The sequence below is a fragment of the Phocoena sinus genome, chromosome 21, assembly GCF_008692025.1.
Source record: "Phocoena sinus isolate mPhoSin1 chromosome 21, mPhoSin1.pri, whole genome shotgun sequence".
In the NCBI taxonomy this organism is placed as follows: domain Eukaryota; kingdom Metazoa; phylum Chordata; class Mammalia; order Artiodactyla; family Phocoenidae; genus Phocoena; species Phocoena sinus.
In genome coordinates, this window is record NC_045783.1 from 22367662 (window position 1) to 22511840 (window position 144179).

Here is a 144179-nt window from a genome sequence, read left to right on the forward strand (position 1 = left end):
CACAATCTGTAAACTCTAAAAGTATAAAATTATGAGGTATAATACTCATGCGATTGTTTCTTATATGCTTTTCTATGTATCATTTTCAATGGTTACAAAATATTCAAACTGAATTGCTATCATTGTTTATTTAACCATTGTCTAATTGTTGCTCATTCCTGCTTTTTGCTATCATAAAGTTGATTATAAACATCTCTGCATGGTGAGCATTTTTCCCTTCTGAAATATTTCCTTAGACGGAATTCCTGGAAGTAGAACGGCTGGGTCCAAATAGCAGCTGGGACATTCTTCTTGAGATGATGTACATCTTCTTAGTACAAACCCCACCCCCGCCAAGATCTGAAACCTAGTTAATTAGGATGTACCACAATTCAGATAAATTAAAAAACTAAATCTAATCCTGGTGGTGGCAGAAAATCAGGATATATAAAACCATATCATCATAATCTTCAAAAGGCAGATAGTTAAATTTTCTCTGATCCTGGAACATGTCTCCCAGTGGCTAAAAGTCCTCTTTTTGAAACATGGCAAGATAGAGAATGAAATGCAAAGACCCTGACCTGGTAACCTTCTCTTCCAGTTTTAGCATCCTCTGTTTACCTGGTTTTCAGAGGATGAATGTCTTCCCCTCTGAGGCTTCAGGCACCCTCTTCTCAGTTGGATCAGATTCCGAGCAAAGTAATTTTGGTAAAAGGATGGTTTGCTACACAGATTTTAGGTTAAAGTCAGGGATGTGAATTTTGTGCTGCATGTATAAAAATATGAGAGTATATTCCTCATGATCTGGTTTCAGTTTTCTGGAAATATCTTAATATTTATAAAGTATATGCAGATTCCTGGGCTCCTGAGCTGTACACACTCGTAACATCAATTATGTGATACTATTTTTGGAGGCTTAAATGCTCAGATTGGCAGGAGTTCTCTCTGCCTAAAAGATTCCTTTTTTTGATTGAAATTTTGCTTTCCTCCAGGCCATTTCTTTACGGGTGCCTGCAGGGATCAAAGAAATATCTAACCAAACAACTATGGTTCACTAGAAACTTTCCCTATGTTTCAGGGGAATTTTACTTAATATCGTTAATCAAGGGACCAGTATGGTTGATTATTGAATGATTAGTTCTACATGGATCTTTTGCTTCTCCAGGTATTTCTTTTTGAATTTATTTTATTTTTTAATTTTTTGGCCACGTGGCACAGCATGTCGGACCTCAGTTCCCCTACTAGGGACTGAACCTGTGTCCCCTGCAGTGGAGTCTTAACCACTGGACTGCCAGGGAAGTCCTCATATATTTCTTTTTTAAATGGCTTGAGAGGGAGTTAGGAGGAGGTATAATGGAAAAGTGCTGGCTAAGAGTTAGATGTGTCTGATTTCAGCTTTGCCACTAACTAGCTGTATGACCAGATTCAAGTTACTGAACCTACTTGGGGTTCAGTTTCTTCAACTTCAATGTTGAATGTAACAAACACTCTGTCATTCTATATGCAGGAAAGGCTATTCAGAGAGCCAAGTAACATAGAAAAGTCTATTTCTAAATGTTGTGCTATTGTGGTTCATTGTGTGCGTGCGTGCGTGTGTGTGTGTGTGTGTGTGTGTTGCTGGAGCACTGGGTGGGAGGAAAGCTTCCTACTTCTCCACATATCAGTAGTTGAAAAACAGGCTGGAAAAAAACACTGTGTTCTCCTATGTTTGGGCAAACAGGAATCAGGCCACCCTAACCTCACGGTCGCATGGAGATTGCCAGGAAGCGTGCAAAGACAGCATGCTGCCCAGACAGCATGTTTGTCTGAGAGGAAGCTGGAAGGAGCAGTGGAGAGAGTTAATGCTTGTAAAGAGGTGAGCAGGTGCTGGCAGGGTGCTGCACGTACTAAGTGCTGCAGTGACACCTGCCTGACGGTCATTATTAGCTCCTGCAGAAACAGCCAGTAGCGATCTAGGGAGGGGCCTTAACTTACTCCAACCTCATTTCAGGAGCGTTAGTACTTTAATACGTCTACTACTTGTTAAGATTATTATTCCTTTCAGATCCAAATTCTTGCAGCTGGGTATTTATATCTTTTTTTGGTATTTCTCTGGCATTGCTGTTGAAGCTAAGATCTCAGATGAGACGATCAGGTTCTACAAAGCACTACTATGAGAGCTTTGAGAAAGTGAGTCCCAGCATCCCCGAGTCTGCCTTCCCTTCCTCTGGGGCCCTTGGAGTCCCAGGCCTGTGGGGCTGTGTGGCCATCCTAGCGGCCTCCGGCTCACCCAGCCTACACACCTCTGCTAATGCCTCTTACAGTCAATTGCATTTCTCCCTAACACTTCTCTGGCCCTGCCACCTGGTCGAACACTACATCCTGCTGCTTCTTCACACACCCCTCAGCTCCAGGGAGAACCATTCGCTGTGAGCTTTCACGTGCCCTTCTTTGGTTCTCTGCCCAGAAGGTTCTTGCCCCTGCTTGCTGGCCTGGTAAACTCGTAAGCCTGCCATCCTTCAAGACTCAGTTAAACCGTCCCTTCCAATGTTGTATTGCTTCCCCCTCTGAGCTGCCTCATCACCCAAGACAATTACATCTACACAGGACAGTGTGAGTTTCTTGGAATCATGCATTTTATTTTCATTTTTGTAATTCCAGCACAGAATCTGGCAAATAGATGCTCAATAAATGCTCAGTCCATATTTAGACATGCGTTCTAATCATCTCACCTGCAATTCCTGTTTAGAACAGGGGGAGGGGAGGGGCTTAGATGAAAAAAGTTGTGGGGCTTCCCTGGTGGCACAGTGGTTGAGTCCGCCTGCCGATGCCGGGGACACGGGTTCGTGCCCCGGTCCGGGAAGATCCCATATGCCGTGGAGCGGCTGGGCCCTTGAGCCATGGCCACTGAGCCTGCGCATCCGGAGCCTGTGCTCCGCAACAGGAAAGGCCACAACAATGAGAGGCCCGCGTAACGCTAAAAAAAAAAAAAAAAAAAAAAAAAAAAGTTGTGTAAACTGACATGGGAGAATCTATATTAAAACATGTTCGATGGGCTTCCCTGGTGGCCGCAGTGGTTGAGAATCTGCCTGCCAATGCAGGGGACACGGGTTCGAGCCCTGGTCTGAGAAGATCCCACATGCTGCGGAGCAACTGGTCCCGTGAGCCATAACTACTGAGCCTGCGCGTCTGGAGCCTGTGCTCCGCAACGAGAGGCCGCGATAGTGAGAGGCCCGCACACTGCGATGAACAGTGGCCACCGCTCGCCACAACTAGAGAAAGCCCTCGCACAGAAACGAAGACCCAGCACAGCCAAAAATAAATTAAAAAAAAAAAAAAAAACAACATGTTCGATCGTCAATTTGCTTTATGTAAACTCATCTTTAACAACGAAAAATGGGACCAGATGACATATGGTCCCTTTCAGTTTCAAAGATCTTATCTAAAGGAAAGTCCCTCCATACTCAGCCCCCAGCACACCCCATGAATTTCTCTTACACTTTCTATCAAACCATGGACCCATTTAGGTTAATAAGTTACTCTTTTCAACACATGCTAGGAAGGCTAAGCCTTATTTACCCCTTAGCGCGAATTACTCTAAATAGAAATTCTGCTGTGGACAGCCATGTGTTGAAGACAGTCAGTGTACTTTGTTGTTTGTTTATTGAAGTATAATCAACTTACAATGTTATATTAGTTCACTTTGGTTTTGTTTATTGAAGCATAATTGACTTACAATATTGTATTAGTTTCACTTTGTTTTCGTTTGTTTATTAAAGTATAATTGACTTACAATATTAGTTTCAGGTGTACAACAGAGTGCCCTGGTATTTTTGTACACGGCAAAATGATCACCACGTGGAGAAGCGTACTTTGAATGGAGGGCTCTCCGTAGGCATACAGGTTACAGCTCTTATGCTAATTAGTGCTCCTGAGCTGCAGTCCACTCTTGGCCCAAATTCCAGGCCCATGGAAAGCCATTCACCACAGTGTAAAGAGCCTGGGCATCTTTGCCAGACAAAGCTGGTTTCAAATCCTGGCTCTGTCACATACTGGCCCTATGACTTTGGGTAAGTTACTCAGCTTAGCAGAGTATTTCCTCACCCATAAAATGGTGATAATAACAGCAAGTACCTCACAGGGTGTTGAGAGGATTACATGAGATGATGGCGCTAAGGTGCTGCCATAGAGCAAACGCACGTTAATAGTAACCGTTAGAGCTCTGCATGATTCTGGGGCTCCATAGACTTGCCAGGAGTAGATCTGGGTTGGTTGGCTGTCGGGTCTTGCTCTGAACTGGAGATGGGCTGGGGTGGGGGCGGTTTGGTGATAGGACAGGAGGCCTGCTGAACACACAGTCAGATATCGCATACTGCGGGGCCCTGAGGTTTGATCAGCTGGGGGACACGCTATTCCAGGAGTTCCATGACAGTCATCAACCCAGCGCCTGCCAACGACCCTGGATTCTGGGGGCCAGTCCCTCTTGCAGCTGAAGGTCTTTTCCATTCCTAGCCCGCTGAACTAGGGAAGCCACTGCACTTTATAAAGCTGTGAAACATACATTCTTATTTCAAACATGAAATAAAATGCCAGACTCAGTTTTGCATCTGTAAATAATCGATCTCACCTTTGGAAGTGAAGCCCATGGAAGATTATTTCTTAAAGTGGGGTGTTTAGAGCAGCTACACCTGAGCCCCATCTCAGGCATGCTGAATCAAGATCTCAGAGATGAGGATGAAGAGCCTACATTAAACCAAGTCCCCCAGGTAATCCTGATGCACCCTGAACCCTTGCTTCTGCAGCTGCGTTCCCACCGGCACCATTTCGGAGCTTATAAGAATTGCAGACACTCAGGCCCTGCCCCAGACCTACTGAATCTGCACTTTTAAACAACTGTGCTAAAATATGCATAACACAGAATTTACCATCTTAACTGTTTTTTAAAGTGTACAGTTCAGTAGTGTTAAGTATATTCACATTTTTGTGCAACCAATTCCCAGAAGTCTTTCCATCCTGCGAAACTGAAACTCTGTACCCATGAAAACAACTCCCCATCTCCTTCTCGCCCCATCCCCGCCCCAGCCACTGGCAACCACTCAGAACTGCATTTTATCAAGTTCCCCAGATGATTCATATGCCCATTAAAGGTTGAGAGTCACTGCCCTAAGTATGAGAACCACACATCGTAAAATCAGGAGCCACTGTGAGTTTGAGGCACCCAGGCCATGACCCTGGGCCAGGCAATGGAAACGAGGCAGCAGAGCAATGACTAGTCCCTCTAGACAATTCTGATGCTCAAGTGGTTTGAGAACCACTGCTCTGACCAGTGATTTGCACTCTTGCCTACATACTAGAATCACCTGGGAACTTTAAAATTCATGCCTGAAACCCATCCCAAACCAACTAACTCTAGTCTCTAAAGGCAGAGCCCAGGTATTCTGAAAGATCTCCCAGTGATTCCGATAACTTAGCCAAGTTTCAGAACCATTGGAGGGACGAAGGAGAGGTTGGTAGGATTCTGCACTGTGCGTGGGATTTAGAGGGGAATCATGGCTCCAGGGAAGGCATCATAACTGCTGCTTCATTTTATATTGGCCCAGCTACCCTGATACGAATGATTGCTCCAAGGAGTTAAAAAAAAAACAAACTGGCTTTATGAAAAGAAATGGCTGTCTCCTTCGAAGCCCTAACCCCCTCCCACTGCCTGTCATTATTTCCTATCACACTGCTCCGTTTATTTTCTTAATAGCATTTACCACAATTAGCAATTATCATGCTTATTGTTGGCCTCCTCTCACTAAACCAACACCTGCCTCTGTGTCAGAGCCAGGTTCAGAGCTCTAGCTCACCTCTCCATCTCACAGAGCCCCTGATAAATATTCGAGTGAATCAATCAACCCTGCTATGTCATGGAATCACTGTGGCTTCTGACAGTAAAAGAAACTGCTAAACTCTCAGGACCGAGAGAATCATGGTGGGGTGGGGGGGGTTCTGCATGGAGCAGTCAAGGTCACTGAGGGCGAGTTTTCCCAGATGGAAGAGGCCAATGCGGGTAGTAGTGCAGATGGATTCACTGGGTGAAAATCAGAATTCTTAAATGAGTGATACAGACTTTGAGCTAGTGAAATCTGAATATATAAATATGACCTCATCCAGAACCTCCCAGCTAGTGAGGCTTGGATGACAACACATTTATACAACACTATCCCACCCCAAGTCCTATCCGGGGTGGAATTCTGTAATGGAAACAGCATATATTTTGGGACAGACCCGCATTCAAATTCTGCTCTCTCTCCTGGCTGGCTGCTCAACCGCAAGAAATTACTGATGTGAGCCTCAGACTCCTCATCTGAAAAATGGAATAACAGTAATTATCCCACAGATTACATAAAGCACCTGACAAAGTGCCTGACACAGAGCGGAGCTCAATAAATGTTAACTCCCCAATCTGCAACCTGGATTTCCTTACCCACTCCTTTTCAAACCTCTTCTTCCTTTAGTTACACTCTTACTGCCTCATCAGCAGAACACATGCAATCACTTACAGCACCAATCGTCTATGCATTTGACTGGAAAAAAAAAAAATCACACACCGACTTGTGGATTGTCTTCTATCACTGTATTGAGAGCTCTTGTATACTGAATACATGAAAAGTTGAAGGATTTATTGAACTTGTTTCCCAGCCTAAATGGAAACGCCTTTTGGGACAGGAACCTTACCTTCTGCTTCTTTCTGTCCTCCAGCACTGAATTCCACAGTCAAACACGCAGATCTGATATGCATTTTCCAGATCTTCATGACCACGGACCGTTCAAAGAGTAGATACTATCTCTACTCTATGTCCCAGCCAGCCCATAAGACACCCTCTCTCATCATCTTCCTCCAAGTTCTGCTTTTACACATTTCCCAATGACAGGGAAAAGAAGTGGTTGCTTCCTGAGTATTCTGCATCCTTCCAAGCAACCTCTGCTCAAATGCAGCCCATCTGTGCACTGCTGACACTATGAATCTATTTAAATTCTGATGATTCACTATACTGATTGAACTAGGTTTTACTTTTATTAAGGTTTTTATGTGCTTTATCTTTTAACAGAATTCAAAGTATTATGAAGAGATATAACATCTTTAAATCATCATGATATTATTTACGTTAAGACCGTGGCAGGGAATGCAAATTTCTTCACTCAACCTAATCTCCCCTTTTCCTTTAGTAAGAGATCCCAAAGTTTTAGTTGGTGCATTGCAGTCCAGTTAAAAGATGGCATTTCCTATTCTCATGAACAGCTCACTGAGTCAGATGTTGGGGTATTTGCCATAGAGGTGTGAGAATACTGTGCAGCATTCTGGGTGAAGCCTCCTTATTAAGTGTTTATGTGTTTATTCTTCCTCATCTGTTGCCAGCCTGGAACATAGATGAGATGGCTGGAGAGCCAGTTACCTTCCTAGACCATGAATACCAGGGCCACACTTTAGAGATTATAAGAGCTGACAGCCAGAAGGAGATTGAGTTCTTACAGAATTTGGGACACCTGGCCACGGCAACCCCAAACTGCCTAGTATTTGTAAAATCCCTTTGCAAGAGAAAACAGCTAACTATTATATGCAGTTGAACTTAATTTGAACTAATACAGGGTACAGTTAAATTATATTTCTTGCATATTCAATTCACATAAATTAAGTTTAATCACAGATAATTACTGCACTGATTCCATGATGATCAAATAGTTTACAGTCTACTAATTGCACTGAACTACTGGCTGAATGTAGCATTTTTGATTTGTAATGCAAAATAAAAAAAATGTGAACATGCTTAAGGAAGTGTAGCTGGTCCAAAAAGCCAATTTTAGACAGCAGTAAATAGCCCTAAGCCTCTCTGGGCACCAAACATTACCACATAAGGAAAACATATGCAAAAAAGCACCATAATCTAATTAAAGTACTGCTGTTGGTTTTATGGACTTTACTAGCTATTTTTATTTGTCTTAAGTTTTAAGTAGATTTTAGGCATATTTATTGTGCTAGAAAATTTTTATCACTAGTGAGAAATAAAGTCTCTGTCCTAGAAACACATATATGTAATTTTTGGTCCTTGCTTTTTGTCAGAAAATGAGCAGAGTGGGAGAGAAACAGACAATATGAGATTAAGGGAATACTGGTTAAAGGGAATGAAGTGGAAGGTCGTGATACTGGTCACTGGGAAACAGGGAAAAGCAGAACTTGGAGGAAGATGATGAGAGAGGGTGTCCCATAGGTTGGCTGGGACAAAGGGTAGAGATAGTATCTACTATTTGAATAATGGACTTCTGTTTACAAAGCCCAAGAGTTATCTCACTCAGAGATAGGTGTAGAAACACAGGGAGGGCTGGCCAGGGGTTACGGGTCAGAGAAGGGATGGCTATAAAGGAATTTCAGGAGGCATTCTTTGGGATGATAGAAAAGAGAAAGTCTCTGCATTCCAACTGCCTGAGATAACCACGGTTGGCCATAAAGTTGGTCATGTATATAAATATCAGGGAATGATTCAGATTTGACCTCATACTTATGCTTTTTCGGAGACCCTCTTTATGAAAAATACAAAATTAAGTTCAGAGTTTTGAACAAGATCTCTGCAAGTAGGAGCTTCTGAGCCTTAGCCTTGCCGTAAATCCAACTCTGATCATTTATCTATACTTTAAAAACAATCAAAACAGGGACCATACTATACAGACTGTTAGTAAACTTTTTCCCCTCAACATAAGTCTCGAGTATCCTTCCCTGTCAATACATATGATTCTAGCTCATCTTTTAAGATAATTCTGTGGTTTTTCTAATAGTCATTAGATAGATAGATAGATATTTAAATTATTTCCATATGTTGATCCTCTCACTGGGGGATGCTTTCCCTAACAACAGAGCCTGGAATATGATAAGCCCTAAATAAAATGTTTGTTGAATTGGTACCTTGCTCTGAGCACACATGTGTAGTGTCCAGGTTTGACAGGGTTAAAAGATGGTGATCTCTACTCTGAAGCGCCCCCTGACTGGAGTGGGGAGACAGAGACCAAAGCACCAGTATTCTGTCTCTGAATGCCTGTCCCTCTTCTGTACATCCTCTCTCTCTCTCCCCACGCCCCCACTGGGCTGTCACCACTTAGGGCTTGTAGTGAAGGGTGGGAAACTTCACTGAACAGGTCTGTTCCGGAAACACGATGGTGTTTCAGGAATATGCTCTAGATTTCAAAGCACTTCTAACCTTAAAGGGAAAGTTTCCTGAATATCTTTCCCTGGATTGATGACAGCCAGGTCCCAAATTGGAAAGACAGTGGTAATCGGAGAGTCCTGAGTACATTTAGCTGCTGTGAATCTGAAAAACAAAGAATATTAAAAATGAATAAAAATTTCACAAGATCAAGGAGTGTGGGACTCTATAAATAGAGTTCTCTTTATATTCTTATATGAGAGAATAGATGGCGAATATATCGACTTTAGCTGGGCCAAAAGACAGTTCATTTGTGATTAGAGACATTCTCTGGAAACAATAAACAGACTGAAAGTACCAGCTGAAGAAACAATAGGTTCAAAACATATCACCCAGAAAAATGCATGGAGTTTTGGTCCTTTTAATGAGAAAATGTGTATGCTCATTTCCTTGAATAAATCTCTACATCATTCATGGAATGAATGACATTGGAATATTAAGCCTAGCAATTTCTCTTACTTCCAGCCTCTGTAGCCTTCTAACCTAAACTGGGACCTCTCTACTTCAGGGATTTAGTGATGCCCCCAGATTCAGGAGAATCTAAGGGACCCAAAGGCAGGTGCTCAGTTTAAAGGACAGAGTTATTGTTCCTTGCTACTTTCTCAGCTTTACACAGGTTTTCCAGGAACAGGGCTCTTGCTTCATTCCCAGCGCCTGAGTGCCTAGCAGGCACAAGTTTCAATAACCAGGTCACAAGTCTCACCCATGGTTTTCTCCAGATCCTTGAGCTATCTCATCATCTTTTTGATATTCCATTTTTCTAGGATGAGGACCTTAGGTGGACATTGTTAGTTCACTAATCTGTTCCTACTTCCTAATAGTACTTACATTATCTCTCTGATATTTACCTCTTTCCCATGCAGTCCAGACATTTCAGGGAAAGCCAACCCCACCTCTCGTTCAACAGGTGGACTCTGGTGGGCTTGAGGCCATCAGCCCATTGCAGTCCCCGGGTCAGTTCGTCTGTTCAGGGATGTGCCTGTGACTCAAGGTGAATCTCAGTGTCTTTCTTAGAATACAGGGACTGAGGCACTCTATTTTCATTGGAAATAAGCCAGAAAACATTTAGCTCCCATTGCAGCTGGCAAAAACTAGTTGAATATTTGCTAGTGTTTCCTTTTTTTCCTGGGCACACAGCTCACTACATTTTCCAGTCCCCTTGGCCATATGACTGAGTTCTAGCCAATGGAATGTGGACCAAATCGATGTCTCCCCTTTCAAGCCTGCCTCTTCTCTAGTGATCTTCCTTTTTCTTTCCCCATCTGCTGGCTGAGTGGAGAACCACAATGGAGAGAGCGTGGGTAGCCATTTGGAGGACGGCATCTCAGGACAGTTGCTTGACCAGGGAACACTGGACCAAACTGCATGGAGAAACAAATTTACATTGTGTGAATCACCAGAATTTTAAAAAATATTTTATTTTTATTTATTTAGGCTGTGCTGACTCTTAGTTGTGGCATGCAGGATCTTCGTTGCGGCATGTGGGATCTAGTTCCCCGATCAGGGATCGAACCTGGGCGCCCTGCACTGGGAGCACGCAGTCTTACCCACTGGACCACGAGGGAAGTCCCGAAATCACCAGAATTTTAAAGTTATCAGTTACAGTGTTAATCTCTCCTGATTAGTTCACTTCCTTACCTAGGAATCTTCCTTTTCATGGTCCCATAAATCCTCTCTACTGATTAAACATGCTTGCATTGGGTTTTTCTGTTACTACTTAGAACAGGATAACTGATACGGATCCTGCCTTGCACCCCATCTTAGGATTGCATTGTGGCTTTTTGGTTGTGCTGTTAATGCTTATTTGATTCAGTTCATTTCTGGCATTCAATGTCACCCTGCCTAGGGAGAGTGATCTTCTTTGTTAATGGCTTAACTAGTGATTGTGGCTAGATGCTCTACCTATTTTCTCCATTCACTAAAATAACTCTTGTTTGTATTTGCTCTCCATTTAGGGATTGAGGATAATCACTACTGGCGCTATGCTGCTCCTGGTTAATAACTTAATGCTTCCTAATTACTTACTAAGGGGCTTAGTAGCTGAATAGTTTAACTAATAGTACAAGGTAAGAAAAGATACAAACTTGGACAGGAGCATCTCATCCTTACTTTCATGGGGGTTATATTTCTCCATGACCAGATCAAAGTATCCGGATTCCTTGTTCCCATGACTTCCACAGGGACCAAAAGACCTGGGAGGCAAGTGACAAGGGTCACAGGAACAATAAAGTGGTTTGATTTAGTCCTTTGCGAAGAATTGTCTATTTAGAACAAGCAGCCTCCTGTGTTAACAGCAAAGGCCACACTCATGTTACATCCACATTCATAAACAAACCAGTGTTGAGGAAGTGCCACATATGACCACAAGCAAGATCTTCTCTTTTTGCCCCAACCTTTCTTTCTCACAATATTTTACTGTCCCAGCCAAGGAAGCCTTCCTTCCTCCATCAGACTAGATATGTTAAACCAGTAACACTCCAACTTTTTTTTAACCTATTAATCCTGCTTCCCATCTTTTCTACCTTCATTTGCATTGACCACTGGAATTACAAAAATGATTAAGCCATAATTTCCTTCCTCAAATGCTTACAATCTCATGAAGGATACAATCACATATTTTAATGAAATGTGGGAGGTGCTGTAATAAAGTTATACACATGGTGCTATGAGGCACAGAAAAGGACCACTTAGCCCAGTATGAAGCTCATAAAGGTTCTCAGGGGGGAAATGATTCCTAAGCTGAACCACAAAAAGCTGAATACTACCCAAACGTAAACCATGGGCAGCAATGCCAGCATTTGATGGGTGAAGGAAGGCAGGAGAGGCCAGGTCTTAGAAAGAACATCCAAGCATGTCTTTGAATTATTTATTCCTATTAGAATTTAAGTTCCTTGAGTGTAGGAACTTGATCCATCTTGTTCACTGGTGTGTTCAGTGCCTAAAACAGTGCTTGGTACTTAAATGGTGCTAAAAAAGTATTTGTGGAATTGAATGACGCCTGAAAGGAACGCCAACAGATATGTATCTCATAGGAATCTCTCCAGCAGGTGTGTGAAGCCGGCAGGGAGACCCGTCATGAGGCTAAGGCCATATTCCAGGTAGAGAGTGGGACCTCCATAGGGCAATGAGAGTAGGGTAAGGAAGAGGGGGCATATTTGAGAAATGTTTACAAAGTAAAATCAGCAGGACTTGGTAACTGGCTGTGGGAGATGAAGGAGAGACCAGGATGACTCTTAGTGATAAAGAATACAGAGCAGGAACAGGAGGAGGAGAAAACATGGCTAGGAATCTGCTTTTAACAAAATCTCTTTCCCACCCTTGACCCTCTCAGGGACCTGCTAGCCAGGTAATGTTCAAGTCACAGTCATACTGTCATGTTCATTCAGGTGACCTTTGCATAATTTTGGAATTATATAATTTATGATAAGTTAGGATATATTTATATATTCTAAATAATGTGTTACTTAAAAGTGTATGTTAGGTCTCAGTGTATCTTTCAGGTCTTCTACTTTGTATTTTTTATATTTTTGACTCCCTATTCTAAATTCTTGATAAGTGTGTATTATATATATATATATGTTATATATATGTATAAAATATATATATATATCTGTGTGGCTGTATAATTTCAATAACATTGAAATTATAATCTGTGGAAGTTTTATTCTAAAGAAGACATATTTCTCTAACAGCTAGATGAGATAAACTTTTTCTTCTATTGTTATTGACTGTTAGGATGTAGCAAAAGATTATTTTTATTTAAATAGACAATTTGGATGTACTCAATTTGACATGTAAACAAATTTGGGTTTATTAATATTTAGTTCATAAATAACACATTTCTTTATCGTCCATTTTACTTTCTTTGATGTTTACTATTAGTGAGTTATAGTCTCTGTGAATGCCCAGACAGGGGACACAACACCTTCTGCTTCCTGACTTTTTTTTTTATGGTACGCGGGCCTCTCACTATTGTGGCCTCTCCCGTTGCGGAGCACAGGCTCCAGATGCGCAGGCTCAGCGGCCATGGCTCACAGGCCCAGCCGCTCCACGGCATGTGGGATCTTCCCAGACCGGGTCACGAACACGTGTCCCCTGCATCAGCAGGCGGACTCTCAACCACTGCGCCACCAGGGAAGCCCTGATTCCTGACTTTTAAGTAACATTATATATGGTTATATCCTACCTCTACAAGTCATCTATTTATATTTTGCTTTGTTAATTGTTATATCACGTAAGTATGATAGACATATGTAGGAATAAAAATAAATGACAAAATGAACACCTGAGTTTCCTCACCCAGCTTAAGAGATACTAATTAGATTTTTAAATAATTTTCTGATTGTTAAAATAATATATATTTGTTGTATTTTAGAAAGTATAAAAAAGACTAAGTAAGAGGGAGAAAAATCATCTATGATATTATTACCCAAGAGGAACCAATGTAGCATTTGTATAGGTTTCTCTCAAATCTTTTAATGTAGAAAATCATATTGTAGAAACAACTTTGTATCTTGCTTTTTCCTCTTAATATTGGACCATATGTATTGTCTTCTATTACTGTATCATTAGACATCATTTTTAAAAAGCTACAAAATTTCCATTGTATGACTGAATCAAAAATTTTAAGCTGTTCCCTAAATTGTTGGACTTGTAAGTTATTTCCAATTTTTCATTATTATAAATATAATTTGATGTGTATCTTTTGCAAAATGACTTTTCTGTACTGTGATGTTGTATGTACCGGGTGTGTAGTGTGTATTCCATCTTCTCTTGGATAGATTCCAAACTCATGGAATCACCAGGCCAAAGGAAGTGAACACTTTGAGGTTCTCAAGACATGCTGCCATATTGCTTCCTCCAAAAGCTCTAGCAATTAGTATATTTGATAGCACATCTTCCGCAATACTCTTGTAAACACAAAATCTAGTTATTTTCTGTTTTTAAAAAGCACATGGATGAGAAAGTATGAATGGAGCCATATTCTCCAAAGTATCCTTTTGTCTTGATTCCATGCCCTGTTGATGATAAATTTAAACAAAACTAATTTTTTAAATCATAGAGGAAAATTGTGTAGTGGAGAAATTAATATTAGATAACTGATAGTGGTGATAATTTGATGGGGAGGAAGGTGGAAATAAGAGAGTACAAGGATGTAAAGACTTATTAGGCAGTGATTCAAGTCACATGCTTTTGTCCTTAATTGTGTGGCTCACTGCACTTACAGAATTTTTATAAAATACAAGACTTTAGGATTACAAAATGCACATGACTTTGCATCTCAAAGGTCACTTTTGATGATGTAGGATTTTTCGCTGGCAACTATTTTCTATTAGCATATTGAAGAGATCATACCACTGGTTCCTGGCTACCACTGTGGCTGTTCAGAAATCAACAAGTCCGGGGCTTCCCTGGTGGCGCAGTAGTTAAGAATCCACCTGCCAATTCAGGGGACACAGGTTTGAGCCCTGGTCTGGGAAGATCCCACATGCCGCGGAACAACTAAGCCTGTGCGCCACAACTGCTGAGCCTGTGCTCTAGACCCCGCGAGCCACAACTACTGAAGCCCGCATGCCACAACTACTGAAGCCCGCATGCCACAACTACTGAAGCCTGCGTGCCTACAGCCCACGCTCCACGACAAGGGAAGCCACTGCAATGAGAAGCCCGCACACCACAACGAAGAGTAGCCCCCTCTTGCCACAACTAGAGAACGCTGGAGCACAGCAACGAAAGACCCAACGCAACCAAAAATAAATAAATACAATAAATACATTTATTTTTAAAAAATCAACAAGTCCAACTGTCCTTTCTTCAAAGCTAATCTGACTTTTTCTCTGGCTATTCTTCTTCCCTCTCCCCCTCACCCCTCTATTTTTAGTTTTCTTCAGTTTTACTCTGCTGAATGTAGGTGTGGATTTTAAAATGATCCTTCTTGGTATTAACTTGCCAGTGAGTCAGGGAGTAGTATTTCTATTAGCACTGGAAAAGTTTGTCACTATTTCTTTAAATATTGAATCTCCTCTATTATCTCTTTCCTTGCCTTCTGGGATTTTGATCAAATGTATGTTAGATGGAATAGATATTTGAAAGTATTAAGGAATTATTATAAATATTTAGGTGTGATGATATTGTAGTCATTTTCTTTTAAGAATTCTTATTGTTAAAGAATGTCTATTTTTAAAAACGTGTTCAAACTTCTGTCTCTTCTAGGTTTCTTTCCTCTGTTGTTCATAATTTTGACTCCCTGTTGTAAATTCTTGATGATATATATTCTGAGTTATTTTTAGTTCACTAATCTTCTGCTGTATTCTAGTATCCAATCTGCTGCCAAAGATGTCCGTATATATATAATTTATAACAAATACATACAGAGTTTATAATAAGTATATATAAATTCTGTTTCGTTCCTTAACCAATCTGTCTTATTTCTGTAGCTTTCTGTTTCCTGCAAACATTTCCAATATTGTCATTTATTTTTTTAAACCCAGTAAGCAAAGTGGCTTTATAATCTGAGCCTGAGAATTCTGATAGCAGCAGTCTACACAACCTCTTCCGACTGTCCTGTTTTTGGCTGATTCTCCCTCCTATTGTCTTGCTTTCTTGTGAGCTTGGTTACCTATAAGTGCGCATTTGCTACTGACCTTGAAAACTGCCTGTGAGGTTTTCCTGCGCCTGAGATGAATATGCTTCCTCCTCTGCATTTTGCATTTGCCGGTTAGACTCTTGGAAACTCCATTACTTGGAAACCAAGTCAAACCAAATTTAAGGCTTGACTTTCTCTGGCTCCCTCAGATTGTATGTGCCCCAAATGCAAATGCCTGTGAGGACTGGTCTGTGGCCAATTTTCTATGGGATTATTTTCTTTTCCTTCTTCCTCCTGTTCTGCTCACTTCCAAGTAGCATTTTCTAGTCTCTTGTGGTTGTGATGCAGAGGGCATATTTAGTTCTGCTTAACTCACGCTGATGCCGTTGCACTTTGGGGTTAAAGGCTATAGGGAAAGTCTTCCAGAACTGCCTTCCCTGCTGGACTTGACCTCCGTCCCTCCTACCCGAGCAGGGTTAACAACCTTGGTCAGCTGGGTGCTGTCTTCAATTCCCCTGCAGCATAGGCAGTTTTGACTCCCAGCTCCCACCAACTCTTCCAAATATTATTCTGAAAACAGTCTTTTATCCAAAAAACTAGCCAGAGAGTCCCACCTGTCAAGGCTTTTCAACTTTTCAATTTTTTTTAACGGGATCCAACTAACCTAACCCTCCATTTTGAGAGACAAGAAGTGTTCTGCTAAAAAATTTTATCTTTGTAATTAGCAAAATGTAGAATAACTAAGAGATTTTTGCTTTGGTAATCTGACAGTAGAAATGTAGATGAGTGGCAGCTTGACTTTATTAAAGGATAAAATGTTCATGATACGATGCAATGTTTATTATTAATGATTAACAACATAAATAATTTCAATTGGCATCATTAGTCTGTAACACTGTCTGTAACACCATATGAAATTCCACCTACAGCTGCCTCCCTTTTTAGACACCTGATACCCAATTAGCAAAAGTGTTTTGAATAATCAAGGACACAGATGTTGTCATCAACTAGTATCTAATCACATAAACTTTGGCTTCCATTTTCTCAGGGCTGAAATAAGAAGGTTGAACTCTGACCTCTGAAATGAGAAGGTCACTTCAGTTCAAAGAGTTTTCTGGCTCTTTCAGAGCCAATAATCTGGGCTAACATTTCAGCTCTTTTCTCTGGGGAAGGAAGAGAAAGATAGGTTTATCCAGTTATTAGTTTTTTTCCTCTCCTCAGTCCAAAAAAAAAAAAAAAAAGGAGTTTGTAGCAGCAAACAAAAATAAATCAATACAACAATACAGAAAAATATATTGAGATTTTAAAATGAGAGGAAGAAAAAAAGAGATGAAAGCATTACTCCAAAATGTCCTATAGTTGGGTCATGAAGTCTATGCAGGACTTCACAGCATTTGCTAACTTAAGGAAAACATATACTATATTTTGTATATATTTAGTAGTTCATACACTAAACAGAAAGCTCCCACATAAATGAGATTTCTAGTACAGAAAAGACTTCAAGTATATATAGGCATTACTATGTTTTTATTCTGCAGTCACAGTTTTAGCAGATATCCACTGAGTTTAATGCTAATTGAGGTTCTACTATATATTGTCTATTTCAAATAGCATAAAAAAGAGAGCACATCTTGCCTGACCCATTGATTGAGCTTGATTTTGGACTTATCACCAATCTCCATAAGAACACCTCACTCAAAGAAAGGATTTGTAATTCCCCCCCCTTAATTTTCAAAGAATGCTTCCCTCAAAAGAAAAACCATAAAATTTTAGAACATCCTAAAAAAATTTAAGTTCTGTAATCTGTCTTTCCCATCTACATTCAATCAGGAGAAAGGCAGTTAAAAGCAACTGTATTACATGCTGGAAGGTCAGTTCTAATGCATTACAGGATGATCTTGAACCATCTGACATTTTAAGTGCGTTTAAAATTTTCTGTCTTGATATTTTGTGACTCCACTGGGCTAGCTACTGTTGCCAAGGCAATATGGGTTACTGCAGGGATACAAAGGGGTTTTTGTTTGTTGTTTTTTAAATATTAACGAGACAAACATGGAAAAAGTAAATATAGAGAACAAATTCAGCCCCTTTTCTCTTCAAAATGCATGCAGTACAGACGCTCTGATCATATATCTGATTAAAAAATACAAAGACTCATGCAGTGACTTTCCCAACTGGTATAGAGACCTTCTCCCAATCAGTGGGGCAGCTACCATCAGAGTCCTCTTTTCATTTTTTGTTCTGGATTGAGGCCCCTCTGAAAATGTGGGACATTGATTATACACAATATTAACTACCCACCTCCAACATGTTTATCTCTAAATGGAAAAATCCTTTCTTTATGTAAATAAAGGTGGCGGTAAAGGTCCAGAGTGTTACATTTCAGGGAACTTGTGAAGAGAAGACAGAGAAATGTATGGTGCAAATCATATAAATACATTCAGTTGGGTTGCAAAAGACTCAAATGCAGATGAGAATAAAGATTCCAAGTAACCCTTTTTTTTTCTCTGTGATTATTCCTTCTAGTCAATATAATCTAAAGCTGTTCAGACACTATGATGGACTCCAATCATCTGATGATGGGATGAATCAAAGCCTCTATTTTCTGGAATACTACATGAAACTTTTCTGGAAACAGATAACATCTTTGCTTCCTACTAACTGAAATGCAGTATTTTAAAATCAGAAGTCTACATGCAGATCAAGAAACCCTGTAGTACAAGGCACTTTTTAATCAAAATCTCCCCAAAGCAAGGTCTCCTTATGACAAACCAATGACTCAAGCAAAATGCCATGTTGCTACCAGAGACCTGGAAATAAATAGGAAGTCTTTTAAGCACAACGGAAAAACAACTCACAAACCTCAGAGCAACTATTTTTAAATAAATATTTAGAAGCTCAAGGAAAGTGTTTTTCTTACGCTGGGAAGCACACTGGACCCCATCGGCTCCTGCTCCCAATAAATGATGCTGGGAGTGTGTCTGGAAGAATAAACATGAGACTGAGCGGTCACAGGAACGGTATAGGGTTGATGTCCATGAGTGCTTTCACATGCTGACACGTGAGCAGACCTTTGGTTCCACTGCAGGCAAGCTCCTCCTCTCCAACCATTTAAAAACTATCCAGGATACAACAGCCACTCCTACTGTGGATGGATACTTCCACTCAGTTTTGATGCAGTTTCAGTTTGATCCCGTGAAACCATCAGAACTTCCCACCAGAGATAAATGAGGAGATTCTGGCCTTATTAGTGTGCACAATTAACACAGGTGACCTGGCTGTACTTGCCAACCTTCCCGCTTTTTAAAGAAAATAAATTTATTTATTTATTTATATTTGGCTGCGTTGGGTCTTTGTTGCTGCGCGCAGGCTTTTCTCTAGTTGCAGAGAGCAGGGGCTACTCTTCGTTGGGGTGCACGGGTTTCTCATTGCAGTGGTTTCTCTTGTTGCAGAGCACGAGCTCTAGGCACTCGGGCTTCAGTAGTTATGGCGCGTGGGCTCAGCAGTAGTGGCTCCGGGGCTCTAGAGCACAGGCTCAGTTGTTGTGGCCCACGGGCTTAGTTGCTCCGCGGCATGTGGAATCTTCCCGGACCAGGGCTTGAACCCGTGTCCCCTGCATTGTCAGGCAGATTCTTAACCACTAAGCCACCAGGGAAGTCCCCTCCTGCTATTTTTTCCACCTCCCTATATGTGAGCATCTTTGACCTACTCTGAGCTCAGACCCCCTGATCTATTAGAGTGAGTTTGTCAGTCTTTCTTTAAAAATGAACAGGCAGGGGCTTCCCTGGTGGCGCAGTGGTTGAGAGTCCGCCTGCCGATGCAGGGGACACGGGTTCGTGCCTCGGTCCGGGAAGATCCCACATGCCGCGGAGCGACTGGGCCCGTTAGCCATGGCCGCTGAGCCTGCGCGTCCGGAGCCTCTGCTCCACAACGGGAGAGGCCACAGCAGTGAGAGGCCCGCGTACCGCAAAAAAAAAAAAAAAAATGAACAGGCAACAGAACTAATTTAATCTAGAAGCAGCAGCTCAGTAAGGAAAATGAAAACATCAGAAGTTATCTAATCACAGCCACAGCCATCCAGGGCTCTGTCTTATCTGCTGGGTAATAAAAATGGGACCTTCCTAAACTTGAAGGGCATCAAATAAAATAAGTAGTAAAGTTGTTGCTAGCCTCTGGCTCTTGGGGGGATTGCTATGCGGTTTAACCAGTGTATACTAACTACAAAACATTGTCATGGGTTTGAAACACCTATGTTCTAGGAAAGTTTTTTGGGGGGTGCAGGGGGAAGGTTGTTTCCACATAAAGCAAAAATTGAAACACAAACACCTTTGAGAACAGGGATTGTTAAGAGGGCAGCAGAAGGAAGGAATGGGCAGAAAAGAATATCTCCTCTGAAGTTAGGGTAGTTTTTCCAGAAAAGTAGGGTTCAGTCTCAGTTTAAGGAGAACACTTATAAATACCTTGGACAGCTCAAAACTGCTATTTGGGGAACCAAGAACCAAGTGAGCCAAGAATAGAGCAGTGCTTTAAAACTCCTGGCAAAGCAGCAAGAGGATGAAGAGTTGGTTTTGCATAGTTCTGAACACAGGAGTAAAGAAGCAGAGGCACCTCTTCCCAAAAGGCGCCGGAATCCTACGGCATCAACGGATCCGTCGCGGGGGCGGGGGTGCGGGGGGTATTTCTCAAAGTCTCCCAGGGCACTCACCCCTCCCTACCCCGCCCCACTACTCCGTCCACCCTTCCTCCCTCCACCTCCAGGGCCCACCCACCCCCCGGGGGTGTGCAGCACTTCTTAAGCTCTAGCCCCCAGGGGGCCACCTCTGCAGCCCGGACTCTTCCTGGAGCTTGGCAAGTTCTGGGACTGAAAGCCAGGCTTGCACGGCCACCAGGGGCCACTCGTGCCTGGAGGTCGGGGGGTCGGGTGTGCGTGGGGGAACTAGAGCCTTAAAGGCCACCCACTTCCTTCGAGGGGATGAGGAACGCATCTTCCTCACAGTGCTTCTCAGGGGTCAGCCCGCTCCTCACTCGACGGTGATCAATACTCACTCGACGCGGCTCGGACCACCTCCTGTGCCCCTGGACTCCGCCCTAAGGGTCCTCTGGCGTCTGTGACGGCGCGGGTCCCGGCCTCTTCAGTCGGCTCAGGCCAGCGCTTCACGGGTCCCTCCAGTCCCCTGCCCCGTCCCCTCCCCCCCGCCCCCGGCACTTTCTCTAACCGAGGAAGGAGCGGAGAGGAACTTGGCTGAATCAAGGGAACTGCGAGCCTATGGATGAGTTTTAAACCCGAGAGCCAATTAAATATTATTGGAACCTACTGTATGGGCGGGGAAGGGGAGGTCAGGAGGCGGAGAGGCTGAGTCCCACGGCGGCGGGTCCAGCCCCGGAACCCAGCACAGCCCTCCCTCGGCCCTTCCCCGCCGTCAGGACGAGGGGCGCTGCCACCCCAGCCGGGACCCTGCGCCTCCCTGCCCCCGATTCTCCTCAGGACGCGTAAGTCGGCCCCTCCCCACCCACGCCGGGCCGAGCAAGCCGAGCGGAGGGCAGGGGCGAGACGAAGGGCCAAAGTTCCCCGGACTAAGACGCCGCGCGCAGCTCTTGCTACACATCAGCTGCGGCTCTGGGAGAACGCCTGCGCCTCAAAGGTTGGTCTCGCGCCGCAGCCCGGGACGGGCACAGGGCCCATACCCTCTTACCTGACGCGCGGCCCCGAGGGCGGACTGGGCTTCCGCCCGCCGGGTCCATCCCCAGGGCGGTGTGAAGGCCGTGGGCGGGGTCGGCGGTCGCACCGCCCTCCCCGCGGGCTCCGGGGTTGCTCAGCGCCAGCGGAGGGAAGAGACGCCCCAGCCGGGAGTTCGGCCTCCGCGGGCACCGGGTCTACTCAGGGCGGCGGGGACGGGGCCGCTCGGCCCTCAGTCACTCGGGGCGGGAGGTGGGGGTACCGGGGAGCGGGAAGGGGGAGCGGGGTGCCGGCGGGCGGCGGGGGACGGCTTCTCAGCCGAGTTCCCACCTTCTGAGGAAACCCGCGCTCCCCCTGGCCTGGGCGCGAGCGCCCCCTGGAGGCCCCGGTGGAGGGCGCGGCCTGGAGCGGAGCGCGACGCCTCTCCCCGCCCGGAGACCGTGTGCCCGGACTTTGGGGCTCCCGCCGCGGGCGGCCGCAGCCCCGCTTCCACGCCTGGGCCCGTCGCTCACCCCGGGCGCCTAGGGACACGTCACCCTGAGGACCTCCTCTCCACTTCGGGTAAAGCGGGAATATCTGGAAGGCGGTGTGGGAGCGATGCTTCACACATTGTAGGAAACGTCTTGGATGGATGCCCAACTGCCACCAAAACCGGTGAGGGTATCTCTCACCTCTGCATCCTCGGTGTCTACAAGAGCTCCTGGCATATGGTAGGAGTCTGGTAATTATTTTTTATCAAATAAGTATGAATAAATTAATGAACGATGCGGCTTTTTTTTTTTTAAATCCTGTAATGTCTTCCTGAATACATCCACTTCACAAAAAGTATAAGACAGAAAGGCTTAGGGACCACCAATGTTTGAAAATAGAAACACGCTGACTTATGTAAGGGGTAGCACTGCCACATGTTCTGAAGCACTTTAGAAAGAAAGCGTGGCTTTCCTGTTCCATACTTATTAAAAGTTGAATTCAGACAAATGAGTGCTAGAGGTGTATATACTGTGCATTGCGTCTGTTTCTGCAACAGTAGATAAACTAGACAGCTACATTCGCTCAGCATAGAAGTATTGTCAGAGTCACAAGTTGGACTTCAGAATCCATAAGGTCCAGAAAAGGCTGTCTCTGTCTGACATTAGGATAACATGGAGGATATTACACACAATGTGGACAGAGATACAGGGACATAGGAGGGTCTTCCTCCGCATCCTCTTAAGACACATCTAACAAAGACTTCCCTGACAACCTGGAGGTGGATGGCAAGAAATAAACTCTTTCTGTCTTTGTTCGAATTCTCACTTCCTTTTATGAAAACAGATTCTATTCCAGATAGAACCCTTTCAGATTTCAGATTTACTTGTTCTTATTCTATTAATAGTTATACAGAATTCAGATATATTACTGTTATTTGGCCATTTGACTGATGTAATATTGACAAGATGTGATTTATGTTCTCAGAATGACACAGCTGGAGGGCTATTTGACTGTAATTACTTGGGGTTTTATACCTTCCCTCCAAAGGGAAGTGTGCAAATGTGAAAGCACCAATTGTTCCCAATTACTTGAGATACTTTCTGTAAATATCTAACCCCTTCCTGTATTTTTTTTTTTTTTTTTTTTTTTTTTGCGGTACGCAGCCTCTCACTGTTGCTGCCTCTTCCCGTTGCGGAGCACAGGCTCCGGACGCGCAGGCTCAGTGGCCATGGCTCACGGGCCCAGCCGCTCCGCGGCATGTGGGATCTTTCCGGACCGGGGCACGAACCTGTGTCCCCTGCATCGGCAGGCAGACTCTCAACCACTGCGCCACCAGGGAAGCCCCCCTTCCTGTATTTTTATTAGCCACATTGAAAGGAAAATGATCAGGTGATTGTATAGAATTTTAAAGTGAACAATGTGCCTTTAAAATTGCTTAATAAACAAGTGGTTAAAATATCATCAGAGATGTTACCGGAATTCAGTTAGGATGGTATGTGTCACATCTGATGGACAATGGAATGGTAAATAACAAATCAAATAAGTAAATGCTCACATAGAAAAATACAACATAGCATTTTATGAATAAGAGCTTATTGCCATAATAAGATATATAAAATTGACTTCATGGATATAAATAGCAAAAGAAAAACCCCAAAGCAAAACTTTTTTTAAATCAATTTTCTCTCCAGACCAAAAAAAAAAAAAAAAGCCTAAGAAGTAAAATAAAATTAGGAATTTACCTACTGGTCTGTGTCCTTCCAATGGACACAAAAATTTTAACATGCATTTGGTTGTAGCAGGCTGTTGACCTGTTTAACTAAGGGGAGGTGTTTGATTTTGTTCATGAAACCTGATGTGAATACAGAAGGGCTAGAGCTCTTGAACCTGAAGATATTTCAAACTAGGAAGTAGCAACAAATCTTCAGGTTACTCGTGCTTGTTAGATTGAATTGCTGTGGTACACGGAGCTCATTGGAAGAGCAGTTGGCTAGTTGCCCCCTTTAGACAGTTTGTACCAAGTGGGTGGACATCCTGGAAATATTCAAAAGTATCCTAGAATCTCAGGGTCGCAGAGTACCTTCCATACCAATGAGTAGCCCATATGTACTTACAAATGGGCTGTTCAGTGAACAAATTGTTTGCTTAATTATTGTATCAAAGCATAATCTAAACAGTGATATAGGCATTTGGCCAAGTAATTCATGGTGTTTAGTAATTTATCTACGGGAGACTTGGCCCTGGAAAATAGTCCCCTCTAACCTACCTGATTTTAGGAATTTAGGAATATAACAAGACCATGTGATTATGCACTGGGTTGACTTTACTGTTCTGTCACCCCACCACTTACATATGCCCTGATTTTTGTTGCACATGTGGGCTTAGGGATTTTACAAATAGAAAAGCCACTGTAGTATTTTCTCAGTTCCTTATATTACACATATAGTGGTTAGAAACAGAACAAATGTGACCATTTGCTGGTAACAGTGCTAGATGATTGGGAAAAAAAAAGATGACCCCTAATCTCTCCTAATTATACACATTTATCTATACAACATAGATAAATGAAATATTAATATTCCATATGCATCATATGAAACCCATCATTCTTCCCTTACTGTTAACTCCCTGGATAGGTTATATTTCCTGATGCCCATTGTTTGGCTTCTTTCCTCTCTGGGTTCCACTTTTTTATTTAGTTGATGTTCAAGAGCCTACTGAAACAGACACACAAGAACTGAATGGAATTTCTCAGGCAGGAATTTCTTATGTAAAGTGGCCTCTCACTGAACTATGGTTTTGCTCATCCACCAGACTTACAGAGTGCAGCTGACTCTGTGAAAAGGCTCTGTCAATGGAACCAACCCCAGTGCCAATGCAGGGGCTCATTCATTTACTGAGAGCACCCACTGAGAGGAGATCCTTTTCCCAACACAGTTTAATAAGACATGATGTTCAAACCTGAGTACTCAAGACAGCTTTTAAAAGAATAAAACATCCTCTGAGAGATCCAAAGACCCAATGTAAAAACACTCATATTTTATTCTACAAAAAGATGTTTCAATTGTAAATGATCACTGCAAAAGCAATGGTTTATAAGAGGGAGTGGTTTCTGCAACTGGGCCTTCTATATGGAAATGATGAATATTTGGTTACCCTTTGAGCCCCTCCTATGGTTATTATTTTCCCTCCTGGAGTTTAGGAACTTTTATTATTTTCTATTCCCATTTTCCAAAGAATTGCAGATGTGCTTGGTAGGATAGATACCTGAGGGAAGTGCATGGACTTAGAACAAAAACAGCCTTTATGCTATTAGTACATGGGGAAATTAAAAGTTACCCCCCATAAAAGAATTTATTGTGCTAAAACTATATGAGAAACTCTAAGTGGAACTTTGGTTACCAGGGAAGAGACAAGTCGCTTCTTGGGGAAGGGGTGACATCACCAAGAATGTAGTGAGAATAAGAGAAGATAAATGATGGCTGATCTAGGAATCTGCAGTTGGGAGTGACATGAATAAGCCCAGCTTCCAAACTCTCTCCTGCTCAGGAGTGATATCAGTGTATTGCTCACTTAGTGTAGCTCTAGGGACCATGGAACAGGGTAACATTTTGGAGAAAGGGAATCAAAAGTCCCTATCCTATTGAAGATGCCAAAAGGAGGATTTAAAATGTGTTCCATTTGACTATATTTTCAAACGCACTTTCTCAAAAACAAAAGCAGGACACCTTCTTCAGAAATCATTTACACACATATATTGCAAAAGGTAACAAAGTATATATTTTGTTACCAAAAAAAGAAAAGATAATATACAGGAATGCCTGGATATGAAGAGGAAGTAGTTAGAAAGATACATATAAAAATGTTAACAGTGGTTACCTTTGGGGAGCGGGAATGGGGCTGGGGACTAGTGTGGGAGTGAGTACTTGCTTCTCACTTTATATATTCCATATTTGAAAAAAAATGTTCACCTGAAGTGGGTATCCTTTTTTTTAATTTGGGTTTTTTTTTGTTTGCTTCTTTTCTTGTGCTTGAGACTTAAAAACTGAAGTATAGTTGATGTATTTCAATATAAAAGGTATCATTTTTATAATAATTAAACTTCTAAAAATACTTCTTTGTGTGCCTGATCTGTGCAAGAACAGAAGGCAGAAGAGGTGTTAGAACAATGTAAGAGTGACATCATAGTGTCCAAATGTGTTTGGATGCAGAATGTCATTGATAATCATGTTTGACTAATAAATACTGGTAATAAGATGACTTCTGATTTGTAAGCTCTTAATTCCAGATACTAAAAAGGGGTGATAACTAATTGTCAAAAATCAGAAGCAACCAAGATGTCCCTCGATAGGTGAATGGATAAACAAACTATAGAATATCCATACAATGGAATATTATTCAGTGATTGAAAAAAAACCAAAACTGTCAAGTCGTGAAAGACATGGAAGAACCCTAAATGCACACTGCTAAGTGAAAGAAGCCACTCTGAAAAGGCTACATACCATATAATTCCAACTATATGACATTCTGGGAAAGGCCAGACTATAGTGACACAAAAGATCAGCGGTTGCCAGGGGTTGGGAGAGGGATGGATATGTGGAGCACAGGGGTGTTTAGGACAGTGGAACTATTCTGTATGCTACTGTAATGATCCATACATGACATTCATTTGTCAAAACCCATAGAACAGTGCAATGCGAAGAGTGAACCTTAATGTAAACTGTGGACTCAGTTAATAATAATGTAGCTATATTGACTGATCAGTTGTAACGAACCTACTGCACTAATGCAAGCTGTTAAGAGGGAAACTGGGGAGGGGAGAAGGGACACATGGAATTCTCTGGACTTTCTGCTCAATTTTTCTGTAAAACTGAAGCTGCCCTTTTAAAAAGTATATTAATTTTTAAATAACAATGTTGGCTTTTAATATTTATATGTAATAATAAATGACCAATAATAACATAATATAATTGAAAACTATCATTTCAAAACCAAGCCAGGACTATGATGCCCTAATCATGTTTTATAAGGTAAGGTACTGAATGCCTTTCTTCCTTATCTAGTTTGTATATACAGCTATCTGGGGACCGGTCCAGGTCTTGCCTGGATAGGAGCTGGCGCGGACCTGATGCGCCCTCATCCGCTGGCACGGCCTTGGCAAGAGCTGGCCTCGGGCGCCCTCCATCGCCAGGATCCCTCTGATTCCCACTAGGGTGCTGGGCACGAGGGGCAGCTCCCACGTGCCTCTTCTATCTGGTTGGTGATCACTGTGGCCACACGGCCGGGCCCGCGCATCCCACAGCGCCGGCTCCACCTGCCAGCCCAGCGCCGCGTGTGGCCACTGGCCGGGCGCACCACACCCTGGCACCAGGGATGGTGAAGATGCTGAGCAAGCGGGTCTGCTCTGAGCCCCGCTCTGCGAACGGCAGCCGTGGCTAATAGGGTGCACGGGCAGGCGGCCCGGGAGGCTGGGAAGCAAGCCCGGCAACGCAACAGACGCACTTTGACACCAATCTGGACTTTCAGTCTGTCATTCTTAAAGCCTGGGTGGCAGTGCTTGTAGCCTAAAAATAAACTCCCGCTTCCCTTGGGGGCATTGGGATTTATCCTATTTAAATTGCACAGACTGTTTTCATTCCTCGGGGTTTGAAGCACTGAAGGCTGAAATATGCTTCTCAGCTCTTTTAGTGATGGAGTCACCCTTGCAACACACGCCGCTCCCATGGCAACTGCCGAAAAACAAGATCAGACTTCCACCGGAGTGGGGAAAGAAGCCTCTCAAGAAAGCCAAGAGCTGCTTTCTTCCATGGGTGTGACTCTCCCTTTTAGGGCCTAGTCAGGAAGGGAGGGCCTGGTGAGCAGGACTTGAAGAAAGACCAGCATGACAAGGATGTTTTCATGATGAAGTCCTGCATGGTGCCAACTCAACTGAAAAAAATTTTTACGTATGCCCTTCTCTTTGGGTTAGAAGGAAATGTTGGAATTAAGAGTTAATGCTTATTTCACACAGTTACATGAGGGAAAAGTATTGCACCTTGCTCATATTCACACAAATTGCATGCACTGTCCTTGATATTATAAATAGATAGATAGATATAGATAGATATGGCTAGATATATAGATGGATATATACATATACACAGTGCATACAATAAAATGCACATATAATCTATATAATTGTTGCATATAATTATATAATGTTCCATTTACTTTGAAACTTTGTACTTCTGAGCAGATATTGTTTGGAAAACACTTGCAGCACTTAATATAACACTTTCTTATGTTAAATACAGAGTTGAGGTTCAAGAGTCCTTTGGATCCAGGCTGAAAAGCAAGAATTCATTTCCTTCTAACAGAAAAGTTCTCAACCCTATTAGACTTTGTGCTCACTTTTATCACAAATATTTTGTAATGCCTCCTTAACTGTCCTAAAATGCAATTCATAGGTAATGTCATTTACCTACAACATAATTTTTAAAAAAGCAATACAATGCTCTAATGCTCTAACTAAAATATAAAGGAGAAATAAAAGGGAAGTCATTAATAATATTACGGGGGGCTTCCCTGGTGGCACAGTGGTTAAGAATCTGCCTGCCAATGCAGGGGACACAGGTTCGTTCCCTGGCCCGGGAAGATCCCACATGCCGTGGAGCAACTAAGCCTGTGCGCCACAACTACTGAAGCCCGCGTGCCTAGAGCCCGTGCTCCACAACAAGAGAAGCCACAACAATGAGAAGCCCGGGCACCACAACGAAGAGTAGCCCCCGCTCACTGCGACTAGAGAAAGCCCGTGCACAGCAACGAAGACCCAACACAGCCAAAAATAAAAACAAATAAATAAATTAAAAAAAAAAGTATAGGGAACATATGCATATGTATAACTGATTCACTTTGTTATAAAGCAGAAACACACCATTGTAAACCAATTATACTCCAATAAAGATGTAAAAAAAAAAAGAATAAATTGTCTAAAATAATAATAATAATATGGTACAGGGACACGATGTAGAGTCCCTTACATGTAGAGTCACATATGAAAGTGACAGTCACAAATGAAGGCTGATATAGGTGCCTCATATGGGCAAGTAAAATATCCCAAATTGGTGATAGCATTTTTTGAAATGACAAATAACTCTTAGTAAAGCAAGAAAAACAAAGTGTGATCTTCCTCTTTTTACACTGTAGTTGCATTCATGAAATTCAGTGTATATTAAAACCATGCAAAAAATATTTTGTGTAAAATAAGTTGGGTTCTAGGCTCAGATAATCATAAATAGGGTGTTCATTTTATCTGACTTTCTTACACAAATATCTGATGGGGTATTCAAAAGTTGACAGAACTGTCCCATACCAACAGCAGTACTCAAATATTGTGACAACTAATCCTCCCTCCCACACAGATTTCTGAAACATTCCCTAGGGGTAATTCCAAACCACCCTACCTTTGAAACCACTGTTCTAAAGACAGAACTCCAATAGAAACATAATGTATTTCATAAATTGACTTGAGATTTGAATCAAAGAATGGAAGGCAAAATTGCTGAAAACGAGACTGTCTTAAAGTCAAAGGGTGGTAAACTGATGACAATGAAAAGAGTAACTTCCTAGAACTTGCCACTTCAAGAGAGGCTGAAATGACTTGCGTATTCGCAAACAAAAAAGGGCTAGGTCTCCAAAAGCTTTTCTAAGCATTTTATAAGTGCAGCTGGTCCCAAGGCAAGGTGATGCCTTAGGAACTCAGTCATGGGGAATAATACAGTAGCAAAAAAGGAGGCCAGCGATGAGCTGAATGAAACTGGGGCATGAGATGCAGAATTCTCAGCTTCTCCATCTCCAAACAGCTGCCTGTCTGTAGAAACCATGTCAAGCCAGCTCGAGCACAGCATCTCTTCTGCAGGGTTAAGTGCCATTTGCTTGTATGCAAATAACACAAATTCCAAGCAGATTCTATATGCTGTCTACCAAATAGTGACACGGAGTTTTCCAAAGAAGGAAGACTGAATTAAGAGGAAAGAGATGAGGCAAGAATTCTCAACCCTGGCTGCACACTGATATTGGAAAACCTTTAAAAAATATGGACGGTTAGGCCCATCCCTTTGGAATTCATTTTTTTTCAGTATGGGAACTAAAATATTGCCTACCATATCAGTAAACAAAGGATGTTGCAGCCATCAAGCAAGCACATTACAGCCGCCTGGATGGTGAGCGCTGAGGGAACTCAGGATGGAGGCAAACGGGCTGCCGACTGCCAAGCACATCTAGCAGTCGGCTGCTGCAGCCACCCCCGATGGTGCATCTGAGGAAACTCAGGAGAGGAAAACACAGGATACTGGCCCCTGATAGCTGAGGTGCATACCAAAGGAATGATTTCAGTGAGCCCAGACTCTTGCATCTTCCCATACAGAGAAAAGCACTAAATTCCTTAATTTGAGATAACTGGTTTTCTTTTTTTTTTTTTCCTGTGGTGTTGGATTTTATTTTACTTATTTTTTATACAGCAGGTTCTCATTAGTTATCTATTTTATACATATTAGTGTATATATGTCAATCCCAATCTCCCAATTCATCCCACCACCATGGCCCCCTTGTTTTCTTTTATTAACAGTAATCTTTTGATGTTCTGAATACCTGCTCTTTTGTTGTAAAAACTCCTATATATCCTAGCTATCCCCCCACCCACCCTTGCCTCTTGGGAACAGTTTCTCAGCATTATCTGAGATGCTGTGTCCCGGGCTTGAAGTCCTCAGAATGTCCACCGAATAAAATATAATGCACAACTTTTAGGTGGTGCATTTTTTTTCAGTTGACAAGTAACTATTAGCTGACTTTATTTAATTTTATGTCCTTATTTTTGTATACTATCTGTCCCCTGTGACATTATTTTTGCGAATTACCTGTACATTTCAATAGTTTTCTCCTTCCGAATTCAGGGCTCAGGATACTTATAACAATCTTGTTATGAAATAGAAACCCAGTGACCCTACATTCGTTTCATTATCCAATATCCCCTCCACTCAACCTCCCACTCATCGAAGCTAAAAGCTGCCTGTGTAGTCCCATCCCCTTCTCCCTCTAAACTCATATTCTCCTAACCATGAATCTACCATCATATTTTCAGTGCAATCTGTGGACAAAAACATGCTGCCTGCCATTTCAGTAAACAAAGAATGTTGCCCGCCATCCTGGTAAACGTTGAATTCTGCCCCCCATCAAGCCCTGAGCCGCAGCAGCTGCCACCCAGGCCACCCCACGGTGCACCCTGAGGGGATTCAGGGTGGGGAAAACAGGAGACCGGCCTCAGGTAGTGAAGATGCATCTCAGGGCCCCCCTGGTGGCGCAGTGGTTAAGAATCCACCTGCCAATGCAGGGGACACGGATTCCAGCCCTGGTCCAGGAAGTTCCCACATGCTGTGGAGCAACTAAGCCCGTGCTCCACAACTACTGAGCCTGTGCTCTAGATCCCTCGGGCCACAACTACTGAGCCCATGTGCCACAACTAATGAGCCCATGTGCCACAACTCCTGAGCCTGCGCTCTAGATCCCTCGAGCCACAACTACTGAGCCCGTGTGCCACAACTACTGAGGCCCACACACCTAGAGCCCGTGCTCTGCAACAAGAGAAGCCACAGTAGTGAGGAGCCCGCACACGGCAATGAAGAGTAGCCCCTGCTCGCCGCAACTAGAGAAAGACCGCGCACAGTAACAAAGACCCAACACAGCCAAAAAGAAATAAATAAATTTATTTTTAAAAATGCATATCAAAGGAATATTTTCAATGAGCCCAGGCTCTTGCATATTCCCATACATAGAAAAACACTAAAATAATAAACTAGAGATGTCTGTTTGTGTGATTAGCAGTAATCTTTTGATGTTTGACTACTTGTTTGTTTCTTTTTTTCCCCAGCAAATACTCCTATGTGTATCCTGGCTCCTTCCTTACCTCTTTTGGAGCAGTTCCTCAGAGCTACCTAAGAGGCTGTTTCCCAGGCTATAGTCCTCAGTAACGGCACCGAATAAAACATAACTTCCAAATTTTAGGTTGTGGGTTTTTTTTTTTTTCCATCGACAAATCTTTTCCCATCTCAATCGATACAGTTAGCTTAACTTGTTCCATACTGATATCTATCTAGCCACAGCATTCTGACTTCATTGGTGGGAGTAGGATCCCAGCATCAATTTTACAAGCTCATCAGGTGATTCTAATGTGCAGTCAAGGTGGAGAACACTAAACTGGAAACTGGAAACAAAACTCCCTTTAGCCAGTCCAGAGATTTTACAAAGTAGTTAAATACATATAGATGCTTCCACAAAGGAGGTTTGGGCTACGATGTTGTATTCATCCTGGAATATTAACTTCATGGTATGACCTTGGGCTGGTTCATTTATCTAAGACTCAATGTCATCTGTCAAAGGAGATTAGTCATAGCCTCTGCCTTATACAGGTGTCAGGTTTAAGTGAGATAATATGTGTAAATCACTTAGCACTGTGCTTGATATAAAGTATTCAGTAAATAGCTGCTATGTCATCATCGTCATCTTATTATTATTTAATAGAATAAAAAATATTGGATTGAAGATTCATACACAACACTGCACTCCAGGAAGAAGTACACATTCTAAAAGGCAAACAAAAAATCATTTCATACTCTTAGAGGGGTTTTCCTTTGAACATAGACGAGGAGGGGACTGAAAAGATTTTCAATGTTCATAACTGAATCTGTTCCCAGTCTTTTTTGACATTTCCAGCCTTGAACCTGTATCTTGTTAATCCTCCTCCACAAAAGCACATACTAGGCTTCATTATTTTCTCTCAGAATATCTCATATCTTAATTTCTATCCATTTATGTTCTCTAAATACTAATCCCAGACTTGTGTAGCCAGCACTTTTCTGGCCCTAAGGGCTGCACAAAATGGACTAGGATGTTCATGTATAATGCATAGTCTACCTGGTGTGTGTAAGGGGATAAGGTGATCTGTGGTATCGAGATTGAAAGAACAGGGTGGGAGAGTCAAGCTGTTACTTCACTCCTTTCCTATCAATAGGAACAGAGAGGGGGGAGAGCGAGAGAGAGAGAGAGAGAGAGAGAGAGAGAGAGAGAGAGAGAGAGAGAGAGAGAGGCTTTAGCTCTAAACTTCTAGTATGGTGAGCTGGGCTATATGATGTGAAGGATTCACTTGGCCGAGGCTACAGGCAGATCCAAGGGGCTGCCTCCTAAAAGTGGGATGAGCAGCCTCTAGGGGCCTCCTTCCTCTAAACCCAGTGCAAGTCACAGCCTCCAGAGCAGCCCAATGTGATGGGGCAAATCCAAGGAAGAAGAGGGGAATGCACTCCCTCCTGACAGCTAGATCAGAGTGTCTCTAATCTCTCAAATTGTACCTGGCAAGGATCTCATTTGCAAGTGACAGAATCCAACTCTGATAACTTGGGAAGGAAGAACATTATTCAAAGGCTAATCTGGAGCTCCCACTCCTGTGAGGAGGCTAGAGGAACAGGCTTAGAGACAGAGTCAAAGGACACTGGACGGCTGCCAGAACCACAAGCCAGTCCAATGAGGACACCACTGTTGCTGTCACCTACACAAGACCCCCTACAGCTTGTCCACCACTGATGCTGGCATGAGATAGCGGGTGCTGCTTCAGGCATTACTGCTACCGCCTTTGGGAACTTGACGCTGCTCCCTCAGCTGCCCTCCCCACCTCCTGTAGGTGGTTTCTCCACCACCCTGCTTCTTGAAGTGGTGTAGCCCGCAAGCAGAAGCAGCTTCAGACTACCATGCTGGGCCGGCCTGGTGGAGGAGAAAGCAATTCCTCAACGGACTGAATCTCTAAACAGAGACCCCACGCCTATGACACTTAAAGTAAATACCCCTGCCTCTGACAGGGACGCATCAGCATTCCAACCCCTGAAAGCTACGGTGGGAGAGGGCTGTGAGGAGGGCCGCTGTCCACATTCTTGGAATGATTCCTCCATGCATGGCTTTTCTAGGGAAAAAGGCGTATTGTTTTTTAAAAACAAATACTTTCATAGGTTGGGAAAGACATGATTTTTGTTGTTGTTATATAACTGCGGTCTCCTTTTATGTTTTCTTTTCCAAAGAAAGTTAAAACCTTCATTTGATTTGGAGTAGAAGATGTTGTTCTGATTGGACCAGTCAAGTTCCAGATATAAGAGCCTGGGATGAACGCTCTCTGAATCTCTTGGCAGCAACTTTCCTACTCCATTAAGTGGGGAGCACAGAACTGCCCTGGGTAACTCCCACAGCTGTTTTCAAATATGTGTAAACATAGCAATAATATTATTTCATTATTAATGAAAGTACTTCAAGTACATCGAAGGAACAGTTTTCCTGTTGTGTTTGAATTAGTCTGCTAAAGATACATTCTACATGGAGCAGGATGAAACAGAAAACAAAGCCCCAGAGCCTGGAGCTTTCTGACTAATAGAAGCACCTACATAATAGTGTAAGAAGTCAATTAACACAAGCCGAGTGAGTTCAGTTACTCTGGTAGGCAAATACCAATTTCTTCAATCAGCATAGTCTATAGAACAAAAAATTAATTCAATGCTTTTATAATTGCATGGTCATTTTATTCTGTGACTGAAAGTCACATTTCCTGGAGATTGAATGAGAGCTAAGTTTTTAACAGTTAAGTATCTTATGGATTATCTTGAGAAGCCTGTTTCTACTCAATAAATATAACAATAGTTGATTAGGTATAGAATTCTAAATTGCAAGCAATATTCTTTCAGATTTTGGAAGATATTGCTCCAATGTTTTTTTACTTCCAAGATTACTATTGAGAAGTCAGAAGCTTTTCTGTTTCCTAATATTGGGTATACTACTACTTCTTCCTGTCTGGAAATGAATAATTTCTTTTTACCCCTGGATTTCTGATATTTCACAAAAATATGCCTCAGAGCAGATATATTGGGCTAAGTACCTAGGGCTCTTTCCGTCTGGCAACTTACATCATTCAATTCCAGGAAATTTTCTTGAATTTTTTCTTTGATTATTTTCTTCCCTCCATTTTCTTTCTTCTTTCTTTCTTTCTGGAACTTCTGTTATTCAATTGTTTGATCTCCTGGATGGTCGTATGGTTTTTTTTTTTCTTTTCATCTTTTCTCTTTGTCTTCTACTTCATGTGAGGTGTCCTCAAATGTACTTTCTCAAGTGCTAGCAATAGAATTTTCTACAATGATGGAAATGTTCTATATCTGAGCAGTCCAACACCTTAGCCACTAGGCACATGTGGCTTTTGAACATTTGAAATGCAACTAGTGCAAATGAGGTGTTGAATTTTTAATTTTGTTAATTCTAAGTGATTTACTTTTCAATAAAGGGGTTAGTGGTTAGCACGTTGGACAGCACAAGTATTTATTTTCTGCTGCCATGATTTTAATTTCCAAGAGCCCTTTGCAGTTGCTTCCCCCCCGCCCAAATCTTCCATTTCCATAGCTTTGGTTCTTGTTTAATGGATGCAATATCCCCTCTTCTCTGTCTGAGGATATGATTATAGCTGTTGCTTTTAATTCTTGACTAATTTCTGTTTCCTCCAAGATGCTTCTTCTGTTTGTGCTTGTTTGTTTTGGTCTCTATCTTCTATACAACAGCCTTTCATCAGCTATCTGGTAATCCTTGGTGGTCTGCTCAAAATTAAGATTGGGAAATTTAAAAACCGATGAAAAACTCTGAACTTTTGACTTTCACTATAGGGTGATGTTGGTAGAGAGGCTGTTGGCAAAACCTTGACATCAACCTTTAAATGTTTTCTTTTTGGATGACCAGATTTCTCCAGGGAAGAGTCTTCCAATCTCCCACCTAAAGAGTAAAGATCTAGCTGTTACATTCTGGGGACCAAGTAGGGGGAAGAGGTTGGCGAAGGGATGATCTCTTAATCCCCCTCAATAAGAATAAACATCCAGACTTCTACCAGGGTGAGGGAGGGTCTAGGGCTCTAATTTCTTCTCAAGCAGTTTTCATCCTGGTCCTCCTTATATTAGCTCTTTTCTCCCTTTTACCTCCAGTCCTGGAATTGTAGTCCTTACTTAAGGAGCCTACAAATCATGCCTTTTGAAGATTTTGCTGTGTGATTATTGTTGGTTTCTCAGCTTTCCCACTGACAGCCTGAGGTTCGTTTTCTCAGGTCTGTTAAATCACTTACCACTAATCCATAAGTTTTTCAGCTTCCAGAATTTTGTTGCTGTTGTCTCTTCTCCTATTCTAATCCGTGTGGGCTTAGGTCCTAAAACACTTCTTATTTTTGATTGTTCAAGAGGGAGGCAAATTAAATGCACATGTTCAATCCACCACTGTAACCTGAAAGTTCAGAGGACTCTACTCATTCTGCAAGGTTCAATTCTTCTGTGAAGCATTCTTCTGACCTATTTGCTTTTAGCAGAATTAATCCTGTCCTTCACAGCATTTGAAGATTTTTAGTGTGGTACACAAAATACTGGATCCTAATTCATTTGTTTATGTACGCCTCTTTTCCCAGAGAAAATATTAATCCTAAAATGTCAGGACCAAGTTTTATCAACAACACTTATTACAATTAACAGTAAGTAAGCACTCCATAAATTTTTGCTATATTCAGGAATGTATAATAATTAGGTTCCCAAAAGGGTAGTGATGAACCTTTTAAAAAATTGAACACTTATTTGGATATATTTTCTACTCACTAAAAGGTTTTTTAATTCTTCTTTTTTTTTCTTCTGTCTTTCCAAATTAAAACTGAAAACCTGTCAGCACTTCCGCAACACAGAAGCCTGTTTATAAATCAGATAGATGAATTTTTGAACTGATCGCCCTCTGGTGGCATTTCAAGAAACTAACTTCTTGTACAGCCCGTGGGTGGTCTTTAAAGAGAAAATATCTGGGGCTTCCCTGGTGGCGCAGTGGTTGAGAGTCCACCTGGCAATGCTAGAGGATACGGGTTCGTGCCCCGGTCCGGGAGGATCCCACATGCCGCGGAGCGGCTGGGCCCGTGAGCCATGGCTGCTGAGCCTGCGTGTCTGGAGCCTGTGCTCCGCAAAGAGAGGGGCCTGCGTAATGCAAGAGAGAATATCTGGTATTATTGCTATCAAATTCTCAATGGAATACATCTTTCCATTTTAAAAATTTTCCTAATTGAATACACATAACTTTTTGCAATCATAGAAAAGCTATAATTTTCAAAATCATTTGATGAGTTTCTGATATATTGGACATTAATATAAGGACATTAGGAAGCTGAACAAAGGTACAAATACAAATTATACATGTTTTAAAAATACAACCTATTTGAAATGCTTACTTTGCTTTTCTTATTTCTCAGTCTGACTCAGCTAAATTACAATAACCTTCAACTGAATCATTTATAATTCAAATGGTAAGTAAATATCTGAAGTTTTTATAACAGAAAATCCATTTTATTTTATATACCAAAAACCCAAATTGAGTTTCTTCTGCTCAAATTCAAAATAAATCTGAAATCTTTAATAGGTAGGTTTAATCATGTTTATTTAAACAAATATTTTTATATATTTGCACATATAAAAATGTGCAAAGTAAACTTTCTTGGATGATATATTCAAGGAGAGGGTCAAAATTTGTACACACCTCCCCCATCATTGAGTTGTCATGCTGGTCTGTACATGTCAGCAAGATTATGCAGGGGGATGCTGTGGGCAGAGCAGAGGACCCTGTTTGCTTGTGTTCAGGATGAGATAGGACATGATTGGTACCAGTTCCCACAAATGTTTTGAGCAATTGCATAACACCATACAAGAAGAGAAACTACTAGAACAAGGCATTATTTAACTCGCAAATCATATATATACATATATATTCATATATGTGGCACACATACGTATTTATGTCTAAACTGAATAAAATTATTTAAACTTTCAAATGTTTTACATAGCAAAGACATTCATACCAAGCAAATATAAGAGAAACAGGTATTATCAGATGAGACCCACAGAAGATAAAGGTGGGAGAGACTCCCCCTCCTTTCCCCATCTCTCTGATAGCAGAAACAGTGCTGGCCACAGGAGTTTAACCAGTCTGAGCCCAGAGTCTTTCCAGTTCCTGCTCAGCAGAATTAGTCATTTCTGTGGCCCAGTGACTACCTATGTTTTCCCTTCCTTCCCCCTCCTCCTCTTTCTCCTCCTCCCCCAGATAAGCATTCTTATTACATCTATCCTGCTCCTTCTATTTCATATTGGGTATGATCAGAGCAGACAACCTGTCACTTGTTTTAGAAGTGGCTGGACCAAGAAGAGCCTGATCTGAGCCTGATGAAGAGGACGGCACATCCCTCAGAGATTGTAGACACTGAGCTGGATGCACTTGCTGAATAGAATCCAGGGGTGGTCTCCACCGGGGAAGGGATGAGTGTGCTTTCTGTGCAGGAAGAGAGTGTGCATGGATACGTGGGTTTCACCAGGATTGTGGCAGAAACTGTTAGCTGTCTGAATATTTGATCTCCCCTTTTTCAACCACAATAGACTTTCACTGTTCATAGTTAACTGTCCACAGAACCAAAACAACATTTTTCTCAGTTTCCTCTGCAACTAGTGTGTGGTTATGTGACTAAGTTCCAACAGATGGGATATAAGCATGAATAATGGGCCTGACTTCTGGGTGTGACCTTAAGAGGAAAGGCCCATTCTCCCTTTCAATTTTTTCCCTCTTTCCACTGGCTGGAAGGCACACAGAGTGCTGAGCTGTCTGGAACATGGGGATAAAGATGGCATAGTAGAAATAGTGGAGCAACAAGACAGAAGGGCCCTGGGCCCTGGACATCTTTGAGTTACAAGGCCAAGGTTTAACTTCCCAGACAAACTTCTATGTCATTTAAGCCACTGCCATTTAAGGTCTTTTTCTTACACAGTCGAATCTTTATTCTAAAAAAAAAAAAACATGCCAAGGAAGGAAGCAGATCTCATAAAGAGCAGAATCTAACCAAATCTGGGGATTTGAGGGAAACATTCTGGAGAAGAAGTTTAATCTCTGATCTAAACAATGAGAGGAAGTAGGCTGGAAACACTTTCAGATAAGAACAAGCATGGGGTGTCGAGGTACCCAAAGAAGTTAAGTATGGAAGGAGATAGAAGTTATTTCCTGCTAAAACTGCAGAGGTCAGCACAACCCACATCACTCGAAGCTTTGTAGCCTTATGATTAAGGAAGGTGAAGAAGACAAAAGTGACTCCCCAAAGTGAATCCAACTATGTGGTTTTTAGAACCATTTACTGAGAAAAGAAATGACAGTAGGTTTTGGGGGTGAAGATGATGAGTTCACTTTTGGATGTGTGGACTTGCAGGTGTTCATGAGTAGGCAATTGGTCATGTAGATCTGGTGCTGAGATCCACCAAGATCTTGGATGGAAATATATGTTTAGGAGTCATCAGCAAGTGGATGGTAAACAAAGCTAGAGGAATGGATAAGAACACCTGGGAATGGATAGGAACACCTAAAAAAGTCTAAACTGAGAAAAGAATATGATTGAAGAGAAGAAGGTCTAAAATCCAGCCCTGAAAGGATTCCTGCATTCAATGATTGAGTAAGAGTGGTGACGGACCAGTGAGACTGAGAAACAATGGCCAGAGAGAAAGGAAGGAAGCCAGGCAAGTTTGTTGTCATGGAGACCAAAGTAAGAAAGTGTTTCAGTAAATAAATTATGGCCAATAATGTTGGATGCTGGTCACACAGGATGAGCTCTGATAAGAGCCTACAGGGCTTAACCACATGGAGATAGTTGATGACCTCGATGGAGAAAGAAAGGCCCTGGGCAGTGCGGGTGGAATCCAGATTAGGGTAGGCTGTATCAGGAGTGGGTGGCATGGGAAAAGAGACACTACTTTCTACAGGTTTAGCTCTGAAGGGGAGGGGAGAGTGTGAGCAGCAGCTGCAGGGGTTCTGAGGTTGAAGGAGGTGTTCGTTTTGGTTTGGCTTTTTTAGTTGGAACATTTTGAGTTGAGCTCATTTAAATACAGAAGGGAAAGGTCCATTTGCAAGGAAAAGATTGAAGATACAGAAGAGAGAGTGGAAAGCACAAAATTCTAGGCTCCTGAGGAGGTGGGGTTGCAGAATTCAGAGTATGTGGTGAGAGTCAGCAGAAAATGCAAGAGGAAAGGAGGGAGTGAGGGATGGAGCAGGGCTGGGGCTACAGTGAGGCGAATAAGGCACTCAACTAGGGCACCAAATTTAGGGAGGCACCAAAAAAATAAACCCTCCGTAATTAAGATAAACACTATTTTAGTGCAATCTCTAAACAGATTAAAATTAATGCAAAGAATGTATGATGAATAAAATGTTAAAATATTAAACAAGGACAGGATCAGATATGGGTGGGTGAAGATTGGCTGGTGGAAAGCTAAAATAGTTTTCTTCAGAAAGTTTCTATTTTCTTTGTGAAGCAGGAGGTGAGGTTGGTTGTCCGGTGAAAGTAAGTGGGGAAGTAGATGGGAGTTTGGAGGTGAGAGCAGAGGTTCACAGAAGTTGTGGAGAGAGAAGGCAAGGTGGGGAAAGAAGCATGATAGGGCTGCAAAGGGAAGCTGGTGACTATTCATTTCTCATGATCCGCCTGTTCTGTAATCTCCAAGGCATCTCTCAGACTCAGGGCAAGCATAGGGAAGGCAGATAGACTTATTATCACGGGGGTTTAGTCAAGGAAAGAAATTTAGGATATTGGCAAGAGATTTAGTTATGATAATGGAGTAGGACCTTTGCTGGTGAGGAAGTCAAAATCAGAGAAGCTATGGTTGCCGTTGCTGTGCAAAAGCTTTTAGTAACTTACTGAATGGGAGACAATATTTGCAAATGATATGACTGATAAGGGGCTAATATCCAACATACATAAACAGTTCATCTAACTCAACATCAAAAAAACAATCTGATGAAAAAATGGGCAGAAAACCTGAATAGACATTTCTCTAAAGAGGACATGCAAATGGCTAACAGGCATATGAAAAGTTGCTCAACATCACTAATCATCAGGGAAATGCACATCAAAACCACAATGAGATATCACAGGTGTGACCTGTCAGAATGGTTATCATCAAAAAGAACACAAATAAGAAATGTTGGTGAGGATGTGGAGAAATGGGAACCCTCATACTCTGTTGGTGGGAATGTAAACTGGTACAGCCACTGTGGAAAACAGTATGGAGGTTTCTCAAAAAACCAAAAATAGAACTACTATGTGATCCAGCAATTCCACTTCTGGGTATATATCTGAAAGAAACAAAAATGCTAATTCCAAAAGATACATGCACCCCCAATGTTCACAGTAGCATTATTTATAATTGCCAAGATATGGAAACAACCTAAGTATCCATCAATGTATGAATGAAGAAAATGTGGTATATATATACAGTGGAACACTACTAGGCCATAGAAAAGAATAAAATCTTGCCATTTGCAACAACGTGGATGGACTTGGAGAGGATTATGCTAAGTGAAATAGGTCAGACAGAGAAAGAAAAATATTGTATGACATCCCTTACATGTGAAATCTAAAAAAACAATAAACTAGTGAATATAATTAAAAAAGAAACAGACTCACAGTGGGAGAACAAACTAGTGGTTTTCAGTGGGGAGAGGGAAGGGGGAGGGGCAGTATAGGGTTAGGAGTTTAAGAGGTACAAACTATTATGTATAAAATCAGCTACAAGGATATATTGTACAACACAGGGAATACAGCCAATATTTTATAACTATAAATGGAGTATAACCTTTAAAAATTGTGAATCACTATTATACATCTGTAAGATAAAATATTGTACATTAACTATATTTCAATAAAAAAATTTTTTTAAAGAGGCTTAAGAGTCACATCCACTAACATCAATGTATGAATGTGATTTTGATTCCAATTCCAAAAATAAAATTTAAAACTATAAAAACAATTAAAAAAAATAAAGGAGAAATAAGCTAAATCAAATATGGAATTACAGCTCCATAAGGGAATGTAAACGCCATACATTATGGGCTGAGCTGTAGAGTCTCCAAATTCATATGTTGAAGTCCTAATCCCTAGTACTTCAAAATGTGACTGTATTTGGAGACAGGGTCTTTAAAGAGATAATTAAGTTAAATGAGGTATTAGGGTGGGCCCTAATCCAATATGATTGATGTTCTTATAAGAACAGGAGATTTGGACACTGATAGTTACAGAGGGAAGAAAATGTGAAAACACAGGGAGATGGCTATGTACAAGCCAAGGAGAAAGGCCTCCAAAGAAAGCAGCCTTGCGGACACCTCGATCTTGGTCTCCTAGCCTTCAGGATTGTGAGAAAATAAATTTCTGTTGTTTAAGCCACCCAGTCTGGGGTACTATTTTGTTATGGCAGCCCTAGTAAACTAATATACCACATATCTTAATGTTGTAGAAATAATAATGTAGCTTCATAACTTATTAACCCCTCTCTCCCATGAACCCTGGAAAAATTCTAGAATTAAGAAAAAACATGAATTTGAGAAATGAATAATAAAAACAACAAAACAAGAAACTCCTTGGGAGTCTGAAGGCAGTTTTGAAATAGTGTGGGAAGTAGATGTGTTTTTTGGGGGGCACGGGGCTCTGCCTGGGGTGGTGGGCGACCAGAAGCAGCCATGAGACGGCCTGGAGGAAAGCAGAAACCAGCAGCAACATTCCCAGCCTGTCCATGACTTATATCAGAGTAGCAGCATTTAGTGCACTTGGCTGGGGAGATGGGTTGATGAAAACAACAGGCTGACCAGCTCCCCTCTGACACTTTCTATGCCCCTCCCCCTCCAAATCCCAGGGTTGATGGATTACGAACTGGGAAGTGGGTCTCTCAAAGCTACTTCTTCCTTAGAGATCAACAGTGTAACCCTGAACAGAGTTGCCTTTGTTGAATGGAGTGAAAACAAATAAGACTGCTTAACACTAATGCTGTGGTGACAGGGGCTCACAGGCTTCCTTCTCAAATTCGTCTGGAGGATCACACATGCCTCCTCCCCAATCCACATTACCAGACACTCCCACGGGCACAGGAGCTCACAGGCCAAAATAACCCGGCACTTGTCGGGGAGCAAAGAGACCACGAAATGCAGACAACAAATTGAATCACATATACCAACTGAATCAGAATTATTAGAACAGATGAACCAAGAATTTCAAAGATGCATAATGAATATACTTAAGGAGATAAACGAAGATACTGGCAATCTGAACCAAAAAATCATTAGAAAGTGGAAATATGAGGTCCCCTCATTAAACGCTCACAGGTTTCCGAAAATCCACAAACTACTGTAATTGTTTTCTTTGATACCCCTATCGCGCTTATTCAAGCTGCTGGCTGACAACTGTACCCCAAATATGTGCACACCAATCACTATTTCCAGAATGTGGCCTCTTTCCTCTCTCTTTTGTGTATTAAATCCTGTTTTTGCCTTTGTTTTTTAACAATAGTGTAATGACTGCCTTCCTTATGTGACTAAATTGCTGAAGCAAATTAACTAAAGGTCCCTGAGTTATTCTTTGACTAAACAAAATAGAGGGGAAATGCAACAAATAGGAAAAAATGGCACGGAGGATACAGCTAAAGAGTAAGTTAGAGATTGTAAAATCAGATTGAGGAATTTTCCCAGGCAGCTGCAGGAAAAAATAAAGATATGGAAAACATAAAAGGAAAAATAAGTAATATGGAGGGTAAGGAAGGTAGAATCATGCCAATATCTAGATTTTATGGGTTCAAAATAGAGAGGGGGGAAAATTGGAGAAGATACATTTAAAGAGATAATGAAGGTAAATTTTCCTAAATTAAAGAAAAATGAAGGGCCTCAGATTGAAAGAAATCAAAGAAAACCAAACAGACAAAAAAGAAGATTCCCTACCTAGAAGCATTACAATGAAATTTAAGAATGTTGATGACAAAAATAAAATATGCAGAGTTCTCAGAAAAAGGGAACAGATATCTAAAAAGATCAAGAATCATGCTGATATCAGACTTTCAAAGCAACGTTAGATACAAGAAAAAATAAAGTAATATTTTTAAAGTACTAAAGGAAAAGACCTTGGAACCTGCAGAAAACATTGCCTTAAATAGAAAGGTTTTATATGCAATTCCCATGAGTTCAGCACTGGTATCATTACTATTAACAAACTACCAAAGGCTTCTGGGTAATGCAGTAAGAAAAGACAAAGATAGAGGGGTATAAAGTTAGGAAACATAAAGCTAAAACATTTACAGAAATATGATCATCCATCAAAAACCAACAGAATAAAAAAACTATTAAAATTCATAAGGGAGCTTAGGCATGATAAAAATCAATAGTATTTTTTCTCACCACAAATAACCAACCTAAATTTTAAATACAGTATAAAATAATATGCTATTCATAATGACAACAAAAAGCATAATGTATCTAGGGATTAACTTAATCAAGAATGGACCAGACCTCTATGGAGGAAATTATAAAATTTAAAAAACATATAGTATGATCTGAATAAACAGTTATATTTTTCAACAGGAAGGCAATATTAATATGTCAGTTATCCACAAATTGTTCTACTGAATTCAATTTTAATGAGAATTTTTGTTGGATTTTCGAGGACCAGTAAATTTGTCCTCAAACGTACGTGAAAGGCTAAAAATCCATAAATAGCTAAGCCAGTATTGAAAAAGAAGACTCAAGAGGGGGAACTTATTTTACAATATATTAAGACATACTGCAGAGACAAGCAATAAAAACAGCATGGGAAGGGTGTAAGAATGGACACCACGGACCAATAGAACAGAGCAGGGCACTCAGATATGAACCTAAAGATATAGAATTAAATATACATTGGCACCAGGCAGCCATGGGTAAATGACTTAGAAACAAATGGCATTCTACTCTTCAAAGGTCATATATTTATTGTAGTTCAGCCTAGAACAATTTACAAACCCTGGTATTCAATACACAGATCTATCACTAACAGTGTATTAATCCAGGGACATTAATGCTAAATGAAAGGCAGGTATGTTTTTCACTGGGGTTAATAAGAGAATAACTGATGCTAGAGCCTCTCTTTTAGGCTTGGGCCATAACTGAAACTTTTAGGGAGGCTCTCCCCCTGAGCTGTCCAACTAGGGCACTTATTTTCTTAGGCAGAAGGCACTGGCATCATTGGGACTTCTCCTTCTGTGTACGTGGAGAGTAACAGCAGTCACCACGTACGAAATGTGGGTCTCCTGCTTGCTGATACCATACAATCAAAGGAAAGTATGGGACATGGTGGTATTTCTTGAACATTCCAGGCACGTTCTCAACTCAGGGCCTTTGCACTTGTTGCTTACACTGCCTAAAATTCTCTTCCCCCAGACAGCCTCACAGTTTGCTCCCTCACCTCCTTCAGGTCTTTGCTCAAATAGCACACCATCAGAGAGACCTCCCATAACCACTCTATTTACAATTGCAACCCCCCGTTTCCCACAGGATCATCCCCCCATTCCCCTTACCTGCTTAATTTTCCTCCATACTGTAAATATTTTACTTCTTTCTTTTGTTTTCTTTATTCCACTTCTTGAACGTAAACTCATGCCATAGGGCAAAGAGTTTATTTTCGTTTTGTTCGGTGCTCATTCCTGGCACATTTGTTGAATGAATGAATGGTTATTGTGTCTTAGCCTTCCCATAGATACTGGCAACAGTACTAAGGTATAAGCCCATCGTTTGAAGTACAAATAAATGATCAATCAATCCTTGACAGTGAATCTTCTTTACTTAACAGTTAAGTATCAAATCAAAAAGTTTGAGCAGAACAATTTTCAGTTACTGCTTATTAATGTTCACATAATGTGAATCCTGATAGTGTTTACTGGGTCATTTTTTCTTCTTTGAGAGAGATGCGATTAACAATTCTTGTTAATTTCCCTGCAGTTGTATGTCAGGACTCAAAATCATTATGTGAAGAGAAAATGAATAAATCCTGACAAAAGGAGATGATCAGAGTTGTGCCTTAGAAATCTTTGTATTGTATTGTATTTGTATTGTGTTTCTGAGCCCATAAACTTTTCGTGTCTAAACACAAAGATAAGTTTGTAATCATAAGAGAAAAAATACAGTCCACTTAGAAAGAAGCAGGTGATTTCAGAGGTAAAACATCTGTGGTAGATTTCCAGTTGTGTCCCTTTTGCTGTTAGGGAGTTATATGTCCGCACGCATTGCCACGTGACTTTTAGAGATCTTAAACTCATTAATTATTTTTATAATAATGCAGAATAACCACACCAGTGGCTTACAATAAGCATTTATTTTTCTTCCTTCCAGGTCTGCAAGTCAGCTGGGATGGCTCTGCTTCAGGATGTGGCTTTCCTGGACTTGTTTGTCTGAAAAGGTCTCTGTTTCATCCTGCTGAGTATAGAATTCCAAGTTGACAGTTGTGTTTTGCACTTTTGCATTTAATTTTCTTTTGGCTTGCACAGTTTCTAATGAGAAGTCTATGAAAACTCTTATTATTATTTCTCTATATATAATGTGCCTTTTTTCACTAGCTGCTTTTAAGATCTTTTCTTTAGCACTGTTTTTCAGCAGTGTGATTATGATGTGACCTGGTGTAGTTTTCCTTATATTTACCCTGTTTGGGTGCTTCTTTGACCTTCTTGGATCAAATATCAGATATTACACTTGGAACATTTTTGCCCACTATTTCTTCAAATATTTTTTCTTCACCCCCATCCTCTTTGTGGGTCTGTAATTATATATACATTAGATCTCTTTATATTGTCCCACAGGTTACTGAAGCTCTGGGTTTTTTTGCTTTTTTTTTTTAAGTCTATTTTCTGTGTGTCATTTTGGATTGTTTCTATCACTATGTCTTCAGCTTACTTTTTATTTTCCTGCAGCAACTAAAGTGCTATCCATCCCATGTAGAGATTTAAAATTTTCAGATATTATATTTTTCATCTCTAGAAATTCTATTTGCTTCTTTTTGAAAAAACTCTTCAGTTTCTCTCCTGTCATATTTTGTGTTAAACCCTTGAGCATATTACACGCATAAGTCCTTCTCTGTTAATGCCATCATTTTTGTCATTTCTGGATATGGTTCTATTGACTATATATTTTCCTATGTACTTGGCATGCCTATTCAGTTTTGACTGGACGCCTGATATATTGAATATAATGTTGTTGAATCCCGGATTTTGTGCTAGTCTTTTAGAGAGTATCAGGCTTTGCTTTGGCAGGCAGTTCGGTTACTTACTGAGCAGTTTGACTCTATCAGGGCTTGTCTTTAAGATTCTGAAGGGTCTAAACTAGCCCAGAGTCTAGGGCTAGTTTACCTCACTACTAAGACATGACACTTCGGGGGTCTCTATAGCATACTCCGTTCGACAACCGTATTCAACAGTCTCTCCACTCTGGCTCCAGGGAACTCAAATGATTCCTTAGCCCAGTGTGAGCTCTGAAAATTGTTTGGCTTACTGCTCCCCAATAATTGTTCTTTCCTGGTCTTGTGGAGTTTCACAGAACATATTCACTGATTTTTATTCAGCTAAAGATGCAAGGGTGCGCCTATGCAGATTTCTGAAGCTTTTTCTCCATAAACTCTGCCTCATAAATTCCAACCAACTTGGCCTCGTCAAATTCCCTAAAAAAAAATCCCCATCTCATTTGTTTCTCTTCTCTCAGCTACAAAGGTCCGGAACTACCTGTCGTCCAATGTCTGAAAACAGTTGTTTCACCTACTTTGTTCAGTTTCGTAGTAACTCCAGACCTATTGCTTTTTCTTGTCCAGCAGTGGGCGTCTCAAACGCCTTATGGAAAAACGTAGATTGTTTTATAAATGCTATTCTCTATGGTTAAAATTCACCTCTCTCTCGGATACTCCTCGCTTACTTCTCAGGAGATGGTGATGGGTCATTACTTCGGGCGGAATCTCTAGGCACTACAACCCGAACTCTGGCGTCGCTTCAACCCCGCGCACGCAGCGTTCGGTTTCTCCCGCGCGCGCCTCCCCGCCGCTTCGCGCCTCCCCCGCGCTTCGCTCCTCCCATCTCTCCTTCTACCCACCGCCCCCCACCGCCTTCCTCGGCGGAGGCGCTGGCGTTCCGCGCGCCGGCTCATCGCGCCTGCGCGGCGTGTGCACGCCTCACGCTCCCGGAAGTGGGAGGTGTCCATTCGAGTTTGTGTGGTCGCCGCCGCGGGAACGGTAGTCCGGTAATTTTTCAGCGGAGAAAGGTGAGGCTTTCGGGCTTGGCCGAGTGAGAGAGCGAGTGGTGGGCTCCAGCAACTCTTTCTTACGTGACACGCGTCATGGAGGATGAGCAGAGCCACCAGCCCGGCGGCGAGGCCGTGGCTCCCGCGCGGCGCGGCTCGCGGGGGTCGGCGTGCGGAGAGGAGGCGCAGCGCCCGAATTCCGAGGTGAGAATCCGCCCGCGCGCCCTTGTCTTCGAGGGTTTCACTCAGGAACCTCAGCCCGTGCGCCCTGGGGCCCCAGCCCTGGCCGCCTTCCCTGGCCCCAACTCCGGGAGCCTTTACTCGGGGGTGGTTGTCAGTAAGCCCCTTGTGGTCCCAGTTACTGTCTGGAAGTGAGTAAACAGCCCAGACGAGAAGTATGCGAACCGCGGTTTTATTAGCTCTGCGTGGGAACTCTGCTCTAAGCATTCTGGGCGCACGGTTACTGTTGTCATTCTCTGTAGCCCTAATCTGTAGCGGGTAGTTGATGTATTTAGAAATACCACCACAGCTCTAGCTATATCACTTCTTAAGACCTTTAAGCCCAGCTCCCAGGCTTGGCAAAAGGAGATTGTGCCTGTTAGCTGGAGCTTCGTCTCTGATTTTCACCTATTTACAACTATCTCATATAAACGTAATGTATGACTGATACCCTTAATGAGTTTGATAGCTCACCGATAGATCCTAGTTACAGTGGCAGAGTTGTAAAAACCGTCTTAAAACTTCTTTATTCATCTTCTTTGACACATACAATTATTGTTGACTGGCGCTGCAGAGTGTGAACGATCTAATACCCGAATTGGTCATTTTCTGTTAATAACATACAAATGCGGAGCACCTCATAGTGTGGGTACTTGCAGGAGGCTTCCTAGCTCTTGCTCTTTCCGTCTACAGCCCATTCCCCACATAGCAGGTAGAATGAGCTTTTAGTAACATGAATCTGACCGGTTTCTCCCCTCCTGAGTCTTCAGTTTGCTGCCCACAGGACCTGGCTCCTTTCTCCATTGTTAACTGCACCTTGTACAGCTCTTCCCTTTTGCTCTCAGTGCCCAGCATACTCGGTTTTATGGCGGATGATCTTTCTTGTTAAGGGTCTTTGTGTGCTTCCTTTGCTGTGCATGCTCTTCCCCTGGGTCTTTTGCATAGTTATCTGCTTCGCCTTATGATATTACTTTCAAAGAGGCCTCCATGTCCCTTCTGTCTAAAGAACTGCTCTTCTACCCCACCATCCTTCTTCAGTTTGAGATACTGTCAATAACATCATCAAGTGAGTCGGTTTAAAAATAATTTTAAAAACTTTATTTTTAATGAGAGAAGTGTGATTGAATACACTTCATTAGATTTGGAAGTCTTAAAACTTTGAGATATAGTGACTTAAGGCCTGAGTTTATGTTCCTAGTTGATGTTAGTGACTATCATATTTGTTAAAAACCTGTTGTTGGATGCTTTTAATAAACAATGATACAGTCTTTTTTTTCAGGCTCAAGAAAGCAAAATATTTTGTTGGATTTCAGCTAAGTAAATTTTCATTATCTTTGATGTCAGCAAAATTGTTTTTGTAAACTAATAGGTGTTGCAATTTTATATTTTTAACCAAGTAGGTTCAAATTTCATCAGAACTCTTCTTTTGGAAGGATTGTAACCAAGTTTAATTCTGCTTCTAAGTTTGTTTGTTTGTTTTTTATGTGTAGATGCAAAGGCTTTTTTTTTTAATAGGTAATGAGCAGGTTTTCTTTTTTTTTTTTTTGGCAATAAAATAATGGAAACACTTCCAAAACATCTATTTTCCAAATGTTCTTGCCACAGAAGAGGTTTCTCTTGATAAGCAGTTACTTGCTAAGTTATTGTTAAAACATACTTTTTTTCATCTTGAAACAAATAGGGTTTATTTAAAAAAAAAAACAGGGTCTTCACTGGTGGCGCAGTGGTTGAGAGTCTGCCTGCCGATGCAGGGGACATGGGTTCATGCCCCGGTCCGGGAGGATCCCACATGCCGCGGAGCGGCTGGTCCCGTGAGCCATGGCTGCTGAGCCTGCACATCTGGAGCCTGTGCTCCGGAACGGGAGAGGCCACAACAGTGAGAGGCCCGCGTACCGCAAAAAAAAACCAAAAAAAACAAAAAACTTTTAAGGATCAAGCTATTAATCTCTTTCTCATCACAGAAAATGACAGCAATTTTGGAATACCATTTTGTAAAAGGAAATATGTAACTCATTTGTAAGTTCAATAGCACTTTTAAGTACTTTACCAGAAGATAGTCAGCCTCCATTTGGTATAAAAGATTTTCATGGTCAATTCCATATTGTAAAGATTCTCTCATTTGGGATAATATAAACCGTGCAACCATTTACTGGGACGTGTGAAAATTGCAAAATGTCACAGTATCATGAAGGTGAATATTCTCCCTTGTACGGTAGAGTCTGTCCCTACTTTCCTCATTGTATGGCCGGTACTTTGTGACATGTGACAGATGGACACAGACATTGGGGAGGGCACCATTATCAATCCATGTATTACTTAGTAAACTAATTTTGTGTTTTTGTAGATTAATAATACATACAGGGTTTTAAATATTTTCCTTCTGCTCCTTAGTGTGTTGTCTTAGTGGATTTTCTTTGGAAACCATTAGTGTAGACCACAGTTTGTGAGGACTGGACCTTCACCATGTCTTAAACTTCACTGAAGGAAGAGGGCTAGGGTTGGACCCAGGAGAGGAAGCAGAACTTTCTTTATAGAAATCATGATTTTTTTTTTGTTTTGTTTTTGTTTTTGTTTTTGTTTTTGTTTTTTCAGTACGCGGGCCTCTCATTGTTGTGGCCTCTCCCGTTGCGGAGCACAGGCTTCGGATGCGCAGGCTCAGCGGCCATGGCTCACGGGCCCAGCCGCTCCGCGGCATGTGGGATCTTCCCGGACCAGGGCACGAACCCGCGTCCCCTGCATCGGCAGGCGAACTCTCAACAACTGCGCCACCAGGGAAGCCCAGAAATCATGATTTGTAGCATATCTAGAAGAGGCCTAAGTGTTACTTGGTGGGTAATATTTGTAGCTACAGTTTTAGACAAGAATTAAGTAAGTGAGTCAGAGGGAGGATTTAACCAAGGAGAAAATTTGCTTAAATTAAGTGAGACATTTGTTTTGGTAGACAAACTGTTACTCGTTGTTGACCAATTTTAACCCAATTGAAGACGAAGTTTAAAATTCATTGTAAGTGTAAAGACAAAGGATAAATCAGGAATCCTGATTAAATGCTAATGATAAAGTAGCCAGGCATTGTAAATTTAATATAGTATTGAAAGCTAATTATTTTCTTATCTTAGTCAAATATCCGTGTAATAAAGTTTTTAAAACATTGGTCAACAAGGAACTTCAATATAATTATTCTTCAAGGGACTTGCCTGGTGGCGCAGTGTTTAAGAATCCACCTGCCAATGCAGGGGACACGGGTTCAAGCCCTGGTCTGGGAAGTTCCCACATGCCACGGAGCAGCCAAGCCCGTGTGCCACAACTACTGAGTCTGCGCTCTAGAGCCCACGAGCCACAACTACTGAGCCTGCGTGCTGCAACTACTGAAGCTTGTGTGCCTAGAGCCCGTGCTCTGCTGCAGGGGCCGCCACCTCAGTGAGAAGCCCGCGCACCACAACGAAGAGTAGCCCCCGCTTGCTACAACTAGAGAAAGCCCACTTGCAGCAATGAAGACCCAGTGCAGCCAAAAAAAAATAAATTAATAAAATTATTTTAAAAATTATTCTTCAATTTATGGACAGTTCATACATTGGAATTCCTGTCCTCTTTCCTCAGAGGAGATGGGAGAGAGTAATTCTTAAGTATTCTAGCACAGTATCTGCTAAATGTGTGTTGCATTAAATTGAGAGCTAAGAGTGAGAAATAGTCCCTGAACCATCAGGATCAGTCCCAACTCAGGGACTGTGTCCTATCCACGGTTATCCCTCCTTAATCTGTCATTAAAGTTCACATGGGGACAATGTGGTAAGTTGTAACTAAGTTAACAAGCTTTAGTATGGATTGCTAGTAAATTCCAAAGTATTTTTGAAAATTCTGTAACATACCTAATATTTGTAACGTTGCATGTGGAAAATAACTTGTAAATGAATCTTTGGAACTTAACATATTAGTAATTTGGGACTACCTGTGGTGTGATTAGAATCAAATTATGTCTTCTTAACATGGATTTTCATTTAAGAAAGGAGGAAAGGTTTATAATATAGTTACTATAGTTCTCCTGAATAACTGATATATGTGTAACTTTTGGAAATTGCGTGTTTTGGAACTGAATTTATTTCCTTCTTTGCCTTGGGTACTAGCAAGCTTTGAATCAGATTTCTGGTCCCTTTAATTTTTATACTGGCCAATTTCTGTTAACTTTGTGAAACGAAGTCAGGTTAAAAAATTCTCGGGAGGGCACTGATGTATACATGCGTAATGTTGTAAAAGTTTACTTAAAAATTGGTTCATTTGTAAATTTTAGAATACTGCTTGTGAAAAGGTCTGACCTGCAGTCTGTGATGGTAATTAGTAAAGTTACCATTTATTAATAGCCATGCTGGGTATGGTGTCAGGAACCTGATATACTTGATCTCATTTAATCCTTATAATAATCTCTCCCAAATACTATTTATCATTACCAATACCAAATACCATTTGAGACAGTTATTATTATACCTTATTTTATAGATAAGGAAACTGAAGATCAGAGTAATAAGTAATTACCCAAGGTTATGCTACTATTAAACAATCAGCTGGCTCTGTACTGAGGTTGCTGTGACTCCCAAAACCAGTGCTCTTTTTACTTAGCTTCATTTCCTGTAAGGAACCTCGTGACTGAGAAGAGAGCAGGGTAAATTGTATTGGAAACACATCCTCCTTCCTAAGCACTTTTTATTGAACATATAACACAAAGAGCCCTTAGGAGTTTGAATATTTAAGATGTTTGTACTAATTATAAACTTTATATATATATATATATATATATATATATATATATATGTATTTTTTGTGTGTGTGGTAGAAAAAGCAGCGATGGAGACTTGATGGCCAAGAAACAAAAGGATCTAAGTTCATTACCTCCAGTGCAAGTGATTTCAGTGACCCAGTTTACAAAGAGATTGCTATTACAAATGGTTGCATTAACAGAATGAGTAAGGAAGAGCTCAGAGCCAAACTTTCAGAATTCAAGCTTGAAACCAGGTAATTAAAAATAACTTTTTAAAATTATAAAAGTAGTACATGTTCATCTAGAAAATCTTGAAAACACTGAAAAATATCTGTAATCCTATTATAAAGAGATAACCATTACTAACAATTCAAATAACAGCTATAATTTACATTCTTATCCATGAATCTTTGTGTGACTCTGATTATTTCTGTCAGTCTTTTAGACAATAGAGTAGTATTGCTGAGTTAAAGTTGATGAACGTTTTGATCATCTACCAGAAGTGTATAGGAGTATCTATCATTTTATACTGAGTATGTTTAAAAAAATTTTTTAGTTGATCATTTGGTTGATAGATAATTATAACTTATTAACGAGTTTGAGTATTTTTCCTTTTTCTTGTTCATTTGTATTATTTTTATAAAGAAGATTTCTTCGAAACCAAACAAACCAAAAAAAAACAGCTTTTACCTACTAGGAAGTATTTTTTCTTCTGTTTTAGTTTCTAAAAATATGCAGTATGATAGTAAGTGTTATGTTTAACTGTATATTGAATGAGAAAATAATGCAGCTTAGCCAACTCAGGAGTGTGTATGTGTGCATGTGTGTGTATCTTCAATGAGATGTATACATACTTAAGTTTTAATAACTTTTTGTGAAACAAATCACTTTATTTTGACTTGGGGCATGGGCTAGGAATGACCTTTGGGATCCAGAAAAACATGTAGCTTCTTGATACACAAGAGAATTGCCAGGCATCTAGAAAAAAATAACTACAGGTAATAGAGGAAAACTTATTGTTTTGAGGTCCCCCTGAATCCTTATTCTCTTATAAGCAGTATTCCTCCTCTTTGCTTTAAAGTAGAGCTTCACTGCTTTTCAAAAGAGCACACATGTATTTTTTCCCCCTTCTCGATTGTCTACTCCATAATTTGTGAAGAAGATTTTTACCTCCTTTCCCCCTGACTCTTTCTATTCTGGGAATACAACGTGTAGCCTACTTAAGATTTTCTGGGCAAAATGTGTGTTCTTCCCTGGTGTGAAGATCAGTTGCTCACTCCTGACTTATATGGGAGCTAGAGAGATCAAATGTATGTTTATACATTTAGTCAACAAACACTTACTGAATTGTAAGTACTTTACTAGGTAATAATGTTATAAAGGTAAAACAGATCTACTCCCTACTTTGGAAATCTCAGTCTTTTAGGAAAATACACAAACCAATAATCACAATACAGAGTGACCAGAGCTGTATTGAAGGTCTGGCCAAGTACAGCATGAGAATGTGGAAGAGTCTGTCTCAGGGATTCAGAAGTGACATTTGAAATGACTTAAAACAGAAAAGGGAGGGGGAGGGTATTTGGGGCGAAAAGAAATCAAAACTCCTAATTTCTGTTTGTATATTTTCTGCTACATGATCTTGCTTTTTCTTTGTACAACCAAAGCTATGGAACAGGAAAGCATGCCCCATTTTCGGGACATGGCCTGTATTGTGTTTTGTCTGCAGTGTGCAGCGTACTGTGGGGAGGGGGAGCATCTGAGGAAGATGATGAAATGATAGGTCGTAGCCTAGTGCTGAAGGAACTCTGTGCTAAAGTCTGCGTTTTACCTCGTAAGCAGAAGGGAGCCACTGAAATTTCAGCAGGAAGGTGGTGCTAGTGCCTAGCTCTCGAGCAAGGTGAAGAATGAAGAGGAGGGCTGTGATAAGGGGAGACGTGTGCCAGAGTCCGGGAAGCTAATGGGAGCCCCACCGGAGAGAATTCAGGAGAACCAGATTCTGTATGTTTCTCTGAGTTGGAATTGGCAGAAATGGTGATTGTTTGGATGTGGAGGGGCAAGGGAGATGTTAAAGATAAAGTTTTCTCTCTGGAGTAACTGGTTGGTTATGTGTTTATGTTGTCATTAGGTTTGCAGACAGCCTTTTAGTAAATAACGTTTCACCTTTAGTAAACTATAGTTTCTTCCAAAAAAGAAAGAAAGAAAAGAAATTAAGACAAAGCAATCCAAAGCTGTCCCATGACGCAGAGGTCACGCACAATACCTTAATATGAAAGGAGTTGAGGGTTTCCTTCCTAGAGGTCACGCACAATACCTTAATATGAAAGGGGTTGAGGGTTTCCTTCCTAGGTTTTGGTAGTTTGGAAAATCTCAAGCAAATAAACATATTAACACATTTTGTCTTAAAACAACTTGCTGGTTAATTATCAGGATTTTTCATGGATAAGATTCCTTTTTAGTGGTAGTTTAGAAAGGAAAACAAAAAGTTAGAAACATTTTTTCTAACAGTCACTAATTGGTGATGGGGCCAAAATGCCTTCCTTGTCACTTTCCATTAGTTACAGTTTTTAGATCCTCTTATTTTTACTACCATTTTGAATTTACAAGCCCTTACAGGACTCAACCAAGTAACAGTGAAGGAAGTCTAAGTAATGGTTGCAACTTATGATTTTTTGAAGTAATATATACTGTTTGACGAACGAATGTGACCACCTTTACCCACTATTGTCATACATTTAGAACAACTTTGCCCCACCTCCCTTTTGTGGAATGTATATTTTAAAAATACCTGTAAAACAGAAATCTCCTGAATCCAGTTCTACCCACGGTAAATGAAGAAATCTAATTGCAATTAAGATTCTACTGACTATGACAGTGTTCTTCTGGACATGGTTTATTCTAGGGTCTCCTAAATTAGTTTTCCTAGTTAAATAGCTAAGAGACATTCAACTTTATATACTACTAGGCTCATAATGCTTTCAAATTCATGTGGATTTTTTTAGTTGTCTAACTTACAAAAGCCAAAAGAAAGGAAAGAGAGAGCATACTATGTTCAATTTTCCTGAATTTTCATTCTCTGAAATTTGTGTTTGGTCAGCAGAATAATTCAGTATTAATTTCGGTTTTTGTATCATGTATGTCATCTTACTATATAAGGCAACAGGGCTGTGTAGGTAGTGTATGCTGACAAAGGTTATGGTTTGAAACACCAATATATATTTTATATATCGTACTAGAAAAATGAAAAGGTACGTGTGAATTAAAATATTGATGCTGTATTAAACGTTCTGTTTTAATTAGTTCTTTGCTAAATTAGCTTTGCTTTCTTTACATTTATTTTGGCTAACATTTGCTAAATTATGCTGGGATAATGCTGTCAGTGTTCAACCCAGTGCCAGCAGGTAAGAGTTCAGATTCTTGCCTGTAAAATTCACCTAAGCATTAATTTTATTCTTATTTTCCTTAGAGGTGTAAAGGATGTACTAAAGAAGAGACTGAAAAACTATTATAAGAAGCAGAAGCTGATGTTGAAAGAGGGCAATTGTGCTAACAGTTACTACGACTACATTTGTGTTATTGACTTCGAAGCCACTTGTGAAGAGGGTAACCCACCTGAGTTCATACATGAAATAATTGAATTTCCTGTTGTTTTACTGAATACTCATACCTTAGAAATAGTAAGTGAATTGTTTTAATTTTATCTTTAGCAGCAGCTATTCTGGGGTTGGCTACTAAGGTCCCATTTGCTGTTTCAGCTAGAATTAGGATTCTAAAGAGGGGGTGTTTGCTCTTGCTGCATGCTTAATAGATGGGCTATAATAAAATAATTTCAGGGTCTGCTCCTCTGCTTTTCCAGTAGCTAAAACAAATAAACAAACAAAAAACAAAAAAACCTGACGCCTGGTCCTTATCCCAGAGATTCTGATTTAGTTGTTCCGTGGGGCCCCTGGCATTAGCTTTTTTTTTAAAGCTTCTCAGTTGGTATGCAGTCAGGGTTGAGAACCACTGTGGTAGACTAATGTATACTCTGATCTATAAAAATGATAAGGTATAGAAATTACCTTTCAACTTAAAACTAGTTAGCTTTCTGGTGAAAAGTTTATGGGGGAAACAACTCTTGTAACCTTGGCTTCTAAGCCATATAACATTTGCTTTAGATACTCATCGTCAGTGCATTGTTAGTTTAGGAACTCAGCAGGATCCCTCCAAATTAATACTGTTTGCCTTGTAAATCCTGAACAAGGATTGTAACAGCTCATATACCCAGAAGTACCACGTCCGTGGTATCCCCAGTTGCCACCAACACACTGGGAGTAAGTATAAAAAGGCTTGGTGCATTAAAATGCACACAGTTTATTCTCTCTGTTGTTTGAAGCCTCTTTTAGTTATAGTCTTAATCAGCCCATTTATATAATTTCCTTGTCCAAAGCAGATTAAAGGTCAGTAAATTAAAAGAAAAAATGACAGCTATGAAGGCAAATCATCTTGCATAACTCACTAGATTTTACTTCCTCTCTCTCACTCAAGGACATGGCTCTAGGCCTTCTCGTCCCTCATTTAGACATGAATGATTCATTGCTTTCTACTATATCGTTCCCATCACATACAAACTTGTTATTTTTCACACCATAAAAAGCCTTCACTTGATCCCACTCCCTGCCAGCTACCCCGTGTCTTTGTTCCTCTACAGCAGGTTTTTGTAAAAGTTACATACGCTTCTGTCTGTTTCCTCCCATTCTCTGTTAAACCCACACCACTTGTAGGTTTAATTTATGTATTCCAGCCCATCACTCCACTAAAATCACTCCTCAGTGTCATCTTTGACCTTTACCTAAGTCCTGGTGGAATTGACCACTGTCTTCTTCAAGTGACTGCCAGAACCCCTCATTCTCCTGCATTTTTGCCAGCCTCACTGGGTTCCCCTTCACAGTTTTCTTCACTGGTTGCTCCTTCTCTTCCCAACTTCCTAATATAGGATGCTGTAGGTTCAATCCCAGGTCCTCTTCTCTATATAGATCCTCTCCCTTAATGATCTCGTCTATCATCTTGTTCCATAGCTTTTAGAAACTACATGCTGATGTCTTCCAAATACATATCTCCAATCTCGTCCTCTGTCCCAAATCCAGACTGTTACTTACGATCTCTACTTGGACATCTAAACAGACATCTTAACATGTCCCAAATTTACCCGCAACCTGTTTTATCTTCAGCCTCCCTAGCTTGAGGGCTAGCAACTCTGTCTTTCTAATTGCTCAGTCCAGAAACCTTGGAGTCATCCTTAACTCCTGTTTCTCTCACATCACACATCCAGGCCATCAGTGACTTGTTTGCTCTGCCTTCAGAATATATCCAGAACCCAGCCACTTAACCACACTACTATGACTGTAGTCTGAGTCCCACTGATTTCTTGTCTGGATTTGCTGCTTTTGTTCATCATTTAACCAGTCTCTGTTTCTATCCTTATTCCCTGCAGCCAATTCTCAACCTAGTGACCAGAGTGATCCTTAAAAAATATAAGTCAGAGCATTTCACTCCTCTGCTCACGACTCTTTTATGGCTCCCCATTTAACTCAGAGTAAAAGTCATATTCCTTATGTGATCTGGCTTCTTGTTACCTCTGATTGCACCATATTGACCTGCTTGCTGTTTCTCAGAAATTCCAGGCATGCTCCACCCTCTCACCTCCCAGAGCTTTAGCTCAAATTCCTTTCCTGCAGAGATCTTGCTGCTAATTCCCTTCCTCCCTCCTGTCCTCCCTTCCTTCCTTCCTTCCTTCCTCCCTCCCTCCCTCCCTCCCTCCCTCCCTTCCTCCCTTCCTCCCTTCCTCCCTTCCTTCCTTCCTTCCTTCCTTCCTTCCTTCCTTCCTTCCTTCCTTCCTTCCTGGCATTCCTTAACTCTTGCCTTCTAAATAAAGTCTAACTGGTTCTCTATGCAATAGTGTAGCTTGAATACCCCACAGACCCGGTGTTTCTGATCCCTCTTATCTACTCTACTTTTTAAGAACCCTCATCACCTTTTAACTTACTATGTAATTTATTTAAGTGATTATTAAATATTTGGTCAATGAATGCATAGTCCTCTGGCATCATTCTGTTGAAAGTATTAAATAGCAAATACAATTTTATTAACGTCATACTTAGTAGTACCTGCTTATAATGGTAAGGGAAGTTGCAGCATATTTTTTTTAAGATTTTCATTTAAAATTATGAAACAAAATGCTGATATTTAAAAGGATAGACTTCATTTATCTATGAAATTCAATTAAGTAGAATTTTTCCTTTTGCAATATGTCTGGTAATTAACATCTATAGCTTTTGAAGTTCAAATGTTCTTTGCTGTTCTTTTACTCTTTTATAATTGTTAGTAACTTGATAATTCATCTGCTTAACACACTAGTGTGTAAAAAGAATTTTATAAACATGATTTTTCTTAATTTTTTAATCTTCTACTATAAGTAATATTCTTTGTCTTTTTCTCCATAGCTACCTAGTATTAATAATTGCTGCCGATAAATCTTTAGGCTTTGAAATTGTCCTTAATTTTTAACAAGTGACTTAGTGTGATCTGGTTTAGGGAGGCAGCATTGGGCCAGAGGAAAAAATGCTTAGAGACCTGAGCCCGATGATAACCATGCCGTCCTTACTGAGTTCACAAAGTTGTTGTGAGTATAAAATACGAAGGCAATCATGAAAGCTTCTTGAAGAGGTTAAACGTTGCTAAAATAATTAGTAGTATTATTGCCCTTTAAATGACTACATATCATATAGTTAAATTTTGATTATTCAGAATTCAGTTTAGTGGAATCTTAATATAAAAATAAGGACTAGTCAGGAGTAAATGGGAGAGCAGGAATCTGAACTAATTTATTTGTAACTGCAGACTGGCATTTCTTCAACATACTACGTTATTTAAAAAGCTCTTAATATCTTGAACTAGAGGTTGCGTTAATAGGCTTTACAGTTTCAAAATATTATAAACAAAATCATTGACATTTTGCTCCTCTGGTTAAACTTTGGCTTGAAGACTTGCTTTCAGGTACTTGTTCTATCTTAAACTTTTTTAAACTATGAAGCATAATTTTTTAATTAAAAAATTAGAGTACTTTGGGAATAGGGCATTATCCTTAAATTGTTAAAACTCTAGACAGGTCTGTGCCTTGAGCCATCTATAAGATTACAACCTTATGTGGCTGACATAGTCACGTTATGTATCATGTATCTTAAGTCATAGAAAATACTTCAAAATACTTTAACTTGCTGTCCTTCCCTTGTAGGAAGATACGTTTCAGCAGTATGTGAGACCAGAGATTAACACACAGCTTTCTGACTTCTGCATCAATCTAACTGGAATTACTCAGGTTATAATTCTGTGTTCCTTTTTCTAGAGTTTGAAAGAAGTTTTGAAATTAGGGATTTATTTCATAGTTTAAAAAATTTATTGTTGTAAATAATTAAATGTGATACATTCCTTGCTTGGTAAAGATCTTTTGTATTGTAATATTTAAAAAATAGAAAAGCACATTTTACACCTGGTAAGATTTTTTTTAGCCTTTCCTTTTAAGGAGTTGTAATCATTTCATTTGTATGGAGCATTAGTGAAGGAAATGTTAGTTACCATGTTGAACTTGGAGATGAAGTTTTAAAATGTATCTGTTACAACCTGATTTTATATATAGCTTAATTTTTTTTAGGCCTCTGATTTTTGGTTGTATTCTAATGTGGTAGGCCCTTTGTTGATTTATTTAGTTCCTTTATTCATTCATTCAACAAATATTTGAGGGCCTGCTATAATATTCAACATTGGCCAAGCTACGGTGGGTACAAAGATGGTCAAGGCAGTCTCCTCAGCTCACTTAACAATCTGTAAGTCGGGGACAGACAGAAAAAAACACTGGTCACGGTATGGTTAGGAAGACTGACAGTGTTTCATTAGGGTGTCATGGGCATCTGTAGAAAGACCTCCCTCTGACAGAGGGAAGGGAGGGCTGTCCTGGGCAAAACTCAAGTTGGTGAACTTGGGCCGAGTCAACGATAGGTAAATAGGTGGAAAAGAATGACTGGGCAGGCATTTCAGGTGTGAAGGGCAAAAGTGTAAGTGGTTCGGGATGGTTCAGGTGTATTATGGGCTAGTGAGAAAATGGTCGCAAATAAAGCTAAAGTGATAGAGACGAGCTAGATCATGAAGGGTCTTGTGTGTCTTTTTGTCTGGAAGACCTTGGGGAGTGTTTGGAGGATTTTAAGTATGCGAGTGATGTGATGGATCATTCAGATGTGTAGTATGTTCTGGAACGATGTGAGCTTTGAGATAGGGAAACCAGTGTAGAGGGCCATGGTTTTCAGCTGAGGAGAGATTTCCCTTTTCTCCCCTCTGGAGAAGCAGTAAGCCACTAGGTTGAGGCCTGAAAAAAGAGAACCCCTGAGGATTATCTTAAATCTTAATCTGGGGAGGATTATATACTTCAGTTGAAAGCAGTCCCTAATACTTGGCTATAAACAATTTTTAACTGTCTTAAAAATGGAATTTTAGGTGAATCTTAGCCTAGGAAACCATGAAGAGTTTAAAAGATCATAGTTAAGACTTTCTCCTACTGTTTCCTTCCCTCCACTGTTTGTTTCTGGGTAGGACTACATGTAACTACCCAGATTTTTATATATTTTACTTTCATATCCTCAGGATGAGGTAGACAAAGCTGATACCTTCCCTCAGGTACTGAAAAAAGTCATTGACTGGATGAAATTGAAGGAATTAGGAACAAAGTATAAATATTCCATATTAACAGATGGGTAAGTATTAAGGAAATTTATCTTTTTTAATCTACTTTTTAAGATTAAAGATGTCCTAACTCATCCAACTTTTAGAATAACCACAAAAAATATTATTTACTAAAGGTGTCCCCACAACAGACAGTAGTTTTTCTTTTACATTCTTACTCCTGGTTAAATTTTAAGTCCTAGATGTCAGAGAGAGGAGGGAAAGCAGAGATAACAGTCTGATCCAGTGCTAGAAGAAGGTTAAATATTAATGTATAAAACTTAAATGACTTTACTGAAACGCTGTTTTTATCAGGACACTTCCTTGCTCAAGAAAGTCCAGACTCTTCAGTCTGGCTTTCAAGGCTCTGTTGTCTAATCCCACCCTGCCCGTGTAGCCTAATCCTCCTGCCGTTTTTCTTTTTTACTCCAGTCAGGCTGGCCCATGAACCACACGGTTTATCCTTCCTCTCTGTACCATACAGCTTTCCTCTCTGCTGGAAGGTTCTTTTCCTTGACTCTTCTTTATTATTACCCAGAGCCTACCTCATATTTTATTTTGGACACTGCAACTCACATTGACCTTTTTCTTGAAGCCTTACATCCTCTGGTATGTCCCATTCATGTTGGCATCTGACTAAATGTTCTGATGTCTAAACTTCATGTGTGTAAGACTTAGGTTTGCAAGGAGATTCAGAGCAAGGATTTTTGCTACTTGGTAGTCTTTCATATTGCTTACTATAGTGCTGAGCTCAAAATTATGCTCCAGAAGCATTAGTTAAATGAAAAGCCAAGTGGGGAGATGAGAGAGATTAAAACAGGATTAACAGCATTGTGCTGAGCCACCTCCTATTCCCTACGCTATTAAGGTTGAAGAAGAAAGTCCTGATGAACTTCTGTTTCAAATTGTGGACAAAAGCTGAGGTGTCACCTAAGTGAAGGGTTTAGAGGCCCTCAGGTGCAATAGGAGAAGAGCATTGAATTTAGGCCTATCATAATTGTGCTTAAAAATGGAAGTTTGGGAAAATGTTGATGGGCCTCTTTAGAAACCTGTTCCTGATTTTCAACATGAATGAGCAGTGTTCGTGCTAAAGTATACAGGTGTTTCTGTCATAACGTGGTGTGTGCAGTTCTGTAAAAAACCTCACATTCTGGGACAGATCATTCAAAATCTGTGCAATTTTGTAACCAGAGGACTAACAAAAACAATAATTGATACCCCCAGAAATAATTTGGACAGCCCAGGCAAGCTTCCCGGGGTCTGTAGAAGGCACCTCAGAGGATGTTACAAAGGCACAGAAGCCAGAGGATTGTGGGGGCAGGTGCTTGTTTTTAATTTTCTTAAAAGTACTCCTGTTGCTGGCACAGCGGCCGAGTTGAGAGCTTTTTCTTTCCTGCTGAAGGTTATAATTTCTACTGCTGCAATTCTGACTCCCTTTGCCAAGGAAAAACCACATATGAGGCAACATAACTTCTACATGATACAGCCAGGATTCTCCTACTTAACTACATAGATTGATTCGTGTTGTAGAGACATATGCTGTGGCAGAGCAAATTGCATTCTAACTACTTGATATCAGCTACGTTTGTTTCTCTCAAGTATTTTGTTCATTTGTTTGTGGTTTTTGTTTTATTTCAAAGCATACCCTCAGGGAACTTCCTAATGTGATAAACTTGGCATTAAAAGTAAGCTGAGCAGTTATTTTAGAGTTGTAAAAAAAAAAAAAAAAAACAACAAGATAGAGGTGTGCCTAGGTAATCAGAACCATAAAAATGGTCAAGATGAGCCCAATAAGAATTAGACAGTTTGTCAAAAAAAATTTAATATATCCAACTTCCACTTTGCTTTTTTTAAAAAATTTTTTTTGCGGTATGCGAGCCTCTCACTGTTGTGGCCTCTCCCGTTGTGGAGCGCAGGCTCAGCGGCCATGGCTCACAGGCCCAGCCGCTCCGCGGTATGTGGGATCTTCCCATACCGGGGCATAAACCCGTGTCCCCCTGCATCGGCAGGCGGACTCTCAACCACTGCGCCACCAGGGAAGCCCCCCACTTTGCTTTTTAAAGTTTGTTTTTGAATTATTATTTTGGAGGAAGAGAAGTTAATTTTCTAAGCTTGATGTTATGTGTGAATATAAGAAAGGTGATGTGTAAGTAAAAACAAATAGAATGACTTAAAATCCTCATTTTTAAGAATGGTATAGCATTTATTTAATCCAGATTTTTTTCCTCTTTTGATTTAAGTTCATGGGATATGAGTAAGTTCCTGAACATTCAGTGCCAGCTAAGCAGGCTCAAATATCCACCTTTTGCCAAAAAGTGGATCAATATTCGAAAGTCATATGGAAACTTTTACAAGGTAAGATTTCTATATTGATTATACTGCTCTTGATAAATTTATTATATTTTGCATGTACATAAAGTTATGATTTACTAGGTACTTTTCACAGAAAAAGGTCATATAATTAGTTGTTATTCTTCAGATTCCAAATAGTTATGTTCATGTGAATTTAGAAAAATAAGCTATATTCCTCACTCAGCCTGTTACTTAAATAGGGTAACTATATATGTATGATCTTCAGTAACAGAGGTTTGAAACTGTAGGGGTATTCAATATATCTGGATTGTTTGTGGAACAAATGCTCCCCACTGATTTTTCATTCTAATTTTATCAAAGTTAATACGTGTGTGTAGTGTAAATTTTTAAAAATAATATTGCAAGTCTCATAACAAATGGCAGTCTCCAACCATGGCCCTCACCAGTACTGGTTCCTATTCTCCCAAACACTTTTCACTTTTTAAAGTTGTTTCTTCTCATATTAACTTTCCTGTTTCCGGATTATATATTTATGCTATTTCTTGAATTTTCAGTCTGAACTATCTATTGAGTTCCTGCAATGCAAAGTGAAGGTTCAGCACCATTAAACAGCTACCATTCACTTTTCCCCAGATTTAATAATTGACTTCTTTAGTTGTTTTCTTATGCTGTTACTCCCCATTCAAACTGTAAATCACTTTTCAGTACTCAAAACACTCAGGTGGTATGTCAATTTTTCTTTTTTTCTTCTTTTTTTTCCTTTTTTACCTTGGAGACTAGCTTTCTGGAACCTTTAATCCTGTTCTCATCTGAGCTGTTCTTCAGGCTTCTTCAAAAATCATCCTAGAAGATTTCCTTTGCTTCTCTATCACATGTTAGATCTTGGGTCATCTTTTTCCCTTTACAACCACATTTTGGTGAAGCACATCCTTTCCTGAGAAAAGGTGCTTTTCTCTCAAAACATTTTTTTTGTTTAGCATTTTAAAATTGAGAACTATGTGTACAGAAAAGTGGATTTTGACAGATTGTTTTTAGAGTGAAATCCCTTGTAAATTCCACCCACTTAACCCTCTTTCTTCCTCCTAGAGCTTCTGTAATCCATACTTTCATGGGGATAATTTTCTTGTTTTTCCTTACAGCTTTATTTTTTAATTATTATTTTTATACATCTTTATTGGAGTATAATTGCTTCACAGTGCTGTGTTAGTTTCTGTTGTACAGCAAAGTCAATCAGCCATATGCATACATATGTCCCCATATCCCCTCCCTCTTGAGCCTCCCTCCCACCCTTCCTTATAGCTTTAATATTTATATGTTGATCCTTGTAGCATATGGTTTAGTTTTGCCTGTTTTTGAAAACGATGTAATTAGCATCATACTGGCTGTATTGTTTATTTTGCTTTTTTCCTCAACATTATATTTGAGATTCATCCTTCTTGTGTATATAGCTGAAGTTCATTTATTTTACTGCTGTGTAGAATTCCATTGTGTTGGTTTATCTACTTTGGGTGGTTTTTGGTTTGGGGCTTTTTATGAACAGTGGTGCTATAAACATTCCTGTGCATATCTTCTGGTGCCTTGCATGCTCATTTCTCCAGAGTATAAGCCTAGGAGTTGAATTGCTGGGTTATAGAATATGTACCACATTGAGATTACTTGATAATGCAAAAATTGTTTTCCAAAGTGGTTGTACCAGTTGGCACTCTCACAAGAAAAGTGTGTGATTTACTATTGCTCCACGTCTTTGCCAGCATCTAGTATTGCCAGTCATTTAAAATGTTTGTAAGTGTGGTGGATGTGTGATGACATCTCATTGAGGTTCTGATTTGCATTTGCCTAATTACTCATGCAACTGAGCTCCTTTTCCTATGTTATTAGTCATTTGGATTTCTTTCCTTTGATTATATTTGGTAAATATTTTTTCCTTTTTTGTGGATTTTTCACTAATTTTGTGATTTCTTAAAAAAAGTTGGTTATGAAAAATTACAAACATAAACAAAAGTAGACAGATACAATGAACTCTCATGACTCAGTTTCAACAGTTATTAACTCATGACCAACCTTGTTTCATCTATAACCCTACCCACTTTACCCTTTCCTTATTATTTTGAAGATCTTAAACATTATTTCATTTGCTTTGTAAACATTTCATTATGTAACCCCCAAAAGATGACTCTTTTAGAAAGCATAACCACCACCATTATCACACCTAAAAAAATTAACAGTAATTCCTTAATGTTATCAAATCATCATAAATATCATAAGTATTTTGTTTTCTTTTACCCTTTGTGTGTTGAATGAGGATCAGAATAAACTTCACACATTTGCAGTTGGGTGACATGTCTCGTAAGTTTAAAATTTTTTTTTATTATTTTTTAAAATAAATTTTATTTATTTTGGATGAATTGGGTCTTCGTTGCTGTGTGTGGGCTTTCTCTAGTTGTGGTGAGCAGGCTTCTCATTGCAGTCGCCTCTCTTGTTGCGGGGCACGGGCTCTAGGCACGTGGGCTTCAGTAGTTGTGGTGCGTGGGCTTCAGTAGTTGTGGCTTGCGGGCTCTAGAGCCCAGGCTCGGTGGTTGTGGCGCATGGGCTTAGTTGCTCTGCGGCATGTGGGAACCTCCCGGACCAGGGCTCGAGCTTATGTTCCCTGCACTGGCAGGCAGATTCTTAACCACTGCGCCACCAGGGAAGCCCCAAGTTTTTAAATTTATAAATTCCTTTCCCACCTCCTTTTTCCCTTTAGCAGTTTTTTTTTTTTTTCCCCCCTCAAGAACCTGAGCCATTTGTCCTATAGAGTTTCCCATAGTCTGGATTTTACTTGTTGTATCCTGTGATATAGTTTCAAATGTGCCTCTGTCCTCTGAATTTCATATAAATTTGTAGGAGCTGATCAGCTTTAGATTCTTTTCATGCTACAACTCCCAGGTGGTAATGCGTTCTTATGTAAGGGGTCTTTCTCCAACCTTTAACTTAGAGAAATAATTTACTTATTCTAAGGATAATTATTAACAATTACTAAAACCATAAAAGAATTTTCAGGTCTCCATAAAAACATCTACAGCTCATAGTACATTAGAGTGATCAGAAAGTTTTAGATACATTAAGGCAGAATTGCCAGTGCTTTTTTGAGTAGAGAATTACATTTTTCTGTGGATCTGTTTATATTGGTCAGTTTCTTAGGCTGCTCTTTTCTGGGTGGTTTCCCCCCTTTGTACTAGATACCAATTATAATGCTGATTAGTAGTGTAAGTTGAGGAAACTTACATTTTCCTTTTTAAAAATTTTCTTCTCCTCTTCCCATTTGTATATTATATTCTTTGGAGAAATGTCTATTCAAGTTCTTTAAATCAGGTTGTTTGCTTTTTTTGTTGTTGAGTTTTAGGAATTCTTTGTATATTCTAGATGGTAATCCCTTTCCATGTATGTGATTTGCAAATATTTTCTTCCATTCTGTGGGCCGCCTTTTCACTCTCTTGATAGTGTCCTTTGATATATAAAAGTTATAAATTTTGTCAGTCAAGTAAAATAGTACATTACAGAAAAATACCATGCCAAAAAATTAGTTTGGGTTAAATTTAGATGTTTAGAACAATGCATTTCCTTTCATAATTTGTTAAGTTATAAAACTGCAAACTTTTTAGGTGTTTTAAGGATTCCATCTGTTTATATGTATTTTTATCTAAAACTCTAAGATCATTTTTTTAAAGCTCTGAAGGTTTATTTATTTGCTTAATTTGACCCGAGAGTATTTGCCCTTTGCCTAACTTTATTTAGCTATTACTGTTCATTTTCAGCTTCTTATTTTTCCACTTCACTATGACTTACAGAATACTAAAGATTTACTGAGCTGTTTATTTTTCAGGTTCCTAGAAGCCAAACCAAGCTGACAATAATGCTTGAAAAACTTGGAATGGATTACGATGGGCGGCCTCACAGTGGTCTTGATGACTCTAAGAACATCGCCCGAATAGCAGTTAGAATGCTGCAGGATGGGTGTGAACTCCGGGTTAATGAGAAGATGCATGCAGGGCAGCTAATGAGTGTGTCCTCTTCACTACCAATAGAGGGCACTCCAGCGCCACAAATGCCGCATTCCAGAAAATAACAGCATTTTTGCGCTTTTGCCCGTGGATCATTCACTCTAACTGGAGCTGCTACAAAGAGGTAGCAGATGAATACTTATTGAATTAGTCCTGCAGTGCAAAATTTAAGCACCTTAATCATTTAAAATCTTGTTACAGTTATAGATATATGTATGTGAACAGATTCTGTGGGGAGGGCATATTGAATTCTTTGTTGAATTCTTTGTCACCAGCACTTTTGATATGAGCAGTATTTGTTACACAGTAACAGTTCCTGCTTAGAACTGAATTTTATAATTTAAGGTGTCCAAGATGTGTTCCTTTTGGTTTTAAAATACAGAGGTTTATTGGCTTTCCCCTTGAATGTCATACCTTATTGATGTTAAAATATGTAATGTGTTTCTACATTAACAGATCATTAGATCAGATCATTTCTTAAAATGCAGAAAAGATTGGAAAGGTGGGCCTTATCTAGCCTTTGGGTTTTAAGAATGTCAGTGTCCTTTTGATTTTTGAAATGTATATGTGAAGGTCAGTTGTGAGTGGTGAATTTCATAAAGTACTTGGTACACATATCTGCCTTTGTTTTTTTTTTTAATTTATAATTGGAAGATTCACGATAGATTATAGGGTCTGATTAAAAATTCAGTTACTAATGAGGTTAATGGAAATTCAAAAGAAAATACCATTTAAAGGAATATAAGGGCTACAGCTTGAACTTTATAATACATAGATAAATCATTGGGATTTTTTTGGATTCGGTTTTTTGGTTCCCCTCCCCCTTGTGACATATATCTATCTGCCTTGTTTCTTAAGTCTAAGAGACCATGCTTTGAATTAGATTTAAAATTAAAGGTCACCACTTAATTTTGCATTTGTATTCAACATTATGAGTGAGGTTAGTAAAGTCGAGTAATGCTTTCTACCATATCTTACATTTCTATTACTAAAAACTGATTTTACACAGTGACCACTAAATGTTAATTCTTAACTAATTCTAAAAACAAAAGTGTGTTTATGGAGTTGAGAAAGTAAAACTCTCCTTATCTAGAAGCTAGAAATACATGTTTTCAGAATTGGATTTCCCCCTATAGCTTTCCTAGAACAATTTCATTAACATTGTTTGCTTCTTTTCGTTTACTTCCTAATAGTAATTGTGATGCTACTTTATTTTAATGATTTATACATTATAATCAAATGAATTTTATAGAGGTCTTCCAACCCTGGTGCATAGGAGAAAAGTAGGCATTTTTCTTGGTATGAGAATTCTCCACACAGTGCTGTAGCTTTTTTTTTTTTTTGCGGTACGCGGGCCTCTCACCGTTGTGGCCTCTCCCGCTGTGGAGCAGAGGCTCCTGACGCGCAGGCTCAGTGGCCGTGGCTCACGGGCCCAGCTACTCTGCGGCATGTGGGATCCTCCCGGACCAGGGCACCAACCCGTGTCCCCTGCATTGGCAGGCGGACTTTCAACCACTGCGCCACCAGGGAAGCCCAGTGCTGTAGCTTTTTAACTTAAAAGAATGAATTTCTGCCTTTGAGCAGTAGTTATAGAATCAGCATAATAAAAAAATAAGTGGATAACAGAAGGCACAAGGGTGGACAAAATACACATTATAGTAAAACAAGGACATCTAGATGTTTTAGGTTTAAACAGGAAACTCTTGGGGTAAAATGGGTATATGCTAAGATTTTTGTGAATCCCAAATAGCACCATACAATATACCATAAAGTATTACTGGACGTTTTAAAGCATTTCCTTCAAATCCTTACAGAGCTACTGTGCCAGGGCCAAGTAGTAGAAAATAGGAAATCACTAGTGAGGTGTGGATGCTGGGCAGTCCACTCACACTCCCTAGGTGACTTTTTCACATAGCCACCTCGCCGTAGAATTCAAATTCATGCTGCAGCAAAGCTGGAATCCTCTCTCACCAGCTTCCAGGGTTGCTCACAGGAGGTAAAAACTGCAAGTGGGAAATCTGACTATGGCAAGGAACCACTACATTGCCCTCCTCCTTTATTTTGTTTTTAAGTCAAGCTGCTAATCTTTTCGGCTGTTTTTCTTTTTGCCAAGTACCCAAGTGCCAACAAGCTCATTTTATATTTCTTTTTAAGACCTTCAACATTATAAGCTCTCAATATCCTTTTGGCTCAACCAAATATTTTATTTGGTGATGCTTTACTGTCCTGATACATTTTTTAAACTTTACTGAGGAATAATTGACAAATACAATGTATATGTTTAAGTATAAATGTAGTGATTTGATGCACATTGTGGAATGGTACCAAGATCAATTGACACATCACCTCATTTAGTTAGCTTTTTTTTTTTTTTGATGGTGAGAATGCTTGAGGTCTACTCTCAGCAATTTTCAGGTATACAGTACGGTACTATTAACCATAGTCATAATGCTGTATGTTACATCCTCAGAAAATATTCTTTGTATAACTGAAAACATGTATCCTTTGACCTTTGTTGCCCCATTCTGCTGTCCCCAGCTGTTGGCAACCGTCGTTCTATTCTCTGTTTCTATGAAATTGGTGCTTTTTTTTTTTTCTTTTTCTAGATTCCACCTATAAGTGATACCATACAGTGTTTGTTTTCTCCGTCTGGCTTATTTCACTTAAACCTCCAGGTCATCCACATTGTCACAAATGGTAGGATTTCCTTCTTTTTTTATGGCTGAATAACATTCCTCTGTGTGTGTATGTGTTTGTGTACAATTTTTGTTCAGGGTATTTTTTGAGTTCCCTTTTGACTTCTCCTTTGAGCCATTAGTTGCTCAGAAGTGTGTTGTATAATTTCCACATATTTGTGGACTTCCTCGCTTTCCTCCTGTTATTGATTTCTAGTTTCATACCGTCGTGGTCAGAAAAGATACTTGATATGATTTCAGCCATCTTAAATTTGTTGAGACTGTTTTTATGACCTGTGATCTATCCTGAGAATGTTCTTTGTGTGCTTGAGAAGAATATGTACAGGTGTACCTCAGAGATAGTGCAGGTTCGGTTCCAGACCACTGCAGTAAAGCGACTATCACAATAACGTGAGTCACATGAATTTTTTGGTATATTTACAGTATACTGTAGTCTATTAAGTGCAATAGTATTATGTCTTAAAAATGTATATACCTTAATTAAAAAATACGTTATTGCTGAAAAATGCTAACCATCATCTAAACCTTCAGCGAGTCATAATCTTTCTGCTGGTGGAGGGTCTTTCCTCGATGTTGATGCTGCTGACTGATCAGGGTGGTGGCTGCTGAAGGCTGGGGTGGCCGAGACAATTTCTTAAGACAACAATGAAAGTTTGCCACATCAATCGAATCTTTCTTTCACAAATGATTTCTCTGTAGCATGCAGTGCTGTTTGGCAGCATTTTACCCACCTTTCAAAACTGGAGTCAGTCCTCAAACCCTGACACTGCTTTATCAACTAATCTTATGTAATATTCTAAATCCTCTGCTGTCATTTCAACAGTCTTCACACCATCTTCACCAGGAGTAGGTTCCTTCTCAAGAAACCACTTTCTTTGCTCATCCATAAGAAGCAACTTCCCATCCATTGGTTTTATCATGAGGTTTCAGCAGTTCATTCACATCTTCAGGCTCCACTTCTAGTTCTCTTGCTATTTCCACCATATCAGCAGTTACTTTCTCCACTGAAGTCTTGAACCTCTCAAAGTCATCCATGAGGGTTGGAGTCAACTTCTTACAAACTCCTGTGAATGTTGATATTTTGACCTATTCCCATGAGTCACAGATGTTCTTAATGGCATCTAGAATGGTGAATCATTTCCAGAAGGCTTTCAGTTGACTTTGCCCAGAGCCATCAGAGGAATCCGTATCTATTGCGGCTATATCCTTAGGAAATGTATTTCTTAAAGAATAAGACTTGAAAGACAAAATATTCCTTGATTCATAAGCTGCAGAATGGATGTTGTGTCAGTAGGCATGAAAACAATGTGGATCTTATTGTACATCTCCATCAGAGGTCTTGGGTGACCAGGTAGGTACATTGTCAATGAGCAGTAATATTTTGAAAGAAATCTTTTTTTCTGAGTAGTAGGTCTCAACAGTGGGCTTAAAATATTCAGGAAACCATGTTGTAAACATGTGCTGTCTTCTAGGCTTTGTTGTTCCATTTATAGAGCACAGGCGGAGTAGGTTATCATCATTCTTGAGGTCCCTAGGGTTTTCGGGATGGTAAGTGAGCATTGGCTTCAGCTTTAAGTGACCAGCTGCATTAGCCCCTAACAAGGGAGTCAGCCTGCCCTTTGAAGCTTTGAAGCCAGGCATTGACTTCTCCTCTCTAGCTGTCAAAGTCCTAGGTGGCATCTTCTAATAGAAGGTGGTTTTGTCTACATTGAAAATCTGTTGTTCAGTATAGCTACCTTCATTAATTACCTTAGCTGGATCCTCTGGATAACTTGTTGCAGCTTCATATGTGCACTTGTTGTTTCACTGTACACTTTGATGTTATGGAGATGGCTTCTTTCCTTAAACCTCACGACCCAACCTCTGCTGGCTTCACACTTTTCCTTTGCAACTTCCTCATCTCTCTCAGCCGTCATAGAATTGAAGAGAGTTAGGGCCTTATTTTGGATTATGCTTTGGCCTAAGGGAATGTTGTGGCTAGTTTCATCTATCGGACCGCTAAAACTTAAACAACAATAAAACTTATAATTCGTGTGTTCACTGGAGTAGCACTTTTAATTTCCTTCAAGAAGTTTTCCTTTGCACTCACAACTTGGCTGACTGGTGCAAGAGGCCTAGCTTTTGGCCTATCGCGGCCTGTGACCTAACTTTTTCACTAAGCTTAATCGTCTCTAGCTTTTGATTTAAAGTAAGAGATGTGTGACTCCTCCTTTCATTTGAACACTTAGAAGCCATTATAGGGTTATTAATTGTCCTAATTTCAATATTGTTGTGTTTCAGGGAATAGAGAGGCCCAAAGAGAGGGAGAGAGATGGGAACAGCTGGTTGGTGGAGCAGTCAGAACACACATAACACTTACTAAGTTCACTGTCTTATATGGGTACAGTTTGTGTGCTTCAAAACAATTACTGTAGTAACATCAAAGATCACTGATCACAGATCACCGTAACAAATATAATAACAATGAAAAAATTTGAAATATTGCAAGAATTACCAAAATATGACTCAGAGACACAAAGTGAGCAAATGCTGTTGGAATAATAGCACCAATAGATTTGTCTAACACAGGGTTATTAGAAACCTTCAGTTTGTAAAAAGTGCAGTACCTGTGAGACATAGTAAAGCAAAATGCAACAAAATGAGGTATGCCTGTATTCTGCTGCTGTTGGATGGAATGTTCTGTATATGTATGCGCTAGGTCCATTTGATTAAAGTGTCTTTCAGGTCCATTATTTTCTTACTGATTTTCTGTCTGAATGATCTATCCATTGTTGAAAGTGGGATATTGAAGTCCTCTACTATTATTGCATTGCTGTGTATTTTTGCCTTCAGATCTGTTAATAATTGTTTAGTATATTTAGGTGTTCCAGTATTGGGTATGTACATATTTACAATTGTTATACCCTGTTGAAGTTAATTCAGACGTCTTTATTGTTGTATAGTGACCTTCTTTGTCTTTTGTTACAGCTTTTGAGTTAGTCGATTTTGTTTGATATAATTATAGCTACTCTTGCTCTCTTGTTTTCCATTTTAATGGAATCTTTTTCCATACCTTTACTTTCAACCTATGAGTGTCCTTATAGCTTAAGTGAGTCTCTTGTAGTGAGCATATAATTAGGTCTTGTTTTTGTATCTATTCAGCCACTCTACGTCTTTTAATTGTAAAAACCATTTACATTTAGAGTACTTATTGATAGGTAAGAACTCATCTCCATTTTGTTCATTGCTTTCTGATTGTTTTGTAATTCCTTTGTTCCTCTCTTTATGTTTGTCTTTGTGAGTTGATGACTTTTTGTAGTGGTATGCTTTGGTTCTTTTCGCTTTATTGTTTGTGTATCTATTATAGGTTTTTTTTTTTAACATTTTTATTGGAGTATAATTGCTTTACAATGGTGTGTTAGTTTCTGCTTTATAACATAGTGAATCAGCTATACATATACATATATCCCCATATCTCTTCCCTCTTGCGTCTCCCTCCTTCCCACCCTCCCTATCCCACCCCTCTAGGTGGTCACAAAGCACCAAGCTGATCTCCCTGTGCTATGCGGCTGCTTCCCACTAGCTATCAGTTTTACATGTGGTAGTGTACATATGTCCGGGCCACTCTCTCACTTTGTCCCAGCTTACCCTTCCCCCTCCCCCATGTCCTCAAGTCCATTCTCTTAGTAGGTCTGTGTCTTTATTCCCATCTTGCCCCTAGGTTCTTCATGACCTGTTTTTTTTTTTTTTTTACGATTCCATATATGTGTGTGAGCATATGGTATTTGTTTTTCTCTTTCTGACTTACTTCACTCTGTATGACAGACTCTAGGTCCATCCACCTCACTACAAATAACTCAATTTCATTTCTTTTTATGGCTGAGTAATATTCCATTGTATATATGTGCCATGTCTTCATTATCCATTCTGTGTTATAGGTTTTTGCTTTATAATTACCATAAGGCTTTCATTATATAACTGATCCTTGAACAACACAGGTTTGAACTGTGTGGGTCCAGTTACATGTGATTTTTTTTTTCAGTAGTAAATGTTACAGTACATCACAGTCTGCATTTGGTCGAATCCACAGATGTGAAATGGTGGATACAGAGGAACCAAGTATATGGAGGACCAACTGTAGTTACAGAATTTCAATTACACGGAGGGTCAGCAACCCTAACTCCTGTGTTGTTCAAGGGTCACCTGTGTATCTTATGGGTATAGTAGTCTATTTTAGGCAAGCTGATAACAGCTGCACTTAATTGCATAAAAAAGTCTTCACATTTACTTGCCCCACCTACACATTTTATGTTGTTGATGTTCCATTTTACATCTTTTTGTATTGTGTATCCATTAACAAAGTATTGTAGCTATAGTTATTTTTAACAGTTTTATATCTTAATCTATATGCTAGAGTCCAAACTGATCTACACACCACCATTGCAGTATTACAGTATTTTGAATTTGAATATATATTTACCTTTACCAGTGAACTTTATATTTTTTACATGTTTTAGTGTTTGCAATTAGTACCCTTTCCTTTCAGCTTGAAGAACTCCCTTTAGCATTTATTGTAAGACTGGCCTAGTGGTGATAAATCCCTGTTTTTGTTTGGGAAAGTCTGTATCTCTCCTTAGTTTCTGAAGAACAGCTTGGCTGGTAAAGTGTTCTTGGTTGACAGTTTTTTCTTTTAGCACTTTGAATTTATTATCCCTCTCCTTTCTAACCTATGAGGTGTCTGCTGAGAGGTCTGATAATACCTTATTAGGATTCCCTTGTACATAATACGTTTTTTCTTGCTTTCAAAATTTTCTCTTTTTCTTTGATTTTTGAGATCTCTATTATAGAGTTCTTTGGGTTGAATCTGTTTAGGGATCTCTGAAGCTTTATGTATCTGCATGGCCATATCCTCAGATCTGGGAAGTTTTCAGTCATTGTTTCTTTAAATAAGTTGTCTGTCCCTTTCTCTCTTCTCCTTTTTGGACTGCTATAGTACAAATGTTGTTTCACTTGATGATGTACCATAATTCCCATAAAGTGTCTTCACTCTTTTTCATTCTAATTTCTTTTTTATCCTCTGGATAACAGTAAGAGGTCTGTCTTAAGTTTGCAGATTCTTTCTTCTGCCTGCCTGAGCCTGCTGTTGAAGCTCTATGGATTTTTCATTTCATTCACTGTCGTCTTCAGCTTCAGAATTTCTGTTTATTTCTTTTTTATGATTTCTTTTTGTTGAACTTTCCGTTTTGTTCATGCATTGCTTTACTGAGTTCACTGAGTTGTCTGTGTTCTCCTGAATCTTGCTAAACTTCCTTAAAATGATTGTTTTGAATCTTTATTTCAGGTAACTCACAGATCTTCAGTTTTCAGGGGTGTCAGTTACTGAAAAATTACTGTGTTCCTTTGGCGGTGTCATGTTTCCTTGCTTTTTCATGTTTCTGATGACTTTGCTTTGGTGTCTGTGCACTGAGGGAGCAGTCACCTTTTCCAGTTTTTTTGGCCTGGCTTCTGTGGGAAAGACCTTCACCTGAAGTTGGTTGTGCAGGCACCAACTGGGTGGGATGCAGCGTCTTGGGTTCCTGGGAGAGCACAGTGGTGTAGTCTCTGTGTAGCTCTGTTAGCAGAAATCAGCTGTGGTGCAGACTGATGGGATCTTCTGTGGCCAAGGCTGCCAAGGTCCTGTGGTGGCTGGGGCTTTTGGGATCCTCAGAGGTGAAGATTGCTGGGGTCATCCTGTTCTCTCTCTTTTTTTCCCATGGAAGAAAGTTCTAGCCAAGGGGCTACCTCCTGGCATTTGATCTGGCATGCTGGCACTCAGATTAGTAGTGGAGTAGAGTCTTGGGGTCAGACACATGTGGAACTACTGCAGTGCCTGGGTCCTCAGGCACAGGTGCATCTGTAGGATCTGTGGCACTGGTATCTAAAGTGCAGGTGTGTGCACATATCCTGTGGAACCAAGGTCTGGGTCTCTGGGGCTCATCTCAGTGACTCAGACAGGGTTGGGGGAGAGATACAGAAGCAGCAGAGGTCCTGAGATGATGGGGTGCAGTGGTGGCTTGGGTCCAGGGAGCAGAGTGCAGTAGCAGCTGGGGACAGTGGGTCAAAAGCCCAACTCTGGCCCCAGGGGGCAGTCTCAGAATAGCAGCTGTATGTCCCTGGTGGAGGCCTGTTAAAGCCATGTGTCCAGGACCCGGGTTGGGGGGTGGGGCGGACAGTTGCTGAGCAGCAGGAGCTTGACCTCTGTGATGACGGGTCAGAGCTGTGATGTGGGGTGGGGGCAGAAACAGCAACAGACATCCCAGAGATGGTGGGACAGAGTTGTGACTGGGAGCTGAGAGCCGGGTGCAGAGCTGTGGCAGCCCTGGTTTGTATATGGCAAGGCCCTGTGGCATCCGATCTTGGAGAGTGGGGCACAGCAACAACTGGGTTCCCTGGGGGCAGCTCTCACCGCAGTGCCAGCCCCAGGAGCTGATGCAGTGGGGGGCACTCCAGACAGCACTGGCGAAGACTCTGTAGCAACTGCTGCAGATGTCCACGGCAGGGAGGCTCGCTGGGGTTCTCCTGCTCTCCTTTTCCCCATGGGGTGAAAGTCCTTTGAGGGCCTCCTTCCTGGGGCCAAGCTGCTCTGGACTGAGAGATGAGGGGGCGCAGCTAAAATGTGCCCTTCACTTTTCTGTGAGGTCATCCTTGGTTTTTGAGCTCTGTAGGGTTTTCGCTGCTGCTTTGTTGTAGTCCAGAGCTTTCTCTGTTTTAAGGAAACATAGCTTTCCCTGTTTTTGTCGATTTGTAGTTGATTTATTGTTTTCCTGGGGGAGATGAGTGGGAGCACCTTCTAGCCCTCTATCTTACTCACGCCGCCACCCCGTTTTTAACTGCTCTGTTGAGGCTCTGCCCTCCTCTCCAATGTGATATGCCTTGTATCATGGGCTTTTTGGGGGGATTTTGTTGAGACTAATCATGCCTATTCTGATGAGATGATCTTAAACATCAAGAGTACTGTTTTGGATTTTTGTTGTGGTCTGTTGTTTTTAAAGTATTCAATCCTGCTAATTCTTTCAAGGAAGTGCGTATTCTTTTTTTTTTTTTTTTTTTTTTTTGGCGGTACGCGGGCCTCTCACTGTTGTGGCCTCTCCCCTTGTGGAGCGCAGGCTCAGCAGCCATGGCTCATGGACCCAGCCGCTCCGCGGCATGTGGGATCTTCCCGGACCGGGGCACGAACCCGCGCCCCCTGCATCGGCAGGCGGTCTCTCAACCACTGCGCCACCAGGGAAGCCTGGAAAATGCTTATTCTTAAGCATTTATGCTGTTTAGTATTCCAGAAAATCAATAGTATTAGGAATATTTTATTGTCAGTTTTTGTTTTCTATTAATGGTATTATTGTAATATATACTATATACTAGAATGTTAATATTTTAAAATAATTATTATTTACAAACAACTATTTGTTTTTTCCCTAATCATTAGCTATGTTGATTTCTTGCTCACTGTTTTTCACTTATGGTTACATACTGACATACTGGGTTTCTGCTGTATTATTTCAAATCCACAGTCTTTAGAACCAGCTGAGGTGTATGTGGGAGCGCTGTATTTTGTCTGTGTTTATTTTGTGTTCTTTTAGATAATATACTTCAAAACACTTGCTGTGAAAAATCTTTTTCCTGAAGTTTTTCTTTTGCCTAAAGATAGACCTGTTTAACGTGCTTCCCAGGGATAGGTTTCTACCTGGATTGAAGTAAAAAACTATGGAATCACTAACGTGGTACCTATTAGAAGGGAGACGGTATCTTTGAAGAGTAGTTTAAATGGTCAGTTTTTAAAGACAGGACTGATTGACTTGCTCTCTTTAGTACCTCATAATGAATATTACCCCCAACATGACCATGCAAAACAGAATAATTTGAAGGCAAGGGAGAGCACTGGTCGTAAAATTACTGAGGAGACGAGGAAGCAGGGTGGTCACAATCCGCGCATGTTTGGCATGGGCTGTGGGTGGAGTCACCAAAGACACTCCCAGCCTCTTGTATGAGCGTGCCTGTGTATGCTGGAAAAGCCTGATAGGAGGTATTGTATTTTGAAGGAAGGCTTTCAGTTTCTAAGCCACTGTGGAGGAGTATAAGCTCCTTGAGAGCAGGGACTTTGACTTCTGCATCTTTGATTGCACTGTGACATCTACAACGGTGCGTGAGTCCAAAAATGTTCTGCGCATAACTGAGTCTGGTGTTAATAAGTGAATGACAGCATTAAATATCCTTTTTCTATTATACTTAGAAGTTTCCTCTTCTGTGCCACAGACCGAACCCGAATTTCAGAACTGCCTGCCCCCACAAACTTCCAAAGCCCATCAACTTACTAAGTTTACTGTGGAGCAGGGGTCAGCAAACTACCAACCCCTGGGCCAGTGTGGCCCACTGCCTATTTTTGTATGGCCTTCGAACTAAGTATAGTTTTTACATTTCTAAATGGTTGAAAAAAATCAAAAGAATAAGTATTGGGTAGCATGAAAATTATGTGGAATTCAACTTTAAGTAAAGTTTTACTGGAACACAGCTACCATGTTCATTTGTTTGCATGTTATCTCTGACTGCTTTTGTGCTACAATAGTGGAAGTGAGTAGTTGCAGTGGAGGCCACCTAGCCAGCAAGGCTGAGAATATTACTACCTAGCCCTTTGCAGAAAAAGTTCACTTACTCTTACCCCTACCCCTTGATCTAGAGCAATATGTAAGTTCCATCAATAAATAAGTTAACTGTGGTAAATGACTGCCTAGAGCTGGATGTCCAGGTATAATAAGAATTGTACCTGATTTTGAACACTGTGAAAGCACTTTCATCCATGTTTTAGCAAGAAGCCTGCAGGCTACACATTATCACCTCCATTTTACAGATGGAAAAATTGAGGTACAGAGAGGTTGACTTGCCAAAGTTTACATAGTGGGAGTTTGAGACTTGGGGAGTCTGCCTTTGCACTCTACCATTTTGCTATGCCACCTCCTGTTATAGACTTCAGCTCCCTTGATATTCTAAGAACAGATAGGTTGTCCTACATTGTGTGAACATCTTTCTGCAGTTTGGGTTTTTTTTTTTTTTTTTGGCAGCGCTGCACGGCATGCAGGATCTTAGTTCCCTGACCAGAGATTGAACTGGTGCCTCCTGCAGTGGAAGTGTGGAATCTTAACCACTGGACCACCAGGGAAGTCCGTCCCCCAGCTGCAGTTTAAATTAGACATTTCCAGTGTCTGATTGTACTAAATATTACATACCAGGAAAGAATTTGAAGTTCATTCTTCGGATGGAACGAATACACAAAATACTGTTCACAGATGACAAGCTTGGAAGGCTTGTTGGGGATGAGGGTCAGTGAGGAAGGGAAAGGATTTATGTTTATAATTTTTCCCATTTTTCTGGAGGCAAAGACTATAATGAGTCTGTAATGAGACATAGTGGTCAGAGGGCTTAAGCTTGGCTGATGAGGGGGCTGAAGGTGGAGGTGGTGGTTTTACGAATTCTGTGTCAAGACTTGTGTAAGAGGCTGATGATTCTGAGGCTTTAAGCTAGATCTGCTTTTGGACTGCTAAATGAGTATTCTCAAGGAAATTTTCCTTAGATTTCTTTAGAATGAATGCTAGTAAATCATTATGTCATATAGTATGATTCCTTAGGGTCATTAATTCATGCAGTATGATTCTTTAGGGTGAATACCAATAAATCAGAAAGTCACGTAGTATGATCACTACCAATTTAGAATACTAATTCTTTTTTCCCCTGTTGAACAAGAGGACGTGGGAGAAAGCATATGATTTCCCATAGAGCTGGTGATGGCAGATGAGTTGGAGGTTGGACTTTCCCCTTCACGTGTCCATTCTTGCTTGTTGACCCTGCTCCTTCGAACATCAGGCTGCTTTCCCTTTGGATTTGTTTTTGTCAGTGCGACCATGATTATCACAGTCACATAGGCTTGAAACCTTGGAATTACTTGTGGTTCCCCCTCCCCTTTTAGCAAATTGTCGTTTGATTATTTTCCAGTCACAATATCCTTACCCCAGTCTCTGCTTCCATCCTAGTTCCCCAGACTGTTGCTAAAATTTAAGTGACTCTTCTCTCTTCCTACATTCTACTGTCATAAAAAAAGCTCTCTAAAATGTCTCACGGTGCTCTCAGAAACCTTCACATTTCTCGTGAGATAAGAGCCAGCTCTTCGTTGGCATTTAAGACCCTCCACAGTCTGGTTTCTAGCTACCTTCCAATTTTTATAGCAGCCATCTGTTCTGGGCTAATCACTGTTCCCATCATTGTCATACCTGCATCACACGTACACCATCCTATTTCTTTTTTTTGAATTTTATTGTTTTTTTTATACAGCAGATTCTTATTAGTTATCCATTTTATACATATTAGTGTATATATGTCTATCCCAATCTCCCAATTCATCACACCACCACCCGTCCCCCACTACTTTCCACCCTTGGTGTCCATACGTTTGTTCTCTACATCTGTGGCTCTATTTCTGCCCTGCAAACCAGTTCATCTGTACCATTTTTCTAGGTTCCACATATATGCGTTAATATACAATATTTGTTTTTCTCTTTCTGACTTACTTCACTCTGTATGACAGTCTCTAGATCCATCCACATCTCTACACATGACCCAATTTCATTCCTTTTTATGGCTGAGTAATATTCCATTGTATATATGTACCGCATCATCTTTACCCATTCGTCTGTCGATGGGCATTTAGGTTGCTTCCATGACCTGGCTATTGTAAATAGTGCTGCAATGAACACTGGGGTGCATGTGTCTTTTTAAATTTTATTTATTTATTTATTTATTTATGGCTGTGTTGGGTCTTTGTTTCTGTGCGAGGGCTTTCTCTAGTTGCAGTGAGCGGGGGCCACTCTTCATCATGGTGTGCGGGCCTCTCACTGTTGCGGCCTCATTTGTTGCGGAGCACAAGCTCCAGATACGCAGGCTCAGTAGTTGTGGCTCACGGCCGTAGTGCTCCACGACATGTGGGATCTTCCCAGGCCAGGGCTCGAACCCATGTCCCCTGCATTGGCAGGCAGATTCTCAACCACTGCGCCTCCAAGGAAGCCCGCATGTGTCGTTTTGAATTATGGTTTTCTCTGGGTATATGCCCAGTAGTGGGATTGCTGGATCGTATGGTAATTCTATTTTTAGTTTTTTAAGGAACCTCCATACTGTTCTCCATAGTGGCTGTATCAATTTACATTCCCACCGGCAGTGCAAGAGGGTTCCCTTTTCTCCACACCCTCTCCAGCATTTGTTGTTTGTAGATTTTCTAATGATGCCCATTCTAACTGGTGTGAGGTGATACCTCATTGTAGTTTTGATTTGCATTTCTTGAATAATTAGGGATGTTGAGCAGCTTTTCATGTGCTTCTTGGCCATCTGTATGTCTTCTTTGGAGAAATTTAGGTCTTCTGCCCATTTCTGGATTGGGTTGTTTGTTTTTTTAATATTGAGCTGCATGAGCTGTTTATATATTTTCGAGATTAATCCTTTGTCCATTGATTCGTTTGCAAATATTTTGTCCCATTCTGAGGGTTACACTGTCCTATATCTGCCCCCACCAAATTAGCCCATCAATCTTGTTCTCTTGATTCTGTTTTTTTGTTGTTGTTTTTTTTAAGACCTAATTTGATTCCAGCCCTCTCCTTCCCAGATCACCCTGACCTTTGGCAATAACTCCGTCTATTCGTTCATTTCAGTTTCATCATAGCCATTGGACCCTTAATTTGTGCTACACAGATTCATATTTATCTCAGTGTTTTTTCTGTTTCATAAGGGGTGCTCAGTTGAAAAGAATTAGTGGTGGTAAAATATATTCCATGAAATCAGTACCTTTTCCTGAAACTGCAAAGAGAGAGTTTAAGTCTTGACTAGTCTCTGGTCAAGAACGAGTTATTGCTTGGGCAGAGTTATGGATAAGAGCTGTTCCCTTTCCTCTTACAGTGTGCCATAAATCAGTTTTTAGGGCCTTTGACTCAATAGCAGGAATGTTTAATCCCTCTGTATGCTTGGCTTTCCCTCTAGATGCCAGGAAAAGCAAACAAATGCTAAGCTCTCCTTCTTAGTTGTTCACTCTATGCACTGGTGATAAAAAATCTGCTCCAAATATCCTTGGCCTTGAAAAGGTCATTGCTAACCTTTTCCGTCTAGAACAGTGATTTGCAAACTTTTTTGCACAAGTACTCCCTAATAGATTTTTAGAAATCGTCTTAAAAGGAAACTGTTCCTTTGTACATTTAAAGCTGTTCCTAAGTTTAAATACTGGCAAAGGATAGAATTTCCAGCATAGTATAAATATTGACATTTTAAAACAAAACATTGCTCTTTCACATATACCCAACGGAGGCAAAATATCATAGAAATTTAATACCATCAACCATATAAAAGATACATAAAGATATTGAAAATTTTACATCTTTCCTTTTTCTCCTTGAACTTGTATTTCATTGTGATTTCCCCACAGAATTTTATCCTAATATAATACAACATAATGCCTAGATGGGATACAAAAAATCTAATTGTGAAAATGCAGGATCATGTTATTGCAATTATAATGAAAGAAAAAAAGTACGTTTTAGTCTGTATTGTCACACAGAGGACAAAAGTAAAAGTAGTGCAATTTATTGTACTAACTGACCGACCATTCACTGAACTGAGCAAGTCCCCATTGATCACAAGGCAGTCACTTTCTTTTGCGGGGAAGGCCTGCAGTGCACGGCATGCAGAATCTTAGTTCCCCGACCGGTGATTGAACCCAGTGCCTTGGCAGTGAAAGTGTGGCGTCCTCACCACTGGACCGCCAGGGAATTCTTGGCAGTCGCTTTCTAACCACCACCAGCACATGCCTTCCCTGGAGAAGCTTAAACATTTGGGAATAGGGGCCTGGACTGGAGGATGGGGCCAAGTCCATTAGATCAGATTCTCATATTCTTCAAGTTCGTTGACATACGATTTTACTATATATTTTTACGCCCCAAAGTAATATTGATCATACTGTCATACATCTTTGACAAAAAAAAGTATGTAAATTAACATTCTAAAATTTATTTATTGTGACCTTAAGGCTGTGCTAAATTTCTTCTATACTGAGTTGTTAAAATTATTTTACATAATTGATCAAAACATATTTAAAATTTTGATACTTTTTAATAATGAAATGTGAAATTGTTGAAAGTCCTTTTTTTTAGTTTTTTTTTTTGCGGTATGCAGGCCTCTCACTGTTGTGGCCTCTCCCGTTGCGGAGCACAGGCTCCGGACGCCCAGGGTCAGCGGCCATGGCTCACGGGCCCAGCTGCTCCACAACATGTGGGATCTTCCCGGACCGGGTCACGAACCCGTGTCCCCTGCCATCGGCAGGCGGACTCTCAACCACTGCACCACCAGGGAAGCCCTGAAAGTCCTCTTTTAATGAGAGTAATTTTCTGATTAGTTTATCCCTGAATAAATGTGACATTGCTAGAATGAAAGAGGGCTGAATGTCAGTTCTGTTTCTGTCTTTCATTTCTATGTAAATGCTGAACAACAGCCCCTAAATAAAGAAATGGGTGTGGAAGTAGCTTTATTGAAACCATTTTACTCAGTTCTTTAAATTCCATGCCAAAGATCACATTGTGTTTTTAATCATCCTTCAGCTGACAATATGATTAGTTTATTGTTCTTTTTTTGTTGAAAACAGAGAATTGGTAGCTCTGACTTTTAGAATTGTTTGTTACTTAGAGTTATTCATTCTCAAATTTGGGGGCATAAACCCAAACAGCTTTACCAAGACTATCAAATGATTATTAATCATACCCATTACTCTTTCACTTAGAAAAACTTCATTTAATCCTGCTGGAAAATCCAACCTGTTACTTTCAAAACACCTTTTCAGAAATATTTTTTGATACAATTAGTGCTTTAAATATAGTTTTACCATAATATATATTTCATTAAGTATATAATTAATTCAAAACCTTTGAGCCGCAGGTTTAATCATTCAATTTATGTTAAATGTCTACCATATAATGAGATCAAGTCAAATATCCACCATTTCATCATTAAATCAGATAACCAAATCATATTTCCTTTCTGTCAGAAAAAGTCTGACTTGACAGTTCAAATGTTGTGTTAAAGAATTTTGAAGAATATTATAAAACTTATTAAAAACATCACAGAACACCTTTTGTAAGAGATACTAAAAACAGTCAAGGTGTAAAGTCCATAAACTTCACATATATTTTTTAAAAACGATGTAACTCAATATACAATTTCTCATTATTTAACTTTTAACAAGTCACAATCCTCTATTAGCTAAAATTATAAGTTATTAGGAAGGAAATAGGTTGACAAGGCAAGATAATCTTTCAATAAAGGTATGTGCATATATTGAACTAGTGTGTTTGGCTTTTGGTAGAATTAGGAATCAAAAAATAACGATAATTTTATTAGGATCAGATTTTTCTATAGAATGTTCTATAGGGTACTAAAAACTAGCTGGTGTGGCAGCTAGAATCTAATTTTTCTGTTACTAGGTGGTGGGAAATAATCATTTCATAAAATGCAATAAATTGAGATTTGACTATTTAGAATATGTATTTCATGATATGATCATGAAAAGTTTTGTCTGTAGGTTTTATTCAACGCATCATGAAAATTCTGGTAGTCATGAAAAATATCCCAAGTTATAATTAAAATAATCAGCATTACTAAACTATTCCTGTTTTTCTGTTCAAAGGTACTTTTTTAGGGGGTCAGTGATTGTTCTGAGGATGAATATTTTAAATAGTAAAGTACTCATGAGAAAAGCTGTTTGTAGCGTTCAGTGTCTCTTACAGGTACTTCTTGCTTTGCTGGTAGGGTTTCCATCAAGAGTGATCTATTTCTTCCTTGGCATGAATCTGGAAATGGAAGTAGCCAACTTGTTAAAGAAAAATCAGCATTACTTCCATAGTACCCCACTTTATCACGTATCCAAATTTTGAACATCTTAACAATTCCCCAAATATCTCGTCTCTAAATCTCCCTTAACAGAAATATAGAACAGGGAACATTAGGCAGCCCCAAGGACTGACACTAGTGGACCCTGAAGCCCTGAATGCCTCAGGGCAGTGCAACCTAGCGTGAGCTGGGAAGGTGAGTGGTGTGCCTTTGGTGTATAGAATGGAAGAAACATTGTGGATGCAGTATTTTGTTGTGTTTTAGATTGCTCAGTTTGAGGGAAAGTTGTGTACGAAAGGTAAAGATGTGGAGGAAGTTCCCTTTAAAATTACCCTTTTGCTCAGGGATCCCTTGAAAGGTTTTGAGGGCCCCTCGTAGGGTTAGACATACCCCATATGAACACTCTGGTCCAGAGTGTTGAAAATTTCTGTTCTTATTTCCATATGTTCATAAAATGTTTTCATTAGTGACATTGTGCTTTTTTTTTTTTTTTGAGTTCCCATTTGATGAAAGTTCTTATTTAGGACTTCCTTAGTGAGCACTGAGAAAACTGGGTTAGTCTTTCATAGGGGAGTGTAAAACAAACTAACCTGCCCCTTCCTCATTACTGTCATAAAGCTTATCCTTCAACCGGCCAACACCAAGCCTTTTGAGTTCCCTTTATCAGATAATGTCAGGAACACCTGGGTTATAGCATTCTTTCCACCTAAGTCTAGTGCTTATTCAGTCCGGAGCTGTGTTGAAACTGCATACATACAAGGCATAATGTTAAGAAACAGTTTTCAGTGCAGACAGCTGAAACGCGATCACTCACTGTGCTGAGTGTTTTGGTGATTACACTGCCCTTCTGCTCGCTTGCTTAAAATGTGTAAAGAGCACTGCGGGGAACAATGACCGTGACTTTTGTTCATTCTCTGTGTATAGTGAGAAAAATGTGGCAACTCCAAATAGTAACTTAATGATGATTCAGGAAAGACAGGTAAAATAAAATAAATAAACCTTAAGTCATAAAACTTGCATTAAATCCTACATTCTTTATACAGGCAACTTCCTTGTGTGCTACCAATAGTGTTTGCGGAGGAGAGAAGGAAGGGGAGCTTTTAAAAAGTGAATCTAGTAAAAGTCCAACTAATAATTTCAAACATTCTTATAAGGGATTTTTTGCACAAATATTTGGATTTAATGGTGCACAATAAGAACCTTATGCTGTTTTAGATAACACAGTTCTTTATTTTTGAGAAAGTTTATTAATCCATTCAAAGACCACACTCTTACAAGACTTTTTATGGGCTTACTGAGTAAAGTCATTTATTCCAAGGCTCTATTTGACTGTCAGGATTGGGATGAAAATTTCCTACTTTTTTAAAAAATTAATTAATTTACTTTTGGCTGCGTTGGGTCTTTGTTGCTGTGTGTGGGCTTTCTCTAGTTGTGGCAAGCGGGGACTACTCTTCACTGTGGTGCGTGGGCTTCTCATTGAGGTGGCTACTCTTGTTGCAGAGCACGGACTCTAGGCGCGTGGGCTCAGTAGTTGTGGCTCGTGGGCTCTAGAGTGCGGGCTCAGTAGTTGTGGCTCGTGGGCTCTAGAGCGCAGGCTCAGTAGCTGTGGCGCACGGGCTTAGTTGCTTCACAGCATTGTGGGATCTTCCCGGACCAGGGCTTGAACCTGTGTGCCTTGCATTGGCAGGTGGATTCTTAACCACAGCACCACTAAGAAAGTCCCAAAATTTCCTACTTTTGTCCAGGCTAGAAGGAAATAGAATAAGATAAGTATTAGGAATTGCTCAAGGCTTAGAGGATTCTCTGTACAAAGAATAGGAAGGACTTGGGAACTGGGTACCAGAGTGCCTCATCCAGTGTGTGTCTCCCTAAGCTTGTGTCCGTGGTCCTTGCCTTGCTTTATTTTCTGCCTGGGATGCACAAGATTTTATCACCTTCCTGTAAAAGGTTCTAAAATCTAGGGCCCTGACCTCTCTTGAGTTCTATAAGTTCTTCATGAGTGTCACCAGCATCTTTAGTTCAATACATTAAAAAAAAAAACAAAACACGTGGCTATTCCCCACCCCCCACTGCAGCCTGTTCTTCTGCCACCTGCTCATCACTCATTCAGAATCTGTGGCAAAACTGCTAGTTTCCTGTTCTTTGGGCTTAAGCGTTGCTTCATTCATCACAGTGCAGGCCTGCTTTGGCTTTCTGCTCTTGGAAGAAGCCTAGATGTGATCACCCTTTGCATCTAGAATGAAAAGTTTGCTAACAAAGCTGGAGGGAAGTGCTGTGCTTTTAGGAGGCGATGCCTGAGCCTGCTCCAATCAGCCCCCACTCCATTGCTCCCAGGTGTGGTGTTACCTGTCTGCCCAGAGCCTCTGTCATCCCTGCAAGGCTCTGCAGCCCTTGGAGAGAAATGGCTCGGCCCCTGCCTCCTTGCAGTCTGCCTTTCATCTCTTCCATTGGAATAGGTGGGGTTTGCCTCTGCTTTTACTCTAAGTGCATCTCTTTAGGTTTCTGGCCTTTGAGCCACGCTTGGGTGTGGAGGGGGTGCATAATTCAAATTTCTTTTTAAAATCGTCTTTGTATTTCTCTGCTTATAATTGATGTCAGTCATTTATGATATCCTATAGAGCTTCTTAAAAATCCCCCCTTTAAGACAAGTGGTCAGTGCTTTCTTGTGTGAGCTGTCAGGTAGGTAGATGGTATATTTGGGAAACTGTGAATGTGGTGCCCTCCCCCCATGCCCAGTTCCAGACCTGCCATGTGTGACTCTTGTGACTCAGTGATGAATCCTCTGAGATTCATCACTGGCCCCATCACCCTGTCTTGATACAGTACGTGCACATTTTCAGACACTACCATGTAGGGCCCCACCTAAAACAAACAGCACCATGGAAGTAGGGCTTCCTTGGAGTTCAAGAATGCTTTATGAAAAATGGAGACAACCGTAGAGGATTCTTTCTCTCAGCCATGGTAAGTAGCTGGGATGCAAATAGACCTAGGCTCACATTCTGTTGGAAACTTTTAAAAAGACATTTCTTGGGAGTTCCCTGCCGGTCCAGTGGTGAAGACTCCACGCTTCCACTGCAGGGGGTGTGGGTGAGGGAACTAAGATCTTGCATGCTGCATGGCATGGCACGGCGGAAAAGAAAGACACTTCTAGGAAGTCATTCCACGCTTGGCAATTGGTAAGAGAAGATTAGGCACTTCTTTTTTTGAGTTCAGGTCATGACATCCCATCCATAATTATATATGGATATATATATATATAATTATGGATATTAATTATACCCATAACTAATAAGTATAATTATAACAATATGATTATACTTATTGAATATTTCATTTTAATTGGGACATTAAGGCATACACAGGGAAAGAGAGCTGACTGTAAAGCGGGTTTCTCAAGTCGCCTCAAGTGCAGCCTGGTGTTTGAGAGCATAAGGATCTGGAGTCAGATCTGGGTCTTTGTCTTTGTCCTGACACTGGTGGTGTGGCCGAGGCAGGTTACTGAACCGTTCTGACTCTCGGTTTTCCGTATAAAGCTTTCTTTGTAGGCCTGTTGCAAGAGTTAAATGAGGTAATGTCTGAATCATGCCTAGTGAATTATGGCCGATGTAGCTAGAGTATTGTAGAGTAAAACACAAATAAAACATCTGCCAAATTCATCATGGTGTTAAAGGGTAATCCTGATTGGCCCGGCATAATGGATGCAGGCCTACAGGTCACCTTATTTTCCATGATTAAGAGATGAGTGATCCCAGAGCCTGGAATAATACTGAGATTGTTGGTAAAAGCAAAATGGCTCTGACTGTGGGAATAAGGGGGATGTGAGGGATAGAAGGAAAGCCAGCGGCCAGATTAGCAGACACATCACTACCTCAGTTCAGTAGAAGGACAGTTCCCACCAACCCCCATACAAGTAGATTTATTTACTGAAGTGCCAGCTACCCATCATCAAGTGGAGGTGATGGAAACGTAAAATGATTAAATCCATGTGGTTGAGGTACACAGAGGATAGTATAAGGGCAGAAGTCAAGATAAACGGACTAGTGAGTCAGAGAGCGCTTCTTCTAAGTGGGAACACAAGTGAAGTCTTAAAGAACATACCAATAGACGTTAGAAGAGGTAATATTACCAAGCAGCAGAAACAGTATGTGTAAGAAAGAAAGGTGTGGGAACGTAAAACACAACTTGATTCTTTAAGATGGTGTTTTCCCAGTGGAGTTCCATTTTTCTTTAGTATGACCTAGGGTCTAAACCTGTTTTGGACTCTTACACTGACCTGCATCATCTGCTTGGCTAACATTAAGGCAGATTTCACTTGGTAAGAAGTGTTCTTGAAATCTTGTCTAAAAGTCCTGACCATGAAGCCTTTAAGAATAGTGATGTTAGATCCAGCTCTGAGCTGGTGTCTCAGATTTCCACTAGACTGGTTCTACAACAAGTGTTCTGTGGCTCAGGGAGTTCCCCACCCCACTCACGTATATTTGCACTGAAATGAATCGCTCACTCAAGCCCTACAGTAATAGCCTCCACAAATAGTAGACAGCTTAAAAGGCAGTCTCTTGTTAGATCTTAGTGGAAAGATTAATGGATACCAGAGTCTTGCGTTTCAGTGACTCTCAAATATAATTTATCATCAGAATTGCTTAAGGAATTTTTAATGCAGAGTTTCAGCTCCTACTCAAGAGATTCTAGGATGGAGCCTGGGTCTGTATTAAAACAAAAGAAATCTCCCACAACTGACTCGAATCAGCAGCCAGATCTGAGAACCTTGGTTGAGAAAACGGCCACTGGGCTAACTGTCCAGTGACTGCTGCTGATGGAATCTGGCCAGTCATGTTCTTCCTGAGAATGGATACCGAAAGACACTAGTCATGCTCTTGAGGGGAAGTGGTGGTGCTGCCCTCTGAGTGGTAGCAACATTTCTCGTTGTAGGTGGAGGCAAGAGAAGCCAGTGAGCAGAGACACACAAAAGCAGCTCATATGCAAAGCTTCGCAGATGAGACATTGCAGACGTGTCCTGGCAGCTTTCCAGTCCCCTGTCCCTTCCTGAAGCCTGGCCACACTCCTTTCTTTGCTTCCCTGAGCTGTTCCTTTATGCTTATAATAAATTCTCCTCTATGGCTAAAGCCCACACAAGTTTTTGTTGCAATTAAAGAGCCCAACAACTAGGAGTCTAAAATAGTTTCTCTAAAGAACAGTCGAGAAATCAATTCCTTCCTTCCTTCCTTCCTTCCTTTCTTTCTTTTGAAGTATAGTTGATTCACAATGTTGTGTTAGTTTCAGATGTACAGCAGAGTGATTCAGTTATATATATATTTTTTTCAGATTCTTTTCCATTATAGGGTATTACAAGATATTGAATACAGTTCCCTGTGCTCTACAGTAGGTTCTTGTTGTTTGTCTGTTTTATATATAGTAGTGAGTATCCGTTAATCTCAAACTCCTACTTTATCCTTCCCCCAAGCATACACTTTAAACATGCTCAGGGAGAGAATATCAGCCTTCTTTCCAAACAAGTCTGGAAATGGGCTCAGGGGAGGAAAAAAACCAAACCACTCTTACTATTGCGTGGTTTATTTAGCTATTAACTTGGGACAAGTAGTACTCCTTTATGAAAAAAAGAAAAAGAGACTATATTGATAGGAGAAAATGACAGAAAGCGATGGAAGCCACACATGAACCAGCAGGGTCCAGACGGCCCTCCAGAAGGGAAAAGGGGACTACAGCCAGTTTTGTGCATGGACGATATCTGAGGCCAAGCCAGCCTCCATTACGCTAATCCAAATCTGTACCTTCTGCCTCATCCTCTCTGAGTCAGACCAAGGCTGGCAGAGGTCCCTGAACCAGGCCGGGATGTTTGACCCATAGGGTTGAAAACAATCAACACTGTCCAAGAATCAAATAGAGCACAGCTGTTCTCAGTTGGGATAACAGGCAAACTACTCTTTCCCAAAGGGAGCATCCTTGCCAAGCCAGGATGCCCGCAGGGTCTTTCTGCACAGGGCGCTTAAATACTCTCCTCCTCTTGAACAGGAAATGGTTCAAGCCTCCCAGCCACCACCACACAGCTAAAAACCAAGCAGAGACATCCAGCCAGCCAGGGGATCAGGGTTTTAGAGCAGCGTCTCTTGGGTGGGTCAGTGGGCTAAGTTAGTGGCTGCCTATTCCACTAATGAGCTTGAGGCTACAGAGGACACTTGGGCCAAGCAGCCCTACTCTGCTGGCTCTTCTGGCCACAGAGCTGTCCCTGAATCCAGCCAGCCGGATCCTGCCACCAGAAGAGAGATTGGAAATGGACCACAGCAGTTCTAAGGCAGGAAAAGCCACCCCAAACAGTGAAATTGGGTCTGTAATGTCATTACATCCCATACTAGTGGTTTTCAAATTATTTCCTAGAACCCCTAAGGGTTTGCAGACCCCTGGAAGAGAGAGTGAGGTCTGAGTCTCTCCCAACCCCTGGCATCCAAAAGCAGTTCCGCCTTTATTTATTCATTGGACTTGCCATCATTTGGTCGGAAGAATGGACACTTAACTAATAATACTAACAGCTCATACTGGGCGTGGAGGTGCATGAGGAACTGCAGGCACACACGCCAGACACTGTGCTTGGTGTTTTAGATGCCTTAACTTGTGCCTTCAAACAATTCTATCGTTGTCTCCAGAGCACAATTGAGAAAACAGAAGTCAAGTATCTTGTCCAAAGTCACAAAGCTAGTATATGGGAAAGCCAGGAGTTGAATTCTGCTCCCTCTGACCCTGGAGCCTCACTGTTATTGGTCTCTGGAAAGGACCAAAGGGAAAACCAACGGAGGGAGGAAAATAGTGTGTCAGCCTTTCACTAAAGCCATCTTGCCTGCACGTCAGAACCATCTGGGAAGACTTAAAGATTACCGACTCCAGGCGCACGCCTCCGGAGATACCGATTTCCTGGATCAGGGGAGCAGCCCGGGCTTAGGGATTTGTGTTTTTTTTTTTGTTTGTTTGTTTTGTTTTTTTTTTTTGTGGTACGTGGGCCTCTCACTGTTGTGGTCTCTCCCGTTGCAGAGCACAGGCTCCGGACACGCAGGCTCAGCGGCCATGGCTCACAGGCCCAGCCGCGCCGCGGCATGTGGGATCTTCCCAGACCGGGGCACGAACCCGTGTCCCCTGCATCGGCAGGCGGACTCTCAACCACTGCGCCACCAGGGAAGCCCGGGATTTGTGTTTTAAAGATTGAGAGCCATTGCATTAGAGAAACAGTGACAGGAATTCAATAATTAAGATTACATGTCAACACTGATTTGAGGGTGTCAAAGATAAGAATTTCCCTCATGGCAAAAACTGACGGTGTAAAAAATGTCCTTTCGGAAAGAGAAAGAAACGCGGCAGGCTCCTCTTTCCCCCCACTGCTCAGCTGTGAACTTGAGAGCATGGGGCGGTCTCTACTTCAGTGGGTCTGCATGGAGAGCAGCTAACGTGTAGGGGAGAGAGAAAGGATGCAGGAAAACGATAAACTGGGAATCAGGGCCCACTGTCTGTGATTCCGAATGCTGTGTACCCAGGCCAGGACTGCGATTGGCGAGTGAGGTGCTCACCCTGGGCACAAATTTAAGGGGACTCAAAAAAAAAAACCCAAACTCAGTCATCAAGATAAATACTATTTTACTGCCATATTAAAAAAATAAAAACTAATGCAAAAAACACCCACAGTGAACAGAATGTCAAGGATTTAAATATAGACTGGATCCGACAGGGCTGGGGTGAGGGGAGTGGCGTGAGTGGTGCAAGTGTAGGCTTGGATCTTCTGAGTTTGTTTGTTTGTTTTTATTTGGCCGCACTGTGCAGCACGCGGGGTCTTAGTTTCCCAACCGGGGATCTAACCCGCGCCCCCTGCAGTGGAAGCGCAGAGTCTTAACTACTGGACTGCCAGGGAAGTCCCATGGATATTTTGGCATTAATTTTGATTTTTAAAAATATTGCATGAAAGTATTACTTTTCTTAAATTTTGTGGCCCCATCGTTTACTCAAGAAGAGTAAACAACTTCTTTTTGGCTTGTTCAGATCCTTCTGAATTGAGGGAGGGAAATAACACAGAAGCATCAGAACGTTAGCCTCCTGGAGGCCTGATGCGATTTCCTGCATCAAAGTGAAGATGTCAACAGAAAAATGACCCTCAGGTGAGAGAGAGAGAGAGAGAGAGAGGAAAACCATGCACAGAGAGGGTAGGGAGAGGGTGAGCTGAGTGCAGGATCAGCCCTTGTCACTAGGGGCAGCCTTGGAGGCCCTATCTGTTGATTCTTGAGGCTGGGATGCATTCTAGACCCGAACACACAATTCCCCGTCATAAGGCTCCTTACTGTTCCCTTGGTAAGTTAACCCATTTAACCTTCAGTTCCCCTTATCTGTAAAGTAGAGGCAATAATATACATTCCTCACAGGGATGTTTTAAGGAGAGATGACATCATATATGAAAATGGCTTCAGACACTGCCTGGTACATTCTAAGTGCTAAAAACATGGCATTTATTATCATATGATGATTCCATTTCTAAGTCTGTTCTAGAAGCTCTACCTTCTTATCTCAGCCCACTTTTGGAACATTTCACTGCTCGCTGATAACTCACCAGAGGGTGGGCCAAATCAGTCAATTTTGTTGCTTATAAATCTGGGAATTTGTCACTAAAATAGGTCAGGATTAGAGAAGAGTTGGAGAAGCCTGGGTTCTAGTCTCAGGTTTAGGACTTGTTAGCCGTGTAAGTTAGCTATGTCGTTTACATTTCTGGGCCTCTTTATTTCTTCCTTATGAAATGAGGATAAAAATGTTAGTATCTTTCTTGTTGTTCTCCTGTTGTGGGATCAAAGAGAAAATGGTGCAAAAGCGACTCAGATGCCCACTCAGAGTTGCCCACTCGGATGGAAATATGCTTTGTTAAGGTCTAATTCTTGAAGTGGGCTCATTTCTTTGAACTAGTTCACCTGGTTCTGATACTAAACTTCAGTAATCCTTGGAAGTAGATTCTTTATTCAGGACTTTAAAATGATAGCAGAAAGGATTAATTGAGAGTAACAAAATTTGGACCCTGGAATGAACTACTTACTATTTGCCAAATTCTTATTCTAAGTAGAGAGAACAAACATTAGTTCTGGCCTTAACTATATTACTTTCCCATAGGGAACTGGGGAAATGTTTTCCTCCTCATCCTAGAAGTACAACTACTTCTTTTGCTGTCCTGAGTTTGTATGTTTTGATCTTCTTAAAAGTCCCATGTAGTTACATATTCTTCATGAGTATGTGTTTGAAGGACCACTTCTTTTTCTCAAAGCTCATGCACGAATTCATGAGAATTTTCAATAATTTGACTGTAGGTGCTTATAATTCAAACTTTAACTTGAAATGGGAGAGTCATGTTCCAGCCATCATTAGAGAATGAGTGCAGGGCATTGACTGAGAGCATGGGCTCTGATGTCATGCAGTGCCACTGAGTAAGTGGCCTTCCTCTGTTAAATGGGGCACAATAGCCTTGATCTCATAGGGTTGTAGGGAGAAGTGTAAGAATGGATGTTTCTAAAGTGCCTAGCGAATAGTAACCACTCAATAAATGTTAACCGGTATTGTGTTGACCCTGTTCGTGTTAGCTGTCACACTGGTCTGTGCAATTCTGAAGCTTGAAACTTGTTCTGTGGGGCAATTTCTATGAATTCCAGTTACTGCTCCCTATCACACTTCCTGGCAATGTTTCTGTCTCTATTTCTTTGTTGTCTTCCTCTCTTTGCAGTGGCAGTGGAAAGGCTTATATAGAAAGACTGATTCCAGGAGGTCTTTCTCCCTCCTGTTGCTACTTGTAACAAATTACTATTCAATACAACTTAGTGGCTAAAAACAATATAAATTCACAGTTGTGGAGGTCAGAAGTCCAAAATGGGTCTCATGGGCTAAATTCAAGGTGTTGGCAGTGTTGTCTTTCTTCTGGAGGCTCTACAGGAGAATCCGTTTTCTTGGTTCAAAAAGAGAATTTCCGGGGCTTCCCTGGTGGCGCAGTGGTTAAGAATCTGCCTGCCAATGCAGGGGACATGGGCTCGAGCCCTGGTCTGGGAAGATCCCACATGCTGCGGAGCAACTAAGCCCGTGCGCCACAACCACTGAGCCTGCGCTCTAGAGCCCGTGAGCCGCAACTACTGAAGCCCAAGTGCTATAACAACTGAGCCCGTGTGCCACAACTACTGAAGCTTGTGTGCCTAGAGCCCGTGCTCCGCAGCAAGAGAAGCCACCACAATGAGAAGCCCGTGCACCACAACTAAGAGAAGCCCCCGCTCCCCGCAACTAGAGAAAGCCCACACGCAGCAACGAAGACCCAACGCAGCCAAAAATAAATAAATAAATTTATGGAAGAAAAAAGAGAGAATTTCCAAATGACCCATAAACATATGAAAAGGTCCTCAGCCACATTAGTAATAAAGGAACACGAAATTTGAAAATGCAGTGTCTGTCAACAATAAAATAGATGACTAGATTGTGATCTAATCATGTAACGGCTTACTATACAGGTGTGAAAATGAATGAACTGCAAATATATACAATAACATGGACTGCATATATATGCCCAAATGTAACATTGAGTGAAATTAGACAGTCACAAAAGACTACATACTGCATGATTTTATTTAGGTGAAGTTAAAAGGAGAAATGCCACGCTAAACCAAAGTGTTGACAGGTGAGCTCTTAGGCAGTAGGAATAGAAAGAGAAACAAAGCAGTCAGAATAATAAGGGAGGGGTAGTGGGGAGAGGGGATGATGCTGAAATCCAGCCTCTGTGCACCGGTACCAAATTGAATCTCGGAGACAGAGTTTTGGGTGAAGTGGAAAAGAATAACTTTATTGCTTTGCCAGGCAAAGGGGGCCACAGTGGGCTAATGCCCTCAGAACTGTGTGTCCTGACCTGGAGGGAGTAGTGAGGACTTTTATCATAATGGTTCAAAGGGGCTGTGTGATCAGCTTGTGGACATTCTTCTGATTGGTTGGTGGTGAGGTAATTGGGAGTTGGCATCAACCTTCTGGTTCCAGCCGGTCTGGGGTCTATGTGCTTGTGGGCAGCACAGCATTAATTTTTCCCACCTGATGGGGGTTTCAGTAACTGCAAAAGAGCTCAAAGATATTGTTATATGTTTCCCTTGAGGGGGAGCCAGGACCCTGCCCCAAGGCTGCACTATTGTTTCTTGACCGCTCCTCCCTTGTCTCCATATCCCCTCTCTTCCCTGATGAGCAACTGTTTGAACCTACCCATTGGAACCAGGGAAGGGCATGGAAGCTGAATGAAGCCTATTTCCTGTAATCAAGAAATGGGGGACACAGGCTTTTGTGCCCAGAAGCCCCACAGGGTCTGCTCGGTTTCAGGGATGTGTGGTGTTTGGCAGGAGGACGAAAGGGCTTTGGGGGTGCTGGCAATGCCTGTGTATTGACCTGGGTGGTGGTTGTGTGGGTATTTATCTTGTGATAACCATTGTACTGTATGTTTTTGTTTTGTACACTCCTTTGTTTTTGTATGTTCTACTTCACAATTAAAAAGTTAAACAAAAACAAAACACCAAGATGGTTCAAGACAAAAAGGGAAATCAGAACTCATTTGGAGGCATCCAGGAGCCTAGGATGATACAGGAACAATTCAGCACTAAATTTAACTTATGGTTTGCCGGGGCCAATGCAGAGAGGAAAACATGTTGTACCACGTAGTTCACATTGTCTGATAAAAATTAGCACGCATGTTTGCCTGGAGAGGCGAGTCTTTCTCTGGCTCTAAACTGTGGGCAGAATTTTGGACTCGTTGTATAAGAAGTAAGGACAATGAATTCAGTGGCAGATTTTCGAAGAATACAAGATGTTCTTTAAATGGTTATTTCCTATCTGAATTCTTGATAAAAGCTGAGTGCGCGACATTCAGTTATAACTTAGGGAAGGCATTTCTCAGGGACTCTAAGTTGACGCAGTCCTGTGGTTTTCTAGGGCAAGGACAGACCTCTGCGGTAGGAGCTCAGAAAGAATTCCAGCTGTTTCTTGACTGCAGCCTTCGGGACTCTTTTGCATGTACGCTCACAGAGAGGTGGCCGTACCCATCAGCGTCCCAGGCCGATCACTCTTTGTGAAGGGTTTCCTCCAACCCTTATCCTAGCCCTGGTTTTCTCCCAAGGCTCTGTTGGCTCTCTCTTCCTTGACCTTGACCTCGACTTGGCCTTGTAGAGGCCACAGCTCCTCTACTGCTGAGCATGCCTGACTCCCCAGCTTAGGGTTGGGGCTGCTAAGAATTCCTAAGAGTGGCTGGCTCTGCACTCTGTCCTACGTGCAAAGGATGCAGTGTCTGCTTATGTCTCCGCACTTAAGGCACTGTGCCCATTGGCCGCCAGCTCTGCAGCACAGCAGAATCCATGACAGCACTGGCTTTGGAATCAGACTCTGTGGGTTTAAATCCTGACCCTACCACCTTACGGATGCAGTTTGTCACTCATTTCTTCCTCTGTAAATTGGAGACAAGTAGACTGTTTACCTCACGTGCAGTTTAAAACGTGAAGAGTGCGGGGAGGATGTAGCACTGTGGTTGAAAGCATAAACTCAAGAACCAGATTGCCTGGTTCACGTCCCAGCTCTACCACTTAGTAGCCACGTGGTCTTGAACAAGTTTCTTAGCTCTTCACACCTCAGTGGGCCCACCTGTAAAATGGAAATAATATAGCACCTGCTTAAGGGTTGTTGTGAGGATTTAATGGTTAATATTTACAATACACCTAAAATAGGGCACATTCCAAGTGCTTTATAAGTTTGGTAACTAAAGATTAGAATGATGCCTGGCGTATGGCAAATTTCAATAAATCTTAGATATTTTCATTATTTTCTCTTTATGTGACCCCTCCCTCCATCTCCCAACTACAGTGATTGATCAAGGAGTAGGAATCTGGAGCCCAAGACTTGGGTATTTCTAATAATTCTTAAGATGGGATGGCAGGGACTCCCCTGGTGGTCCAGTGGTAAAGAATCCACCTTACAATGCAGCGGATGCGAGTTTGATCCCTAGTCAGGGAACTAAGATCCCACATGCCCCAGGGCAACTACTGAGCTTGCACGCCTCAACTAGAGAGCCTGCGGGCCGCAAACCACAGAGCTCACGCACCCTGGATCCTGCGCGCCACAACTAGAGCAAAGAAAACCCACACGCCACAACTAGAGAGAAGCCCAGGCACCACAACGAGATCCTGCATGCCTCAACGAAGATCCCGGTTGCTGCAACTAAGACCCGACGCAGCCAAAAATAAAAATAAAATAGATAAATAATAAATAAATCTTAAAAAAAAAGAAAAAAGATGGGATGGCAGGAAGACTCTTTTGCCCTCTAGTCCCAAAAGCTGTTGCCACTGTGTCAAGGAAGAAGCTGATCAACAGAAGGAGAGAAAGCTAACAAAAATAAAAAGAAAATTTAAAAAGTGTACAAAAATAAACAATATTTGAAAGCAGGGGAGCAGAGAGAGGGAAGAAGACAGAGACAGAGAGAAACAGACCATGAGAGTCAGAGACAGAGACCAAATGCTATTGGAGACATGGTTCCCATGTCTGGAGTCCCAGAAGTTCCTTGGTTTTCTGTCTATGGTTGAACAAAGAGCTCTCCTTTTTGTTCTATGAGCTACCCGTATACATACATTTATATATATATGTGTGTGTGTGTATATATATATAAAAAATTATATATAGAGAGAGAATTTGGGGGTTTTTTGCAATAAATCTCCTTTAAGCAAATTTGAGTCCAGTTTCTGTCTCTTGCTGCCAATAGAATCTGGAAGAACACCACTAGGTCGGGACAGTCACCTCCTATTCTTAATTTAACGGGTCTAACTCTTTCCAAGCCCTTGGTCTTCTGGGATCCTGGCAATGCTTTCTCTCTAACACCAGCAGGGTTGTGATGTAAGTGGCACATACCAGCACTATCAGGTAATTAATTGAGAACCCATGTTGAGGTGCATTCTTTGCACAAAGAACTGTGTTAAGCATTGTGGTAAAACCAGAGTGGCAGAAACCTGGGTCATAGCTGCCCGTGAAGTTAAATGTGTTAACTTCAGGTTACATTTTAGAAAGCTGAAGTAAAGAGATTTCACCACAAAACACATTTCAGAACTGTGGTATAATAAAAAATGTATTTGGTCTTTGTCCCAGATTCTTGGAACAGAGCTTCAAAACTCCTTGGGATTTTCCTGAGTGAAAGGAGCATCTTTCATTGTTCATACCAGGCTCCTTTCTGACCATCTGAGTTGATGCTAATGAGATGACTCGTGGTGGGACCCTCAGATAGATTCAGGGGAGGGGCTGACCACACCAGAAAGACCCAGCATGAGGTTAGAGGGTTACAACTTTCAGCCTCACACCCAACCTCCAGGGAGAGGAGAGGGGCTGGAGATTGAGTTCAGTCACTAATGGACAGTGATTTAATCGATCATGCCTAAGTACTGAAAGCACGATAAAAACTCTTGAACAGTGAGGTTCTGAGGTGCTTCCAGGTTGGTGAACTCATCCTGGTTCTGGGACAGTGGAGTACCTGGGAGGGGATGGGAGCTCTGTGCCCTGACCCCCCCCCACCCCTTACCCTCTGCGTCTCTCTCATTTGGCTGTTTTTGTAAAACTGTAATTATTTTTTTTTTTTTTTTTTTTTTTTTTTTTTTTTTTTCGGTACGTGGGCCTCTCACTGCTGTGGCCTCTCCCGTTGCGGAGCACAGGCTCCGGACGCACAGGCCCAGCGGCCATGGCTCACGGGCCCAGCCGCTCTGCGGCATGTGGGATCCTCCCGGACCGGGGCATGAACCCGTGTCCCCTGCATCGGCAGGCGGACTCTCAACCACTGCGCCACCAGGGAAGCCCTGTAATTATTAATATAGCTCTTTGCTGGCTTCTGTGAGTTCTCGCAGCAGATAATCAAACCTGAGGGGGGTCTTGGAAACCCCTCCAATTTTTTTAATTGAGGTATAATTGACATATATTAGTTTCAGGTATATGACGTAATGATTTGATATTTGTATAGAAACTCCCAGATTTGTAGTCAGCAAGACAGAAGTGCTGGTGGCCTGGGAACCCTGTTAGCTGAAAAACTGGGTTTGCCTCTTGGTCGGTGTCAAGCCAAAAGAGACAACCAAGCCAAACTGGGGAGAAAGAAGGATTGATTAGTTGCAGCAATTAAGGAGAACACTGGGGATCTTTCCCAAAGCAGTGTCTCCCCAAACAGCAAAATAGACGTTTTAAGCTCAGGGTACATGCATATTCATGAAGGGGCTTAAGCAGAGGAGAATTCAGCATAGAATTGGTGGACAGAGTCAAGCTTTGGTTGATTGAAGTCACAAGGGTCAGAAGAAGTCAACGTCATCATCCCCCAGGTTCCGACCAGTCTGGGGTTTCAGCAGGTAGTTACCATCTTCCGCACGGGGGCCTTAGTTCCTGCGGAACTCAGAGATACGTATCAGATACATATCATTGCGTATATCCCTCGAGCAGGAGCGAGGAGTCTTGTTTCTTGACCACTTCTCTGTTTCTGCATTCCTTTGTTCCCTTAAGATCATTAATTATGGAGATGTGTTCCAGGGCAAACATTGCAGCCAGGCGTAGATCACAAAATGGCTTAGGCCAAAAATGGCTTCTCTTATGTCAAGAAAATTATGCCTGGTTCTCTTTCTCTGGGGACCCCCTACCTTACCTGCTTAACAACCCCACTTGTGCTGGCATCTGAAAGGGGAGCAGTCTCGTGAGACAGAATCCTTCACTTGTAGGGTCTAGTGCTTACTCCAGCTAGTTAATGTCAGCATTGGATTGAATTGTAGGACATCCTGTTGGTGTCAGTGACTCGCTGTTGGAACCAGGTAAGAAATTTGGAGGAACTGGCTGTAGGAAGTCTCTTTTGCAAAGCAGCCAAGCACTCAGTCCTCTATTGCCTCCAGGAAAGTACTTCAGAACCTTTAAAGACAGAGCAAAACTTTCAACAGATCCTTCTGAAGTGAAAGAAAATAGATCATTGATAGGTGAGTAAACAACATCTTTACCAAGTTCTAAGACCCCATATACTACCTGGTATGATAATGAGCTCCTGCCCGGGGCCACGTTCATATATGAAATTTATTCAGTTTGTGGTTTTTTCCTGCTGAAGCTCCAGAGTGGATCCAATTATCTTACTGTGTAAAAACACCACCATGGAATTGGATGTATCAAAGGTAATATAAATTGTAGTGGTAATGGCATTTTAGAAGTACCTGTGACTGAACGTATCTGCCTGGCAGACTCCCATGGCAAAATACTTCTGAGGGCCAAATTATGTCCATCAAAGTATAGCGTTATGTGCCCAATTAGTCCTGATTCTGATTTACTCTTTTATAGGATTCAGCGTATGTTTCTACAGATACATTTGTTGTCTATTTAACACCCCAGTTCTTACATTTTTGTTTGCGCTTATTTTTTATGTATTTGGAGTGAGGCCACTGTAATTCATACCCGTCCCTCAGCAACAATGCGGTCTCAGAGCAGATCATGGGGTACCCACATGCTTAGGGTTCCTGGGGCCCCGAGGAGGGATAGTGACTAAGAGTTTGGAAACAGTAAGGTTTCTGGGCATTGGAACTACTATTCTCAGGTGCAGGAAAGCAGAAGACGCTGTCTGAGGATTTGGGATCAGATGGATGGGGTCAAACAGCCTGGAATCCAGGAGCGCTGCTCTGTCATGGGCCTGCCTCTGTTTATATTCAACCTACCTCCTTCCCACCTTTTTTCCCTAATCTGTTGGGGTGGAGGTTCTATAGCATCACATTAGGACTTTCCCACATTTTTAAACTACTAACGAGTCATTAAAAATGGAATGGAGTTGATGAGCCATGTAGAGTTTGCTTAATTGTTTTCTTATAGTGGGCCATTTAGGTGGCTTCCAAATTTGGCTTTCACAAATACAGCTGTGGTAAAATCTTTGCCCAATAAAACTATTTCCACATTTAGGATAAAACTGTACCAATTAATTCCTAAATATTTTAAGGCTTTAGACACATTAGCCAAATAATTTTCCGAAACGGCTCTGTTTTCTAAAGGGTGGTGTCTAAAAGTACATTTTTCTCCGTTGCTTTGCCAGTATTGAGTGTTATGATATACTGAAACCTTTGCTAACATAATACTTGAAAATTGGTCTTATTGCTTTGATATAGATTTCTTCGATTAGTCTTGGAAGTTAAAATAGTCTTTTCTCATGTGCTTTTAGCCTCTTATTTCTTCTTTTCATATACTTTGCCCAGCTCTGGACCATTCTTCCGTTCATAACTTCTAATTGCAGAATGAGGCCAATGCGTGTTGAATCAAGGCAAACACTTCAGTGGGCACATAGAAGACCCAGCATACAGCTCAGAAATCCAATAATTTGGGGGTCCATGCTTAGAAATCACACTTGTTAACTAATTTGTGTTAATCCTTGTGCAAGACAAGGATTAGGCATCGATGATATTCATTCACTCATTCAGCCAATAATTCTTAAGTGCCTTCTATGTACTGAACACTGTTTCAGACAAATAGCAGACAAAATCTCTCCCTTTATGGAGTGTACATTCTAGTGAGGAGAGGAAGAAAGTAAACATATTAGGTCTTATTTTGCACATTGGAAGGCGTAAGTGCTGGGGGAAAAGAAGAGCTGAGTGAGGGGCGTTGAGAGCACTGGGGAGGAGGGGCACCTGCAGCAATTTTGAATAGGGTGGTGGGGCTAGACCTCAATGAGAAGGTGGCATCTGGGCAGAGACTTGAAAGAGGTGGGACAGTGTGGCAAGGATGGTCTGGGATAGATTGCTTCAGGCAGAGGCTGCAGATGGCTTCAGCCAAGGTGAAGGTCCTGGAGCAAGAATACGCCTGGTGTGTCTCAAGAACAGCAAGGAAGTTAAGTGGATTGGAGGGATGGAGGGAGTGGCGGGTAGAGGAATAGAACCTGAGGCCAGAGAAGTGAAAGGGATGGGTCTTGTAGGGCCTCTGGGACCATGGTTAGGACTGGGGCCTTCCTTGAAGTGAGATGGGAGGCCCTGAAAGGCTTTGAACCAGTGAGGTGAATTGTCCATGCTGCATTAAAAATAGACTGCAGGGTCAAGGGCAGAAGCTGGGAGATCAGTTAGGAGACGGCTGCAAAGATGCAGGGGCCTTGCTTGTCCATGGAGATGGGGTAAGGGGCTCGGATCCTGGTAGAGACAAGGGGTTTCCTGATGGAGTGAATGTGGATTCTGAAACAGGGTGGACTCAAGGACTGTTTCTTTTTAAGACCTCTTAGGTTACTCTGCACACAGTGGGCCTTTAATGTTTCTGAACATTTCCAGACTTAAAATTAGAAACAAATTTGCTCACAGAGACAGCTTCAGGTGTTAAGGCCATGAGAATTAATTGCTGCCATGAGAACTCAGAAGGGGCAGTGGTTTTATCCATTTTAATGAGAGGACAAATAAAAACACGATTGTGGCATTTGGTCCATCCTTTTAGGATCATCATATATTCCTGTTTAACTTTATTTAATTGGATTAAAATAAATACTATCTTGGTAACCAATTGTGGTTCTTATACAGGATGTACCCCTGATATCTTTTGAAGTCACCCACACTTGCAGTGATTTGATTGTGTGTTCACGTTGTGTTCGGATTGTTAGGCAAACTGGAGGTGGTGACACATTATAGGCAGAAAGAAATCAGGTGGATTATTTTGTGTCGATGTAGGGCATTTTGTTAAAGATGTGTTCCGTTATGAATGACGGATGATGGATATATAACGCTAACCATTATTTTTAAATGAAAGTGTTTAACATTTTATGTAGTCTATTTTCCTATCGAAAATTTAAAAGAAAAAAGCAGTCTTTGCAGACTACCATGGCAGAGACAAAAAGGTGACTGCTCTGTGAGTTGATAATGAAGATGCTGGGTGAATATCTCTGTGATCGCTTCGATTTTATGAAAGTTTGGAAATTTCATTGTGTCACTGTTCGGGGGTTCTCTGAGACTTCAGCTGTGCTTATGAGAATGGGCAGAACAGAACGACGAAGTGAGAGGCACGGGAAGCACCAGGCTTCCAGCATCCCAGCCGCCTCGCAGCATGGAACATGAATCAGTGCTGGTGAATTGGGAGAAGGCCCATGGTCGGCCCTTTGAGGTGTAAACTTGGGCAAATCATTTACCATATGCACAGCTTAGTCTATTTGTTAAAAAGAAATAATTTGGATTCCCTATTTCTTAAATTAGTTCTGACGTTCAGAAGTGAAAGTGATAGGACATAAATTTGCTTTGTAAACACTAATTATAAAGATAAATGTAAGCCTCTATTATTGATCTAGCAATAAGATGCATTATTCATACATATAAGATGTGTTCAACCCAATGATCACAGACACATTTTTTCATCATCCTAAAATCTGTATTAAGTTTTCTGGACATAAATAACCATCATTTCATGATTGTAATTTTTTTTTTTTTTTTTGCCTGTGCTGTGTGGCTTGTGGGTTAATTCCCAGTCCAGGGACTGAGATTTAATCTTTAACCTATATGTTTATGTGTGTGTGGGTGTGTGGGTGAGTGTTACATTAATAGTAAAAGGAAGGAAAAAAGAAATGTGGACAAGGCCTTACAGATGAGTGAGTCCAGTTTCCACATTTTAAGTTGAGGAAGCTGGATGCGGTTGACTGCCAGGATTACACAGCTTATTAGAGCAGAACCAGTGCTGAAAGCCAGGTCAATGGACTCCCAGTTCAGTGTTCTTTCTACCTTAGTTTACTTCTCTCCTGTATTATGCAATGTTTTTACACATATTAGCACAGAGTATTACACCACCTATATATAACGTTCCTCCCCCAGCAGTCCCCTCCCCGAAGCAAGAACTTTCTACCAAACCTTGAACTATTTCACTTAAAGCTTTACAGCTAAATAAGTAGAGGAAGCAGAGGGCATGTATTTTTAGAGCCAGAACTAAGCCAGAATTGCTTTTCTCTTTATCATCCATGTACTTCTTTCAAAATCCAGATTTTTTCCCCGATACCTCTGAAATCTTTTTGTATGTGATTGACTTGACACTGTCTTCCTTATGCAGAAGCATTTCTAGAAGTTCCACTGAACAACCTCCGTTACATCTCATATGCTGTCCTGCTCTTCAGATGGCCAGGAAAGATGGGTTTAGTTTTGTGTTTTCTTTTTGAGTTGGGGCTCTCTTCTTAAGGGTGAGAGGGAGGCTGGATATCATCAGGGCAACAGCCTTTCTGCTACAGGGGGCTTTCTTGACACCGACAGAAACAAGTTACTTCCTCGCCTGTAGGCTCCATCATATCCATGGCTTACTTCTCTTGTCAGGATTTACCACAGTCTGAATTTATTTCCTCCCTTCACCTGTGTGCTTATTCATTGTTTTGCCCTCTCTTCGTGAGGATGTAAGTTTCCTGAGAGCAGGGAGCTCACCTGTGTTGGTCATCAGTGTACCTTGAGTGTGTAGCATTTGATAGGCACTCAAATATTATTAAAAGAATAAAAGAATTGTGGGGTCAGTGAGTTGGAACATTCATAAGATTTGGATCCATATTTTCAAATTGCCTCCCCCAAAATGTCAGGGTTCACATTCTCATCAGTGATGACCAGGAGGGTCCTTTTCCTTGTATCCTCTCTGAACCTGGGTATTATAACTCAGTGAAAAGCCCTTGTTGATATCCGAGACAAAAAAAGAATTCTTATCTTAATTTATATTTGTTTGTTTCAATGTGTTTTAGAAAGATTTTTGTTCAAACTCATTAGAATTTTTTTCTTTTTTGATTATGGTAACATAAAGGGATAAACTTTAATGGTCAGGAAAATTCAGTTAATCTTCCCTGTGTTAATTAAAGATTACTGTACAGCTTCTCTCAGTTATGAAGATCAAACATGTTTGACAGCATTTTAAGAAGTATAAACAAGTTACGCAATCATAACGATTTGTTATACTCAAGATGGGAGTACAGAGGATACTGATGGTTTTACTCAGCATATTTAAAGTACTGTAAAGATACCTAGTTAGACAGTCGGGCCTTCTGTATCTGTGGGTTCTGCATCCTCGGATTCAACCAACCTCAGATTGAAAATATACATACAAAAAAAAAAATCCAGAAAGTTCCAAAAAGTGAAACTTGAATTTGCCACGTGCCAGCAACTATTTAGATAGCATTTACATCGTATTTACAACTTTCTACATACCATTTACATTGTATTAAATATTATAACTAATCTAGAGATGATTTAAAATATCCAGGAGGATGTACATAGGTTATATGCCATTTCATATAAGGAACTTGAGCATCCCTGGATTTTGGAATACTTAGTGGCAAGAGGTGGGGGTCCCGGCACCAATCCCCCACGAATACCCAGGGACGACTGTACTTGGTGAGACATTGGTGGTGTTCAGAACAACCAGTACGGACAGAAAGGAAGAAATTGATTGGTTCTCTTCCCAACTACTTATTCACCCACAGAGCATTCATAATGAATACCCACAAGAACTCATGGCTTACACGGACCAATTAACCCACTTAACCAATGCATTTCGTCCTTGCAGGTGCACACAGAAAGAGAGTACTTGCTATCTAACAGGATCTGTCTCCAGTCTCAAGGGTATAGGTCAAAGTTAATTTTTTTTTTTTTTTTTTTGACTGTGGTTCTGTGAACTGTTGGGGCTGACTTTCTTTTAAATCCCTCTTTTTCTCAGCATGTTGGCAGACTATGCACGTGTGAAGGGCCCAGCAGGGATGACGCAGTGGTGGTCTGGGAGTGAGGGGAGAGGATTTCAAGTGCATCACAGTCTGCTGTCATCCTGAGCTCTCCAGAGACTGCAGGATGACCCGAGTCAGACTTCTCTCTACTTTGTTCTTCTGGGTGTTTTGGTCTGTTGATTTTCCAGTGTCCGTAACCCAAAGCAACGTATCTTTCTTGGCATGTTTGGAAAGGGAGCTGTTGCTAAGATTATTAAGCTCACAAGGGAAAGTTCTTATAGTTACACATATATAATACATTATTCTAAGCTGAAGATTGCATAGTTATAGATATCTGCTAGGTCAGTTTTTCTTAACCATTTTAATAAAACTAATGCTAACCAGTAAACTTGACGCAGTCATTTCTCAAAGGAGCTTTGGTATTCAATAACTACTTCCCTTTTTCTAGGGTTTATATTCTAGATATTACATTTGGAAGTAGAATGTACACCCATTATAAAATATCCTCCTGGATGTTTTAAATCATCTCTAGATTAGTTATAATATTTAATACAATGTAAATGGTATGTAGAAAGTTGTAAATATGATGTAAATGCTATCTAAATAGTTGCTGGCACGTGGCAAATTCAAGTTTCACTTTTCGGAACTTTCTGGATTTTTTTTTTTGTATGTATATTTTCAATCTGAGGTTGGTTGAATCCGAGGATGCAGAACCCACAGATACAGATACACCCATTATAAGCTCCTTCTTTGGAATTCAGTATAATTAAAAACAGAAAGTATTTATTAAGTTTCTGGGAATGCCAGCCCTATGTGAGGAGCTTTGGGGGACACCCTAGAAGTCCAAGTCCTGTAAGTGATGTCCTAATAATGTAAAGGAATAAAAAACCTTTACCGGATTTCGGTTCCCAATTCAGTCATCTAAGAAACGCTTTCTTCAGATAGGACAGGATAATGATTCCTTTAATTGGACCCCCATTCTGCAGGGAGATGTGGAAACTGCTCCCATTGAGCCATTCTCTGGCTGGTACCACCCTTTCAAGTGTTTGAACTGTAACACGTTCATCACACCCATAGTTTGTGGGCTCCAACAGGTCAAGGTAATTCAACTTTGGAAATAGTGGCATCTAGACAATGACAGAGAGGCAGAATTCCCCTAAGAGGTGTAAAATATGGAATATGATGATTTTGAGTTTCCCTGTGATTCTTTACTTAGCATTTGATAATATCTTTCCTTTTTGGGGTCAGTTATACCCAAGTTTTTACCTTCTAGCCCTGGGAGGTTGCTGTGTTAAGGCTGGTTCTCATGCCACATTGACCCATCTCTCTAATTTCTTATAGGCTTAAAAAAAGGCTTTATTGGTATGTAATTCACGTAACATACAATTCACTCATTTAAAGTGTACATTCAGGGACTTCCCTTGTGGTCCAGTGGTTTAGGACTCTGTGCTTCCATTGCAGGGAGCAAGGGTTCAATTCCTGGTCTGGGAACTAAGGTCCTGCATGCCATGTGGTGTGGCCAAAAAAATAAATAAAAATAAAGTGTATATTCAGGTATGTGCAACCATCACCACAGTCGATTTTTTATTTTATTTTTAATTAATTAATTTATTTTTGGCTGTGTTGGGTCTTCGTTGCTGCGTGCGGGCTTTCTCTAGTTGCGGTGAGCGGGGGCTACTCTTCGTTGCAGTGCGCGGGCTTCTCATTGCGGTGACTTCTCTTGTTGTGGAGCACGGGCTCTAGGTGCACGGGCTTCAGTAGTTGTGGCACGCAGGCTCAGTAGTTGTGTTTCGTGGGCTCTAGAGTGCAGGCTCAGTAGTTGCAGTGCATGGACCCAGTTGCTCTGCAGCATCTGGGATCTTCCCAGACCAGGGCTCAAACCTGTGTCCTCTGCATTGGCACGTGGATTCTTAGCCACTGAGCCACCAGGGAAGTCCCCACAGTCCATTTTAGAACATTTTCATCACCTCGAGAAGAAATCCGACATCCCTTAGCTGTCCCCTCCTAGCCTCCCACCCCCTCCAGACCTAAACAACTACTGATCTACTTTTTTTTTTTTTAATCTCTGAAGTCCTCATGAATCAGCACTTTGATATAAATCTCCACTGTTTTTTGATCAGTTCTTCACCAGACCTTGACGTATGCTCTCCCCTTCAGTTGGAGCCAGTACCCTAGGGAACATGATGACCTAAAAGTAGTGCCTCAGAGAGGTTAAGGGTTAGGGTTAAGCACCAAGTGTTCTCAGGTGAACTGAAAATCTTGACCCAGAATTTGGAGAACCTCCCCAGCCTAAAGTCTTTTCGTGGAGATCAAATTGCAGGATTCCTCTTTTGCCTCTTGGGAAGTACAAAAACATGTTGTGGTCTAGCTTTTTGCTGCACCTTCCCTCTCTGGTTTTCTTTAATTTACCTTTTACTGTGCTTGCCTTTAGGATGTTTCATCTGTATCCAGCACATTCATCAGGGAACAAATACATCATCCTTCTTCTGCCTTTTGCTGTCAGTCTATTGGAATATTGGTTGGTTGTCTTCTCAGCCATGAGGTTTATCACAGCTTTGTCCTTGGTTTTGGAAGAAGAGTGAATCAACATTATTTATCTTCCCTGAAGGCTGTATCTTAACCACCTTCTGGTAGCATTAATCTGCCACATCAGCCCAAAGATGTAAGGCACTGTATACTGTCTAAACTGAGACTTATTGTCTGTTGAAGGGTATTATGCACTCTCTTACTAAAATATCTCCACTCATGACCCTGAATACTTCCAAGAAGGGTGAGCACAAGAGAAAGTATATACGTGGGGACGTTTAGGTGGGGAGGAGAGCATGTAGAAAGCAGAACATGGTAGAGATCAGTGTAATCAGTCATTTATCATTTTGATGTAGAAGAATTTTGATGATTTTCTTTTGCTTTTCCAGTTCAATTTTTATTGTAACAATTACAAGTCTTTTAACCATTCTATATTCAATTTTGCTTTGAAGACACTTGATGTTAGGCTTTTTAAAATGTCACTGAATAATTATATTCTTCTGGTGTGAAAAATGTGTGGTATTAGAATAAGCCTCCTATTTCTTAAATAGGCTTAAACATACTTCAGCTGTTCTCTCTCTGATGCAATCAGGATTGTAGAGACTGGAATGAAACTGTATCTAGTCCAGTAAAACTTTTGTTTTAGGGTCTTTCACTTATTAATAATTCATTTCATGAAAGATTCAAACCCTGTAGTCTCTTATAAAATGCCATGATTCAGTCAATACTGTGCTTTATTTTTATTTATTTATTTATGGGTGTGTTGGGTCTTTATTGCTGCACGCGGGCTTTCTCTAGTTGTGGCGAGCGGGGACCACTCTTTGTTGCGGTGCACGGGCTTCTCATTGTGGTGGCTTCTCTTGTTGAGGAGCACAGGCTCTAGGCGTGCGGGCTCAGTATTTGTGGCTCGTGGGCTTCAGTAGTTGTGGCACGCGGGCTCAGTAGTTGTGGCTTGCGGACTGTAGAGCACAGGCTCAGTAGTTGTGGTGCATGGGCTTAGTTGCTCCGCGGCATGTGGGATCTTCCCAGACCAGGGCTCGAGCCCGTGTCCCCTGCATTGGCAGGCAGATTCTTAACCACTGTGCCACCAGGGAAGCACTGTGCTTTATTTTTAAAGTGGCCACATATATATGGATGGATACTTCCTGTAATATCCACCTCCCTTAAAATAAAATTCCTGAAGCTTTAATTGATAGAGGGCGTGGTCTTCTTGGCTTATTTCAGTCCTTCTGAGGGAAAATCAGCATGTGCTTGTGTTCTTAATTTTCAGAGCCATAAGAACAAGGTTTACTCCTCCGACACCTCAGGAGGCAGCATAAAAGAGTGGCAGGGGTACCGTACTTTAACTTGCATTCATCTGGTCCTGGCTGAGTTAGTAGGTTTCCCACAAAAGCCCATTTTTCCTTTCCTGGATCATTTTTGAGCCAAAGGCCCTATAAGGGAAAGATTCCCTGCTTTGTGATGAAATACCAGCACATGACATTCTTTCTAATGAGTTACAGTCAATAAAAATTGCTCTCCGAATGAATCTGAGTATGCCTCCACACTGAGCTACATGAAAGAAACATCTTTTTCAAATCACAACATCTCGTTTCATCCACTGAGTTCAGACAGACGTTTCACTTCTGTAAGCAAAGAGAATGAGTCTCCACACAAAGTGAAAATCCAGTCCGTCCTTATTTTTCCTGAGCTACACATGTTATGTAGTTTGACGAAATGAGGGAGACACATTGGAAAATGTTCTCGGGGTTTGGAGGCTGAGGGGAAGCTACTGAGGAGTTTTGTGTATAATAATAAAATGATTATTCATTAGTCTAAAGGTATTTTGAACCCCTGAGAGCTTCCATATAAACATTAGGTGGTAGGATTTGTTTATATAGCATGATTGAACGTGGTCTTAACTTGAAATCTCACTGGCCCTGTAATTAGGGGAAGTGGGCATTTGTTAGCAGTGCATTTCTGTTGTGTTGCTGCTAAAGAGACTTATAGTGGGCCTAGTGAAGCCACAAAGGATCCCCAAAGATGTCCACACATCAGCCACAGACAGAAAGGCTGACCTTTCAGGCTTGGGAAAATGGAAATGAAGAAACAATGTAACGTTCGTCTAGAGGCTACTATCATTACAGGAAAAGCATAAAGAAAATTTTAAGGAGGAAATACAAGCAAGTCTGGTGACACATTTAGGGGACAACAGAGAGGGTGTGAATTTCAGGGCTGGCATTCATAAAAGGGAAGAATGTGCAACATGTAGGGTTCAACTTTAAATCCGAGCAAACCCAAGTCAGAATGAGATGAAGGATTTAATTAACTACAATCAAGCCTCCAAGGGGTCACCCATAGATAAATGAGAACCCACTTGGACCTTGAGCTTGAACTTCTCTCAAGTACTCCCAGTAAAGTTACCCCATAAAGAAAAGAGGCGGGGCCGGGAATTAAATTCTTATCCAAACATCAAGAGTTTGTTTGCTTAACTTATCCAAGTGCCTTTGGTAATGCTGTGTGCTTCTCTTTCTATGGGAGAAACAAAATTATATGCAGAGAAGGGTAACCAGAATGGCAGAGAGAGCCTCTTAAATGAGAAATGGCTGAAAAATTTGGGTGTGCTTGGCAATAAGAAGAGAAACATGAATAAGGACAAGAGAGTTACCAGGAAAGTTAGGAGGGAGAGGGAGAGTGTGTTCTCCTGTAATGCTCCGGAGGGCAGGGCTGGGACCACGGCAGAGCTGCCTGGCGTTTTGAAAGGGGGAGATGATGACGATTCAGAGGATTGGGATTTACTCTAAGGCTACAGCAGTGCGGTGTGGGGAGGTGGTAAGGACCTGGGGTCGGGAGGGAGGGCTGTTAAGGAAAATTGACTCTTAACAGGTCTCTCTGCCTCCACAGCCTCCCCGTTCCCATCCCTGCCCACCCCACCCCGCCGTGTCCACAGACCAGTATGCCTGATCTTCTGAGCACGTTGAGCTGCTGATCAGAACCTTTCATTGGCTGCCCATTACCTACTGAATCATGTTCGAACTCCTTTTCTGGGTCCTTAAAGCTTACGGTAATGAGGCCTTAAACTCCTTCTCCACCTGTATCATTAGATTAATCATCTTCCCATACCCTTCATCTCCTTGTATGTCATGCATGTTCCTGCCTTGCCCTTCACCTCCCTTCCCCACCCAGTTCCCTGCCTGTTTTTCCTGAAGTTCCCTGCATCCAACGCTTCCTCATGCCAGCTGAACGCATCTTCTGTCTCCGTGTTCTCGTCACACTCTGACAGTCTCTGACACCGACCCCAGGCTGTGATCCTTTCTACTATTATGTATTTATACATAATATATGTAATGTTTGTACAGTACTTTTCAGCCACAAAGAATTTTCACAAACATGGGTATTATCTACCCGGGAGGTTTTTATTTATATTTTGCAGATAGCTCAGGCTTTGAGAGTTTAAGTAACTTGTCCAAAGTCACAGAGCTAATATTTGGTAGAGCTGGAATTTGGATGCAGGTTTTCTGACCCTCAATCCAGAATCTACTTCCCTCCTAGGATTGTGGTGAAGGCTAGTTTAAAAAAAAAAAAAAGAAATCTCTTAAGGATGAGAGCAATTTTCAAATGTAAAGTGTTGCTCAGATGAAAGGAAGGATTTATCCATCAGACTGCAGTTTTCTCAAAGCCAGAGACTAAGTCATTTTCATCTTTCATCTTTGCATATAAATGCAGGTTCTCAGGCCCACCGCAGACCTGCTGAATCAGTGACTCCAGTGTCTTTGTGCTGACAAACCCTCCAGGTATTCTGATGCATGCTCAGCTCTGAGAACCAGGGCTGTGAGAGAGGATTATTCTTTCTCTGTGGGTCCCTTGTCCTCCAGAGATGGGGCATTATCGGATCATTAGCAAGTACGCAAACCTTGATTCTCAGAGGAGAGGATGAGTGAGAAAACTATACATATATATAGTGCTGAGTGAATGAAGATTTTATTAGGGATTAAAAAATAAATAAATAAAGACTAAACTGGCAAGATTTTGAGCTGTAAAGGGTGTTATCTTCCCTGGAAGGCAGGTGTAAAGTGGAGCTTTAAGTGATGGAGGTAAGAAGACAGGACTTTGAAAGGGAAATTCTTCATGGGTGTCAGGAAAACTCATGGGGAGGGGAGAAAAAGAGTTATTACGGAGTTTTAACTTGGAAAAGAAATGACATAAAAGGGTTTTTTTTTCTTTGAAAACAGTTGACAACAGGCCTTTGGTAAAAGAGTGGAACAACCCAGGTGTAGAGAACAGGTAATAAAGTACTGAAGGGTGAGGTTAACCCTTTAGTCTAGAGAATGGACTTGGGCATTTGAGTTCCTGTGACCATTTTCTTTTGAGTTCAGCTATAGACTGTTTCTATTTTCCCTAAGCAATGCATTGTTCTAAAGAGAGAAAAAAAGAAAAACAAACTCTGAAAGGTTCCTGGTTTCTTTAAGCTATTTTGAATAATGCAAAATGTTGCTTGGTACCCTCATTTGAAATGTATACAGAATTAGCTAGTGAGAAAGAGGAACCTGCTAGAGTTTGCGGAACCCGAATAGTCTATCGCCATAGTTGATGTGTCCTGTAAGTCTCCAAGAACCCTCTGGTGTGAACTTACATCTAGTGTCCTGAGAGCACAGCTTGAGTCATCCTTCAGTACGCATATTGTAGGAAGCCACCCCCCCACCCCACCCTGACCTTCCTGGAGGTTTCCGTGGGTTCCTGTTCCCTAGTCAACTTTGCTGTCACCTTATTTCAGAGTATGAAAGCATATCCCCAGGGTGGAACTTGGCCCCTTTTCCAATTCTACCCCTCCCCAAAGCACCACTAACTAGGCTTCTCTAGGTAACAGGCTATGATATTGTGATTTATAATAAGAAATACATATTTGGCCTTTGTCCCTGTTTCTTGCACAGAGCTCCTAAAACCTTTGGAATTTTCTAAGTGGTAAGTGTTATGAAGGTGTCTTTTATTACTCATAACAAGCCCCTTTCAACACTGTGGACCAAAAAAATTTAATCAGTCATCTAAAAAGAAATAGAAAATTTTGTTTGCACCAAATAGAGTATTATAACCTGGGAAGCAGTCTTTCAGAAAGCTCTGAGGTCTGTTCTGCCCATTAGTAGGTCAAAACGTAGTTATCTAAGTTTTTGAGACATAGGGCTGTATGTTAAATGACATATTATGGACAGTTTACACAATCCAGATCTGAGCATACAAAGTGAGTAGTGGGTCATGGGTCATTGTGGCCCCTTACAAGATTAAGAAGGAATGTTATCTTTTAAGGATTTGTCTTGGTGCCAGGAGAATGTTGCTTTTTATGGTTGAGCAGGTATTTCTGCCAATGGGGAGGTTTGGTCCATGCATAATGCAGATATACAATGCACGGTAGAGGGGCGAGAGGAGGCCAAAGGGCAGAGAAAAATTATGTTTAAATTTTCTTTGACTTGCCTTAGAATACGAATTTTTATTTCATCAACCCCATCTGAGTTTATGTGAATGAAGTGACTTTTAGAAAGACTCTAAGGATGGGGGCTGGTGGCCAGGAGAGCCAAACACGTGATTAGAGGGTTGGAACTTTCAGTCTCATCCCTTGACCTCTGGGGAGGGGAGAGGGGCTGGAGATTGAGTTCAGTCACCAATGGCCAATGACTTAATCATGCCTCCATAATGAAGCCTCCATAAAACCCCAAAGGACAAGGTTCCGACAGCTTGCAGGTAGGTGAACTCATGGAGGTGCTAGGAAGGCGATGTGTCTGCTGGGGGCACAGAAGCTCCGTGCCCTTTCCCGCATATCTGGCCCCGTGCATCCCTTCCATCTGGCTGTTCCTGAGTTGTATCCTTTTATAATAACCCAGCAATCTAGTAAGTAAACTGTTTTCCATGAGTTATGTGAGCCGCTCTAGCAAATTAATTGAACCCAAGGAAAGGGGGTTGTGGGAACCTCTGGTTTATAGCTGGTAGGTCAGAAGCACAGGTGACACCCTGGACTTGTGATTGGCATCTGCATGGGGTTGGGGGTGGGGGAGTCTCGTGGGACTGAGCCCTTAACCTGTGGGATCTGACACTCTCCCAGGGTGGGTGGTGTCAGATTTGAGCTAAATTGTAGGACACCCAGCTGGTGCTGCAGAATTGCTTCATGTGGGGAGACTGCCACACATCCGGTGTCTGAAGTGCAGTCAGTAGTGCTTTAGCAGACTTTTGAGAGTAAAGGACACATGTGGGGATGTGTCTTTCTTTTATACAGGTTTTTAGGGAGGATATTGGCTTATTTAGGGAGACAACAGCATAACCCAGAAAAGGCTACTACTTAAAATTGACTGCTATTCTAAGATGTTTACCCAGGAAATGTGATATCTGGAATTTCCTTCAAAATAATTTATGGGGGAGGGGTGAGTCAGTGGGGTGCTTTAGATGAAACAAGATTGACTGTGAGTTAATTGTTAAAGTTGGGTATGGTCCATGGAGGTTCATGATTCTTGTCTGTCTACTTTTGTATATGCTTGAAATTTTTCATAATAAATAATTTTTTAAACGGATGCTAGGTATCCCTGAACTGTCCTAGAATCCTCAGCCACCCCTGGCATGGGTAATTTCTCTCTGGCCATCCTTCTGTCTATGGCCCTGCCTGTTGATGTGTCTACTTGGATCCCCCTTCCCCTCTGCCACGCCTTTCTTCACCACTCTCTTCCCTTCTGTGACCCACTAAAACCCTGTCTTCCCCACCTATGGGGAACTCTAAAATAATGATAACAGTTATCCTGTTCTATGCAAAGCAAGCAGTTTCTTTTTTGTTGAGACTTCCCATCAGGCCTCCACTGGAAGCACCTACTCTTTTATAACGAAACATACCCATTCATACTGTTTTTCTGAACAAAAACTCTTCTAACCTCATGAAGAATTCTGCCTTCTTCCCAGTCCATCTGGATCCTGCCGCCAGCTTTTAAAATCACTGTATTTCTCCCATCAGAGCTCTCAAATTTGTTTAACTGCAAAGTAGAAGTCATGAATGGTAGATATTTCTATGACTTCAGGAAAGGGAATTTAGTCTCTGTCTAGAAACTTCCATCAGGAGAGGTTCAGCTATGAGACTTGACTCTTGGTTTGTCTCTGGTTGAGAGGCACAGGCGAAGGGAAACTCCTGCAATCTCCTAAAACTCGTGTTTTCTACATACTCCTCTTCCTTTAAATTCCCCTTACTCCTTTTACCAGAACTTCTGGCAAGTAACATGTTGACTCATGCTATTTTGTCACTTCCTTCCTCTGGCTCACCTCCAGTGGAGATGCAAAAGAGTTGTCAAGTGACCAATAGGCAAGTCAGGTTGAAAGCAACGTCCCGCTACAAAAACTCGATCATCTGGAATTGGCAGTGACAAACTGAGACACAGTTAGGTTGGATGAAGCGATCTCTCCTGCCTTCCAGCATGAATCTCTCTTTCCCTGTTTCCTCTGGAGCTCAGATTCTACAGACCCTATCTGTGCGTATGAAGGATGCAGCGTCAGGAGTGACCTGTGCATCTCAGGGGTCTTAATTTCAGCCATGGTAGGAGGATATTGAAGGGAACTTGGGGGGCAGCTGGCTTTTAGGCAAATGGCTGCTCTCCTTCCTGACTTCTCTTCGAGGGCCAGAGGTCAGGCTGACAGTCTGAACCTGTCTAGGGTCGGGAAGAATGTCTTTCTAGGAACGTAAGGAAAGTTGATGGTAAAATACCCAGAGAGTCATAATTACAGGAGTCCTGTCTAATCACTCTGGGGGGAGGTGAGGTGTGGCATGAGTTGGAGAAGGGTGGGGAGGATGGACTCTCCTAAATTTTATAAGCCATAGAAATAGAGTTGCTAGATAAAATACGGGATACCCACTTAAATTTGAATTTCAGATAAACAACAAATATATTTTGAGTATAAGCGTGGCCCAAATATTGCATGGGACACACGTATACTAAAAAAATGATACTTGTTATTTGTCGGAAATTCAAAAATGTAGCTGGGTCCTGCATTTTTATTTGCTGGAGACCCTGTATAGTAGCCCAGTTGTTTTGATCTTTTTTTGCTCCATTGATGTAACAAGTCGTCACGGTGTATTTGTTCAGTGAAGCAAGCACAATGATTATGCCTTACCTTTTTTTTTTTTTTTTTTTGGTGAAGTAGAAAAGAATAGCTTTATTGCTTTGCCAGGCAAAGGGGGACACAGTGGGCTCATGCCTCTCAAAACTGTGTGTCCCATGCCTTATCTTAATCGTGCCTTATCTTGGCCTACTTTCAGTGAAAAAGTCACCTATTTTTTCCCTTTGGGAATGTTGTTAAAACAATGATTGTGCTATGAAAATAGCTCCCATCCAAAGGTCTTTCATTACGTCGTATATGCTTCTCGGAGAGAACATGCCATTGAGGGTTCAGAAATCATTACTTAACTCCGTGCTTTCCTGCTCTTGATGCCTTTTTAAATTTTATTATGAAAAATTTTAAACAGACACTAAAGAAGAAAGAACAATGAACCTCCATGTTCACTCAGCCTCAACAATCATCAACTCATAATCAATACTGCCTCATCTCTAACCCCCCTATTCTGTCCATCCCAACCCCATCAATTTGAAACAGATTCCAGAGAGCTGGAGCTTTATTGTTTATAACTTTCTGCTCCTCACTGTACCTTTGCTTTCCCAGTAATGGAATTGTATGGATAGTGGTTCCCCCAAATCTTCTCAACATTGCTCCATATTGTTACAGTTCTCTAGTTGTTAGCCTTCCCAATATCAAATCCTCAAATCTGCCTTTTCCAGCCTCCCTTGCCCTCATGGCCCATATGTGGGACTTGAAAATCAGACCCACCTGGCGTAGGACTTTGGTTGGGACTCAGGTTACGGGAGGAAACAGGAGGGGTGGTGGGAACATGTCATTAGGCCCACTCTGCAGTGTCTCTCTGGCAAATGTTCCTAGAAGCTGATCCGAGAACATATTCCTCCAGCTTTTGCGAAGAGCCTGAGCACTTTAACATACCTTAATACATCCTTCCCTCATGCACTGTCTAGAGAGGATTCCATTGACGTTAACTTGCTACCTCGACCGAGACAAAAGCTAATAGTGCTTACCTTCCAAAGAGGTGAGAGAGGAGAGGCACACACAGCATTTAAGTCACTCAGAAGAGAAATGTGATGGCTCCTGTGAGTTTAATAATGCACTTCGGGCTTATGGGACTGCCCTAGAACAGAGGTGCTCAGAGTTTGGCCTCCAGCCAGCAGCATTAGCATCACTTAAAGACTCAAATGCTTGGGCCCACTCCCAAGACCTAGTGAATCCCTTGGAGAATGAGGGGGGCGGCGGGGTGGAGGAGCCCAGAAATCTGTGTTTTCACAAGCTCTAGATGATTTAAATCTGGGGTCAGCCATGGCAACATGAGGACCAAATCCTGCCCACCACCTGTTTTTGTAAATAAAGTTTTATTGGAACACAGCCATAATCACTTATGTATTGTCCTGGCTTTCATGCTACAATGGCAGGGTTGAGTGGTGGTGACAGAGGCCATACGGCCGATGAAGCCTAAAATATCTGCTACCTGGCCCTTTACAGAAGAATTTGCTGACCGCTGATTTTGATTTATACTAAATGATGAGTCAATAAAAGTTAGAGGGAGTCCTCCCTGCCCTGGAAGGACCAGACATTCAACTCACTTCCCCACACCCCTCAAACCTTTGTAAGCTACACATTTTCACATGCTTGTTACCATATTTTAAAGTTTGGTTTAACATGCATGGAGTGCTTGTTATGTGCCAGATACTGTTCTGGGCTCTTTAAAACTAGAATCTCAATATTTTGGAAGGCAGCCATGCTCACCACTATACCACCAACATGAATCTCGATCTTTTGTATGCAGTATTTTATGTGTACACTGGATAGGATGACATGCCTTTTAAGATACTAATAACATCTTTTTAAAAGATTAAAGTCTTTTATCATGAAAAAAAAGAGGATGAGTCAATAAGAGTTGAACAGGAATGCCTGACACTAATTTGTGCCTAAGTATAGCTGTTGGGATTGGCTTCCATGAGAGAGCAGTCCTCTACCATTTAGCTGAGGTCTGTGGAACAGAGAATAGCTGGCGATTTCTGACTTCTATAAATGGCAATCTTTGCTGCTGAGGACTTACATTTAACAGAATCTTATTTAATCAAACTACTTTTTAAAAAAAGGTGCATGTGTCTGTGTGTGTGTGTGTGTGTGTGTGTGTGTGTGTGTGTGTGTGTCCAGAAGACAAATAATCTGTCAAACGACCGGGAGCAATCACAGGAAAATCAGAACAAGGCCTAATTCTATCCCTAATATTAGAGAAATAACTCTAGTCCTCTTCCAAATCCAGATTTCTTTACTTGTGTTGTCGGGGCATTTTTCACAAATGATAAAACGTAGGGATGGTGGGTTTACAAAGTGAGTTCAGAGGGTGCGGAGAGTGGCTAGGGTAGATTATTTGAGATTGATGTAAGACAATAGAACTCTTCAGAAGCAAGTGTAGACAACTGTTACTTGGTCATGCTTCATTACTCTGCTTTGATCCTTCTCCATGAAGAAGAGGCAGTCACACAGTGAGGGCTCCACCCATTTTCTGGTCCCTCACTATGTGAGCCCCAAGGCAACGCCCAGGAGACTGTTTGCTGGGTACCATAGATCCCGGGCAAGGTGGGTGTCTTCCTCCCTGGTCATCAGTTTTCTCACCTGGAAAATGATGGGCTGGGACCAGATCTCTGAGATTCTTTCTAGTTCTAAAACTGCAATAATTGCTTTGCAGATGGTCTAATGCTTCCTCTCACACTGATTATGGTTTCAAAGATACCTCTTAAAGACCATGCAGCACTCAAACCTAGGCTTTTCAAGGAAGAGAGAAATAGCCATACTTATACACTGCTAGTGTGATAACTTTTCTGGAAGATGTGTTTCTAATATACATCAGAAGAGTTAACAAAGCAATCTCTTTGACCCACCAATTCTGCTTTTAAGAATTTATTCTAAGACAATAAGAAAGGGTGTATTCAATGATGTAGCAACAAGCTTGTTAGATTCAGCACTATTTATGACAATGAAAAATTGAAAGCAGCCTAAATGTCCTACCTAATCAATGCAATGAGTAATCTGTGGTATATGCATATTGTGGAATGTTATGTGGTCATGTAAAATGATGTTGTAAAAGTATACTTGTTGACGTGGATACATACTCATACTGTTGAAGGAACAATAGCTTCAAAGCATCGTTTTCTGTTACCATCTTTTTCTGGAATGGACTTACTGTTATTTATACCTATCTATATACCTACATTATAATTTATAAGGGTACATATAAAAATTCTCAAAATGGTTACTGCTGGATGGTGGGATTATGAATACTTTTGATCCCTTTCTTATCTTTATTTAAAAATTTTCTACAGTGATGATATATTACTTGTGTGTGTATGTTAATGCACACAGAGGCACATGTGTATACATACACACATCTCAGTTCAGAGAAGTAACACAAAACTTAAATGGATAAATTTGGACAACCTGCCCTCTGTCCTAACTGAGAGAAATGCCTTCCCCATGTGGCTAGATGGGAGCAGCAGGCCCCATAAGGGTTACAGGTTGCTCTACTTTTGTAGAGAAGGAAAGAGGCAGGGGTGAATTAGAGGACCCGTTATTCCGCCCTCATTTCCTGGCCAAGGTGACCAACCATCCCAGTTCACCTGGGGCTGAGAGATTTTCCAGGATGTGAGACTGTCAGTGCTAAATTGGTGAAGTCCTAGGCAAACTGGGACAAGTTGGCCACCCAGTTCCTGGCTGACTGGAGAAGAATGGCTGGTACTCAGCGCAGGTACGTAGAGCCGCCGCATCTTCTGACTCGCTCTGTGGTATGCGATCTCTTGAAAGATTATTTACAAAACTGTTGCTGACTCCTGGCTAGGAGAGGCTGTGAGCTCAGCAGGGTGGGGTCAGGACTCAGAAGGGTGGGGTCAGGACTCTGAAGAGCCTTCCTGACCCCCAAGAAAGCAGAGCTCATTTCAGAAGACCCCTTCTCTTTTCTTCCTGTGTCCATCCATGCATTTGTTCTGTGCCTGAGCCTCTGTAAGTAAAATTAAACGAAGTGTTATCTGAATAATTAAGGCCAAATTAGCCATTCAGTGACTCAGATGACTTTGAATTTCTGACTTCAATTATTATTAAACTTTGAACTAATTAATGTTGCTGAAGTTGCATTAATTGTGTCCCATTAGCTCAATTGTGCCCATTCCACTAAAGCTCTCGACATCCTTTTTTATGAAAGTGAAAGAGAAAAGGGATCAGGAACGGGGAATGGCAAACCACAGCCGGTGTGGAAAGGAAAGTTGACATGTGATGAAAGCGGAAGTCTGTGTAAACTGCTGGGCTATCAACATTGAATACCTCTCTCTGTGTGTTGCACATGGACACGTTTGAAGGTGGTGGCCAAGATGGTGCAGAGTGGGACCAGTGCCAGTTCTACAGGTGGACGTTGTGGGCTCATCTGCCTGTCACCCTTTACTTGAAAGTAGAGCACTTTTTGCACCAGCTGAATCAGGGGACGTCCTCCTGGGTAATTTCAGGCACTCTGAAATTACATCACATTCACATCATTCCCTTTGGATCTTAGGGTGCTAGGGTGCTCTATCAGGGATGTGGAAGGGTGAGCATCTCCACAAAGCAGACTGAGCCTATTCCCTGACTGGGTCATCAGGTCAGTTAACAGTGTTCCTTCTGTCCTCTACTCTGAAGTGCGAAATTGCATTGTTTTCCTGGCCCACAGGAAAACTCCTTTTCCATTGAGTTTCTCTGACGGGTGCTCCTTTGTTGCCTGAAAAACATAAGGAAGGAGAGTAAGATTGATCCGGGGAGGTGGGGGGGGATTCCAAGTGACTCTCGTCTTCTGACACGGCCTCAAGCATAGAGCCTGCATCTTATTCCTCAGCGGAACTTTCTTTTCTGACAAAGAGTAATGCAGGGGGTTGTAAAGCCCGTTCTGTGGACCACTGGTGCTTTACTGGTCCTCCAGGTGTCATAAAATTCAAGGTGAGAACGTGCTCATGTTTCCCTGTAAGGAGGAAACACAGGAGTCCCATTGGCTCTGGGTGAGGACTCCTGGTTCTGCTTTAGAGCCCAGGGAAGATCCGATTCTTTTCTTCTCCGAGTAACTGTCTCAGTCTCACGAGAGCCCACATCTAATCCTTTGCTGTTTTCCCCACCTCTTCACTAGCAGCACAAAATGACAAGGTTCGGTGGCCAAAGCAATCCTTTGGGTTTTGTTGTTTATTTTACACCACTAGGAAGAACAGGTGGATTAGGTAAGAGACGCCACTCAGCTTTTGGGTGAGGAAATAAGAGGTGTGGTGAGATGGGCTCAGGTGTATTTTGCGGGTGGGAATGCAGATAAGATCCAGAAGAGGATGATGTGAATGTGAGCAATGAGACGGATTCCCTGAAATTACCCAGGAGGACACCTCCTGACGTGACTGACAGACGGAAAAGAGGGTGTGTTGCTTTCAAATGAAGGATGACCGGCAGCAAAATGAGATCACAGCTTGCATTATTTTTGAATTGGCATTTGTCTCACTCTGCATCACCTTTCCCATCTGCACATGTGTACGTGTGCAACACACAGACATCCACATCTGCTAAAGAGTGGGTAACGAAAATCCAAGGACCCCAGACACTTGCTTGACCCAATTATCCAGAAACTCAACCGCTTCAATCTCCTTACATTTAGCGAGAGAGAAAAGGTGGATGGAGTAATGAGAGGACAGGTGAGGTGATCTCAGGTGTATTTTGCTAATGGGAAGGCACATTGGTACCACATATTAGAAAGTAATTTGCATGAATATAAACATCTTTAAAAGTTCTCATTCATTGATCCAATAATTCTAGTTCTAGGAATCCAGCTAGAGTAACTAACCAGTGATGCAGAGGAGCATGTAGTATGTTAAGGCTACTTACTGTAACTTTATATATTGTAGTAAAATATTGAGAAAAAATGGACATGATCAAGGATGGGAAGTATTGAAACATTTTAAGTACATCTATCTGATGGAATTACACCACCAGTGAAGGTGATGCTTTAGATGTATTTGTTTTCTAAAATGAAAAGTAATACATGCATATTGTTTAAAGGCTTAAATAGCGCAAAAGAGCAGAAATAAGGAGATCTGTCTCTCATCTCAGACCCCAGTCCTTCTCTACAGATATGACTACTGTCATCAGTTATAGATTGTGTTTTAGAAAAGAAAGCAGTGAAATAAGAAAATGATTCTAAAGCAATGCTAAGTGGAAAAACGACACAGATAAGAAAACTAACTTTTCAGTATAATTGCAGTTTGAGAGGAGTGAGGTGAGGGTAATATGGAAAGGAAATATCCCAAACTGTTTCTGGGTGGTGAAATTAAGAGTAATTTTTATTTTCTGTGTTTTCTAATTATTTTTATGACGTGTAATGTTGCTATCTAATACTCAGCATTTAGGGAGCTGAAGATTGCATTCAAGCTCGAATTCAGCAAAGAGCACAAATGATCTTTAAATAATAATTGTTTTTGAAAAAGCAAGGGTTTTTATATTTACATATATGTTCCCCAGTTCTTGTCATGTGTAAGTTTAAAATAGCACTGCAGGCCAATATGCTTTTGTTCTAGAAAACACAGAAAATCAAATTTGTCTCCCCACCAGCCCTTCTCCATCATTCCACTAAATCGACACACACTAGAAAGTTAGAGTTCTTGCTATTATTTGTTGGTCTTGTGCTCAAATAAAAACTTCCTCTTATTTTGCATGTGAGTGCCAAATGCTGGAGTTTGAACTTTGCCTTTCTATAAATGAATCCATCAGGGAAAATAAACTTGACACTGGTTCTTAGGTCAAGGTCTAATGTTATGAGATTTTCCAAAAGAATCCCAGGGGAAAGTATTTGTCTGGTTTGTGTATGACAGCACTTAGGAACAAACTCTCCAAGTTCCCCAAAATGATAAATGTACATTTGACAGTCCATTGCAGTGGTATTTCAGAATCCACACACGTTTTAAAGAGACAGACATTTTTGAATATCCCTAAAAAGATGCAGTAGCAAAAGTGTTAATTTCTGATGTTGGAAAGAGCTTTCTGCACTTATATTGGAGCATGTGTATGTGTTTTCATGATGAGATTCCCATGGTGTTGTGAAAACCCTTATTGGAGAGGAGTTGGGAGGGTATCGACTTTTCATTCTGTTTAGAGTCTTCTTGTCTACACCATTGTCTATGCTTCTTGTCAACACCAGCTGTCGGGTTCACCTGAGTCTGGGATGGAGCAAACAAATATCCTATTTGTATCCACATGTTGGTTAATTGGTCAAGTAGATAATGATGTTAGTAACTCCGATTTGTCCTTTTTTTTTTCCTAATATAAATTTATTTATTTATTTATTTACTTATTTATTTATGGCTGTGTCGGGTCTTCATTGCTGCGCATAGGCTTTCTCTAGTTGCGGCGAGCGGGGGATAATCCTCGTTGCAGTGCGTGGGCTTCTCATTGCGGTGGCTTCTCTTGTTGTGGAGCATGGGCTCTAGATGTGCGGGCTTCAGTAGTTGTGGCACGCAGGCTCAGTAGTTGTGGCTTACTGGTTCTAGAGCGCAGGCTCAGTAGTTGTGGCGCACAGGCTTAGTTGCTCTGCAGCATGTGGGATCTTCCCAGACCAGGGCTCGAACCCATGTCCCCTGCATTGGCAAGGGGGTTCTTAACCACTGCACCACCAAGGAAGTCCTCCAATTTGTTCTTGCCATAGATAAAGAGATGAGGACTTAACTGAAGATTACATGGCACCAAATGAGCAATGTTTTGCTTCAGTCCTTCCCACACTTATCAACTTATTAGGATAAACATGAAAATGTGAGCGGGTAGTGCTAGCAGCAATGAGGAACCAGGACTGTGGGCAGTGGTCTGCTACTAGAACTAGTTCAAATTTTTATTTCCTTGTATTTTGAATTCTTGATTCCTGGTGATTTATGTATTTATAGATGTATTTTGTATTCATTTGTTAGGGCTACTGTAACAAAATAGCACAAACTGGGTGGCTTAAACAACAGAAATGTATTTTCTCATAGTTGTGGAGATTGGAAGTCCAAATTCAAGGTATCAGCAGGGTTGGGGCCTTCTGAGTGCTATGACGGGGGGTGGGGGGCTTTTCCATGCCTTTCTCCAGCTTTTGGTAGTTTGCTGGCACTTTTTGACATTCTTTGGCTTGTAGATTCATTACCCCAATCTCTTCCTTCATGTTCACATCGTGCTTCCTCTGTGTGTGTGTCTGTCTCCAAATTTCTCCTTTTTATGAGAACACCAATCATGCTGGATGAAGGGCTCACTCTACTCCAGTACGGCCTCATCTTAACTAACCACATCTGCAGCAGCCCTATTCTATTCACTTTCTGAGGTACTGGAGGCTAGGACTTCAACATATGAATTTTTAGGAGACACAGTTCAACCCTTAACATACAAACAGATGTGTGCATACATGTGTGTATGTATAATGCTTTTTGAGGCCACATAAGCACAGTGAAGGCCATTTTGGCCTGTTCTGGACTCTGATTGAATGATGGAGCCTTCCTTGAATACTACAGCATTACTGTGAAAAATGTGTGTGTGTTGGCAGTTAACAGCAGTTATGCATTACATACGTTTGTGGCATTGCCTTTGAATTTGATGTTTTGTGTATTGCTATGTTTTTGGCAATAATTATGGCTACATGGACATGTGACTAGCATACGGGCCAATTGAAAAGCTTATAAGATGTGGTTTATGATTTCACAGAATTTCTTCCCTTTTGCACAGTTAATAGCATCATTTACTTCTTCATTTTGGTTTAGAAAGGTATTTACTCCACACTAATTTCAACTGGGGCAATTGTGCATTGTCAGAGCAGACGCTCATGATATGGGTCAGGTGCATGATAGGGTTAGATCATCTAGAACTTAAAAACTTCTACGAGCCTTGTGGTGACTGGGAAAACGACATTTTATGGCATTTCTAGTTGGCCTAATCTCAGCAATGAGCCCATGTATAACCACGGAAATTCTGTGATATTACCCTGTCAGTTCTGATGGTCCCTGCTCTCGTCTGTTCTTTGAAGTCCTTCATGGAGAAACCGATGGGTACTGAGTAGCTATTACAAATTTCCTGGTACCAATCCTTCAGAGAACAGATCTGGCTTAACCTTTTACCAGGGGTCAGGAAAACATCACATCTGTCCAAGAGAGCAAAGCACACTATTAGGAAACAGAACATAAGTCTTTGATTGTTCTAGAGAGCCTTATCCACCAGAAAACAGTGGATGAGCATAGCGTACAGATATGAGGACACCAAATGAGAAGGCACAGTGCCCATATAAATAAGAGACTGTAAAAATAATTATTTTTCCAAGAGAGAGGTAGTTCTGAATTTTAAGAGAGAATGTTAATGTATTTTAAATGTTACTTATTATTAAATACAGAAAAAAACCTTTAAAAAATTATGATACCCACATACCTATCTGCTAGCTTCAACAATTATTAACAATTGTTATAAATTAATTGTGTGACCATCACAATCACAATAGCAGTTATTAGCAGTTTAAAAGTTTTGCTGAAGAATATTACAAATAGCAAACAAGGCATTGAGGAAAATGGAAAAATTAGCTGGGATGATAAGCTCCAATTCCAACAGTAATAGCCTATTACATTATGGACACTGAGGGTCATTGTGGACTCTTTCGTAATGAATCCAGGTGGCCAGCAGAGTCTCCAGCAGCTGAGGACCTCACCCTTCCCTGGGCAACAGCCCAGAGGCCTCTCTGCAGGACTTAAGGCTTGCTATTTTGCCTAGCAGTCCCTCCTTCCACAGTTGCTGTTTGTATGGAGTCTCTCAAACTTTTGTCTGTGAACCTCTTTGATGAGGCAAAAAGCCTCCAACCATCTGCCCTACCTGTTGGCTCTGAGCACGAGGGGAGCTTGCCTTTGCTCACTCTTTCTGTCCAGCGTTTTGATGGACGATGCATTTCCAGTAACCCAACTGCTCAGAACAAAGACCACATCTCCTTTTCTCTTTTCTCTTTGTGCTGGTCGGGGAACAGAAATGTGTTTCTCATTATTTGGTCTGTTTTACAATGTGAGTTCCTGCTGGGGTTCATTGCTTTGGGGATTACTAGGTATTTCATCTCATACAAAACTGGCCCTTCCTTAATGTTTAACAATGGCAGCCTGTCCCAAGGCAGGAAACCCTGAAGTGCTTTGCTAAATTTAAAGACTCAACCAAACATTAAGGTTCAGAAGATTTTTCCTGTTGAAAAAAAACGTGTAATTTCCTTCTGGCTGGTGTGTATATGCATTATGAGAGTGTTGGGGGGTACTTGGAATGGGGTGGTGTGTGGTAGGATGGACCCAGAGATAATTCCTAGGTTAAAAGCCATTATGGCACAATGGAAAGAAACAGGCCCTGGAGCCAGAAGGTTGGGTTAGAATCCCAAGTCTTTCTTTTTTTTTTTAATTTAATTTATTTATTTTTTATACAGCAGGTTCTTATTAGTTTATCTATTTTATACATATTAGTGTATATATGTCAATCCCAGTCTCCCAATTCATCCCACCACTACCACCCCTCCACTTTCCCCCCTTGGTGGCCATACATTTGTTCTCTACATCAGATGTCTCTCTACCTAGAGACATCTGTGTGTCTCTATTTCTGTCTTGCAAACAGTTCATCTGTACCATTTTTCTAGATTCCACGTATATGCATTAATATATGATATCTATTTTTCTCTTTTTGACTTACTTCACTCTGTATGACAGTCTCTAGGTCCATCCACATCTCTACAAATGACCCAATTTCATTCCTTTTTATGGCTGAGTAATACTCCATTGTATATATGTACCACATCTTCTTATCCATTAGTCTGTCGGATGGGCATTTAGGTTGCTTCCGTGTCTTGGCTATTGTAAATAGTGCTGTAATGAACAATTGGGGTGCATGTGTCATTTTGAATTATGGTTTTCTCTGGGTGTATGCCCACTAGTGGGATTGCTGGGTCATATGGTAATTCTATTTTTAGTTTTTAAGGAACCTCCGTACTGTTCTCCATAGTGCTATATCAATTTACATTCCCACCAACATTGCAAGAGGGTTCCCTTTTCTCCACACCCTCTAGAATCCAAGTCTTTCTTACTGGCTGCTGGAACGCTAGTGACTTTGAAGTGAATTGACCTTTCTGAGCCTTAGTTTATCATCTGCAAAGAAGAAGATAATATAACCTACTCCTGGGGATTGTTGTGAAGATTAAGTAAGATGCTGGCCGAGAGCACTGCACATTCTAGGTTTTCAGTAATTGGTACCTCTTGTTTATATTATCATCCTGTGTGATGGCGAGGAGTGTCAGCATTGCTAATATGGGGCCCGTGACCAAGGGTTACCCGAATCTATGGAACAGACGTTTACAGTAGAGCTTTGCTCTGTGTTTAAGGATCATCTATAGGGGGCAGGGAGAAAGCATTGCTTAACCCAGCTCTGTGACCCAGGGCGAGTCACTTAGCCTTAGTAACCTAATTATTAAGGCCTTGTCTCCAGCTCCAGGGCACTGGGTCATCTCTGATACAGGGATCACAATAATCCCCATAGGGTTGACCTGGGGATCAGGTGAGATAATGTCTGTGAAAGTACTTGGTAAACTTGGAGCACAATCTAAATGCACTGCTGTGGATGTGAGGCAGAGGGAACATTTACTCTGTCCCATTCATGAGGTTCAAATATAAACTCTCTATTCCTGGGCATTCAGCAGAGAGCAAACACATTCTATTTGGCTTTGGCATTGAATGAAAAGTAAACAGTACCTTTCAGTTGCTTTGCTTCCTCTCTTTGCCCTTCAAAACAAAGCCAGACCCTTTAAGTGCTTCCTGCTGAGTGAGAAAGAGACGCTGGATTACAAATCTAGCCCCAGGTCATAGGGCCTTGGAGGAGGGGAAAATGGGGACGTCAGAACAAGGACATCCAAAGACTCATACACCTGGTTCTAGTTAAGGGATTGGCCTTTTCTCATCCCCAAACCCAGGGCCAAGTACCCTCAATTCAGTTGCCTTCTTCTTCCATGGGGGTAATGCCAGAACACATAGGAAAGCACTTGGACAATAGCACAGCTGGATTGTATCAAGTGTTACTATGACGATAAGGATGAGGTGCCCTGGGCTGGCCTGGGAAGTTTGGTCCAGCGGCTTGACTTTGGATCACGCCTTTCAGGATTCCTGTGAGAAGATTCCTAAGTGAATCCAAAGTCCTATGAGTTTTGTCCTTGAAATGTCTGTCACTTCCCTTCTGTTGCCATTCTCCATCTGAGGTCCTTCAAACTCTTTCCTCCAGTCTCACCAGTCCATCCTATGTGTCCTGAATACTGCCTCTGTGGTGGGAATTAGGATCTTCACGATCTAGACTAGCCTACTTTTCCTGCCTAAGTCCCAAACAGACTCATGGCCCCATCACATTTGTGCCGTAGCTCTCACTGTCACTCCCTCTGGAGCTGCTCTTTTTTCTCTCTTACTGTTTACACCCTCACATCCTTCAGGACACTTTGTGTTCCCCTCGTCATGAAGCCTTTTGTGACAGTTCAATCCCACTGCTCTTCCTCCGTCCATTGGTAGACTATAGTATAGTATAGTATGTATTTTCCATGTTACTCTTTGGCCTTTAACGATTTTCTGTTCCTTGTACATTCATTTACAACTTGCCTTTGTACCAGGCACTGTACTGGGGACTGAGGAATCCAGTGGTGAAGCAAACAAATGTGGCCTCTCCCCAGAAGAAATTTGCCATTTAGTAAGTAAGAAGGGAGATTTCAAAAAAAGAAAGAGAGAAGAAAAGAAACAATACATAATACATAGTAAAGAGCATGGATTTTATTCTAAAAGCAGTGAAAGCCATTGTAGAGTGTTTTAAAACATTTTTAAAGAGCTTCATTGAGGTATAATTGACATATAATAAACTGCAATTTTTATTGGGGTATAGCTCTTTTACATACTATACATATTTAAAATGTATATAACTTGATAAGTTTTGACACATGTGTGCACTCATAAAGCCATCTTCACAATGTAGTGAGCATACTTATTATCCCCAAAGTCTTCTTGTGCTCCCTCCTTCCCTTAGCCCCTGCCTCAAGTGCTGATTAGTTTGAATTTTCTATAAATAATCCTATAGTATATGTAAGGTCGGATCTTAACAAACGGCACCGCAAAACAGAGGAAAGCTTCAAGTGAGCTTTATTAGGGAGCGCTCCCGGGCGAGGTTCACTGGTCCGAGAGAAAGGGGCCAGAGAAGTCGCACCCGGGCGAGGGTTGGGCAAGATTTTATAGGGGAAGAAGGGAAAGGGGTGTGGTGAATCTGGGAGGGCGCAGGGTATTCCTTATTTGGTGGTCTTTTCGGGTATCCTGGGGGACCGTTAGTCCCGTGCCTCGAAAGGCGGGAAGGCTGGGCTGGGTTCAAAGTCCCCAGGTCAGTTCCTGGAACTGGGTGGTCCGGAATGTCTCCAGGGCAGTTTCTGGAACTGGGTGGTCCGGAGAATTTCGGTCTGATGCAACCTGTGAATCTGATTGTGTTCCCCTGCCTCAGGCCAGCTGGCCTTACAGTATATACTTTTGTGTGTGCTTCAGCATATTTATTTTGAGATTCATCCACGTTGTGTCATGTATCAATAGTTCATCTTTTTTACTGCTGAGTAGTATTCCATTGTATGATATACCCATTCGCTTATCCATTGACCTGTTGATGAACCTTTGGGTTGTTCCCACTTTGGGGCTATTATAATGTTGCTATACCTGCATACAGGTATAGCAATGTTGCTATACCTGCTATAATGTTGCTATACCTGCTATACCTGCATACAGGTATGTGGACATATGTTTTCATGTCCTTTGAGTAGACAGCTAAGAGTGGAATTTCTCAATCATGTGGTAAATTTATGTTTAATTTTCTAAGGAACTGCCAGGTCTGTTTGACCTCAGGGCCATCATTCTATTCACATCAGCTTACTGTAAAATAATGTAGACATAGACAAAGATGGTGACAAAGGAAAATAATCACTAACATTTATTATATGTTTCCCATAGTCTAGGCATCGTGCTAAGAATTTTTAAATGCATTATTCCTTAATCCCTCCAAAAAACCCTCTGAGGTAGGCACTATGATTAGCCTCATGTATAGAAGAGGCACCTAAGACTTTTTGAAATTGAATAACTTGCCCAAGGTCTCTGACCTACTAGCAAAGTAGCTAGAACCTAAACCTAGGCTTTTCTGACCCCAAAGTTTGTATTTATAACCACAGTGTACGTAAGAGTAAGCCAGTGGACACTAAACTCAAGACACTTGCCTTATGCTTTGCTTTCTCCTCAGACTCGGGGTGGCAGGGTGGGGGCTGGGGAAAGAGCGTTCTGTGCCTACAGGGGGGGTTCAGTTTCGCTGAGATGCTGGCCTCAGTTTGTTTTAACTGTTAGTCTAAGAATCTGAGCAAAATAGAATGTGCAGGGTACACTTAGAATTCATTTTATGGATTACTCTAGAACTCCATAGAAATCATTTATCATGTTGAATCCAAATATATGACTATATTTAAAAGGTATTTCTTTTTTACTCAGTTTAGATCATAGTTTTTTTAGAGGGCCTCATCCATCAAAACACAATAAATGGAAAATGACTATATAAAGAATCCTAAGACTCTGTGATATTTGGAGGCAGAATGATAGAGCCGAGAGAACATGAGTTTGGGAGTAAAAGAGACTTGGATTGAATGCTGGCTCTGATAATTTGTACTTAAACTTTGTTTTCCTCACCTGTAGAATAGAAATAGTAATCATTTTAAAGGGTTGTTTTGAGGATTAGAGAAGATTACAAGTCAAAACCGTAGGTTCTCAATGAGTGCCAGATTCTAGTTTCTTTTTCCACTTCACTTTTTAAGAAAGGACACACACATCCTGGCTTAAAACCTAAAGCCCTGGGCTTCCCTGGTGGCGCAGTGGTTGAGAGTCCGCCTGCCAATGCAGGGGACACGTGTTCGTGCCCCGGTCCGGGAAGATCCCACATGCCGCGGAGCGGCTGGGCCCGTGAGCCATGGCCACTGAGCCTGCACGTCCGGAGCCTGTGCTCCGCAACGGGAGAGGCCACAACAGTGAGAGGCCCGCTTAAATAAAAATTAAGGTTTGATTTAAAAAAAACAAAAAAAACCCTAAAGCCCTTTCTGCTTGAGAGTGGTGATCCTCCCAAACCATATACAAAATTGTGTATGTTTGTACATGTGCATTTTGGTGGGAAAATGTCCCTAGCTTCCATCAGATTTCAAAGAACTCCATGATTCAAAAACAATTCAGAACCAACATGAGACTTTTATTAATTCATTTTGTCATTCAACGATATTTACTGAATACCCACTATGTATGGGTCAAGAATTTTATACAGATAAACTCTGTCCCTCCCTGCCTTTAAGGAGTTTACAGTTAAGAGTCATGAGTAAAAAACTGCAATGTGTTGTGAATTTGTGTGTTACCACAGTAATTACATACATCAGAGAGAAAGCTTGTTGTGTGAAGAAGAAAGCAGAAGATTCCTAGGGTGGAGGTGAGCATGATAGAATCATTGCAGGGGAAAGAGTCAGGAATCCAGGACATACATTTCCTGACTTTCATGTGTTACTGGCAGTCAGCTGCTCCATTGCTGGAGAAGACAGTGTGGGTTCTGCCCTGGACAGAAGTGCCTGCCGATGTGTGTGTGTGTGTGTGTGTGTGTGTGTGTGTGTAAGGGGTGGAATGGGGAGTGAGGAAATGCACCTGGCTCTCCCCTTATCAGGTGGAGCTCTGCCTACTTCGAGGGGCTCTTTTTTCTAATTTGCTCAGATGTTCTGTGCGTGCTGCCAGCCCCATGTGGTGCTGCTAGACAGTGTCAAATTTCCCTTTAGTAGTTCTGCTGTTAAACTTTAAAGTGGATCAGCTCAGGCTTCCCTGGTGGCGCAGTGGTTGAGAGTCCGCCTGCCGATGCAGGGGACGCGGGTTCGTGCCCCGGTCCGGGAGGATCCCACATGCCGTGGAGCGGCTGGGCCCGTGAGCCATGGCCGCTGAGCCTGCGCTCCGCAACGGGAGAGGCCACAACAGTGAGAGGCCTGCGTACTGCAAAAAAAAAAGAAAAAGTAAAGTGGATCAGCTCGAGTCCTGAAACAAAAAAGTGTGCTCTTTACTCCATTGATCTCTTAGTAGACATGATCAAGATGACAGTTGGATTTCTGTGTTGACAGTGTTTTGAAAATAAAGAAGGTGTCTTCCAGGCAATTAGCAAGACGAGTTGGAAAAATCCTGAAGCCGGAGGGGCGTTGGGGTATTGTGTAGCTCCATCCTCTCATTTTATAGATGAAGACCCTGGGGCCCAGTTACGTGACTTCTCTGAGGTTACGCGTCTCTTCCTCAAGCATGGGCTGCCGTTGATAAATAAAGCAGCCACAGAGCGAGTGGCTCATGAAGGCACACTCGGATGTTTCACTCTCATGGCTGTGAGCGCTGAACAGTGGGAAAGGGCCTCTGTGCAGTCAATCCCATTTCTGCCGGCCCTGCCCACAGGGACTGGCTCCACCTGCCCCATTGCATCTCGGGGGCCAGAGCCTGTGCATGTTTATTCTTTCCAATTCTGCACTTTGCTCTTTTATTTTTACTGGCCCTGCGGTTGTGTTTGTTCCTGGAGCTCTCTTCATACATATTGCAGGCGGCCCTGTGTTTACTTGAGCTCAGGACTAAATATAACCTCTGCTATCGCCAGAGACATCCTTACATGTCAGTCCCTTTCCAGTGTGTGTGCAAATGCCACTGCAGCCTACAGACCCGGGACGGGTACAAATGCTGGTTTCATTTCATGGGAGTTCACTTTAAAATGGGAACTGTGACCGTAAACACGGATGGCCGGGTTCAGGAAGAAAGTTCTTATCACAGGCGGCTCTCATGCGTTGTCTCTTGTGTGCAGAAAGCCCAGTCTCCAAATCATAGGTGGGACAGGGCCCTCTTCTCCATTTAACAGCATGGCAGGTGCCCCTTCTCCATCCTGTGGGCCCTTCAAAGGGAAATAGAAAGTGTCTGTAGCATCTGTCACAACCTTCCCTCCTTTAGGACCTTCTAAAGTATCCCTGGAAGAGTCTGGTTAGTGGCTTTCCATAGTGCCAGAGACCTGAGACCCAAGTTCTCAGGAAATTGCCACCACAGTCCACGGAGCACAAGGACAAGCTTCGAACCCCACACCCTCCAGGAAGCTCTCCCTCACTCTCCTATCAACCTTGCTCTCTACCGTCTGTAGTAATACTGTGCTGGTTAAAAGTTGTCTGTATGGTTCATAAATTATTTTGTGGTTTTAATCTGCAAAATGAGAGTGAAAGCTCTTCAGAATTGTAGTCTGTGTCTCCTTACCTTTACCCATTCACTCTAGTCAGTGCTGAGAAAACAGTTGCTTGCCAACTTCCCATCTTCTTGCGAACATGGAAAATTCAAGCTGGCATTTCCCCTCTTCTCTGAATCTGGTAGAATCTGCTATGGCCTCCATTACAGGGCTGGTGAACTCCGGGCAAGAAGAGGTGGCCTCGAGTGACGGCAGGACCTCTTCTAAAATACACTTAATGAGAGAAGAGCGAGGACCCTGCTCAGCTGATCGACCTAGGGACAGTGGGGTAATAGAACTTGAAACAACATTGCCTTCATATCCTCAAAGTGGGTCTGAAATCAGATCCTTTAAAATTTCTCCAAGGTTCATAACGTCAGAGATTCACTCCTTTGAAAGAATACTATATGCAGTGATAATCATTTCCCAAACCAGCCTCCCTTCCTTCTAGCAATTATTCAGCACCTACTATGTACAGCGCCCTGGGTCAGCAAGGCAGGCCGACATGTACTTCTTCTACTCACGGCGTTTACTATCTAGGAGAAAAGACTTACCCACCAACATGTTAGAAGGACTTAGAAAGGACCATTACATAAGCTGTCTGGGCTGCTTCGGGGGTTGTCAGGAGAGCAATTTGGATGTTTAGAAGCAAAAGACACGTTGGCAGGGGTTCAGGGAGAGTAAGAAAGTCGAGAAAGAAGATGGTTTTGTTTGATTTTTGAGCTTGTTTCTACCCCAGGAAGGAAGCAAGTGGAGGAGGTAAGATTGCAGGTCCTGGAGAAGGCATGAGAGGGGCAGCAAATGTGATCCCCCCCCGCGGACAAAGAGAGAACACATGGGGGAGGGGCAGCACCCGCCACGCTTCGTGTGCTTCTCAGTCAGAATTATTCCTCGTCTTGGCTATCGATGGCTAACTAGCGAATTTTCTGCATGGCTGGCCAGCCAGCTACTAAGCCTGTTCTTCAGAAGTTCTTCTCCATTTTTGTGTTCGCTGTGGGTGAGGAAGGGAAATCATTCTCGCTCTTTGCCCCCAGTTGTATTTACAGGGTCACCCCCCTGCTATCAGGACTTGAGTGAGGACACAGTGTCCCACACCGTTCATCAGAACAACTGTCTGGTCAGTGTGCATCTGCCATTGGCCGCAGGGCTGTTGCTGGGGATACGGTGGGTGCTGATGGTCAGAACTGGAGAGTCTCTAGTCTGGCTGTGACATCCAACAGCAGAGAGTGGGCCTCAGGGGGCCTGAGGAGGGTGTCCTTAGGTGCCGCTGAGAACACAGAGGACGGGAGCCTGTTGACAAGGAGGTGGGGCTGGCTGTGAGCTCAAGATGGGGCCTCTTGATTTTCAGTGATTCATTGTCAGAACCGGAATTTCAGGGTTCCTGTGGCCTGGGATCTACATAGGTAGGCATTTGAAAACTAGAATTACTGGGTCATTAGGTGGTATTCAGTGTGGCTATGTCCAGAGTGTGAAAGCTTCCCCCCAGAATACAAAGCAGGATCTTATCTCTACTGCATCAGTCAGACAAGATATTACACTGGCTGTAAGATAACAGCCCGCGTCTCCCTTGGAAACAGGCAGAAATGTCTATAAACAATAAATGCAGATGAAAAATGCTCAGCTTGTGTTTTAAATCAGATTGAAGACCCATTCATTTTGTTCACCGGCATATAGTCTTTGTTATCCCACAGCCCCCATACAATAAGAAAACGGGAGTCGTGGGTAGCCCAGCACCTGGTAGATGCTTAGAAATGCTAGTTACCTCTTGACCCCCAACCCCATTTCGCTTGTTCCTGAAGGAAGAAAGTCTCAGCCCCGTATACACTTGGAGGCTTTTTTCACAACCTGCTTCCTTTTCTTGCGTTCAGTAAAACATGAGCACCAGTTATGTGCTAGGGGATGAGATGAAGTCCCCACCCTTGTGGAATTTAGATTCTAGTAGGAGAGAACGTCAAGAAACAAAGTGTATAATGTCAGACAGTGAAAAGAACAATGGAAAAAAAGAACAGGGTAAGGGGAGATAGCAACTGCTTTTATATCTTTATTGGGTGCATTTCAGCAATTTCTTTCCCCAGAAATGCTTCCCGACTCCCCTTACTCTTATCTCTCCCACCTTTGTTACGTTGTCATTGATTCAGATCTCATTGCTGTTTGGACTTTTCCATTTGGGTTCAATTTCCTTTGTAAAGTTCACCCTTTTCCTTGAGGGGCAGTGAGTAGTTACATTCTTCCAGTCTTTGTCTGACTGTATCTTTATTTTATCTTTTGCTTAGTAGCTTAGACCTGTATAGATTCTAGATTAAAAGCGTTTTCCTGCGGCACTTGGAAATATTATTCCACTGTCTTCCACTGTCTCTCGAAGCTGGTGAGCAGCTTTTTATTAGGATAATTGCTGTCCTTTGCATAATTTGTCTTTTTCTTTCATTTTTTCTCTTCTCTTCCCTCTGTTTTTTTTTTCTCCCTCACTTGTTCGTTTAGCTGCTTTTAGGTTTTTAAAAATTATGTGTGTGTGTGCATTCTGTAGCTTCACCGTGGGTCATGTTAGTATAGGTTTACTTTTCTCTGTTCTGTTTGGGACTAATGACTTCATATCTTCAGATATGAATCCTTATTTGTTCTCCCAAAGCTTAAACTCCAGTGAAATGTCGGTCCTTCTTTTCTTCTTTTATTTCTTTTAATACTCTAATATTTTCTACCTCTTTGTCTCTCTGGCTTCATAGTTGGTAATCTATGCATATCTATTTCCCAATTACAAATTACAGTGACCTATTTTACAATTCACATAGTCTCTCTTCAGTTTTGCTAATATACAATTAAACTGTACTTTGCATTTTAATCTTAATGATGACGTGTTCATTTTTAGAAAAAAATTTCAAATCTTTTCCATTTTTTCATAATGCCTAATATTTTCTTGGAGTTTTGGCCTTTTTTGGAGGGGTCTATATTTAGTCATTTCAAATATTTCTTTTAGATTCTCTTTCAGATTGATGTTCTATTCTCTAATGCCTAATTCTTCATTTTGTTTTGTTTTCTCATTCTCAAAAATGGTGGGTTGTTTCCTTATGTATTTTATAATATTTTTTAAAAATCTAATAGAGATTGTGTGTGTCTGAAAAGCTCCTGTGGCATGGATTTTAAGAACATCTTTCTCATGGTTGCCTCTGTTTCTGCCAAGGACTCTGGGTATCACTGGCCCAGAACCAGGTCTTTACATTAATTCCTGGACTTAGGGTTTTCTAGATCACACAGGTAAATTTGAATCCCTCATCTATGCAAGACACAGGCTAGAGTTCCTGTTTTTTAGGGGAGACTTTATTTCCCCACCCAGAGTCCAGCCAGAAACAGAAAAACTTTCTTGTAATATCTTGGTACTGATGGGTAGATTTTTCTAGTCTATCTTTTACCTGAGGAGGGAAGTCTATTAGGGTCCCGTCTTAATGCAGGAATTTCAGTTCCCAGCTCCACATCTCTATCAGGCTCCAAAAGCCTTGTTGAAGTCTAATACATTGGCTGAATATTTACTTTATAACCCAGTGCTGCACCAGGGACCTCCAGCAGCATCAGCAGCATCTTGGAGGTCGTTAGAAACACAGAATCTCAGTCTCACCCAGAGCTATAGAATCCGAATCCTCATTTTAACAAGATCCCAGGTGATTCATGTGCACATTGCGGTTTGAGAAGCACTGCCCTGGATCACCATGTTATATAATGCTCCTTCTTCTAACCCCTCCCCTAGAGAAGGGACAGTGTCAGCTCATGTGTTTTCTGGTTTTGTTTTGTTTTGTTTTTAACTTTCCTCTGCATTTTTGGGAAATGAGAATTTCACTGTCTTTCTTGGGAGCTCACCTATGCATTTAAAAACACTTGTGTTAAAACCTTCTTAGTCTGCCATATCACCAGGCCTGGAAGGCCAATCCTACTGTCTTCACAGTCCAGCATTGAGTATTTAAAAACTTCCTATACCAGCCGCTTGCTTACTGCTTTTGTATGCAGACAATCAGTAACTGTAGCTGCTACTGTTCCAATGATAGGTTAGAACTGATCTTTTGAAAGTTACAGAGTAAAATGGATAATTTTTGTTTAGTTTTCTTCCCTTGCATGGTGGTCTCTTTTTTATATACTAATGCTTTTGAGACAGGGTGGGACCTGGGACCCTCTACTGCAGTGCCTGCGCCCGGACAAACGTCTCCTTGAACAACACAATACAAAGAAAGTGTAAGGGACTAAAAATAACCGTGCGCACGCGCAGTTGGGGCAAATTGTGAACAATAAGATACAAAAAGGCCAAAACCTAACTGCTACTTCTGAGGTGCCAGGAAGCAAAAGCAGGATCCTGTGCACAATCCCTGCACACAGCACCACCAAGGGGGTGGGCAGACCACCGAAGCACCCCTCCGGCCAGATCCACCTATCTGCTCCCACCCTCATCCCATTTAAGGAACCAGGTCACCCACTGCCTGGGGGAGTGAACAAGGGAAACTCTTACTTGTTTTCTCTCCCTGCAGTCCCAGTAAAGCCTTGCCTGAATTCCTAATCTGGCCTCTTATCAATTTCTATTGGTTGATGAGTCCAAGAACCCAGATCTGTAACACTTTGACCCATTACATCCTCTAGTCCTACTATGTACTTTTTTTTTTTTTTGTGGCTGCATTGGGTCTTCCCTGCTGCGTGCAGGCTTTCTCTAGTTGCAGCGAGAGGGGGCTACTCTTTGTTGCAGTGCGCGGGCTTCTCATTGAGGTCGCTTCTCTTGTTGCAGAGCACGGGCTCTAGGTGCACAGGCTTCAGTAGTTGTGGCACATGGGCTCAGTAGTTGTGGCTCGTGGGCTCTAGAGTGCAGGCTCAGTAGTTGTGGCGCACGGGCTTAGTTGCTCCAAGGCATGTGGGATCTTCCCGGACCAGGGCTCGAACCCGTGTCCCCTGCATTGGTAGGCGGATTCTTAACCACTGCACCACCAGGGAAGCCCCCTACTATGTACATTTTATAGAGCTGGGTCTGGCTCAAGGCTAGACCCCCTCTTGTGCACCATGGAATTTCTGTAGTGAGATGGGAGAAATCGGTTGTGCTCTCAGAGTCACAGACACTGAACAACACAGCAGGGGCCACTTTATCATCAGACACCTCTTTCAGAGCCCCAGTTGAACAGTGGGTTATCTCAGCCCGTGCCCAGTCAGCCTACATGTGCAGGCCAGTAAAAACAGCTGTGGAAGTAGCTCTCTCCAAATTCATTAACAGGCATTAATTATGCACTCGTCTATGGCATTGCAGTGTCTCAGGGAAACCCGAAGGGGAGGAGGAAGCAGCCCCTGACTTTGGGCAGCTTATCATCATGCGGTAGTGAGGCGTCCATACCCAAAGAATGAGAAGGAAAATCCTGAGATGTTAGATAAGCAAGTGCCTCCTGGAGAGGTAGGGGCTGTACAGAAATGCTGAGGGAACCTCGATTAAGAGAAGGAACTGCGGAAGGAACTGCAGAGATGCAGGGTGACATCATCCCTTCACTTATTAAATTGCCACTAAATCCTTATCCCCTGCCTGCTTCTTCTTGGGGCAAATCATTCTCCTTTGTTTCAGAGAGAAGTTAAGAGCACCTCTGCCCTCCCCTGCCTGGGTAATCCATCACATCAACCACAGAGACCTTAGCTTTCTAACACCATTTGGGGAGATCTGCTTGGCATAAAAAAACATATCTTCCCTGCATGAGATGAGGAGAGATTTCAGCTTTCTTCCCACCTCCTGTGGGGTACATCTGGCCCACAGTCCCTGATCATTGTTTGCAGAGCTTTAATCCAAACGTGTACATTGTTTTTTGAATGGCAAAAGACTGGGCCAACAATAACCACAGGACTTGATCTGCTCCGTTCATCTGGAGGGCAGGGTTATTATATGAAGCTCCCTTCCAGCCAGTCTGATGTGCTCTTTGTTTCCTGGGGAGCCAGGATCATTGCCTTTGAAACTTTGCTTACAGCGCACCCTCCCCTGGAATCCCTTACCCCATTCCTTTCCAAATCCTACCTGTTCTTGAATGCCCTCTTACACAGGTGACTTTGTATCCGCACTGATTTTTTGAAACTTCATTCATATTGAAGTTCATTAGGAATTGCTTTTTTTGTATTATTAGGAATTGCTATTTTGTCTTTCTAACTTATCTCCTGAAATGTATTTTAAGCTTTTTGAAGTCAGAGAACTTGTAGCATGCAGCACAGTTGGCAGGCATAGAGCAAGTTCTCAAAGATCTCAAGAAAGTCTCTTGATTCCAGACTCCTAAAATGACTCATTTTCAATATATACAATTATTCCTATGCTCCAATGAAACATTTCTATATGATGCCCAGGTTGTTGTGGAAATCATACCAAAGAGTGGCTAAGAACATAGGACTGTCTTGTTTATAATGGTTCTAGGAAATGAGCCAGATTTTCCCTTGTAGGAGGTGGATTGCCTCACTAGTGCTTACCTAAACACGGTGCCCCCCCTCCACCTGCCATCGACACTTCCTACCACCTTCTTTCTCATAATAAAATGAGAGATAATAAAATGTCACATCTTCCTCATTTTATATATTTGGAAGCTCTGCTATTAGGTGCATACACATGTGTAATTGTTACGTCTTCCTGATAAATTGATACTTTTATCATTATGAAGTCAACTTCATCTGATATTACTGCCACTTGGCCTTATTATGCATACTCTTTGCATGGTGTGTCTTTTTCCATTCTTTCACTTTACTTTTGCTTGCAACCTCTCTATCTTTACAGTTACAGTGTATCTCTTGTAGACAGTGTGTATTTAGGTCTTGTTTCTTTAAAATCCATTATGACAACCCCTGCCTTTTAATTGGGATGTTTAGTCCATGAATACTTAATATAATTTTTCTTATGGTTGGATTTAGGCCTACTATTTTCTACAGGCACACTTCAGAGATATTGTGGGTTGGGTTCCAGACCACTGCAATAAAGCAAATATCATAATAAAGTGAGTCACGCTAATGTTTTGGCTTGTGGATATAAAGGTTAAGTTTACACTATACTGTAGTCCATTAAGTATGCAGTAGCATTATGTCTAAAAAAACAATATATGTACACTCATTTAAAAAATACTGTATTGCTAAAAAATGCTAACCATCATCTGAGCTTTCAGTGAGTCGTAGTATAACATCAGAGATCACTGATAACAGATCACTATAAGAAATATGATAATAATGAAAAAGTTTGAAATATTGCAAGAATTACCAAAATGTGACACAGAGATACAAAGTGAGCAAATACTGTTGGAAAAATGACACCTGTAGACTTGCTCAATGCAGGGTTGCCACCAACCTTCAATTTGTAAAAAGCACAATATTTGCAAAGTACAGTGAAGTGAAGCATAATAAAATGAGGTCTGCCTGTAATAATGACAGTTCATATATTCTTTGCTAGGCACAGTGCTAAATGTTCCACAAGCATGATCTCATTCAGCCCTCTCCAAAACCTTTAAATTCAGTATAACTATTACTCTCATTATGCCAGTGAATTAGTGAGACCTAAAATGATCAAGTGATTTGTCTCTCAGTCACAGAGCTGAAAGTGTATGGAAGAAGGACTAAAGTCTGGATGTGCCTCAGTTTAAGGCCTCTTTTCTTATAAGCTTGGAGTGGATATGGGTTTTACTTATCCTTCCCTGTAGACAAAGCATGGTATCATAGTTCACAGCCATGTAAATATATACCCTGAATATTTACTTTCCTGATTCCCTTGTCTCCTTCCTAAGTAGAGAGAATATCTAGGTCCAAGTGGCCCCTGCAGTGCCAGGAGCCCAAAATGGGGGGAATCTCTGTGGATGGTGAAGACTTGCTTTCATCTGAGAGACAGGGGGGGTCTGACTGCAGCCCTCATTGTTGCCAACTTCTGGTATGAGGTTGGGCAAGTCATTGTGCCTTATTTTTTTTTTTTTACCTCTGCTTCCTCGTCAGTAAGTCTGGAGGAACTCTGAGATCTTTCCCTAAACTACTTAGCCTAATTCTCAGGTTTATTTTTGGTGCCAGGAACTAGAAAGAAGACTCTTGGCAAAGTTTTGCTTGTGGACCATGAATTTAACAGTATCCATGGTAACTGTCCTTGATATCTTTAATACCCAGATATCTTCCAATAACTTAAATCATAAAACCAGGATCTCTCATTCTTAATACAGGATTTTTCAATCTCTGACTCCATCTACAGCCTGCCTCCTCCCCACATCTGTCATGTTCCACTTAGTGCTATTGGCCTATCTGTCATTGCTTGGGAGAGCCAGGATCTTGGCTGGGTCACTTTTTGGTTTTCGAGCTCTAATTCTTATAGATGAAGCAAGCTTAAGGGTGCAGTATCCATCCGTCTTGGTAGCCTGTGCTCTGGAGTTGAGTGGTTGACCTTTCCACCTAACAGAAAAAAATCTACCTGCTTAACCTATTCAGGATGGGCAGAAAAGGTGCTTACTTTTCCAGTTCCCTCATGGGGCTCGGTTTCCATGCCTGCACTTCAGTCACCACTTGCAGCCCTAGACTCACAACACAGTAGGCTGGATGTGGGCCTGTTCTCTGAGGACTTCATCAATCCACAGGTGTTCATTAAGTACATCAAAGAATTAAAATCCTGACTGAAATGACTCCCTGTCACCAGCATTGTGTCAGTTTCTGGAATCAAGAAGGCCCATCTCCCCCATTCCTCACCCCCACATTGTTGTTGTTGTTTTTAAGATTTATTTATTTATTTATTTGTTTATACTTATTTTTGGCTGTGTCGGGTCTTAGTTGCAGC

At 41.4% G+C, this 144179-nt stretch overlaps 1 protein-coding gene and 1 long non-coding RNA gene across 4 annotated transcripts; one reads left to right on the forward strand and one right to left on the reverse strand.

Moving 5' to 3' along the window:
- Nucleotides 1-3277: 3277 nt before the first annotated feature.
- LOC116746832 lies at nucleotides 3278-21696 on the reverse strand. Of its 2 annotated transcripts, none has more exons than XR_004347887.1 (3): nucleotides 21477-21696; nucleotides 10046-10558; nucleotides 3278-9302 (listed from the first exon to the last, which is right to left on the reverse strand). It is a non-coding gene; the product is annotated as an uncharacterized LOC116746832 (long non-coding RNA). The 2 variants fall into 2 exon arrangements; XR_004347886.1 differs by lacking the exon at nucleotides 21477-21696 and adding an exon at nucleotides 20830-20930.
- A 392-nt stretch (nucleotides 21697-22088) lies between these two features.
- On the forward strand, nucleotides 22089-68772 carry ERI1 (exoribonuclease 1). Of its 2 annotated transcripts, XM_032618555.1 has the most exons (9): nucleotides 22089-22170; nucleotides 46199-46265; nucleotides 48098-48289; nucleotides 53130-53308; nucleotides 56518-56728; nucleotides 60325-60408; nucleotides 61725-61834; nucleotides 64043-64157; nucleotides 67978-68772. In XM_032618555.1, exons 3-9 carry the CDS (start codon nucleotides 48182-48184, stop codon nucleotides 68218-68220), a joined length of 1050 nt encoding a protein of 349 aa, XP_032474446.1. In that variant the 5' UTR covers nucleotides 22089-22170; nucleotides 46199-46265; nucleotides 48098-48181; the 3' UTR covers nucleotides 68221-68772. The 2 variants fall into 2 exon arrangements, with proteins under 2 accessions (XP_032474446.1, XP_032474447.1); XM_032618556.1 differs by lacking the exons at nucleotides 22089-22170; nucleotides 46199-46265 and having other exon boundaries at nucleotides 48028-48289.
- The last annotated feature ends 75407 nt before the right edge of the window (nucleotides 68773-144179 follow it).

Coding starts and splice junctions, on each gene's coding strand:
- ERI1 (XM_032618555.1), top strand. CDS start 48,182: ATGGAGGATGAGCAGAGCCACCAGCCCGGCGGCGAGGCCGTGGCTCCC. Junction 48,290..53,129: donor CGCAGCGCCCGAATTCCGAG/GTGAGAATCCGC, acceptor TGTGTGTGGTAG/AAAAAGCAGCGATGGAGACT. Junction 56,729..60,324: donor ATACTCATACCTTAGAAATA/GTAAGTGAATTG, acceptor CTTCCCTTGTAG/GAAGATACGTTTCAGCAGTA.